Genomic DNA, 144179 nt, shown 5'->3' on the forward strand with positions numbered 1-144179 from the left:
CATTTCTGAGGGAGAAAAAAAATATTAACTGAGGTCTATGACTGCCTTACTTGCGCCCTGGATAGTGTTTCCAGACCATAGTTCAGGGAGAAGACACCTAGGTAGAACCTGGTGATGTTGCTCAGTTGAGATAATGAAGTTGAGAACTGGTTAGGCCAAGGCAGCTGCAGTTCACAGGGTCAAATAGCAGACAGGAGAGTCCTATAGAGTGAGAGCTCTGCATAGATAAAGCAATTACTTCTTGAATTTCAACTGAATACTGATCAGTGAATCAGTGTCAGGAAACTACTTGAATTTTTAAAAAGTACTATTTGGAAGAAACAGAAAGAAAAATCTGCAGGGTTAACACAGGGTCAGAAAAAGTTTGTGTCCTTACCAGCCAAAGTAGTAATTCAATAGTAGTAACATCATAATTCAAAGGGTTAGAATAAACAAAAGTGTATTTGGTCAGTGGTGGAGAAATATTAAGAGACCAAATTCTCCTCTGCTTCTTCCTACAAAACTTAAAACAACCCTGAAAAGGATTAAATTGTGTCTAGTAACACCTGCTTTCCACAAAAAAAATCTCAAGTATATTTTAGGAACATAAAAATATCTAGCATCCAGCAAGGTAAAGTTCAAAATATCTGGCATTCAATAAAAAAATTGCCAGATGTGCAAAGAAATCACCCATATAATGAAAAGAAATATTCAATCAATAGTAACAGACTCAGAAGTGACAGATGATAGAATTAGTAGACAAGGATAATAAAACAGTTAATATAATTATCTTCCAAATATGCAATAAGGTAGAGGGAAGGATGAATATATTAAGAAAAGTGATGAATGATATCAAAAAAGTATCAAATTGAATTTCTAGTTCCATAAAAATCTGATATTAAAAATATACACTAGGTGGGATTAACAGGAGAAGATATAAATGAACTTGAAATATAAAGCAATAAACAATAAAACTATCCTAAAACAATAAAAACTATCCAAAATTATATATATAGAGAAAAAAATATTAAAACATACTAACAGATCAAGTAGTCCAATGTATGTGTCTGGCGTACTTGAAGGAGACAGAAGAGTAAGAAAAAATATTTGGAGCAATAGTGACTGACAATTTTACAAATCTGATGAAAATTATAAAACCAAGAATCCAAGAAGCTCAACACACTTCAAACAGAAGTAACATGAAGAAGTCTATACCATGACATACAATCAAATTTCTTAAAGTAACTGCTAAAGGGAAATTTTTAAAAAACAGCCAAAGAAAAAAGAATCATTACTTAAAGAAGAACAGATATAAGATGATTGCAGATAGAAAACTTCTCTTTGCAATCAATGCAAGGCAGAAGAATGTGTAGTAACATTTAAAATACTGAAATGAAAAATGCGAACCTGGAATTCTGTACCCAGCAACAATATCTTTCAAAAATGAAGGCAAAATAGAGACTTATTCAGGCATACAAAAGGTAAAATAATTCATCATTAGCACCATGAGTTATGTTCAGGGAAGTCCTTCAAGCAGAAAGAAAATAATACCAGATGGAAACATGCATCTACACAAAGAAATAAAGAACACTGCAAATGATAAATATGTGGGTGAATATAAAAAAAAACTCTGCTTATTTTTAAAACCTTTCTGAAGGAAAATTAAATTGTTAAAGGAAAAATAGTAACATATATTATCAAGGCCATAACAAATGAAGAAATAAAATGTATGATAACCGTATCACAAAGGCTGAATAAATGGAAGTACACAGTTTTAAGGCTCTTTTACTGTATGTGAAATGATATGCTATCACTCATTTCTTACCAGCAGAAACTGAGGTGGCCATAGGAGCAGGCCACCCGGGTAACATATCTTATACACCAGGTATCCTTTTTTGTGGGAGTTCCTTTCATGCTCACTGGTGCTGACTGGGGAAGGGGGACATACAATGGAGGGTGGATGTCTGTAAGAGTCAGGCTTGCTAGTAATAGCCCAGTAGAGGTAGATTCAAAGGAGGATAGAACCCGGAAACCAAAGACTTTTTTGTTTCCCTCTCAGCTTCTGTAGGAAGAAGCAGTGCCTTCTGTCTGTCTTACTTGTATTTTTGGTGTTGCTGAACTACCACACATCTGGAATCCAACAGAATTCTGTGCTCCTGGGGCATCCAGAACTCTGTATGCACATGGGATGCCCAGGAATGGTGCCAAACATACTGTGCTTATCTCCTCTGCTCATGCACATGCTCCTGTATACAATTCAACTTCCTTAACAAAGGACAAGTTCAAAGATAAAATTATTATTAAGAATTTCATGAAGGCAATAGGACAGCATTAACCAAACAGGAGGCCCTTCTGCAGGTTCTGTGTGCCTGCACAGTTCTCATGCCATAAATCTGGCCCTGAGCGATACATCCAGGAACTCAGTAAAGATCGAGTGAAAGTCTTGGTTTATGTTAAGGGCTGAGCACTGGTTGGCCTTCCACTTGGTGGGATTGGCCTTATTGCCTCTTTTTCTGTTCACTTCCCTGATACCTTGCCCAGGTACAGAGGTAGTGTTTTTACCCTCCTGGTTTTGTTATCCCATGTAACATGATGCCAAAAGATGTAGAAAGTTTCTGGTTTCCAATGACCTACTGAAGCCCTGTGTACTGGCAGCTGTTCACCTTGGCCACCAGTCAGGGTTTCAGCTATACCTGGTAGGATGGTGGGGGAGCCACTGGGGTTAAATTCAACATTGAAAAGTATTAATTTAAACCATAACACCAATAGGAAAATTTGCAAATCTTTATGATCATTTCAAAATGCACAGAAAAACTTTTGATAAAACTAACATCCACTTGTGATTTTGTTAAAAAAAAGTCTTTGAAATCTAGATATAAAAGGGAACTTCCTTAACCTAATAAAGAATATTAAAAAAATTACAGCCAAAAAACATTCAGTGATGAAATATTTAAAGCTTTCCCTTTGAGAATACAGAATATGTAAGAATGCCTTCCATCATCACTTCTATTCAACATTTTAGTGTGAAAAAGACATAAATATTATTTAAAAAAGAAAAATAAAATAGTCATTATTTACTGGTGGCATAATTATGTAGAAAATAATATAATACAGATAATTTAAAAAGAAGTTTAGCAGAATTGCAAGATACAGAATTAAAATACAAATGTCAATGTAGACTTCTGCCTTAAACCATGGAAGAGTAGTTAGTAACAGACTAGCCTTTCTACTTAAATAACTGGACAAGTTATGTGAGGCAAGATTTCAGGCCTTGGGCATGAGTCAGCATATAGCTGTCATCCCTGAGAGAAGTAAAAAACATGATATAAAGTCCCATGTTCACTGCAGCTCTCTGTCTGAAGTCAATTTCTTGATTACAGCTTACAAAGCTGGAAAACAAGCAAAGCACATCAGTTCCACTTGCCTGTGGAGACAGATTTCAGAATTTGGAGCTGTCAGATTAGCTGGAAACTGCAGGGCAGGCGGGAAAGAAGAAAGATGCACATAAGGCAGGAACCAAAAGTCTCGTTGGGGGTTCCCTATAAGTCCTTACTCAAGGATTAGGCTGTGCCTATACAATGAAAACCTTTACAAGGCTTACTAAAGACTAGTTGTTGTGAGATTGAGAGAGTAATAAAGATATCAGAGGTTGGCCAGAAATGGGAAATGAAATTCCCATCCAAGTAGAGTGAGGAAACCTCAGAAACACTCAGGGATAAAACTGAGACACCAGAAAGGCCATAGCTTAGGTGCAATGATCACTAAGGCTTACTGGAGACCTATACTAACAAAGCTCAAAATCAAGCCTGGACAAGAACAGGAGGGAATTTGAAGATAGCCAATGTAGAGAGTCTTGGAAAACATTTTGGAATTTTCACTGATCCACTGTAACAGAGTATAGAGCCAAGCCTACATAAATGCAAGTTGATTGGATATATTGAACTGACTGCAAGAAAAAAAACAACAACACTTTTCAGAGGAATATAACAGAATTCAGTGTCCTTACAGCATATCACCCACAGCATCCAGTACACAATGAAAGGTTACCATATCTGCAAAGAAACAGGAAAATATGACCAACAACAAAGAAAAATAGCAGTCAATAGAAATAGTTGTTGAGAAGGCAGAAATGTTTAATTTCAAGGTGAAGTGTTTAAAACGCTATTATAAATATGTTTAAGGGCTTAATGGGAAATATGGCCACAATGAGTGAAGAGTCAAGGAATCTCAGTAGTGAAATAGAAATATAACACTTAAATGGAAATTTAGTGATTCTACAGTAAATGACTTTTAAAAATTACTGAGTAAGCTTCAGGGCAGAATAAAGACAGTTGAAGTGGGAATCCAATCTGAAGAACAGAGGATAAGAGCTTAGAAACTAACAGAGCCTCAGGGATTTAGGGTGACACAATTATCACCATATAACTGGAATCCCACAATGAAAGATCACTTATGATGGGCCAGAAAAATTATTTAAAAAATATATCCAAAGCTTTCCAAGTGATATAAAGTATTGGCTTATAAATCCAAGAAGTTCAGCAAAATCAAAGTAGGGTAAATACAAAGAGAAGTATACCTACACACCTAGATACGTGATAGTCACACTGCTGAAAACCAAAGGTAACACGTGGAAAGCAGTGTGAGGTGGAAACAAAAAGATAGATTGCAACAGAGGACTAGTTAGATAAATAATGGCAAACCTCACATCAGAAACATGGAGGCAAGAAGATCCAGAATTCTAAATAACCATCAAAAAAGAGAGGGAAGAAAGACCTTTTCAGATAAATAAAGCTGAGAGAAAGTATCACCAACACAGTTGGTGTTGCTAATTCTGCAATATGAAGGGAATTGGTTCCATTGGAGATGTAGGAAAGAACGAAACACCAGAAATGCTAAATATTAGAGTAAAAATTTTAAGTTGAGGTTTTACAATGCATTTAAAAGAAACATACACGACAACAATAATACAAAAGATAGGGTGGGAGTGTGAAAAATAGAATTACACTCTTACAAGGTTTATACATTTGTGAAGTATCATATATGAACAGGAGGTGTGAAGTACTGTGTGTGAAATGTGAAACCGTGAACTCCAGCTCTGGAATACTGGAGTTGGGGAGAAAACTGAGAGTAGTATGAAAGAAGAGCATAGGGGGATCCCTCCTAAATATGTAATATTAATGGATATAATATTGATGAATCTTAGCAATTATTTAAGTATGCATACTATTAATCCTAGAATTGTAGAACACTACATTTAACAGTTGCAGAATACACATTCTTTTCTAGTACACTGAGAGCAATCATTGAGATAAACCATATGCTGGGCTATAAAATGAGTCTCAATAATTTTCAAAAGTTTGAAATCTTATAGAGTATGTTGTCTAACAAATTGTAATGAAATTAAAAGTCAGTAACAATAAGATATTTATAAGACACCCAAATACTTGAAAACTAAACAACAGAATTCTAAACAAATAACAGTGATAAAAGAAAAACTCACAGAAAGGGAAATTTAAAAATAATTTCAAATGACTTCTAGTTAAAACACAACATACTAAAATTTATGGGATATTAATAAAGCGGTTCTTAGAGGTAATTTTCTAGATTTAAATGCTTATATTATTAAAGAATAAAAGTTTAAATCAATTTTTTTTAGTTTCCACCTTAAAGACATAGACAAATAAGAAAATTAAATAGAAAAAAAGAAATAACAAAGAGCAGAAATCAATGAAATATTAAACAGACATTAGAGAAAATTAACAAAGACAAAATTTGGCTTTCTGAAAAGAAATACATTTGAATCTCAGAAACACTTCTGTTAGGAGAGCAAAATAGTACAGCACCTTGAAAAAACACTTTGGTATTATATTTTCATTTAGAATGTGCACATGCTCTAGAAATCTGTGATTTTACTCCAGGTTATAAGCCAAAGAGAAATTCTTGGGAATCTTCACCAGGAAAATCATATAAAAATATTTATAAGCACCCTGTTATAGAACAAACCTAAAAACAGCCCTAAAGCACTATCACAGGACAATAGATATAGGAATTGTGGCATATTCATGAGTTAGAATAGTGTAAGGAATTAAAACAAATTGATTACAGCAATTTAATTAAAACTTTTCTTGTGTACCTATTAGGTGTTAGGCACCTGGGATACGTCAATTAATAAAACCGACAGAATAGATCTCTACTCTCAAGCAACTTACATTCTGAGGTGAAGAAAGATAATAAACAATTTACATAATATATAAGTAAATTATGTATAAATTATACTAAAAAGTGATGAATGACTATTAACAAAGGAACCAGTAAAGCATGGTTAGGGGACACTTGAATTTGAGTTGGAGAATACACAAGTAATACAAGTAATACACAAGGGGAGCATATTATCAATATTATGTGTACCACTAAGAAGGAGAAAATGCTATCAGGGAATTATTTATGAGCTGCATCCTGATTTGAGAAATGTTTGTGAAATATGTCATTGACATTTTGGGTTAAATGCTCAATAAGCAGAAAAAAAGAAGTAAATGTGAACATTTTCAGCTCACTACAAGTCATGCTTTTTATGTATGACATTTGATGATTAAAGAAATAGCTGGCAACTCTACATTTGAAATTATATCCTCAAAATATTTGTAATATATGGTCCATATTTCTTCTGTGTACATAAAATAATTCTCTATATATGTTCTCACTATTAATCATCTGAAGAATTTTTTGAGATAATTTTCTTCTAGATTTCAGAGACAATATTGCATTCAATTATTCAAAAAGCAAACAAACACTGAAATATGTGTTTAATAACATGTCAGTTCTCTTCATGGAGTTCATTCTATATATGTGCTATATAACTGTAATTTCAAATATAGAAATCAATAAAAATGTTTTTTTAAAGTTTATTAATTTTCTGAGTTTTGAAAAGGAAGGCTTTCTTTAAGAAAACATACCCATTTTCCAGGTTTTGTCAAGTGATTTAAATATAGTACAATAGATTAAAACCAAGACTTTCAAGTACGGACTTAGAGGATCACAGAGTTTTTAAATGAACTTACATGAAAAATCATTCGTTTAAATTTTTAAACAAAATTCACCCTAAACACCTCCCTGATGTTGTTCTAGGACAATCCCACAGAAATAATAATATGTGTGTTTGACCTAGTAAGTAGCCGATTCCAGCTACTGAGAAAGCAAATTTGGATAATTCAACTTTTAAAATCTAAGGCAAAAGACTGCTTAACAAGATTAAGTAATTTGATATGCTATTTCTTATTTTAATATATTCAATGAATTTCATACATTTTGACAAGATTATAATTTCTGCAAATTGATCCAAAATGATTCTCCCAAATTTCAATCTATATGCACATTTATCTAGACGAAAGATGATGGCACATATAATTATTAGATTCTAGTTTACAATTCAACTTACCACAAATTTAACTAAATGACATATCTGCCACTATATAATAAAGAAATAGGCATATTCATAACATGTATCTGGATGTTTAATTTTATGTAAAGACATTTATTTCTTGTTCAATGTCCCTAGATATATTTTATTTGATATTTGGTTAGTGTATTCCTCATAATTTCTTCTAATATATATTTGTGCCTAGGAGGGAATTTTAAATTATACATGTTCCAAGTATTGGAGAACAAGCATGAGTTGAAAAATAAATAATTGAGGCCTGGATAACATGAGACTCTCCCACACCAAAAGTGTAAAGTATTAAAAGTTAATTTGAAACATGATTTTTTGGAGTTTAATTATTTTAAAAGATGCTTGCAAAACTACTTTGCAATGGCCTTATTCATGGAAGGTAAGTTTGCTAGTGCCCACCTTATAGATCAGTAAACTACTTGCAGACAATTTGCAAGGAAAAGCTATCTCATAATGATATGTTCAAGATAAGAAATTCATTGGCAGAGACTCATTACCCACTGTTCTAACCTTATTTCCTCACTGTGGATACAGTTTGAAAATTTATTCCTGTGTATGTGTAACACACTATTTTCTACGAGATGTTTAAATAGATACCAAGGTGTAGAGTTCCAAAAATTTGAATATATGCTTCAAACATCTGGAGTTATACATATGGGGAGTATACAGCTGTGTTTATTTCAATGATTACACATTTACATACATACAATACATTTATTTAAATGTATAATTTCTTATATATGTGAGAATATTCAAACACATTTGCTGTACTTATTTGAATATGCAATTGAAAAAGGATTCAAATAAATAATTCACCATTTTTATTTAACTCTTACAGTATTTATTTGTATAAGGTACTTATTAATATACAATCAGAGCACTTTTTAGTGTAAAACCAAATATTTTTAAAAGATTGAAGTAACAATCGGGATCATGAGTCATACAAATGAAGAAATTTTTTGTACGGAGGTATTCATAGCTGGCAAACTTTCAGAAGAATTTGGAAATTCAGCAGGACAGAATAAAAGCATTTGCAATTGGAATGTGTTTCTTTTATTCTAACAATTTTATCATAGTATAGTGGCCATTTTAATTGAATCTCAAAGCACTTATCCAGCGGCATTGTTTTTGTTTGTTTGTTTTTATTTTCTTTCTTACTACCTTATCTGACAAGACAAACACTTCTGGGTATTGGTATAATATAGAACAAAAAAGGATTTTATTATTTTAAAGCTGCACACATGCAAATCTGGTCAAGAGTATTAGTCTCATTTAACTCTACCTTTATTTCTGGAAGAGGAACTGGAGACCAACAAAGGATTTAGAAGGACAGAAAATAAAAGTACATTTTTAGACTCATATTAGTCTCATTTAACTCTACCTTTATTTCTGGAAGAGGAACTGGAGACCAACAAAGGATTTAGAAGGACAGAAAATAAAAGTACATTTTTAGACTCAATTCCTGGCCCTGGTATCTTGGGAGATTTCAGAGAATCTTCCAGTTAGTCTGTTTATACTTGTCCAGTTCTTTTGCATGCTATTTCCTTTCTCAAGGTTTTCTTTTGTTTGTTCGTTTGTTTTGAAAGATTTGATGGGCTGTCCTAGAAAAAGTGACTTATATTTCAGCAAAAGAAAAATTATATTGGAAGTCACATGATTTTTTTTAAAGAAATTTGAGTTCAATTTATCACAGTATAAAAATAATGACTGCAGGCACTTTTTCATGTGTTGAACGACTGAATAAACGTCACTCACAGCCTCAGTTTCTTTGTTCTTAAGCTGTGGATAATAACATCTCACAATGGGTGTTTTGACGATTATATAAGATAAATCATTCAATTGTCAGATGCTTTGCAAATAATAACTAATAACAATATTTCATTCCAATTTTGTAGGTGTGAAGACTGGGTACCTGGACATATCTCCAAATCTTAGTTGTTGGTCAGATTTCAGGAATCACCTTTCCTAAACTGATTAATCTGTTAAAAGCTTGAATCTGCAAACAACATCGTTTTCAGACAGTTCATTCTTCCATCCAGGGATGCCCCCCCAGAGTGTGGATGGGGATGTGTGTATGTGTGTTACGTGAGAAAAATTCAATAATCAAAAGAACGTATTTCTGTGCTTTATATTGAAAAACAAGTCGCAGTCCTTATTTTCAGTTTCCACGGTCACTTTGTGAGACAGGTATCAGAGCCCGGGAATCGCGTCAAAAGGAAATGCCACAGGTTCCGCGCATTTCCTTCCAGGACCCGCGCAGAGGCGGGAGAGAGAATGACCAATCAGAGCGCAAGTTTAGGCTACTCCCGCCCCTTTCCGTCGAGCCCCGCCTCTTTTCCGTACCGCCCTCTACGAGTAGGGGTGTGCAGCAGGCTCGTCCCGCCCCCTCCTCTGAGTGACAGGACCGTGGACAGCAACATTTCCAGCCGGACACATAGTTTGTTGGCCCTTGCGTTGGCTGAGCTAAGGTGTGTGTGTCCCGCGAGGGCGAGGGGATTGGGGAGGCCCTGCCCGGGAAGCTCGGGGTCGGGGACTGAAAGCAGGCGCACCTCCTTAGTGGGCCCCCAATGCGTTTAGGAGACGTTCGATCCGCCCCTGGGAGCGGCACTTGGGCGGGCTGGGCGGAGGGGGGGGCTCTGGAAGAGGAGGAACCCAGAGCCCGGGAAACCCAGTAGGTACGGTAATGACTTAAGGACCCTTCCCGGAGAGCAGGGAGATCGCGGTGGGGGTGGGGATGACGGGCGCGGGATTAGTGCGGTGGGTGGGCGTGGCCGCCGTGGTTGCTAAGGAACGCGCGGTTCCCGCCCTGCCAGCGTGTCTGGCGCTGGCTGCTGGGCCCTAGAACCGTAGCCCCACCCACATCCCAAGGCCTTCCACTAGGGTAGGGGCTGGCTCCCGTGTGCTGTCAGTTAATTCGCGTCTGTTAATTTCACTGTCCTAATCTCTGCGTCTATAGTTCCCGCTCAGGCCTCCCTCTCTCTTGTTACTCTTCTCAACATTTTTTCTCACCTCCCCTTCTAAAACGAACAAGTATCTGCAGACCAAAACATGTGCAGAGAAGGGCTTCAGGCAGCCTGAGGTGGCTTTATTGCCAGGATGGTGGGGCGGGATGGGTCTTTTCCTGGTGTTTGGTGAATCCCTGAACCCCGTGGTGTCCATGTGGATGACTAGGAAAAGGGAGATAGAAGATCTGATTTCTTCCACCTGGAATTCTTTTTAATCGGTGCTGCTGTTTGAGCTCAATGACCTTCTCAGGAAGTTGAGGCAGTTCATTATTGGACATGCCCTAATATATGATCTCCCTTTCGGACCCTATTATGGAGAAGGGTGGTACTAACCCTATAAAGCCCTCTTTTGCGTCACTGTCCCATATTTAATGATTACAGCAGAACAAACATTCCAGAGAGAAAATACAAAGGAGCTAAGAGTCTGCTTTTACTTCCTTCTGCTAGGTTTACTGTATAAATCCCCAAGAAGGAAGCTTGTACTACTTGTTACCACTGGGAAGAAGACTGGCCTAAAAGTCAGGAATGTAGCAGAGTTTGGAAATATTTGCCCTTGGGCAGTAACCCTCATAACTGTTTTCTCATCTGGAAAGTGGAGATACTTATGTGCCCTTTATTTCTAAAAAGTAAGGAGGAATAATTGGTTGTGAAAGTGTTATTAAAGTAATGATCTACACGAATGTAAACTGTTATTGATTACACTTTTAATCTATCTTTTTGTCTCTATGATCTCTGTTATTGATTCTGTATTAGTTCTTGTTAGTACCTGAAATGTCTTGCATGATATATATTTTTTTCCATTGACATCACTAGATTTTTCTCAAGTATATTCATAGCCTGAAAGAATTGGTAAAGAGTACTTTCTAATTCAACGATGAGTGACCTTTTTGGTGTCATATATCATTGTAAGAAGCCAAGGGAAGCTATTGATTCTCCCCTTAGAAAAAAACACAATTACAAGCATAAGTGGACCTTGGATAAAGAACACCTGTTTTTGATCAACTTCTTGAGGGTTAAGGAAATTACTCTCCCACCTTACCTCACTCCAAAGACTGAGTAATTTATATCCAAAACTGCTTGGCTGGGAGCAGAATTGGGTCTCTTTCCTTTCTTACACAGTGCATCTCACTGTAGCTTACCTTAGTTCATGGTCTTCAGTGAATCCTTTTTCTTTTCTTTTCTTTTCTGTTTTTAGTGTTTAACAAACATGAGCTACCAATGATCAATAAACTGTTGCTGTCTTTCAAAAACATGTAAATTGTATTTTATTCCAGATGCCCTTTGATCATCCTCTTAAAGAATATTCTTATATTTAAGCAATAAAAGATAAATTATTGTCAAATATTTTGGGAAAATGTAAAATTTTATTTTTGTAATTCTCTCTTCTATGAAAGTCCATTTTGGACAAAGAAAAGCTGATTACTTTTAGTGTATGCTACTAGAATTATTTAATTTAAATGAATGATCTTTTATAACATTATAATTTCCCATGTCTAAAAAATATTGTGTTTGATTCCACTTTGGCTCTTTTCCTCTTTTCTGTATTAAAATAGAAGGCTAGAAATAGAGATATTTTGTTTGTTAATGTACCTTTATCTAGCTTTATCGGTAAAAGTGGGCATCAGTAGTAGATACTATCATTAGACAGAGAAAACAATGAGAAGGAAAAATATATAGCTTTTGTAATAAACATAAGAGTATTTAGGAGCACTGATTGTTTAGCGCTTATAATTTTATTCGAACTGTTTATTATTTATTCCTTTGTTTACTCAACTCACTTCATTTCTAGTGGAGAAACTAGAATAAAGACAAACTGATTATAGCAAGAATTCTAATGGAATTAAAGTTTTAGGGCCTCAATAAATAATAGCTCTTCTCTTGAATTTGTAAACAGACAGGTGGAGTTGGCAAGATCTGCTTCCTTACTACAGAGCTGATTGGACATAGTGCTTTCAGTGGGAGACCAAAAATGAGTACTAGAACTTCCTTCCCCTTTTTAGCTCCACTCCCTTTCTCAGAACCTAGACTTTAGTCCAGTGAGAGAAAATTTCAGTTTAAAGAACAGATGCACTTACTCAGAATTGCTGGTCTGTATGATCCAGGGCAGAGAGGGAAGAGAAAGAAGATAAACCCCTAGTGTTTACAGGTTTATAACAGGTTATCTCTACCCATTGGAATAATATGGGCCAAAGGATTTCAGCTACGGATCATGTAACTCCCCTGTTGGGAAGCTGTGAATACAGAGTGGGATCTGAGGCCAGGACTGTTAATCTAGTGCTCTGGTTTTTCATCCTGGAGTGTACCTCTGGGCCATTTGAAATATGTGGAGGTGTTATTAAATTATTATGATATCTTTAAAAGCTACTGGCTTTTAGGACCCTGACATTTAAGGATGCTGAATATTGTATAATGTAGAGGTCCACCAGCTCAATGAAAGCTTTCCTTCCCCTACTCCAATGCCAAAATCATCTTGACTATTCCAGTGGAAGTTCCTCCATATAGAAACATGAAACTAGGCCAAATTTCACCCTAGTCTTTGTTCATATGTGCCATGTTTTTTCTTTCTTTTTTTTAATTGAAGTGTAGTTGATTTACAATATTGTATTAGTTTTAGGTTTACAACAAAGTGCTTCAAAATTTTTATAGATTATACTCCACTTAATGTTATTATAAAATATTAGCTATATTTCCTGTGCTGTACAATATATCCTTGTGGCATATTTATTTTATACATAATAGTTTATACCACTTAGTCCTCTATCCCTATCATGCCCCTACCTCTTCCAATCTCCCCACTGGTAACCACTAGTTTGTTCTCTGTGAATCTGTTTCTGTTTCATTATATTCATTTGTTTGTTTTATTTTTTTGACTCCACATGTAAGTGGTAATTTACAGTATTTGTCTTTCTCTGTCTGACTTATTTCACTAAGCATAATAGCCTCTAGGCCCATTCATGTTGTCACAAATGGAAAGATTTCATTCTTTTTATGGCTGAGTAATATTCCATTGTATATATACACACCACATCTTCTTTATCCATTCATCTATTGAGTATCTACCATGTTTTTGATATGAATAGATTTGACTCTAAATGTGAAGGTCTTAATAAAAACACTGCTTAGAATGTAGTTATTTTTTGGTATTCTCTCAGAATGACTAAAATTACATTAATGGAAAATAGCAGTACATAGTTCATCATATTTAATATCCTTAAGACTGAATATATCCTTACTGAACATATAAGAATCATATAAGCTAAATTTCTTTCACCCCTATTATATACATTTAATTCTTTCTTATATGGTACAAGTGTTAAGTATCTTTGCAACAATATAGTGAGTAGGTATATATTTTCATCAAAAAGAAAAGATGACTTCTTAGCTTACTTTTTAGTTTTGAAATGTTAACAATAGAAAGATAAATACTCTGTACTCAGTGGTTTAACAAACTCTGTTGTGTTGAATCAGAAGGTGGAGACAGTTCTGTAAATGAGAGGATCTTTTCAATTTCATGGTTTTCAAGCCATTAAACATGGAGAATGAAGCAGGAATAAAGTAGCTTAGTTCTTCTATAGTAGTATTATGTAGGACAAAGTGCAAAAACAGCAGACCAATTAGATTGAACAACTTAAAATTTTGGGGAAGATGAAGGGAAGATAGTTTAATACAAAAAGCATTTTTTACATACTTTGAATTTTAAAATATTCAAATATTGCAAGATATAGAATAAGAAATTATATGGATACCTGTGACAAAATCCTAATTGTAGATTACAGTTTATAACCTACACCAGCTAGAAAGTGCACTGGACTGAAAGTTTTAGACTTGGCTCCAGCAATAGATATATCATTTGTTGGGTTTTATAATGTCTCCAGGCATCAAGTTCCTTATTTGTGAATAGAAAGAGTTGAAGATTTATTGTTTTCTACCAGTTTTTTCTGAAGAATATGCTTGAGTATTATGAAAATTCTCATTATTCACAGTGATTCACTTATAGCAGTTTATAGCACTGAATCTTTCTGGGCAGGAGTGTATTAGATATTTTTTAGGTATAATTTTAAAAAGAATATCCCAGTTCCTGATTTCATTTTGTCTGTTCATAGAGGTCTATTCTCTGTCTCTTCTCCTTCCCTCAACATCCCCCTCACCCTCCACACATACACACACTTGGAAAACACTGGGCTATGTAGAAATGATCTATACAGGCTCTTTCAATGCCAGGACTTTCTGGATAAATTCAGCATTTGAAATGAATAAAGTGGAACAAAAAATTCCCACAAAACCAGGGAAAAGGAAATTGGCAGAATATCATAGGCATACCTGTGAAAATCTGAGAAGAATTTTAAGCTAAGGAAGAATATTTGAAGGAATTTTTTGATATCTAACACATGCAAGAATGTATAGCCTCTATGGATAGGAGAACTTCATATAAAAATAGCAACAATTAAGTGACAATAGGAAGAGAATAAGATAAAAAGACAAAAAAACTGAAAAATGTGAGAACTGTATTAGTTTTATATTCATGCTGTATAATTTCTATATTTCAAAGTCTGATATAGGTTTTACTGGGCTGAAATCAAGGTATTGGCAGGGATGCATTCCTTTCTGGGGGCTCTGGGAGAGACTGTTTCCTTGCCTTTTCCAGCTTCTGGAGGCTACCCACATTCTTTGGTTTATGGCTCCCGTCCTCCATCTTCAAAGCCAGCAACATTGCATCTCTCTGACTATTCTTTTGTAGTCAAATACATTATGACCACAACTAGGAAAACTTAACAACATTTAAAGATTCAGCTGGATAATCCAGGAGGTTCTTCATTTAATCACATCTGCAAAGTTCCTTTTGCAATGTAAGGTAACATATTCACAAGTTCTAAGAATTAGGACTTGGACATCTTTGAGGAGGGACATTTCTCCCTATCACAATAACATATTAAAAGTTCATATTTGAGGCAGTAAAGAGCAGAACTGATGTTACGGTAGAAAATCTAATGTGTGGAGAATAGACTTGAAACAATGTCCTAGCTGAAATACTGAATGCATGAAAAGAGAGAAAGATGAAGTACATTATATGAACATTTGGAATTTCTGAAGGAGAGACTAGAAAATAGCTAATTGTTCCTAAACAAGAGAACAGAACATTTGAAAAAAAAGTAACAAACAAAGAGATAACAGGAAATAAAAGTTTTATTAACTAAAAAATGACCAATGTATGCAGAAAGGATATTTCTTATATGAGATGTAACAACTCAGAGACACAATATCAAAATTTTTTTCAAATTATAATGATAAAGGAAAAAAAATTTCATGTGTATAGAAAGAGAGAGAAAAAAATTGCATATTATTATCAGGAAACAAAAATTAAGCTGGTCTCAGACTTCCTTTCTGTAGTATTAAATACGAGATGACAACAGAGCAACATTTTTAGAGTTTAAAACAAAATTCCATGCAATCTGTCTTGTTCACACACAGCGACAGAAAACCACTCTTAAGTATATAAAGAACTCTAAACTACATACTTTTTGCTTTGGGGGGAAAAAGGACAATAATTTATAAGAAGCTGATACAATATAAATACAAAAGTGATGGTATATTAAAAAACAAACAAAACTGATGATATATCTCAGAGCCCTAGAATATAGAGGTGGCTTTAATAATTACGTTAAGTCTGGTTAAAAATTCAAATGTAACAAAAAAAACTGCATGAGAAGATATATAATGTAAAAATTAATTCAGCAACAGCAACGTAAATTTAAATAAAACATTGTGATTTTTTGATTTATTTATGCCAGAGATGAAACCTGGTAAGTCAAGAGTATGAATAGATTAAAAAATAAACCATAGCTCAGCAAACTATGACCTGGAGCCCACCCACATCTGGCTTGTTTTTGTAGGACCCATGAACCAAGAATAGTTTTTATGTTTTTAAATGGTTGAAAAGAATCAAAACAATGATATTTTGCAATGTGAAAATTATATGAAATTCCAACTTTATAATTAAAGTTTTATTGGAACACAGCTACACTCATTTGTTTACATATTGTCTATAGCTGCTTTTGTGTTAAAACAGCAGTGTTGAGTAATTGCAACAGAGATGTAAATGTGGTGCTCTCGTAGCTTTGCATTGCTTCTCAGAGCACTACAAATCACAGTGACAAAATTGAGTTATAACTTAATTTTGTCTCTTGACCTGCAGAGCCTAAAATATTTATGATCTGGCCCTTTACAGAAAAACTTTGCAACTTCTAACCTAAACTATATATATGGACTTTAGTGTATAAGACTGAAACTTTCTTTTCAATTCACGGTACCCAGATTTACTCAGTTATTGCCCTTCAATGTTCTACTTACCCTAGTAACTCTTTGGTCTTATATGGACTTGGGTTAAAACCAAGAATCTATTATTCTTTATATTTAATAATCCAAATTTTCTCTTTTTCACCTCTGTGCTTTAGAAACAAAATTCATGTAAAGATTTTAGAATATCACTTCCAAAGACAAAAATCAGTTAATACTGCAATACTGTAAGAAGAAAAAATGAGTACTTTACTATTGTATGCCAAAATTCTATGTGCTTATAGAGATAGATAAGCATGTACTACATTTAATAAGTAGGTTATATGTCAATCATTTAATAATCAAATATTTGTTTGGCAAGTATAGGTGAATTATTTCAGAAGAAGTGACATTGAAACAAGGTTTTGAAGGATATTTGTAAATTTAAGGTAGTTAAGGCTGGGGCTAAGGTAACATGGAGAATAAGATTTGTAAAGCCACTAAACTGTCAGTAGGGTCATGTGATTGGGAAATGTAAGAAATTCAGTAGCTGGAACAGAATTTGGAAAACAAAAAAGTGGCTGGAGTTGAGGCAATAAGACCTGCTAGCCCAGGCCAAGAAGGCTATTATATGTCATGCAAAGCAGTTCTCATCTTGTGGGCAATGAGGATCCATTTCAGATTTTTGAACTGTAGAGCAACATGATCAGATTAGTATTTAGAATAATTGTTCTTAAATTTTTCAAGTACAGCACTCCCTAAAATTCTTTAATGTTATGACTTATAACTTCATGAAGCAAAAGTTGCCTTGGGATATACCCATTTATGTTATATTTATAACAGTTTTTCCTCTGAGGGGGATATATAAACAATCCCCCAATTTCTTTTCTCCATTTTACAGATGTAAAGTCTATATCTCAGATAAATGATCTGAACACACTCTTCCTTGTGGAGGAAAGTGAGTGTGCTCTGTGATTAGACAGATTTGATTTTAAATCTCTACCCTTACCTTGTTAACTGCATGCTTGGAAAAGTCACCTAATCATTAGAAAACCTAGTTTTCCCAGTTGGGGTTAATTGTACTTATCCCACAGGAATATTATGAGAATTTCTGATAATGCATGCGCCATGCTTAACACAGTAAATGGAAACTGCTGCTATTATTATTATTAGTAATATTAATCATCATCATTATAAGGCTTCAACACCCATTATTCACATTTTCAAAACACAAAAGTTTTGAAAAATTATTTTTCTCTAAGTTTTCACAAACTAATTGGAGGCAAACCATCTTTGAAATGACAAACTACTACTTATACAGTATTTATTTTTCTAGTCAGTGTCAGTATCGATAAGATTTTGCTGTGAAGTATTGATGTGCTGCCCCTATACTCCTCTAAGAGTGTCATGTAATTATGGTAGATATGGGACACATTACCTTTCTATAGTCTCCAAAACACATCTCGCCCATTTTATTTTATTTTTATTTTATTATTTATTTATTTATTAGAATTTAAAAAAAATTTTTTTTAAATTAAAAAAATATTTAAAGTCTTTTAAAAAGACTTTAAAAAATCTGGACCATCCTTAAAGTCTTTATTGAATTTGTTACAATATTGCTTCTGTTTTACGTTTTGGTTTTTTGGCTGCGAGGCATGTGGGATCTTAGCTCCCTGACCAGGGATCGAACCCGCACCCCCTGCATTGGAAGGCAAAGTCTTAACCAGTGGATCACCAGGGAAGTCCCTCAAACATTTTAGATAAGGACTACAGATCTATATTATTGTGATTCTTTTATTTTAATAACAGCTTCATCGAGATATGATTCACAATCATAAAATTTATCATTTTAAAGTGTACAATTCAGTGAGTTTTAGCATATTCACAGAGTTGTGCAATCACTACTATCTAATTTTAGAATATTTTCATCACCTCAGAAAGTACCCACTATCAGTCACTCCCCATCTGTTCTGCTCTCACCCTCACCGTTAATCAAACTTTTTCTGTCTCTATGGATTTTCTCATTCTGAACATTTAATATAAAGAGAACAATAGGAATGATGCATTAATTGGACTTTTGTGAATGGCTTCTTTCACTTAGCATAATGTTTTCAAAGTTCATCCATGTTGTACCATGTATCAATATTTCATTACTTTTTATGTTGAAATAATATTCAATCATATGGTTATACCACATTTTGTTTATCTATTTATCATGGATTGTTTTCACTTTCTGGCTATAAGGATAATGCTGGTATTTACATTTGTGTACACATTTTAATGGGAACATACATTTTCATTTCTCTCACATATATACCTGGGAGTGGAATTACTGGGTCACATGGCCATTCTGTTTAGTTTTTTGAGGAACAACCAAACTGTTTTCCAAAATGGCTGCACCATTTTGCTTTCCCACAAACAATGTATGAAGGTTCTAGTTTCTCCACATCCACAGCAACACTTCTTATTATCTGTCTTTTGGTATAGCCATCCTTGTGGGTATGATTTGAATTGTGATTTTGATTTGAATTTCCCTAATAACTGATGATACTGGGTATCTTTTCATGTGCTTATTTGCAATTTGTATTTATTCTTTGAGGAAATATCTATTCAGATCCCTTGCACATTTTAAAATTGTTATTTGTGTTTTTACTGTTGTAAGCGTTCTTCATATATTGTCTGTATATGACCCTTATCAGTTATACAATTTGCAAATATTTTCTCCCATTCTGTGGGTTATCTTTTCATTTTCTTGATCATGTCTTTTGGAATACAAAAGTTGTTTTATTCTGATGAAGTCCGATTTACCTATCTTTTATTTTGTTGCTTGTGCTTTTCATGTTGTTTCTAAGAAACTATTGCCTAACACAAGGTCATGAAGTTTTACTTCTGTGTTTTCTTCCAAGCATTTTATAATTTCAGCCTTTACATTTAGGTCTATGACTTGGTTTGACTTAATTTTTGTATATGGTATGAAGTAGGAGTTCAACTTTATTCTTTTGCAGCATCATTTTTTTTAAAAGACTATGCTTTCATATTGTGACTCTTGACCTGAATTATCATCATTATTTTCAAATAGTCTAAAAATTGCAAGCTATTTTTTTAATTGAAATACAGTACGTATGTATGTACAGTATGTATTGAATACATACAGTACAGTATGTATTGAAATACATTATGAAATGATCACCACAATAAGTCTAGTAACCATCTGTCCCCATACAAAAATATTATTGACTGTATTCCTTATGCTGTAACTTATTTATTGTATAACTGGAGTTTGTATCTCTTAATTCCCTTCACCTATTTCACCCACCTCCCCACCTCTCTCCCTTCTAGTAACCACCCATTTGTTCTTTGCATCTATGAGTCTCTTTTCATTTTGTTTTGTTTGTTTGTTTGTTTTCTTAGATTCTACATGTAAGTGAGATCATGCAGTATTGGTCTTTTTCTTCACCTGATTTATTTAACTCAGCATAATACCCTCTTGATTCTTTTGCATATAGCTATCCAGTTTCCCCAACACCATTTATTGAAGAGGCTGTCTTTTCCCCATTACGTATTCTTACCTCTTTTACCTCTTTTGTCATAGATTTATTGATCGTATAAGTGTGCATTTCTTTCTGGACTCTGTTCTATTCCATTGATCTGTGTGTCTTTTTTTTGTGCCAGTATCATACTGTTTTGATTACTGTAGTTTGTAGTGTAGTTTGAAATCAGGGAGGGTGATACCTCCAGGTTTGTTCTTCTTTCTCAAGATTGCTTTGACTATTCTGGGTCTTTTTGTTTTTCCATACAAATTTTAGAATTGCTTGTTCTAGTTTGGTAAAGAATCCTTTGGGGTTTGATAGGAATTGCATTGACTCTGTTGATTGCCTTGAGTAGTATGGTCATTTCAACAATATTAATTATTTCAATCCATGAGCACAGTATATTTTTCAATTGTTTGTTTGGCTTCAATTTCTTTCATCAATGCCTTATAGTTTTCTGAGTACAGGACTTTTACCACCTTGGTTAGATTTATTTCTAGGTATTTTATCCTTTTAAAGGCAATTATAAATGGGATTGTTTTCTTAATTTCTCTTTTTTGATAGTTCATTGGTAGTGTATAGCTATGCAACAATTTTTGTATATTAACTTTATTGAATTCATTGGTGAGTTCTAGTAGTTTTGTGGTGGTGACTTTAGGATTTTCTATGTATTTATATATGTATATAAATTATATAGTATATACATATTTTATATATATGTATATATATTTTTATATATATGTTCATGTCATCTGTAAACAGGGACAGTTTTACTTCCTCCTTTCCAATTTGGATTTCTTTTATTTCTTTTTCTTTTCTCATTGCTGTGGCTATGACTTCTGATACTAGGTTGAATAAAAGTGGCAAGAGTGGGCATCTTTATCTTGCTCCTGGTCTCAGAGTAAATGATTTCAGCTTTTCACCATTGAGTATAATGTTGGCTATAGGTTTGTTATACATGGCCTTTATTATGTTGAGGTGCATTCCCTCTATACCCATTTTTGTCGAGAGTTTTTATCACAAACAGATGTTGAATTTTGTCAAAAGCTTTTTCTACATCTATTGAGATGATCATTTTTTTTTTAAATTTGATAATGTAATGTATCACATTGATTGATTTGTGAGTATTGAATCATCTTGTGTCACTGCGATAAATCCCACTTGATCATGGTGTATGATTCTTTTAATGTATTTTTTGATTTGTTAATATTTTTTTGAGGATTTTTGCATATATGTTTATCAGTGGTGTCGGCCTGTAATTTTCTTTTTTGTGGTCTCTTTTTCTGGTTTTGGTATTCAGGGTGATGTTAGCCATGTAAGATGGGTTTGGAAGTGTTCCTTCCTCTTCAATTTTCCAAATAGTTTGAGAAGGATCAATGTTAACTCTTTAAATATTTGGTAGAATTCATCTATGAAGCCATCTGGGCCTGGACTTTGTTAAGAATACTTTTTTTTTATTACTGATTGAATTTGTTAATTAATGATTGAGTAAATTAATATTAATTTATTTATTAATGACTGAATTTCATTACTTGTAATTGGGGTCTTCATATTCGGTTGGCCAAAAAGTTCATTCGGGTTTTTCCATTACATCTTGCAGAAAAAGATGTATGTTTTCCCATACGTCTTACAGAAAAACCCAAATGAACTTTTTGGCCAACCCAATATTTTCTAAATTCTTCCTGATCAAGTCTTGGGAGATTGTACATTTCTAGAAATTTATTCATTTCTTCTAGGTTGGCACATAATTGGTTGTAGTAATCTCTTATGAGCCTTTGTATTTCTGTGGTGTCAGTTGTAACATCTCCTTTTTCATTTTTCATTTTATTTATTTGGGCCCTCTGTTTTCCTTGATGAGTCTGTCTAATGGTTCATCCATTTCGTTGATCTTTTCAAAAAACCAACCCTTAGTTTTATTGAACTTTTCTCTCTCTCCCTCTTTTTTTTTGTTAAGTCTCTGTTTTATTTATGTCTGCTCTGATCTTTGTTATTTCTTTCCTTCTACTAACTTTGGATTTTCTTAGTTCTTTATTTTCTATCACTTTAGGTGCAAGACCAGATTGTTTCCTTCAGATTTTTTGTTTCCTGAGGTAGGCTTGTATCACTGTCAACTTCCATCTTAGAACTACTTTTTCTGCATCCCACAGATTTTGGATTGCTGTGTTTCCATTTTTGTTTGTTTTCAAGTATTTTTTTACTTCATTTGATTTCCTCTATTACTGATTGGTTTTTTAAGTAGCATATTGTTTAGCTTCCACCATGCTTGTGTTTTCTGTAGTATTTTTTTTCTTGTAATTGATTTCTAGTCTCATAGCGTTTTGATGGAAAAAGATGCTTGATATGATTTTAGTCTTCTTAAATTTATGAAGACTTATTTTGTGGCCTAGGATGTGATCTATTATGGAGAATGACCCATGTGCACTTGAAAAAAAATGTGTATTCTACTGTTTGGGGATGGAATATTTTATATGTATCTATTAATTTCATCTGCTCTAATGTGTCATTTAAGGCCAGTGTTTTTTTTACTGATTTGCTGTCTGAATGATCTGTCCTTTAATATAAGTGAGGTGTTAAAGTCTTCTACTACTGTATTACTGTAAGTTTCACCCTTCATAGTGGTTAATACTTGCTTTATTTATTTAGGTGCTCCCATATTGGGTGCATTTATATTTACAATTGTTATATCTTCCTGTTGGGTTGATCCCATTATCATTATGTCATATCATACTTTGTTTCTTATTACAGTTTTTGTTTTAAAATCAATTTGTCTATCAGTGCTACCTCAGTCTTTTTTGTTTCAATTTTCATAGAGTACTTTTGTTTTCATTTCCTTACTTTCAGTCTCTGTGTGTCTTTAGAACTGTAATGACTCTTGTAGAAAGCATATGTATGAATCTTAATTTTTTAATCCATTCAGCTGCTCTATGTCTTTTGATTGGAGCATTAAGTCCATTTAAATTTAAAGTAATTCTTGATATGCATGTACTTATTGTCATTTTGTTAATTGTTTTGGGGTTGTTTCTGTAGTTTTTTTTTTTTTTTCTCCTTTCTTCTTTTGCTTCCCTGTTGATTTGATGGCTATCTTAGTGTTATGTTTAGATTCCTTTCTCTTTTTTTGTGTCGGTATCTATTTTAGGTTTTTGATTTGTGGTTACCCTGTGGTTCATATATAACAACCTATATATATATATATATACACATATGTATTGTGTATGTATGTGTGTGATTATTTTAAGTTGATGATCTCTTAAGTTTGAAGGCATTCTAACCGTCTTGTATTTTTATTCCCCCACCACCATGTTTAATGTTTTTGATATTATATTTTTGTTTTTGTGTCCCTTAACTATTTATTTTAGATATAGATGATTTTACTACTTTTGTCTTTTAATCTTCCTACTTTATAAGTGGTTGACTTACTGTATGTTTGCCTTTATCAGTGAGTTTTTTTTTCCTTTCATAAGTTTCATATTTCTAGTTGTGGCCTTTTCTTTTCTGATTAAAGGAGTCCCGTTAATATATCTTTTAGAACTGGTTTGGTGGTGCTGAAGTCTTTTAGCTTTTGCTTGTCTGTAAAACTTTTGATCTCTCTATGAAATCCGAATGAAAGCCATGCCAGGTAGAGTATTTTTAGTTGTAGGTTTTTCCCTTTCATCATTTAAAATATATTGTGCCACTACCTTCTTGCCTTCAGAGTTTCTGCTAAAAGTCAGCTGATAGCCTTATGGGAGTTCCCTTATACATAACTTGCTGCTTTTAATAACCTTATGCGAGTTCCCTTATATATAACTTGTTGCTTTTAACTTGCTGCTTTTAATATCCTTTGTTATCATTAATTTTTGCTATTTTATTTATAAAGTGTCTTGGCATGAACCTTCTTGTGTTCATCTTGTTTTGGAATCTCTGTGCTTCCTGGACTTGGATGTCTGCTTCCTTCCCCAAGTTAGGGACTTTTCAGCTATTATTTCTTTAAATAAATTATTTGCTCTTTCTTCTCTTTATTCTGTGACTCCTATAATGTGAATGTCAGTTTGCTTGATGTTGTCCAAGAGATCTGTTAGACTATCCTAATTTTTTAATTTTTTTTTTTTTCTGTTCAGCTTGGGTAATTTCCAGTAGTCTATCTTCCAGATTGCTGATCTGTTCCTCTGTATCTAATCTACTATTGATTTCTTCTAGTAAATTTTTTTTATTGCAGTTATTGTAATCTTTGCTCTGTTTCTTCTTTATATTTTCTAGCTCTTTGTTGAACTTCTCATTGTGTTCATCCATTCTCCTCCTGCATTTGGTGAGCATCTTTATAATCATTACCTTGAACTCTTTATTGGGTAGATTACTTATCTCCCCTTTGTTTAGGTCTTTTTCTGAGATTCAACTTGTTCCTTCATTTGGGACATATTTCTCTGTTGCCTCATTTTTCCCAGTTCTCTGTGTTTATTTCTACATGTTAGATCAGTCAATTATGTTTCTTCATCTCGGAGAAGTGGCCTTATGTAAGAGATATCCTATTTAGCCCAGCAGCATGTTTCCCTCTGGTCACCAGAACTATATGTCTTAGGGGTGTCCCATACATGGGCTGCATGTGCCCTCTGTTGTGGCAGGGCTGACTACCATGGTCATGCTGGTAGGTGAGGCTGGCCCCAACCTGGTTGGCTGAGAAGCCACATGTTGTGTGGTAGCTGCAGGCCTGCTAGGGGATGGAATGAGCTCCCCATGCAGTTGGTTGTACAGCCTGGGGGCAATAGGACTGCTGCTCGCCTGCTGATGTGTGGGGCTGAGTACTAGCATGGCTGTTTGCCTGGTCCAGGTGGGCACTGAGCTGGCACTGGCCTGCTAGAGAGCATGGCCAAGTCTCTGGGCGGCTGTCCACACAGTCCAGGGAGGCATGGGTCTGTTGCTATCCCACTGATGGCTTGAGGGAGGATTTCAAAATGGGGATTGACAATGCTGGTGGTATTGCTGTAGAATGAGCTCCCAGAAATGGTTGTTGCCAGCTTCTCCATCCCCAGGGGGAGTCCCAGTTACCTCCTGCCTCTCTGGGAGGCTCTCCAAGATCAGCAAGTGGGTTTGACCCAGGTTCCTCTCAGACTACTGCTTCTGTGCTGGGATTCAGAACATGTGAAGTTTTGTACATGCCCTTTGAGAGCAGAGAGTTTGTTTCCTATAGCTGTCTGGCTCTCCCAAACATAAGACTTGCTGGTTTTCAAAGCCAGACATTTGAGGATTTGTCTTCCTGGTGCAGGACCCCTAGGCTAGGGAGCTTAGTGTGGGGTTCAGGCCTCTTATTCCTTGAGGAGGAACTCTAAGATTTTGATATTTTTTCATTTGTCGTTTGACAACCTGAGGAAGTGTGCTGACTATACCACATCTCTCTCTCCTATTCATCTTCTTGTGGTCCCTTCTTTATATGTTTAGTTGTGAAAAATCCTATATGCTAGTCTTCATGTTGTTCTCATGGAGAATTGCTCTGTAAGTAGTTGTAATTTTGGTGTGTCCATTGAACTACAGGTGAGTTCATGGTCTTCCTACTCCACCACCTTGGCCACCTCTGCAAGCTATTTTTAATGATATAATTACAATTAGTAAAACTTGTATTCTCAAATACTTTGAGTTAAATTTTATGTTGATTATTATTGTTAGACAGCAGTTTGGAACCACTTAAATTTGATACTCTTATCTATGTGAGAGCAATTGTGGCATAAAGCTAGAGATAAGTTCAGTGCCTGGCACGTAATAAGTATTTAATAAATATTCATTGAACAAAAATGAATAAACCATACATTATTTGAATGTTTTCCTTGTTGCTTTTTAATTGGCATTTGGTTTAGAAAGTAACATGTACTTAACAATTACGGTTGAATAAATATATTTATAGGTCAACTCTACAAATTGCAATAACAGAAAATAAATTAAAACTAGTCTCTACATTCATATTTAAGTCTAAAATATAGTGGAAACATCTCTTAGTACTTTTCAGATAATCACTATACAATGAACCATTCTTCAAGTGTGATCTGCAGAAATAGTGTTACTGTTTATTACAGTGGAAGGGGGTCTTTACTTAAATAAATTTAGGACACATTGGGTCAAGTAAATTTAAATAGGCTTTTCTATTATAGGACTTCTCAGAGCTTTTTTATGAAAGTGTACCTTGTGTAAAGGGGGAATAGTATGCAATGTTTTTCAAGTATACATGGCCATAGAAACTTAATTTGAATGAACATATAACAGAGTTAGCAAACCACAAACCACAACTTGGAAAATGCTACCACAGTGATTTTATTTTGTGGATGTTAAGGAACTGGAGATCATCCATTTAATATTTCCATAAACTCTGTTTTGGATTCCAGTAAGAAAAAGCAACCAAGAGTATTATTATTGGTATCTGGAGTTGAATTTTCCAGGAATGCGAGCGCAGCTTCCTCAGTAAAGATCTTGCCTTTGGAAACATCTTACTCCTTGACATCTCTCCAGAGTTAAGACTTGGCAGCCTCAAGGACACAGCACAAGGTGTGTTTATTTGATTTAACATTTGGCAAAAGGTGTTTTGACTTGTGGTTTGTTTTCTTTCACTTTGTTTTTCTTGTTTTGATTTGTTTGTTTTTGGCAATGAACTTGAGTTTGGAATTAGTTCTTTTTTATGGGAGGCAGGATTACAATGGGGAAATGTTTTTACTTGGATTTATTTTATGATTTTGGGTAAATCCAAGAAAATGAAGCAAGATCCATAAAACTATAAAATTTTATCTGATTAATTTGTTAAATCATTTAGTATTATTGTCTATGAGAATTTGTTGCCACATTAAATATTTGATCTCTCTTGATGTTTGATACACTATGATACTTTGATACATAACTATATGTTGATAATTATATATTGGTTAAAATCAATGTCCCTGCATAGTAAGTAATGAACAAATTAAGATCATCATAAAATATCTATTATTCAACATTATTTTAAATCTTTCTTGATTAATTGGTATATCTATGTCTCACATGTTTTGTGGAGAGAGGAAATATGTTATAAAATGGAAGAAAATGGGCCCCCATTATATCTGTGACCCTATCTTCTACTCTCTTCTTCCACCCCTCATTCTAATTAGAACTCTTCAATGGCTCCCCATTTCACTCAAGACAAAAGCTAAAGCTTTGAAACTGGCCTGTATGTCTCTGCAAGACCTGGCTCCTTGTCACCTCTCTAATCTCATCCCTAACTACTCACTTGCTTAGCCATACTGTCTCCCTTGTTGTTATTTGAACATGACAGGCGTGTTCCCATCTCAGGGTTTTTCCATTATTTTCTCTACTGAATTGCTTTCTCCCTGATATCTGCATGACCAATTTATTTACTTTCTTTTGGGTTGTTATTAAAAGATCACTTTCTAAATGAGGTCTTACGTGGTCACCATTCCAAAATATCCCTGCTCTGTGTTTTCTACTTAGCATTTATCTTATCTAATAAACTATGTATTTTATACTTATTTGTCTTGCTTACTGTCATTATCATTTGCAAGAATATTAGTTATTCCTATGAGGGCAAGGGATTTTGTTTGCTCTGATTTTATTCTAGCTACCAGAGTAGTCCCTGGCCTTTGATGAGTGAATGAATGAATGCTTAATTTAGCAAATATTTTTTAAGGACTTACCATGAGCAGTGCTAGTTGGTGAGGATAAGGAATGAAATACACAGTTCCTGCCCTCAGAAGTACACTTTGAAGGAGGTAGAAATTGCAACAGTATGAACAGAACATTATCATTACTTGGGGAAGCAACATTTAATCAGACTGTGTTGGGCTCATGAAAGTCTTCCTGAAAAATGTAACCCTTTGAATCACTCAAATAGCCTAGGTTATGCTGTAGGAATAAAGAAGCCCAAAGCTCAGTATCTTTCTTTTTTAAATTTTTATTTTATATTGGAGCATAGTTGATTAATAATGTTGTGTTAGTTTCAGGTGTACAGCAAAGTGCTTCAGTTATACATGTACATGTATCTATTCTTTTTCAAATTATTTTCTCATTTAGGTTATTACAGAATACTGAGCAGAGTTCCCTTCCACTATACAGTAGGTCCTTGTTGGTTATCTATTTTTAATATAGCAGTGTACAAGTCAATCCCATTCTCCCAATCTTAGCACAACAAATATTTATTTCTCACCCAGACTACATGTCCAAATTGGATTGGTAGGGACTCACAGTGACCAAAGACATTGAAGACTTCATCTGAATGTATTTCCATGATCACTGCAGAAGTGAGAAGAAAGAGTGGCTAGTTATGCACTGGCATATAGAGTTTCACTGGTCAAAGCAAATTGCTTTATTTCAAATGGGGGACTGTGAAGTACAATACTGGCCTCTACGCAAAGGGAAAGGAAAATTGGAAGATATGTGAACAGAATTAATGACTACCATGCCTTTCTACTGTTTTAAAGGAGTATAGGAAAATTGGAAGATATGTGAACAGAATTAATGACTACCATCTTTTCTACTGTTTTAAAGTAGTATAAGATACCCACGTAAAGAAGTATTTGAAAGCATTTTCAGAGAAAGGAAGGGCATGGGCAAACCCAGTAAGCTGTTACATATTATGATCATTTCAGAAAACTACACGTAGTTAAAAGTAGTTGGGGTATAGTGCATGCGTGGGATAAAGACAGATAAAGAGATTAGTGGGAAAACAGGGGTTAGATTATAGCACACTATGGAATTAGAGCTCTATCCTAAAGGACTTAGGGAGCATTGAATGATATAATATACCTCAGAGGAATTTCTTGATTAAATTTAATTTGTGAGAGATTATTCCTGTTTTTGTTTGTTTTTTTTGTTTTTATTGAAGTATAGTTAATTTACAATGTTGTGTTAGTTTCAGGTGTACAGCAAAGTGATTTTATATATATATGTATATATACATATATATGTGTGTGTGTATATATATATATATATATACTTTTTCAGATTTTTTCCATTAAAGATTATAACAAGATATTAATATAGTTCCCTGTGCTATATAGTAGGTCCTTGTTGTTTATTTTATATATAGTAGTATATATATGTAGTAGTATAGTATATGTTAATCCCATATTTGTATCATTTTTATTAGATTCCACATGTAAGTGATATCCTATGATATTTGTCTTTCTCTGTCTGACTTGCTTCACTTAGTATGGTAATCTCTAGGTCCATCCATGTTGCTACAAATGGCATTATTTCATTCTTTTTATGGCTAAGTATTATTCCATTGTATATGTATACTACATCTTCTTTATTCATGTGTCGATGGACATTTAGGTTGCTTCCGTGTCTTGGCTATTGTAAATAGTGCTGCTATGAACATTGGGGTGCAGGTATCTTTTTGAATTAGAGTTTTCATGTGAGATATTATTCTGGAATCAGTGTGGGGGATGGCTTTGAGGGGAGGAAAAACTGGAGACAGTAAGACCAATTATGATACTAATGCAGTAATGCTGGTGAGACCCTGGATAAAGACAATGACAGAGGAAAGAAAAGGAGGGGAACAAAAGGTAAAAAGGCAGGAAAGTGTTTATGGGGTGGACTCCAGGACACAGAGGAAGTAAGATACTTCTTACACTGGCAATGTTTGTGCCTGAGCATGTGTATGTGGATTTTTGTTTAGTGTGTGTGTAAATGTGTATGTTGCTGTGTGTGAGAGAGTGAGAGTAAGCTTGCAAAGTCAGTTGGCATTATCTAAAGATCTATGTTTTCTTTGTGATTTGGTAAACAAGCTCATGTGCCCAGATTGAAACGAAGATGGGTTTCAGGAGAGCCCTGCAAGCTGGAATGGCTACTGAGTCAAATGGGAGATGGGATCACTTTGGGGCTGAGAAGTTGCTGGGTAGTGTTCTGTACTTGTAAAATATCAGATTACACATTTTACAGCAAAAATTGCTTTGGGAAGTTCAGTTGCGTTTTTCTTTAAATTGTTTAGCGTTCAGCAATAATTTGAAAATAAACATTTTAAATGAATTTGTGTATGCTATTTCCATTAGAGGGGCCCATGATATATAACCTATCCCCTGCTCCCAAATTTTGGTTAATGTGATAATGAAGACCCAATCATTTTATAATAGAGGAAAATTTTCTAAAATTAGTGAGGTAGTTATCCAATGCTTTTATAAAATCATTTTTGATGATAGACTGAAATAAAATACTATAATGTTATAGTGAAGTTTAATTTTCAAAAAGAAAATAGAGAAGTGATTGGAATACTTATTATATTTTTCTTAAAGTTTTTTGGAAGACATTGGAATGTACTATAATTTAAAGATATTCTGAAATTGCATTTCTTGTTTGCCATTGTATGTTAGACCCATGGTCATTTTAAATATTTGGGATGCTAAATTTATTACTGCAAATTCAAGTCTGGTCATTGAAAGAACCAGTTTTATCTAATGTCAGACTACTGCTCTAGTAGAAAGAACCATACCGACCTGCCCAATGCACGTGGTGGATATATGAGAGAAATTGTGACATATCGACTTAGAAATAACATCAAGAGTTTACAACTCCTGAACTCCTGATAAGAGAATATCAAAGAAGTCGTGGAAGTGTTGAACTGAGAAGATTCTTTTCTTAGAATGGAGAATAATTGGAGATTTCTGACAAAGATAAGAGATTCAGTTGTTAGTTTAAAAAATGGGGACTAGTGTTTAAGATTTTTGTTGTTGTTCAGAAGCCTTCCATTTTAGAAAGTATTTTTGCATACTGATTATGTACATATACTGTAAACATATAAGTAATAATCTATTTATTCAAAGTTTTCAACACACTAACAAGAAGACAGCATATGTAATTTGGCATTTTAAAAGTTATCCAAAGATACTTTTGCTGAAACCACTTAGCTGATTATAGAAGATAGTTAGGAGACCAAATAATAGCAGAAAAGGTACAATTTATATGTAATTAAGTTACACATAAGGTACATATTATGAGACCATTCTTTTCTTTTTGTATCTCATTGACTTTTTAAATGAATGTGAGCTCATCAAGTTCAGGTTATTATTTTTTTGTCTAAAAAAACCTATTTGGACTGTATGGTGCCTCAACAATGAGTAACTGATTAAGCCAGAATGATGTAATAATACTAACAACATTTATTGAGCACTTACTATGTGAGAAGCACCATGTCAAGTACTTTAAATGAACTAGCTATTTAATTTAATGCTTACAGCAGCCACATGGGATAGGAATTCTTACTGTACTGATTTTAAAAAATGATAAATGAGCTTAACTTCATAAACAACTAAAAAGTAACAGAACCAGAAAGGAAACGAGTTAAAGCAGGGAAGAGTTAACCCATACTTTATCAGGCTCATATTCTTATAAAAGATAGAGAACTTATAGTAATATTTTAAAACTCAAAGCATTTTTAAATTAAGTTTATAATAATTAAGCATAAAATGTGGATGTTTTAAGTTAATGTAACAGTCTTCTGAAAAATATATCTACTCAAAAATATACTGAGTGTCTACTATGTCCACAGTGTTCTAATTGTTTGAGATTATTTAGTGTACAAACAATTGTGGTACTACATTCCAGTGGAGGGAAGTCAGAAAATAAGCAATAGACTAAATTTAATATGAAAAGAACTTTTTAACATTTTAAAAGTAATAGTTGATAGGTCTAAGGTAAAAATAACTTTTCTTTTGCAACACTGATCATATACTTGTTCATGAAAAAGGTGAATATTGATTGCTATAATATGGTTATTTATTTTAAATATTATTGACCATTACTTTGAAGAAATCTCTCCTTTCCTCCCTCCTTACACACTGAAGATGCAGCATTCCAAGAAAACAATTAAATGTCATTTGTAAAATAACTTTATTTTATTTAATTACAGAACTAAGTGCTCCATGGCTTAAACAGAATGAAAGTGAAAAGTCTTAGGACATATTTTTCCTATGAAGAACACATTTAAGTGCATTTTAGCACCAAAATAACTGCAGATGCCATGATTAAAGATTCAGTCGTCGTCCTTTTGTTTGCAATATATAGGGGTATGTTTATGTGTGTATGAGAAAAAGAGGAAGGGAAAGAATAAACATGAGAATGAGAATGAATAATGCCAAAGCTCCCTAGGTGCTTTTGTTTTAGTAGCTTCTCAGAATTCTACCTCTATAATTCAGGGAATTGACTAAACATTTATATATATTGTTAAAGTAAAGGATGCCATTTTCTCTGTTCTATGTTTCTTCTATTTTCTCTCAAGTGGTCTCAGTATTACTATACTGGATATTCTTTTATGTAGCTGTCTCTAGTATACCACTCTGTAACTACTTGGTAGACCATCTTACACCTATTCTTTCTTGTGTATGCTTTAAGGAGTTAAAAAATGGATATAGTTTATGAACTTCATTATTGAAGTAGTAATGATGTGGTACAGTGAAAAATTAAAATGTTCAATCACAAGGTCATTAACAAAGATTGAAAAATAATTAAGGGCAAATGATGAATAAAGGTTTTAAGATAAAATCGAAACTCAAGTATGAAAAGACCACTGTGTTGAGAGAGGCATAGGAAAGATTTTTGCAGAGGATATAATCTGTATTAAAAGTCCAGTTCTGTTAGGAACTAGACTTTTGTACTGAATGAGATAACATGAAAGTCTTTGGAACAGGCTGTAAAAAAGTTTTGGAAAAAGTAAAGGTAACAAAAGTGACAAATGTAGTTAAAAAATAAGCAGTAAGGAATATGATTCATTAGGGAGAATTTTGGACCAACCAGAGATTGTGATTATGGCCAATAATGTGAAAAATTTGGAAAACTATATTTTTCTTTATTAATTGCTTCATCAGTTTATTCATGCACTAAGAGTTGTTTACTTTCATAAAATCCCATTTTCTGATCTGAACTAAACAAGGCAAGTTTAAAGGCAGGGACTCAGAACAGTTCACAGCCTTTTCACTACATTCATTTCTAAATGCCTTATTTGAAAGAGAATGCCCTGGTTTATGATTTTCATATCTTTTTCCCTTTTAGAAAGAGGCAGATGGTATGAAAACTGGACTCCCTTATTTAAAGGGAATGTTGATATTTATAACCAAGCTTATCTCCAGCAAGATTTGTTTTTTGCAGCTGTTCCAGGTTGAAAAAAATATTATATTAAAGCCCTGGCTTGTTTTTCTTTCCATATTTGGGGGGGGGGGTAATCTTCAGAATGTGAAAAAGTGATGTTTGATTTTAAACATGAATGCAATGTAAACTGTGATTTTTTGCTTCTATATGTGAATTTTCTGTTTGTATGCTGTGATGATATTACTCTTTTTGTTTCACTGATCTATTTCCTAGATACATCACACTTGAGAAATAATTTACTCATCTTTTTCCTATCATCAAAGTATTCTAGGAAGTATAGTAGATTTTCACTGAGTTAGCCTTTATTATTAAACAAACTATTTTCTAACTGTCCATTTTGATATGTTAGTCATTTTCTTTCTGCCCAGAGTGAGTATGTTTCACTGGGAAATCAACTTTTTCTGTTCTTTTTTTATAGTTATATTATTTTTTGTAAGATATGTTTTTCTTTCTTATTTTCTATTCTTTGTTTCTATTTTCAATTATAAATGCTGCTATTTTTCTCTGAACATGTTTTAGAAACTTTCTTTTATAATTTAATAGAAAATTAATTATATTTTATACTCTAAACTTAATACTTAGAGCTATCTTTTTGGGCATGTGTTGACATAGAATGAATATCTAAGCTTATACACACACATAATCTTTGTTCATATGTGTTCTTATTATGTACCCACATGTACAAAATTTTCCATAAAGAAGGATATTTTATCAATAGATATATTGATTTATTGTGAATAAATGTGATTATTGATTTAAGTGGACATAACTTACACAGCTTGCTTGTCAAGTTAAAGCAAGCCCCACTATTTTCATAAAGATTACCTTCTTGAATATGAAATATTATGCAAATTATGATTATGTCAGACATATATTTTTCCTTTTTAATAATTAAAGCTGAAACTTTTATTTAAAAGTTTTTAGTGTTTATCAGCACTCACAATTAAACTATTTAATTTAATATCATGAAAACCAGCATATTGCTTAAATTTACAAAACCCAAACCATTATTAGTAGTAAACAGTTTATTTCCAGAGAGTTTCTGGCTGTTTTCTAAATAAACCCTTTAAACTTCAATCTTTGATTCATAAAATAATCAATCTCTCTCTTTAACCACATAGAACATGAGTAACTTTAATAGATTTTATCAGTTCAGTTTATTCCACACCTCCCTTTATTCTTTATAATGATAATCACAGTTAACAATGTTAAGTGAAGAATATGTGAACTCTTTGTTGGTGTGTCACCTCTCTCCCTATCTTTTTGTAAGGAATGCTTTTCACTCTAGTATGTTAGTTCATTGTACAAATGCCATTTTTTCCTTGCATGAGTGTTTGCCTAATGTGGGTTTAGTAAAAATTTAAATGGAATTCTCAAAATAAACAAATTGACTTGAAACACTTAGTGAAAGCTGCCAGCATTCTATTATTCTGTACTCTCACCATGTAACAAAGCAAGTGATTCTACAAAAGGTATGAAACTGCAAACAAAAGTCTTTCACCTTACTATTCCTGGTTTTATTATTATTGCTGCATGTTCCCAATGGATACCATATGAGTGAGCATTTAAGGATCCTGTGACCTGGGGTTGTCTATATTCATTTTCTACTTCTTTAGCCAGGAGATCTAAAGTATATATTTCTCAAATTCTTTGAAAATAATAAAAATAATAAAGATAAATAAATATAATAAAATAAATAAATAATTTATTTATAAATAAAAATAATAAAGGGTGTTCTTTCAGTCAGTACCTTATACATCTAAATCTCACATAAGTTCAAATACAAAGAGCTAGGGCAGAAATAAAATACATTCTTTTATTATATGATATGGCTGAAGGAGATGCTGTGTTTAGTCATATAGAAGTAGTAGTGTATAAAAAAAGTGAAATAAAATATATTTATAAACTATATTAGAATAATTGAAATTTTAATTCAGAAAGTATTTATGTGTTTCCCAGGCTTGCAGCCTTTCATTTTGAACATCAGTTATCATTATTCTATTAGTTCATGGGGAAAATAGCAAACTGCTCACAATAATCACCCTCTTTTTTTGAAATATCCTTCTAGAGGACCTGATTCCAAGGTAAAATGTTAGCTTATGTGAAGGAGGATTTAATTAACACTTGAAAATTGACCAGTGGGAGAGAGAGAAAACTTGTAGAGTAGTAATGCCATTTTATAGTGAATAAAAATTGATTCTAAATATAATGACACTTTAATTTCTTAATAAGAATGTAGTTTAGGAAGGATCTAACAAACGTGGCACATTATTTATTTATTTATTTTTGCGGTATGTGGGCCTCTCACTGTTGTGGCCTCTCCCGTTGTGGAGCACAGGCTCCAGACGCACAGGCTCAGCGGCCATGGCTCATGGGCCCAGCCACTCCGCGGCATGTGGGATCTTCCCGGACCAGGGCACGAACCCGTGTCCCCTGCATCGGCAGGCGGACTCTCAACCACTGCACCACCAGGGAAGCCCTACACATTCTTTTATCTTTAAAAATAATTACTGGGAATTCCCTGGTGGTCCAATGGTTAGGACTTGGCGTTTTCACTGTGGGGACCAGGTTCGACCACTGGTTAGGGAACTAAGATCCTGTAAGCTGTGTGGCACAGCCGTAAAAACAAAAAACAAACAAACAATAAATAAAATAATTACTAATAATAACCAACATGACTATGTTTAACTGATTCAATAAACTAGATATTAGATAATTAATTTCCAGGTATGTATTAGTTTTCTATTGATGCATAACAAATAACCATAAACTTAGTGTCTTGCAACAACAACCATTTATTAGCTCACAATTTTGTGGGTCAGAAGTCCAACATGGCCTGAATGGATTTTCTGCTCAGGGTCTTACAAACCTGAAATCAAATGCCAACCAGGCTGTTCAAGGCTCTGTGAAAGAATCCACTTTTAACCTCTTATATGTTCTTGGCAGGATTTAGTTTCTTCTGGTTGTAGGACTGAAGTCCTCATTTCCTTCTCAGCTAACTGATCTATTTCAGGTCAGCCTTATTTTTTGCCACATAGCCCCCTCCATCAATGGAGAATTTCTTATACCCAGAATTCCTTTGACTTTGAATTTCCCTGACTTCTCTGGCTTTGACCTCTAGACCAAGATTTAAAATGCTCATATGTGAAACCCCTTTGCTGTTAATGTAGCATAATCACAGGAGTTATATTTTATCATATTCACAGATTCCACCCACACTTAAGGAGGGGAAGAGATTTACAAAGAAAACCATATTGGAGGTCATCTTAGAATTCTACCAATCACATTTGATGTAGTCATTACTTATCAATATGAGTGTATGGATAACTTTTAATCAACGGTGTGCTCTAGGATTACCTCATTATTTTTGTAGCTAATACCAGGTCTTTCTTGCTCTGCTCACTTAAAATTTTTGTATTTACATCTAACATTTTACTTCCTACATCTCTGCTGCATTATCATAGTTTTCTTCTTATCTGTGTTTAGAACAGGTGAGACATAGGACCACACATTGAGATTTCTACTTTTAAAAAGCAGCTAATGAATTCCTAGGGAGAGTTATTCTGGGTTTCTTTTGGACATTCAAAACTGTTTTGAGAAAACACAGTTAATTGCAAAAAGCTGTAATGTATTTAGGAATTGATGGGGCAGAAATAGAGTAATGAATTATATATATATTATCACACGTTCCCCAGACAACAGATTCTGAGGCTCAGCTTAACCTTGAGTGCAATACTAGGGGGACAAGAGTGAGTGAAAAATGGAAGAAAGAAAAACTTTAGATAAGGAGGAAAAACAAATACAAGGTGGTTACTAAGCTGGCCATAGGTGCAAGAGAAAATGTAGACTTTTGTGTAGTCATGTGGGACTTCTCCAGGCCGGCTGTATAGAACCAATTAGTTGGGTTGAGCAGAAGAAAGTAATTTATCTGCCAGCATCTGCCTATCTCTTATTTTTCACTGGTCAAAGCTCACTTCATGGTTTGTTACTATCCCTGTACTTTTCAGATTGTTGTTGTGCTATGGGGCTTGGGATTTGGAAGTGGCAGGAGGAGCCAAGCTTCCTATGGGTCTAGGTGTAGGTATTGCTGTAGCTGTGGAGGTAGTGTTGGAAGCTGTACTTTCACCTTCACCCCCAGAGGAAGCCAAGTCAGCCAGTGGTATTTGAAGATTAGTTGAGGTTCATGGCTGGTGCTATTGGGTGAGTGATTGAAGATCCAGGAGGCAGTGAATCTGCGGAAGTACATAAATTGGGTCTAACATAGAATGACATATAGTGATTGCATCTGGTCAATTTCTTTAAAGATTCCTTATAATATGTAAATGGGCCTTTAATAGTACCTATGTCACAGTTAAAACTCACTAAATGTTTATGAAGTTTAATTTTTAGATAACATCGTCTCCTTGGTCATCAGATAGTCTTTTCAAAATTTAGATAGTTTATTTGTTAATAGATGGGGAAATAATCAAGCATAATTAATGTGAGAAGCAATAGATATCATTCCTTTGGATATCCATTGTTAATTGAGTCCTAGAGTTATACCGAAAGGCATTGATCTTGTGGATGTGTTACCTTTCAAATATGAGTATTCAACCAGGTCAATATTCTTTACAAAAGCCAATTGTCTAATTTTCACACCATTACTGTAACAGCAGAATTCAGATTAACATTTACATGGTCTTCTTATACAAAGATTTTGTTATTTATTTTTTGTTATTATTATTAGGATCAGGGTAGGATTGAACCCAGGTTCTCTGATAAGGCTTGTTGGACTGTCCAAGGTATAAAGGTTAAGAACAAATAGATGTATTTAATCTCTGAGGTTTCTTCTGATTCTGTGATTCTGTTGTACTAAATAAACTATTGTTTATACTCAGATCCTTCCTTTTATATATTTAAGGTAAGTTCCATGGCTTTAATACTACCATTCTCATTCAAAAACTGAGGTATATTCATATGTCTGTCTTTTAGTTAAGTTCTGTGGTTTTAACTACCATGTTTGTCCCAGATTTTTTTTTTCTTTCAAACTAACCTCAAATATTAATCTCTGGGACTATATTTTGATTGACTTTTGGAAAATTCTAACTATGAAGAAAATAATAGCTCTCTAAATTTTGTGGTTGATTGAGTGAACAAACAAACCAATCTAAGTTTGTATAATTCAAGTACATTTTCATTGTCAATTGTACATGAAAAGCATATTATCTGTTTTATAATGAAATATTTCATTATCAAATGAAATGTTATATAACAATGTTATAAATATCTATGTCTCACCCCCAAGAGTAAGAAATAAAATTACAAATTGAAAGCTTCATCTTATGGCCATGGTGGAGGAATATGGGCCACACTTTGCCTGCTTTAAACAACTATCAATAACAAACTGGTATATTTCAACAATTTTAAACATTGGACAACAGACAGTAGAATTGTGATTCCTAAGAGAAGGAAAACGATGAGCACTGGATTTCTTCCTGGAATTAATTTCCTGCTTGTGGGTATAGAGAGGAGGAACCCAAACAGAACCCAGCCACCTCACTGAATTTAGCTGATATGGATTGGAGTTTGGAGAAGCTGAGTGGGCTATATATGGTGGGGCAGAGTTCTGGAGGGAGCTATGCAGTCAGAGCATTTCAGAAATCTACATAGGGGTTCCCTTGCATCTTTATTGTGTGCTATGCCATACATGTGTAGTATGTAACTCTATTTGGCTGGGCATAGCATGGGAAGGGTGTGTTAAATTGAAGAATTATGAGAGCTTACACAGAGTGGGGAGATTAGAGCTTTGGCCAGTCAGAATGGAGGGACTTCATGGTCAAGTAGGGCATTTAGTGGGACCCTAGAGATTATAATGCCTTAGAAGTAGGACTGATCTGACTGAAGACTGTGCCAGACCCAGCCTAGAAAAACTTAAATAAAACCTGATCAGAGCTTCCCTGGTGGTGCAGTGGTTGAGAGTCCGCCTGCTGATGCAGGGGACACAGGTTCGTGCCCTGGTCCAGGAAGATCCCACATGCCGTGGAACGGCTAGGCCTGTGAGCCATGGCTGCTGAGCCTGCGTGTCTGGAGCCTGTGCTCCACAACGGGAGAGGCCACAACAGTGAGAGGCCTGCGTACCGCAAAAAAAAAAAAAACACCTGATCAAACTGATTTGTAACTTAACTGCTTTCCCATCCTCCCCTCCCCCTAAAAGAAACCCAAAATGTTTCAAAGGAAGAAAATGATATCCAGACACTCAACAATGTAACATTTACAATGTTCATCATCCAATAAAAATTACTAGACATGTCAAAGTGCAGGAAAATGTGATCCACAACCAGGATAAAAGATAGTCAATAGAAGCAGACTCATAAATGACAGATTTGGTGGACCTACCAGCAAGGAATTTAATTAGTTATTATGAATATTTAAAAATTTTTGGTGGGAAACATGAAAATAGACAAAACATGAACAAAATGGAAGGTATTAGAAAGAATCAAAGGAAGTTCTAGTAATAGAAAATACAGTTTATGAATTAAAAAAATTTACTGTATGATATTAATAGATTAGACACCGTAGAAGACAAGATCAGTTTGGACATATTGTAAGAAAATCAGCCCCGAATGGAAAATAGAGAGAAAATGATTGCTTAAAAATAAAACAAACAACCAAAAACCCACAGAGCCTCAGTGACTTATGAGACAATATGAAGTAGCCAAATATATATGTAGCTTAAGTCCTAGAAAGTGGGGGGCAGGAAAATATTTGTAGAAATCATGGCAGAAAAATTTTAAAATTTGATGAAAACTTTAAACTCACAGATCTAAGAACTCAAGGAATCCTAACCAGGTTAAAAAAAAAAAATTAGACACCAAAACGCATCAAATTGCTGAAAACAAGGATTTAAGAAATCTTCTAAATTAGCTAGATCAGGGGAGGAATATGAAGCAAAGAAAAAATGGTGAATTTGAAGAGTGTTCATCAAAACTATGCCAACCAGAAGACTGAAAGAAAATATTGTGACCCTAGAATTCTATACCCAGCAAAAATATTCTTCAAAAGTGAAACACAAAAAAATACTTAAAAAAAACCTTAGAGAATTTGTTGCCCAAACACTTGCATTACAAGCAATATTAAAGATAGTTCTTTAGGAAAAATGAAAATGAAACCTCAATTTATACAAGGAATAAAGAGAACTGGAAATAGTAAATATGTTGGTAAGTATAAAATATATTTTTCTCATTTCATAAATTTTTAAAAAGATGCTGGTTTAAAGCAAACATATTAACTATGGCTTGGAGTGTACTGTTGCAAGGCCTTATACTATGTTAAGTAGTAGAATGTTATTTGAAGATAGACTGTGATTAGTTATGTATGTGGGTTATAAATTCTGGAGTAACCACTGAAAATGTAAAACAAAGAGGAATAACTAATAAATTAAAAGTGAAGATAGAATATTAAAAAATGTTCAATTAATCCCAAAGAGGCAGGTAAAGAAGAACAAGGAAAAGAACAGATGGAAAAAATAAAGAACAAATTGCATGATAGTAGATATAAACAGAAATATATCATAAGTCCAATAAACAAAATTATCTTAAAACTCCATTTGAAACAGGTATTTTCAGCCTGGGTAAAAAGACAAGCCGCAACTATATGCTATCAACAGATATAATTAAATACCTCTGTGCAAACTATCTCAATTGTTATCTTCCTTCCTCGTTCCCACCAAATAACTAAAGAATTTGGTGTTTTGGTGTTTATTATTAGGAAGCATGAATATACGTATATATAATATTGTATATATTTTACCTAAATAATATTGGCTATTGATTTGAATGTTTTAAAATTATATAAATGTATTAACACATGTATTTTGTCCATATGTTTTACTGCCTTATATTTCATTGATGAATAAATTGTGATGTACATGCAGGGCTTTTTTTTTTTTTGCTGTTATTAAAAATGTTGCACTGAACATTCTTTCTAGTGTTTTTGTGCATGTAAATCTAGAATTGTTTTTCTAATTCATATAACTAGCAGAGGAATTGATGATTCTGGTGAATGCATATTTTAAATTTTACTAGATATTGCTGCATCACTCCCCAAAATACTCATTAGTTACTGCTCTTATTTTATTACAGTAATCTATTCTCTTTAAAAAGTTCTGTAAGTGATCTTGCATGCATTTTAGAGGTATTCATAGTATTTATAGGTATTTTATAGATTTTACTGTTATAGTAATTATGATCTTTGTACCTAGATTTAATATACAGTAGCCTTGCTGAGCCCTTGTAAAGAATGTTGCACACATTCTAATAATTTGCCTGTAGTTTCCTTTCTGTCTCCCCAGTCATATTATTTGTGAATAATAAGTTTTTTTTCTTTCTTTCCAATCCCTGTATCCTTTCTCCCCTTGTCTCACTATATTACCTGGATTTCTCAGTACAATGACTATATTTGTCTTGTTTATGATTTTCACTATTAAGGATAATCTTTATCTGTTTGCCTATTCATAAGCAGAGTGAGAAAGTTCTTTTCTATTCCTGTTTCCTCCCTCCCTTTCTCCCCTGCTCCCACCCAACTCTTCTTTATTTTCTTTCTCTCTTCTCTTTAAGAATCAATGGGTAGTAGATGTAACTTTTATTTTTGCATCTATTGATTGAGGACTTTCATTTTTTTCTCTTCTTTAAACAGTTACATGCAGAATATTATTAATGTGTTATCTAATATTAAACTATCCTTCCATTTTTGTTATTGGTCCAGCTTCTTCATGGTGAATTTTGTTATTTTGATTATACATACTGGATTTAGTTTATAATATTATATTTAGGATTTTTATATCTCTCTTCATAATTGTGATTGGCTTATGATTTTTCACTCTCATAATGTTCTTATAGTGCATATTTGTATTTTTCAAAATAGCTTATTATATATCTGATCTAGCTTGTTAAGGATTTTCTTTTCCTCTAATATTCCTTTCACATCTGAAGCTGGGGAGCTGATTGATAAGCATGTCTCTTAACCAGTTCTTGATATCTTTTATTCATTAACCAGATGCTTATTCCCTTCCTTATAATCCTTCTAAATCAGCTTTCCAATAATCCCTTTAATTCAACAAACTTTACATGAAACAGAGGTTTTATGGGATGATAATGTGCAAAATTTGAAAAGTTGGACAAGTAACATTGGAAACATAGTTTCAAGTCCTCTCAGAGATTGACAAGACACGTGTGGAGATTCAGTAAAGCTTTGCAGAAAACTTGTCCTAAAACTACCACATTTTGGGAACTTGGTTCACGTTTACTTCAATGTAAAATACATGTAAATTAAGAAAAATAAAAATTTTAACTTTAAAATAAGCCAAGCTTGGTTATAAATAGTGATTTTGATAGATTAAGAGTGAATCAGAATACTTCATCTACACAGATATATATTATTTTGGGCTAAACATAAAAAACATACTTTTTGCTAGTAAAGCTTTGTTTCAGGTAACTTATTGAAAGCTCTGAATAAGAATTTGCTAATGTTACTTCAGAACCAAGGTAAGGGAGTTCATATTGAGGAATTATGATAAAATAGATATACATCTGTTTACTTAGGAATTTCAGAGATAAGAATAGATGCCATCTGAGATGTTTGCATTTAGAGCTTATTGTTTTCCCTCATCTTTTAGCTACCAGTTTTTGGTAGCATCTGGTTGGAATACAATTTTTTGTTATTGATATGATAATTGAAACAATCTTGGGTTTCATAAAATTCCCTTAAAATAACCGCTCGTTTAAAGGGATTATAAGTATTGAAAAATCAAAGTTTGTGACCTTTAGAGCTAGAACCCTATTTTTAATTACTCTTTGTCTCTTCAAGAAAAATAGTCTGAAGCTGTGTTGGTCAAAGGTCAAAGATATGAAACTGCCTTTTCTCTGCTTGAGTCCCTCAAGCCAAACATAGCCTTGGTTCCTCTCATTCCTCTTGACTGTTAGTAGCTCTTAGCATGCAGTGTACACGTTGCCTGACTTACTGATTTTATACTAGAACTGTAGGTGTCTTTGCTCTTTTTACATGGTTGGTTATGTGTCTCTTCTTTTATCAGCATTTTGTAGTAGTAAAAACAGGGTCTGGAGTTTTATTTATTTGGTACCATATTATTGTAACCTATAAAAACTTTTTGAAAGTGCAGTTTACAATAAAAATAAAATGCTTATTTGAAAGAGTGTAGTTTATGACTTTTTAATTAACTATTAAAAGTTATAGGCCAATCCTAGCTTAATTATCTTTTGCAAATGTAATACGAGAAATTAACTGAAGTGCATTTCCCATTTTGCTGAATTTAAACCCTGCAAATCATAATGATCATTTTTCTGCTTAGGAACATGGTCCAGAGAAAAATCCTCTCCCTGTCAGATTTGAAGTCCCTATTCCTTTGATATTTATGCGAGGTTCAGAATTTTAAAAAATAATTCCATGGGACCCAGCTAATGTAACTCCCCCACCCTCAAATGATGAGCATTGCTGATGGTACATGCAGGCAGCTTTTTGTCTATTCTGGGCAGTATAAATTTAATGTGTTGTTTTCAAGTATGCCATGTGTCCAGATGCCACAACAATCTGTGAATTAAAAAGGCATTAAAATAAAAGTAAGTAAAATATTTGTAGGTATTTTTTTTTATGAAGGCCTGGGAATTTGTGATACAATTATGTTTGGATTAACTAATTCTATTAGGTTTCAGGAAAAACAAGTGCATTGTTTTCTTACAGCAATTTTAAACATTTTATGGTGTGGATTTATACTACTACTCTATCCTCATCGCCTAGCCCATACCTTCTTCTCCCGCTATATTACCTATTTCCGTTAATGACATTACCATCTCGCTAACCCAGTATTTTGCAAGTATAGGCCATGAACCACCTGAGTTTGAAAACTGCGGCAGGGAGCTGGTGCTTGTTTAAAATGCAGCTTCCTTGGACCCACCCCGACATTTCTGACCGGGTGTCTCTGAAGAATAAGACCTGGGACTTTGTATTTTAGTTATGACTCAGTTTAAAAGCATAGTCATCTTCAGCTCTTCCTTTGACTCATACCCCCATCCAGCATGTTCCCAAATTCTAAAAGTCAAACACCAAAACATCACTTCCTTTCTATTTGCTGCATTCCTTCCTTAGTGGATTGCCTTTGAACACAACTAAATTTTTTTTAAAACTTATTAATTATGTTCAAACCTTCCAGTCTTTCTAATATCATTAGAAAGTGTCTGATTTGGTTACCTCACTGCACAATACCCTTTTATGGTTTCCTGTTGAAAACAGGAAACCCGAGCCTTTTCCTCTGGAACTGAGATGCTCAGTTCTGGGCAGCTGACCCTTTCCACAGGGACTGGGATCTCCCCATTTTACCCAGGCCACAGCTGCCTCCTAAGAGGGAGGCCTGAGTACTGCATGCAGTTATGAGTTAAGCTGGTTCGAGATATTACACATTCGTGTTATATTCATTCACTTTTTAAGATGACCTATTTGGCCATTTTTCCTCCCCTTAACACTTATGCTCCCCATTATTTTGTTTTTGTTTTTGTTTTTCATGGACCACTCTTTTGCTGTTCCCTTATGTTCCTATATTTTTCTTTATGTCCCTCTTGAACCCCATCCATTCTCAAGCAATTGATTATTACTTTTACCTCTTGGCATTAATTGAAACCTTATTCTTCTCAGAGACACCATTTCCCTGAAGCTTTCTTCAGTGGAAACTTCTTTCTTTAACCCTCCACATACCCATGGATCAAGATTTTGGTTATCTTTTCATTTCCTTATTACCACTTCCAGATCATTTCTTTTTCCATGCATATAGAATGACAAATGAAACAAAAAAAACCCAGCTCCTTTGTGGTTCATTCCATTAGACTGTAGTGCCCTTTACCTCTCTTCTTTGCCGTTATCTGTGGACATTCAGGTCACAGAGTCTCCCTAACTTAGAGTTTTCTTTCCATCCTACCCCAAATCTTTCCACCCTCCTGAGTACCTTCACTATTCATATGTATGAAGTGTATATTATTCTGGTCTCTCGTTTCCTTATCTGCCATATTGTTTTTCTGTCATTTTAGTCACCCTCCATGATGGGTGATTAATGTGCTTCATCCCGATAATAACATCAATCACCTCACACTTTCTATTAATAACCTTTAGTTCTTCTAGAGTAAATGAAGACTTTGGTTATTGGACCTCATACAAATCTTTAAGTCCAAAAATCAATCTATTTTCTGCTTAACTCTTAAATCCTCACGGTCTCCACTTCTTTCTCTATCTTTAAACTCCATGGTACATCATTTCACCCACTTTTTATAGTACCCTAATCTTCTTGCCCTACTGCCCTTCTGTTATGCCTGTCCGGGAAAAACAAAACTTTGCTTAATCTAGCTCTCTATCCCTTCCCTAGACCAGCAGTGCACAGCTGAACACTCAGAAATATATTATTTGCAATCATGTAGCTTGCTGCTACTGTGGATTCATGGTTACCAAATTAATGTGGTCTCTTAGTGTTTCTCATTAATCTGGTTTTCCCTAGACACCTCTTTCCATTTCTCCACAACAGAAATTCCAGCCTCTGCACTCTCAAATCTCCAAACTTCCCACCTTCCGTTTCACTCTTAGGAGATAACCTTGCTTCCTAATTCATGGTGAAAGGAGAGCTACAGCTTAGAGCTCCCTCTGCTTTCGGCAGCCAAACCTCAAAACTTAACTCATCGTTTTTCCTCTTTCCTGCTGAAGTGAAATAGGTAGTCTGCTATGATTATTCCTTCAAGTGTACACTGAATTCTGTCCCTTCCTATCTACTTGGAAACCTCAATCATTTTCTGTTTTTTTTTTTTCCTGTGTCTTCACCTCCTCACTTTGTGCTGGTTGCTTCTACTTACTATTTAGACCAACTCAAATTTCCATCTGTATTCAAAAACAAACATGCCCTCAAGAGTAAAACAAAGCAAAGCATAACAAAAAAATCTCCCTCAACCTCAGTTCCTCTACTTACTATCCTATATCTCTCCTTCCTTTTACTTATTTTGTAATAGATTTGTCTAGGCTTTCCATCTCTGCTTTCTCACCTTGTACATATTCCTTAGACCATAGGAATTAAGTGTTTCAGTGTATGTGTCAGGGAAGAAGCAGGGATGACCATTGTTAAATCATATTATAAGGCCACTTATAATGAAACTGATGAATGCCCATTCAATTTAGGTCCAAAGGAGCCATTGCTTCTTTTGCTCAGCATAGTATTTTTGAGATTTATTTCCATTGTTGCATACTATCAGTAGTTTTTTGCTGGGTAGTATCTCATTATATGAATAAACTGCAGTTTATCAGTTTTTCTGTTGATCAGCATTGGACTTGTTTCCACTTTTTGGCTACTATGAATAAAAATGCTATGAACACCCTTGTACAAAGCTTTTTTTGTAGACATATGTAGTTATCTCTCTTAGATAAATACATAGGAGTAGAATTGTTGGTAGTTAATTTTGTAAGAAATTGCTAAATAATTTTCCAAAGTGGTTGTATGATTTTACAACTTACATACATGAGAGTTTCAGTTGCTCCACATCCTCCCAATATTTTGTAGAGTAAATCTTTATTTGAATCATTCTAGTGGGTGTATAGTGATATTTCAATTCTAATTTTAATATGCATTTTGCTGATTACTAATGGTGTTGAGAACTTTTTCGTGTGCTTGTTTGTTATTTGCATATCTTCTTTGGTGAAGTTTCTGTTCAAGTCTTTTACCCATTTTTTGTTGAGCTGTATGTCTTATATTATTGAGTAGCTCTTTATACATTCTGGATGCAAGTTCTTTTTGTCAGATACAGGTATTATGAATATTTACTTCCTATAGGTAACTCACCTACTTATTTTCTTACTTGATAAAGTTCAGTACATCCTTTTCTTTTTGCTTTTATGGTGCATACCATCTGTGTTCTCTCTAAGTGTTATTTGCCTACCCCAAGGTCATGAAAATAAACTTTTTTCCTAGAGCTTCATTGTTTTGTTGTTTTTCTCTTTTGTTTAGGTCTATGGTCTATCCTCAATTGAGTTTTGTGTGTGGTATGAGATAGGGGTCTGTTTTTTTTTTTTCCCCATAAGGACATAGAGTTGTTCCAGCACTATTTGTTGATACTGTAATTACTTTAGTTCTAAGTATAGATGAAGGGTAGTCCCAATCACTAAGATTCCTCTTTTGGAACATGACTTTTTGGAGTCATACAGATTACTGTCTTGTAGTTACTTTTCTAATGAACTTTTATATCAATGTTGGCAAGTGATCAGGATTTTGGAAATCACATTTTCACACATTCGAGTTTTTACATACTCTTTCTGCAGCTACAAAGGAAATTAATTTGGCAAAGTAAAGATGAAATGGTCACCTTGATCCTTGAAAATATAAGGAAGACCACTGTTTAGCTCTCCAGTTTTATACAATAGGAATTTGTTCCTATTACAGACTTATCTCACTATTACACTTATGTCAAGGTATACATTGTCTACTTGGATGCTGTGTCACATTTTGATAGTCTTTTAATTACTTATTTTTCACTTCCTCAAGTGTGGAGAATTATCTCAGGAGATCTGAATCATGTACCCTTGCTTGAAATATTAAAATATAGATTCCATGAGTGGGGGAGGGGTACGGAAGTGACATTTAAAGTAAATTGCAGAGTTTCAAAATCATGGACCTAAAAGCTGAATTTGATAGTGCACTGGAACATGAGCAGGGAACAAATGACAAACTTGGATCATTAATGCTTCTTTATACCAAGGATTTTTGCGTCATATAGGAATAAGGCCATAATTTGGATGACTTAAGTATGTTAATTACATGATCAGCTTTGAAATTTTAAAACATTACTCTGGAATGTTAGATCAGGGACCCTTATCTTCTTCATTTACTACTTTCTTCAGTTCAGCTTCTAGCATAAGATTGTATTTCATGATTGATTCTCAATTCTGATCAAGCTATAGCCACACATCTTTTTTGCCTGTTTATAACTTAATACTTAGGTTAGAGGGTTTTTTTTTTGTTTTTTTTTAAGTGAGAGTCTATCTTGTAGTCTTAAAAACTGAGATGGTTAATTTTTTGTGGTCATGGGTTGAATTTTTTTTAATAACCTTTGTTTCGATCTGTATTTAAATGTCACAGTCTGGATTGAATGCTTTTTCTGGAAGCAGAGACATATGTGAAGGCTTCAGGTTTCTTATTTCTTTACATGTTCTTTCTGGATTTCATAAAAAAGATATAAATGAGCAATAAAATAAGTTGGTTGGAATGTGATTAAATATAACACTACCTTTGTTTTTTTTTAAAGGTCACATATTATGCTTAAAAATATGTATGGGAAATTGCTGTGCAAAATTCAGGTTAAGAAAGGATATTAAAAACAAAAGTATTCTCTTTAATTTTAAAAGTCCTAAAGAGTGTACAGTTTTAATGGAGTAAAAATTAATTATGAATTATTTTAATATGCAATTTAGGTATTAAATAAACTTTTTTTCTTCCTTAAAAATGTGTTATCAAGTTTCAAGAATGTTAAAAACTTCTCTGATGATTTAATCTAAAATAATTCTTACAGCAAAATTCATAAATAATAACTATCTTATTAATCCATATTTTAGTTTAGCTGGGTCTCAGAGCAAGTTAGTTCCTCAGGGAATGTAGTCTTCTTTGTAAAAGAAGGTGATGAGATGTAATCTCCAAGGAATTAAATTGTGAAAACAATCTTGGTATTGTACATGCTAATATAAATCTGTTATTCCCTTTCTGCATCTATCACAACACACTTTAAATTGTGACTGATCTTGTATGCAAATAGCTGTCTTATTAGAAATTGTGGCTGTATGTGCTAATGTCTCCCTGGATTTCTAGGGGGTTTGCTATCTAACCATCAAACAATAGAAATGAATGATGATTACTGCAAGGCTTTGAAGAACAAAGAAAAGACAGAGCATTTTAGAGGTTCTAGATGTCTGAGGCATTGACAGTTTGCACCATACACATGAATGGGTTTCTCTTTAGATCATTTAAAATAGCCCCAATGTGTTTATTAGGAAAGTAAAATATTTTCCACCTTCTTGTGTTTGTGGCAACTAATAAAATGTGAGTCATTTGTGCATGTGTGTGCTCTCTAGGCATTTTTTTGTTTGTTTCAACATTTGTTCAAATGTAACCTTGCTTAAAAAAGGTTCCCTGGTGGCGCAGTGGTTGAGAGTCTGCCTGCTGATGCAGGGGACATGGGTTCGTGCCCCAGTCCGGGAAGATCCCACATGCTGCGGAGCGGCTGGGCCCCTGAGCCATGGCCGCTGAGCCTGCACGTCCAGCGCCTGTGCTCCACAACTGGAGAGGCCACAACAGTGAGAGGCCCGCGTACCGCCAAAAAAAAAAAAATAGAATATAATAATTTCAAAGATAAGAATAAAGTTTAAATTTTTGAAATTTTGCATAAGGGTTATCAATCACCAAAATAATTAGGAACAAACATTTAAAACTAGTTCCTCTTTAATGTATCTCCTAGGTTGAAATTCTCTTAAAGTTTTTATATTCACAGGTTATTATACACATAAAATGTGTCATTTATAGAGTGTAGGCCCTTATAAACCTTTAGGTTCTTTAGCTTTTTTTTTTTTTTTGATATAATTTTGTGTATTTAAAGTACATTTTAAAGTAAATAAAGTCCAGTTTACTTTGGTGAAAAGATTCTCTATGAGTTCCTGACTTTTTTACTTACTACAGATAATGAATGAATAAAATACTGGCCTCTAAAGTGTTATCTCTGTTTGGATGTTTGTTTAAATGACTAGGAAGGAATTGGGGGAAACATAGTTAGTGACTGTTTTGGTAGGTTGCCTTAGTAACTTGCTTTTTAAACATTTAAGCTATTCCATAAAGGCAAAAAAACAAAACTAAATTGAAGAGAGAATAATATCTTGTGTATTTATTCATTTAAACTAACTTCTCTCCTAAAATGTAGTGATATCTTCTCTAGTCCCACACAATCAAGATTAAAATAACTTGACTCCTCTCTACAATTAACAAATGCAAAACAGTATGCAAATGGAATTGCTATATGAATAAATTATAATATATCTGTTGACATTATTTATGGTACTTCTTTATCAGAATTATTTTTGATATTCTGAATTACAACAAGTGAGAATATAGGATTAGGTGATGTCTTGGTTTCAATTCTGAAATTTTAAGCATGTGTTATCTTAGATGTAATAACTACATGGTTTATGAGCGATTAAGACAATTTATTTGACTTTTTGTCTTGCTTTGTACATTCCTAGATATTACCATAATATTAAATCTGAAGATTATTATGAATATAAAAATAAATTTTTAGCTGAATTTATAATTTTCCTATATATAAGTAGAAATTATTACTTTGGAAATGCCTTTTACTATATAAAGTGGGGTCATTGTTTTCATTGCTCTATCTGTGTGACCATAAATATAAATAAAGAATACAATTTGGTCTGAACAGATTTCAAATGTGTTTGGCATTTGGCATTGTTAATAATGCTCATTTACAGTTAGATAATTGCATCAGTTTATATGGAGACATCTATACATCTATTTGTTTTAGTTAGGGTGATACTACCTACTGTGGCAAATAGATGCAAAATGTATAGAGGCTCAAATGCTACAAGTTTATTTCTTGTGCTCATAGCAGTATGAAAGGGAAAATAAGTTGGTTGAATAGCTAGCTGTCCTCCATGCAGTCATTCAGGATCCAGGATGTCATGGGCTCTGCCATCTTCATCACATTATTAACAGGGTCATTCTGGAGGTCATCTTCATTTCAGCCAGATGAATGAGTACATATGAAAAGTTTTTATAGTTTAGTTATAGAAGTAGCAGACATTAATTTATTCATATTTCATTAATTGAAACTCAGTCACATTCCCACAACTAACAGCAAAGGAGGCTGGAACATGTAATTGAGTGCGACCAGGAAAAAAAAAAAAGAGAGCATGTAATTTAGGAAGCAGCTTTTCCTACATTCCACCTTTCTGGTCATGATATAGCCATGCACATCCTTTTTCCTGCCTCCCCAGTAGGGAGATCCTAAAGTTCCCCACTTACTGAATCCCGCACAAAGTCAAGGATCTCAAGCCAATGCACAGTCTGGTTCCTTGAGGTTTACAGACTATGAAGTTTACCTACTGTTTCCCAGCCTCACCAGGCCCCTAATAAATAACAGCAAAGCAAAGGATAACTGCTTCATAGCTCCAATAATCACTCCCATTTAGAAAGGGAAGAATGGGAAACACACAGGGATCATTGATCCATGCGGTGCAGGATACCGCTGAAAAGGCCCATTATACTGACAGTAGAAGTTTCTTGCTTAGACCCTAGTTATGGTCTTTTTTAGAGAAATTCCCTTGTCATGGCTCTGCCTTCTGGATGGTTCTCCTTCCTGGTCACATATGAAGTGAGTGTTACAAATCCACAAAGTTTGCCTTCTTTGGGGGCAGCACTCTGCTGGTTTAAGTTTAGAGGCCCAAGGATTGGTTTTCATTCACAGAATTTTTTAAACAAAATTTCTGGTTTCCCTATAAATATAGTTCCCTCATATTTTAGTAACATTTTTACCATTTCTAGTTAGTTCCATGTGCCAGTAATCACACTGCGATTTCTTTCTTAGACATGGTTCTCAAGTCTGCTTTCTTTATAAACATCAGATCTCCCACGCCTCTCTTTCTATAGTGGCTGCCATTAGGTGATCTGGAACATTACGTTCAGGTGAGAAAGGAACATCCTTGATCTGCTCTTTGCCCCCCTCTCTCTCTCTTTTTTAACTGAGATATCTTAATGAGCATTTGTTTTTCAAAATCTGTTTAACTGTCTTCAAAAATTTTTTAAAAGTTTTATTGAAGTATAGTTGATTTACAATGCTGTGTTAATTTCTGCTGTACAGCAAAGTGATTCTGTTATACATATATATACATTCATTTTTTAAAATATTTTTTCCATTATGGTTTATCATAGGATATTGAATATAGTTCTCTGTACTCTACAGTAGGACCTTGTTGTTTTAGCCATTCTATATATAATAGTTTATATCTGCTAACACCAACCTCCCACTCCATCCCTCCCCCAACCCCCTCTGAGTCTGTTTCTGTTTCGTAGATAGGTTCATTTGTGTCATATTCTAAATTCAACATGTAAGTGATATCATATGGTATTTGTCTTTCTCTTTCTGACTTCCCTTAATGTGATTATCTCTAGTTGCATCCATGTTGCTGCAAATGGTATTATTTCACTCTTTTTTTATGGGTGGGTAATGTTCCACTTTGTGTGTGTGTATAGATAGATACATAGATAGATAGATAGTTAGATATCTCATCATCTTCTTTATCTATTCATCTATCGATGCACATTTAGGTTGTTAACATGTCTTGACTATTGTGAATAGTGTTGCTATGAACATAGGGGTGCATGTATCTTTTTGAATTATAGTTTTGTCTGGGTATATGCCCAGGAGTAGGTTTGCTGGATCATATGGTAATTCTATTTTTAGTTTTCTGAGGAAGCTCCATACTGTTTTGCAAAGTGGCTGTACCAACTTACACTCCCACCAACATATAGGAGGTTTCCTTTTTCTCCACATCTTCTCCAGCATCTGTTATTTGTAGACTTTTTAATGATGGCCATTCTGACTGGTGTGAGGTGGTACCTCACTGCATTTTTTTAAATTATATTTTTTATTGAAAGTGGGCATAGAGGAAACCTACCTCAACATAAAAAAAGGCCATATATGACAAACCCACAGCAAACATTATTCTCAATGGTGGAAAACTGAAGGCATTTCCTCTAAAATCAGGAACAAGGCAAGGGTGCCCACTCTCACTACTATTATTCAAGAAAGATTTGGAAGTCCTAGCCATGGTGATCAGAGAAGAAAAAGAAATAAAAGGAATCCAAATTGTCAAAGAAGAGTAAAATTGTCACTGTTTGCAGATGACATGATACTATATGTAGAAAATCCTAAAGATGCTACCAGAAAACTACAAGAGCTAATCAATGAATTTAGTAAAGTTGCAGGATACAAAATTAATACACAGAAATCTCTTGCATTCCCATACACTAACAATGAAAGGTCAGAAAAAGAAATTAAGGAAACAATCCCATTCACTACTGCAACAAAAATAATAAAATATCTAGGAATAAACCTACCTAAGGAGGCAAAAGACCTGTATGCAGAAAACTATAAGATACTGATGAAAGAAATCAAAGACGACACAAACAGATGGAGAGATATACCATGTTCTTGGACTGGAAAAATCAATATTGTGAAAATGACTATACAACCCAAAGCAATCTATAGATTTAATGCTTCTCTTTAACTTTTATTTACTGCTTTTTGGAGTTTAGAAGTTGGCATTTCCAATCTTGTTCCCAAATTACTGGGCTCTCTATTCCCTCATAGTTTTGCTTGTGAACTGGCCAGTTCTTGCCTGACTTCATCTTTATCCTGTAGCTCCTTCCTCGAAGCATTGAGGAATGCTTCCAGGCACCCTCTGGGGAACACTTAAGTCTGTAATAGTCCCCACCAACATACATGATTCAATCACAATAGAATTTCATTTCTTTTTCAGTAGAGTCCAATGATAGTTTGAACTAAAATATTGCCTGCTGTGTCAGTAAACAAAGGATGTGGCAGCCATCAAGCCATCACATTACAGCCACTGGATGGTGAGCCCTGAGGGAACTCAGGATGGAGACAAACAGGCTGCCCACTGCCAAGCTCATCTAGCAGTCAGCCACTGTAGCCACCTGTGATAGTACACCAGAGGAAACTCAGGATGAGAAAACACAGGATACTGGCCCCAGGTAGCTGAAGGGCATATCAAAGGAATGATTTCAGTTAGCCCAGACTCTTGCATCTTCCCATACATAGAAAAGAGATAAATTCCTTAATCTGAGCTATCTGGTTTTCTTTAATTAACAGTAATCTTTTGATGTTCCAACTACCTGGTCTTTGTTGCAGAAACTCCTGTATATCCTGGCTTCCCCCCTTGCCTCTTTGAGCAGTCTCTCAGAGTCATCTGAGATGCTTCCTCCCAGGCTTGAAGTCCTAAGAATGTTTGCTGAATAAAACATAACTCTCAACTTTTAGGTTGTGCAGTTTTTTCAGTCGACAATAGTAAATGAGTTACAGAATACCCTCCTCCATCCCAGGCAGATCAAGATTCTGTGTCCTTACAAAGATACCCTTATGGTTTCTCTGGAGATTATTTCCATTCTAGCCAACTGGAAGGGGAAAAAGAACACAGGATTCAACACGGGAGATTTTTAGTGTTCAGGTCTGGAAGTGGCACACATGACTTCAATTCATATTCTGTTGATAAGAATTCAATTAAATGTTTGATTTCAGGCTAGGAAAAATAGTGCCAGGAAAAGGACAGTATGGATTTTGGTTAGTAGGTTGCAGTCTCTGCTACAATATCTAAATTCAGTAAAAAGAATAGGATTTGAAAGATATGTTGTGGATTAAAACAAACAGTGCATATAATGTAGTGTACAGGGGGGAAGAAATTTTCTTCTACCCTTCTAGTTTCTTCTTGCTGGTCTAAGAATTAAATTGACGTGAGACAGATTAACAGGAGAAAATCAAACAGAACTTTAATAACATGTATACATGGGAGAGACCCAGGAAAACAGAGTGACTCATCAAAATGGCTGAAACCCTCACCTTAAATACCCTGATCTCCAGCTCTGTAACAGTGTGGTTTCATTGAGCATTAATAGTACTTGATAAAATGAATGTTACCAAGAATGAATAATTGGGAAATTTAATTGTATTTATTTGCACCAACAATTATATCCTTGATAATTTATTTGAAAGAATTTTATATTTTCTTTTTCTTTACATCTTTATTGGAGTGTAATTGTTTTACAATGGTGTGTTAGTTTCTGCTTTCTAACAAAGTGAATCAGCTATACATATACATATATCCCCATATCTCCTCCCTCTTGCGTCTCCCTCCCACTGTCCCTATCCCACCCCTCTAGGTGGTCACAAAGCACTGAGCTGATCTCCCTGTGCTATGTGGCGGCTTCCCACTAGCTATTTTACATTTGGTAGTGTATATATGTCCATGCCACTCTCTCACTTTGTCCCAGCTTACCCTACCCCCTTTCCTTGTCCTCATGTCCATTATCTATGTCTGCATCTTTATTCCTGTCATACGCTTAAGTTCTTCAGAACTTTTTTTTTTTGATTCCATATATAAGTGCTGGCATATGGTATTTGTTTTTCTCTTTCTGACTTACTTCATTCTGTATGACAGACGCTAGGTCCATCCACCTCACTACAAATAACTCAATTTCATTTCTTTTTATGGCTGAGTAATATTCCATTGTGTGTGTGTGTGTGTGTGTGTGTGTGTGTGTGTGTGTGTGTGTGTATGCCATATCTTCTTTATACATTCATCTGTTGATGGACACTTATGTTGCTTCCATGTCCTGGCTATTGTAAATAGAGCTGCAGTGAACATTGTAATACATGACTCTTTTTGAATTATGGTTTTCTCAGGGTATATGCCCAGTAGTGGGATTGCTGGGTCATATGGTAGCTCTATCTTTAGTTTTTTAAGGAACCTCCGTACTGTTCTCCATAGTGGCTCTATCAATTTACTTTCCCACCAAGAGTGCAAGAGGGTTCTCCTTTCTCCACACCCTCTCCAGCATTTATTGTTCGTCGATTTTTGGATGATGGCCATTCGGACGGGTGTGAGATGATACCTCATTGTAGTTTTGATTTGCATTTCTCCAATGATTAGTGATGTTGAGCATCCTTTCATGTGTTTGTTGGCAATCTGTATATCTTCTTTGGAGAATTGTCTGTTTAGGTCTTCTGCCCATTTTTGAATTGGGTTGTTTGTTTATTTGGTATTGAGCAGCATGAGCTGCTTGTAAATTTTGGAGATTAATCCTTTGTCAGTTGCTTCATTTGCAAAAATTTTCTCCCATTCTGAGTGTTGTCTTTTCATCTTGTTTATGGTTTTCTTTGCTATGCAAAAGGTTTTAAATTTCAGTAGGTCCCATTTGTTTATTTTTGTTTTTATTTCCATTTCTCTAGGAGGTGGGTCAAAAAAGATCTTGCTGTGATTTATGTCATAGAGTGTTCTGCCTATGTTTTCCTCTAAGGGTTTTATAGTGTCTGGCCTTACATTTAGATCTTTAATCCATTTCGAGTTTACTTTTGTGTTAGGGAATGTTCTAATTTCATTCTTTTACATGTAGCTGTTCAGTTTTCCCGGCACCACTTACTGAAGAGGCTGCCTTTCTCCATAGTATATCCTTGCCTCCTTTGTCATAGATTAGTTGACCATCGGTGTGTGGGTTTATCTCTGGGCTTCCTATCCTGTTCCATTGATCTATATTTCTGTTTTTGTGCCAGTACCACACTGTCTTGATTACTGTAGCTTTGTAGTATAGTCTGACGTCAGGGACCCTGATTCCTCCAGCTCTGTATTTCTATCTCAAGGTTGCTTTGGCTCTTCAGTGTTTCCATACAAATTGTGATTTTTTTGGTTCTAGTTCTGTGAAAAATGCCAGTGGTAGTTTGATAAGGATTGCATTGAATCTGTAGATTGCTTTGGATAGTATAGTCATTTTCACAATGTTGATTCCTCCAATCAAAAAAACATGGTATATCTCTCCATCTGTTTTTATCATCTTTAATTTCTTTCATTAGTCTCTTATAATTTCTGCATACAGGTCTTTTGTCTCCTCAGGTGGGTTTACACCTAGGTAATTTATTCTCTTTGTTGCAGTGGTAAATGAGAGTGTTTCTTTAATTTCTCATTCAGATTTTTCATCATTAGTGTATAGGAAGCAAGAGATTTTTGTGCATTAATTTTGTATCCTGCTACTTTACCAAATTCATTGATTAGCTCTAATAGTTTTCTGGGAGTGTCTTTAGGATTCTCTATGCATAGTATCATGTCATCTGCAAACAGTGACAGCTTTACTTCTTCTTTTCTGATTTGGATTCCTTTTATTTCCTTTTCTTCTCTGATTGCTGTGGCTAAAACTTCCAAAACTATGTTGAATAATAGTAGTGAGAGTGGACAACCTTGTCTTCTTCCAGATCTTAGAGGAAATGGTTTCAGTTTTTCAGCATTGAGAATGAGGTTGGCTGTTGGTTTGTCATATGTGGCCTTTATTATGTTGAGGTAGGTTCCCTCTATGCTTACTTTCTGGAGGGTTTTTATCATAAATGGGTGTTGAATTTTGTAGAAAGCTTTTTCTGCATCTATAGAAATGATCATATGGTTTTTCTCCTTCAATTTGTTAATATGGTTTATCACATTGATTTGTGTGTATTGAATAATCCTTGCATTCCTGGGATAAACCCCACTTGATCATGGTGTATGAGCCTTTTAATGTGCTGTTGGATTCTGTTTGCTAGTATTTTGTTGAGGATTTTTGCATCTATGTTCATCAGTGATATTGACCTGTAGATTTCTTTTTTTGTGACTGCTTTGTCGGGTTTTGGTATCAGGGTGATGATGGCCTCATAGAATGAGTTTGGGAGTGTTCCTCCCTCTGCAATATTTTGGATGACTTTGAGAAGGATAGGTGTTACCTCTTCTCTAAATGATAGGTAGAATTCGCCTGTGAAGCCATCTCATCCTGGGCTTTTGTTTGTTGAAAGATTTTTAATCACAGTCTCAATTTCATTGCTTGTGATTGGTCTGTTTATATTTTCTATTTTTTTCCTGCTACAGTCTCAGAACGTTGTACTTTTCTAAGAATTTCTCCATTTCTTCCTGGTTGTCCGTCTCATTGTGATATAGTTGCTTATAGTAATCTCTCATGATCTTTTTTAGTTCTGCAGTGTCAATTGTTACTTCTCCTTTTTCATTTCTAATTCTATTGATTTGAGTCTTCTCCCTTTTTTTCTTGATGAGTCTGGCTAATGGCGTATCAATTTTGTTTATCTTCTCAAAAAAATAGCTTTTAGTTTTACTGAGCTTTGCTATGGTTTCCTTCATTTCTTCTTCTTTTATTTCTGGTATGATCTTTATTATTTCTTCCTTTCTGCTAACTTTGGAGTTATTTTTTTCTTCTTTCTCTAATTGCTTTAGGTGTAAGGTTAGGTTGTTTATTTGAGATGTTTCTTGTTTCTTCAGGTAAGATTATATTGCTATAAACTTCCCCTTAAAATTGCTTTTGCTGCATCCCATAGGATTTAGGTCATCATCTTTTCATTGTCATTTGTTTCTAGGTATTTTTTGATTTCCTGTTTGTTTTCTTCAGTGATCTCTTGGTTATTGAATGGTGTATTGTTTAGCCTCCATGTGTTAGTATTTTTTACATTTTTTTCCGTAATTGATATCTAGTCTCACAGTGTTGTGGTCAGAAAAGATACTTGATATGATTTCAGTTTTCTTAAATTTACCAAGGTTTGATTTGTGAACGAAGATATGACCTATCCTGGAGAATGTTCCATGAGCACTTGAGAAGAAATTGTATTCTGTTGTTTTTGGCTGGAATGTCCTATAAATATCAATTAAGTCCATCTTGTTTAATGTATCATTTAAAGCTTGTGTTTCCTTGTTTATTTTCATTTTGGATGATCTGTCCATTGGTGAAAGAGGGGTGTTAAAGTCCCCTACTATGATTGTGTTACTGTCGATTTCCCCTTTTTTGGCTGTTAGCATTTGCCTTATGTATTGAGGTGCTCCTACGTTGGGTGCATACATATTTACAATTGTTATATCTTCTTGGATTGATCCCTTGATCATTATGTAGTGTCCTTCTTTTTATCTTGTAATAGCCCTTATTTTAAAGTCTATTTTGTTTGATATGAGAATTGCTACTCTAGATTCTTTTGATTTCCATTTGCATGGAATATCTTTTTCCATCCCCTCACTTTCAGTTTGTATGTGTCCCTAGGTGTGAAGTGGGTCTCTTGTAGACAGCATATATATGCGTATTTGTTTTTGTATCCATTCAGCCAGTCTATGTCTTTTGTTTGGAGCATTTAATCCATTTACTTTTAAGGTAATTATCGATATGTATGTTCCTATTACCATTTTCTTAATTGTTTTGGGTTTGTTATTGTAGGTCTTTTCCTTCTCTTATGTTTCCTGCCTAGAGAAGCTCCTTTAGCATTTGTTGTTAACCTGGTTTGGTGATGCTGAATTCTCTTTGTTTTTGCTTTTCTGTAAATATTTTAATTTCCCCCTAAAATCTGAATGAGATCCTTGCTGGATAGAGTAATCTTGGTTGTAGGTTTTTCCCTCTCATCACTTTAAATATGTCCTGCCACCCACTTCTGGCTTGCAGAGTTTCTGCTGAAAGATCAGCTGTTAACCTTATGTGGATTCCCTTGTATGCTATTTGTTGTTTTTCCTTGCTGGTTTTAATATTTTTTCTTTGTATTTAATTTTTGATAGTTTGATTAATATTTGTCTTGGCCCTTTTCTCCTTTGATTTATCCTGTATGGGACTCTGTGTGCGAAGTGCACCTTATTGACTATTTCCTTTCCCATATTAGGAAAGTTTTCAACTATAATCTTTTCAAATATTTTCTCAGTCCCTTTCTTTTTCTCCTCTTCTTCTGAGAGCTCTATAATTCAAATGTTGGTGCGTTTAATGTTGTCCCAGAGGTCTCTGAAATTGACCTCAATTATTTTCATTCTTTTTTCTTTATTCTGCTCTGCGGTAGTTATTTCCACTATTTTATCTTTCAGGTCACTTATCCGTTCTTCTGCCTCAGTTATTCTGCTATTGATTCCTTCTAGAGAATTTTTAATTTCATTCACTGTGTTGTTCATCATTATTTGTTTGCTCTTTAGTTCTTCTAGGTACTTGTTAAACGTTTCTTGTATTTTCTCCATTCTATTTCCAAAATTTTGGATCCTCTTTACTATCATTACTCTGAATTCTTTTTCAGGTAGACTGCCTATTTCCTCTTCATTTGTTTGCTCTGGTGGGTTTTTAACGTGCTCCTTCATCTGTTGTGTGTTTCTCTGTCTTCTCATTTTGCTTCACGTACTGTGTTTGGGGTCTCCTTTTCGCAGGTGCACATTCATTGTTTCCATTGTTTTTAGTGTCTGCCTGCAGTGGCTAAGGTTGGTTCAGTGGGTTGTGTAGGCTTCCTGGTGGAGGGGACTGGTGCCTGTGTTTGTTGGTTGAGGCTGGATCTTTCTGGGGTAGTACCATGTCCAGTGGTGTCTTAAGAGGTGTCTTTGACCTTATTATGATTTTACTGAACCTCTCTGCTAATGGGTGTGATTTTGTTCCTGTCTTGCTGATTGTTTGGAATAGCATGTCCAGCTTGCTGTTTGTTGAGTGGAGCTGGGTCTTAGCATTGAGATGGAGATCTCGGGGAGAGCTTTTGCCATTTGATTTTATGTGGAGCTGGGAGGTCTCTGGTGGACCAATGTCCTGATCTCAGCACTCCCACCTCAGAGACACAGGCCTGACACCCAGCCGGAACACCAAGACCTTGTCAGCCACAGAGCTCTGAAGAAAAGGGAGTAAAAAAGAAAGAAAACTGGATAAAATAAAATAAATTTTAAAAATTATTAAAAGTAAAATAAAAATTAAAAGTAATAAAGAGAAAGAAAGGAAGAAGAGAGCAACCAAACCCAAAAACAAATCCACCAATGATAATAAGCACTAAACATTATACAAAAACCAAAGAAAACAATCAAAAAGATCCAGACAGGCAGAACCCTAGGACAATGTTAAAAGCCAACCTATACAGACAAAATCACATAAAGAAGCATACACATACACACTGACAAAAAGAGAAAAAGGGAAAAAAAAAAAATATATATATATAAAGAAATAGGAAGCGAGCAACCAAATCAATAAACAAATCTACCAATGACAATAAACTCTAAATACTAAACTAAGATAAACATAAAATGCTAAACTAAGATAAACATAAAATCAGAAACAAATTAGATGCAGAAATCAAATCCCAAGCCTACAGTTGCTCCCAAAGTTTACCACCTCAATTTTGGGATGATTTGTTCTCTATTCAGGTATTCCAGAGATGCAGGGTACATCAAGTTGATTGTGGAGTTTTAATCAGCTGCTCCTGAGGCTGCTGGGAGAAATTTCCCTTACTCTTCTTTGTTCATACAGCTCCTGGCTTCAGCTTTGGATTTGGCCCTGCCTCTGTGTGTAGGTCGCTTGAGGGCATCTGTTGTTCCCTTAGACAGGACGGGGTCAAAGTAGCAGCTTATTTGGGGGCTCTGGCTCATTCAGGCCAGGGAGAGGGAGGGGTATGTAATGTGGGGCAGAGGCCAATGTGACATTGCAACAGCCTGAGGTTCACTGTGTGTTCTCCCAGGGAAGTTGTCCCTGGATCATGGGACCCTGGCAGTGGCGGGCTGCACAGGCTACCAGAAGGGGAGGGGTGGGTAGTGACCTCTGCTTGCACACAGACTTCTTGGTGGCTGTAGCAGCAGCCTTAGCATCTCATGCCCGACTCTGGTGACTGTGCTGATAGCCACGGCTTGTGCCCATCTCTGGATCTCATTTAGGCTGTGCTCTGATTCCCCTCTCCTTGCTCACGCCAAAGCATTGGTCTCTTGCCTCTTAGGCAGTTCCAGACTTTTTCCTGGACTCCCTCCTGGCTAGCTGTGGTGCATTAGCCCCTTTCAGGCTGTGTTCACGCAGCCAACCCCAGTCCTCTCCCTGGGATCTGACCTCTGAAGCCCAAGCGTCAGCTCCCAGCCGCCACCTGCCCCTGTGGGTGAGCAGACAAGTCTCTGGGGCTGGTGAGTGCTGGTCGGCAATGATCCTCTGTGTGGGAATCTCTCTGCTTTGTCCTCTGCACCCATGTTGCTGTGCTGTCCTCCATGGCTCCGAAGCTTCCCCCCTCTGCCACCCGCAGTCTCCACCCACGAAGGGCCTTCCTAGTGTGTGGAAACCTTTCCTCCTTCACAGCTCCCTCCCACTGGTGCAGGTCCCATCCCTATCCTTTTGTCTCTGTTTTTACTTTTTTCTTTTGCCCTACTCAGGTACTTGGGAAGTTTCTTGCCCTTTGGGAAGTCTGAGGTCTTCTGCCGGCATTCAGTAGGTGTTCTGTAGGAGCTGTTCCACATGTAGATGTATTTGTCGGGAGGAAGGTGATCTCCACATCTTACTCCTCTGCCATCTTGAAGATCTCTCGAATTTTATATTCTTTACCAATATCTAATGGGAATAAGTCAAATGCATTTTTACCTGTTGCTTTAAAAATGGATTTTGTGAAATAAATTATTTCTGAAGTTTGTAGATTGTTCTTTTGATTTTTTAGGACTTCATCATAATTATTTTCTTTCTTTGCAGCAGGCACTTTGGAGATCAAAGATGGGAAGAAAAGATGCCTCCACTATAAAACTTCCTGTTGATCAGTACAGAAAGCAAATTGGTAAGCAATGAATTCCCTTTGATACATTCTTGTGAATTCAGATGAAGAAAAAAAGCAATTATGTGTGATATTAAGAAAATAACTTTTCCCTAATACATATGATGCACAGAATATGAATAACAAAGGACTGCACAGAATTTTTAAGGAACAAAAATCAGTGCAGCCCTGTTTACCTCTGAAGAAATACCTTTTTTGTACTTATGATTTTTCAAAGCTCTTTTAGATTTTATTAATTTGGTAAAGCAAAAATACCTTTATTGTTATTCTTAAGGCAAGGTGCTTGTGTATAATCAGTATTTTTAATATTAACATGTTTAATTATTTATTTTTATCCTTATAAAATCTTTCAGTTCTTTTGACTCTTAGTGGCAATGATGTGATAACCTCAAAATTCTCTATTAAAATTTTAACTTAGTAAAATGGTGGACTAGAGGGAAGTCCAGTCAACAGCAAAGGAAGATAACAGGAAGCTTCCCTGTTTTAGACTATGCTCTAGGTACAGGATTTCCTACCCAATCTTTTCAAGGATGCATGGAGTATTTACAAAAAATTACCTCCATACTACGTCACAAACCAAGTCCCCTCAATTTTAAAGAATCAATATCCTGCAACCACAACTTTGAACAAAGTGTAGTAAATCAGAAATCATTTGGAAGCCAAAAAGTTAACTTCCCCTTCCCCTCCCGCTACCCTCTCTTCTTACATGTTCCTTCCTTTTGCCACCTGTTCCCATTCTTTTGGAAATTAAAATAATAATAATAATATTAATAATAAAACCTCTTCTAAATAACTGACAGATAAACAAAGAAGTTACAATACAAGTCAGAAAATAAGTAGAAGTAATTGATAATAATAGAGTATATACCTGTTTTATAAATATGATACATAAGGTACACTCCATAAGGGAAAAGATGTTTCTGTAAAACAAAGGAGATGAAAGCAAAGTGAAAAATATTTAAAATATGTAACCAATTAAAAATTTACATGTAGAAAAATAAAGCCCTACTATAAATAAAATAATCTGGAAATCCAATAGTAAAATGGGCAAAAAATATGAGCAGGCAATTCATAAAAGAGGAAATCAAAATACACAAACAAAACCAAACAACTATTATAACAAAAAATGCAATCAAAAGAATCTTATGAAAGATTTAACTCACCTAACTGATGGATAATGCAAATTAAAAAACAGTATTTCTGACTATATTATTTCTTAGGAGAAGGTTTATGATATTTGATTTCTTTTGTATATATCTTCCTTCACTTATAGGATGCAGCATGAGTAAATAGTGTGGGTTGTTATATTATTTATGTGTTTAAACAGAAGGACTGACTTACCAGATTGAAGTTAGATCAGATGGGATGTGCTAAACCACATAAATAAAGAATAACCATATTGGGGATCAATCCACATCCAACTCTTAAATAAACAATTCTTAGAATTTTGACAAGTGTATATATCCATGTAACCACATATGCCAATCAAAATATAGAACATTTCCATCTTCTCAGATAGTTCTAGTCAGTCCTTACCCACACCCCCCATATGCAACCACTGTTCTGATTTCTATCATCACTGATGACAGAAAAATAAAATAAAGCATCAGCTAAGATTTTTATTGAAATTGAATTATATCTAATGATCAATTTTTGAGAATAGATACCCTAAAAATCTAAAGTATTCTGTTCTATAAACATTGCATATCTTTCCTTTGATTTAGTTCCATTCATATATGTAAGAGCCAAGAAAGAATAAGACAGAGAAAGTAATATAATTGTAAAGTCTCAGCCCTCTTCTTATACTAAATTGTTCTGAGGATTCTGTGTTATGCATTATGTTCCCGTATAGAGTTCTCTTTCCTGTTTCACTTCCTCTTGAAAATATAAGCAGGCACAAGATCTACCCTTCTCACACGATGCTTGTGAGATCCATAAAAAGTGTTAGAGCAGTTTATAAAGTAGAGTGTTGCATGGACATGAGTTATCCTGGGTAAACTTTGCAAATACAGTAATCATGATCAAACAAAATATACTAAAATTAAAATAGCAAGGGTATACTTTTGTTTACTCTTTTTAAGGATAATGCACTGCAGTGTTTAGATTTTCATGTATATACTATAGAATAATATAGTAATATTATGTAAGTAATAATAATAATATGTAAGATTTTGTAAAGACAGAGAAAAAAACGAAATAGAAAATATATTAATTAGTTAATTAATTAGGATATTAACTAATGTGAGAATTTTCTCAAGGATGTTTTTTTCTCACTTAATGCGTCAGAGTTAGAAAGTACCAGAAGCCTCAACTCATACTAATGATGATAGATGGTCTATCACCGACACTGTCTCCCTTACATGGAGTTCTATATAGACATTTTCCCAAATATGATCCAAAATGTGAGGAGGGAATAAAGCAACTAGAATTATTTTAAGAAGCTATTTCAGTATTGATGGTAAAAAACAAAGTACAAATAGCAAATAAACTGAGTATCACAGTGTTTTTCTTTTAGTATTCAAGCTGTTAGTAAGCTAATTTAGATTGCTAATAAAGTTTCACAATGAATAGAGGCATTGTATGTGTTCAGTGTTCACTTGTTACTAAATCTCATTTATTTATGTAATTTTTGTATGGTCAGTCAGTGACTGTACATGGCAAAACCAGTGCCATTTTTGAATGATGATTTCAGTATCATTGTTTAATATTTGTCTTCCACTAAAAGTTTTGCCTTTTAAATTATGTAGTAAATGACAGTGATTAATGGCTTTCACAAAAAGCCTTTCTTACAATAGTCTTTGCTCAGGTAAGAATCAAATGAGCTGACACTGTGACTGGAAACGCCTCGTAGATAGAGAATTTTCACATTAAATGGACACTACGTTAATTACTGTATCATGATCTTGAAATGTGTAGAGAACTGAGATGGAATACCCTTCTCACTTTTAAGGCAGTATACTAAGAAAAACTGAATATTCTGAAATATTGCTGACTGCAAAGGGAAATAAATTGGTTTGGGCCTTACATTTCTTCAGAAATAATGTTTTAAAAATAGATAGTGTGAGACTGGCTAATATTACATGTATTATTCTAGAGATAAATTATTTCAAAATTGAAAAAGAATAGAATTTTTAAAACTTCTAACATAATTAAGATATTTTATAAATAGATATTATTAAATATATGAGGCCAAATAATACATGTGCTAGGTAAATCATATAAAAATTATAACTAATTTACTTATAAATTCCTATTTTCTTATATAACAGAGGTATTATAGGCATCTTGTGCCACGCACATCTTATTTCATCCTCATAGTAGTCCTATAGGAGCTTCATTTTTTACAGATCAGGAAAATACAGCACAGATGGGTTAAAGAAATTTCTCAAGGTGCTACATTTGGTAAGAGGTAGAGCCAGCAATCCATTCCAAGAAACCGACCACAGAATCCCTTCACTATACTGCTTCCCTGGGGCCAAAGACAATATTAGGTACTGGCAGATGCAAAAATAATTAAGTCATAAGATCTGAGTTCATGGAATTGGCAGTATAATAGCACTATGGCTATTATGACTGACTGAGGAAACTCTGCTCATAATTTAGAGATACAATGTCCAAAATAAGTTCTGGTATTTCTTAATTCTCTCTATATTTTTAAAAATCCTAATGTTATTACTGTAGTTTATTCACTAAAAATTCGTATATAATGGTATACGTATTTACTATTTCCTCTATTCCTAATTCTGTTTTATGTCCCAGACCTTCTATCTAAAATCATTTTCTTTTGTGCCTGGTAGACATCATTTTTTAGAATTTCCTAGAATATATGCCTGCTTGTGGCAATTTCTCAGTTTCTTTTTTTAAAAAGTGATATTGATATACCATTATTTCTGAAATATGTTATCTCTGGCTGTAGAATTTGAATTTGGAAGGTTTTGTTTTTATTTCATTGTGTGTTCTTTCAATATATGAAAATATCACTCCTTTGCATTTTGTCTATTATTTTTACTCCTAGGAACTCAATCTAAATGTTACTTCTTTAAAAATAATCAATCTCTTTTTTTAACCTCCTTTTAAGATTTTATGTGTCTTTGGATTTCTGCAGTTTCACTAAGATAAGTCTAAGTATAGGTTTGACTTCATTTATCCTATTTGGGGTTTACTGGGCTTCCTGTTGTTGTAGATTCATTTTTTAAAATATGTTCTTGAAAATTCTTATCCATTGTTTCCTGAAAATATTACCCCAGTTTCATTCTTTTTCTCTCATTTCTGGCAAATACCAGATATTCTATTGCTGTACAATAGAAAGGTGCATTTTCAGCTTTACTAAATGCTGGTAAATTACTGTCTAAAGTGGATGCACTCACTATTTTACAGTCAGAGAAATGATGTAAAATGTCAATTTCTCCATATTCTTTGTTACTTCTTAGACTTAAAATTTTTGCCAATCTCATACACATGAAATTGTATTCATTCTTATTTTAGTTTTCATTTTATTACTTACTAAGATTAATCATCTAATATATTTGTTGATCTTTTGATTTCTCTCTTTGACAATTCTATTGCTGCCATTTTTCTTTTTCTTTTTTTGTGTGTGAGTAGACTAAACTACTATTCTTTTCTTTCATTCTTTTTTTTTTTTTCATCTGTTAATAGATCTATATTTTCTTGAACCAATTTGTTTAACATCCTGGGATGAAGCTGAATGAAATCTACTGAGTTGTTTTTCTCTCATTGCATTGTTTCATTTCTTTATTTATACTGATAATAATTCTCTGTTACTTTATTCCATTATCCAATTTGCTTCTTGCTTTGGAAATACCTTACTTGTTTAGTTACTATAGCTTTTATACTTTTATACTTTATTTTTATAGTCTTTAAAATGGTAGGACAAATCCTCACCCTTATTTGTTGTTTTTAAAACTTGTCTCAACTACTCTTGGTCCTCTATCTGCTCATGTGAATTTTAAAATTAACTTTAAATAGTCATGAAAAAGGCCACTGGTAGTCAAATTTGAATTCCATGGGATTTGTAGATTACTTCATGGAGAATTTATGTCTTTATATGTGAAAATTCATATCAATTTTATCTTTTGAAATTATCATATGGCTGGTAAATTCAATAAATTTTTATTATTTTCTTTATAAAGTTATTGAGTATTTTTGAGCTAAACAGAAGTGATACATAATTTATTTGCTATTATTGCATATTTTTTTGCTAATATAGAATTATATTTTGTAATTGGTTCTTGCTGCTATATAAACATGGTAATGAATTTTAATTATTAATCTTGTACTAAGCAAACTGACTGCATTTTATTAGAGTAATAATAATTTGTAATTTCTCTTGACTTTCTAATAGGCATAATTAAATTTTTTTAACCTTTTTATTTTATCTTTCATATCTTGTTATGTTGTGTTTTTCAAGTATTGGATATAAATTACTGACTTTTAAGAAAACACTTCAATCATTTTGCCATTATGTATAATACAGCTCTAGGATTTTGGTACATACTTGTTGGACTAAGGAAATTCCCCTTTGTTCTTAGTTTGCTAAGAGTTTGTTTTTCTTTTTTAAAATAATAAAGTATGTTGAATTTTATTGAAGTTTTTCTGTATCTGTTGGAAGGATATTTTTGTTATTTTGGCAAATTGTATTTATAGATTTTCAAATGTTAAACTATCCTTGCATTACTGATATATACTGATATATATCCTACTTTGTCTTGATATTTTTTAATACATAGCTGAATTTAGTTTACTAATAATTTAAGATTTTTTTAACATCCTTCTTCATGCATGAAATTGGCACCAACTTTCCATTCTCTTACCACCTTTGTTCAGTTTTAGTTTCAGAGTCATATAAGATTTCTATAATGAATTGGAAAAATATCTTTTTTATATGCTCCAGGATAGGTTATATAAATTTGGAAATATGACTTTCTGGAATGTTTATAAAACTCCCTAGCAAAACCCCTGTCTGAAGCTTTTTAGGTGAGTAGACTTTTAACTACCTTTTTTTTCCATCAGTTAATAGATCTATATTTTCAGCCAATTTGGGTAACATATTCAGTGATAAAGTTGAATGGAAAATATAGAATATATTCATAAACAGTTATGCATAAAATTCTTTTAATATTTTAAAATTATAACTGTAATTTCTATTTTTAATTGATGTTATTTAATTTTACTCTATCTCTTTTTTCATCACTCGAGATTTGTTTAAATTTTTTAGACATCTTAAAGAATTAGCTTTTGTTACTAGATTTTATTATTTCCTTTTCCATAATTCTAGTGTTGTCTCTGATTTCCTTCATTGTAATTCTTTAACTTGTCTCTTTCTTTTATAATTATTTGAGTTGAATTCTTTGCTATTTGCTTTACAAACATTTTTTTTTACTAATGTATTCATTTAATGGATCAGTTTTCTTCACTACATTATTGGCTCTATTATATTATTTTAGAGCTTTCTTGAGTTATATACAGTTATCCCTCAGTATCTGCCAGGGATTGGTTCCAGGACCCTCTGAAGGTACCAAAATCCATGGATGTTCAAGTCCCATAGTTGACCTTTGTATTAATGGCTCTGCATCTATGGATTCAGCCAACCTTGAATTGTGTGGTACTGTCTGTATTTACGGGAAAAAAAATCTTTCTAAAAGTGGACCTGCATGGTTCAAACCCATGTTGTTCAAGAGTCAACCCTGTGTGTATATATATATATATATATATATATATACACATATATATATATTTCAAATTGATTTTTAACCTATTGTTTTCTGTTCAGAAAATGTTTTTAGAATAATGTTACTTTTTGATATTAAGCTCTTCTCTATTGCTTACTATATATATGGTCAATTTTGTTAACATTCTCTCTGTGCTTACAAGGGATAGGTATCCTCTAATATTGGGATGCAGTACTGCTTATATTAACCGTGGTGTTCAAATCTATTTTGTACTTAATATGAATGTATGAGCTGTCATTCTGTGAGAAAGAATAATTGAAATATTCTCACTAATTCCATGAAGCTGTCAATTTTTGTAATTCTGTCATTTTTTACTGTGTATATTTTGAGGTTATGTTTTTGTTGCATAGCATTTCTAAATTGGTATATATTTCTGATAATTATTCCCCCTTTTCTATTAAATCCTGGCCTTTATAAAGTGCTATTATTTTTCTTCAGAAAATCTTTTTTTGTCTTAAATTAATGTTGGTAATGACCTTTCTTTTGTTTAGTATTCTGACTGACATTTTTGTTCCTACCCTTTTACTTTCATCTAGACTTTAATGTTATATTTTATGATTTTGATACAGCCTAAGAATCTTTGTTTTGGGGCAAGCAAATTTAATCGTATATTATTTACTGTGAAAAAAATCTAAATATATTTCCACAATTTTATTTTGTATTTTTTATCTGTGGCAGTTTTTCCTTGCTAATCTCTACCCTAACCTTCTTTCCAAAAAAAATTGGATTGTCTTTTTTTCTTTTTTCTTTCAAATTTTAGTTTTACTTTTCATTTCTTTCTCTATTTTCTTTTTTGTTTTTTTGTTTGTTTTATTTTTTCTTCCATCAAATGTTATCTGGTATATTTGACCTAGTGAAAACTGAAGTGTATCAATACTTTTATTTATCCTAAACAATATAAAGATTTTTAACTCTTTATATCTGATTACTTTTTCCTGTTGTTCTTGTTGTTGTGTGTATTACTTTCTCTCTTGTTTTCAACAGGATAATAATTATTATTTTTAACTTTTTAATCACCAATAATTACTTAGGTCTAACTTTATGTTTGCTCTCTTTACTAACCACTACCTCTTATATTTTACATCTTCCTCCTGGTGAAGTTTCCTTGTTCCTTTTGCCTGAATGCAAATATCTATTAGGGAAAAATTCCTCTGTCTCTGCTTAAAAGACAATATTGTTGTTACATTGTACTCACACTTGAATTATTGTTTCAGGTGTTTCTGATGAGAACTCATCCATTAGTCTAATTGTCATTTCTTTTTGGTGTATTTTTTTTCCTGTCATTAAGAATTTTTTAACATATTTTTCAACTTTAATTTAATGCAAATATTTATTTTTATTGGTAAAAAGAAAAAAAGGGGGTGGGCTTCAGAATTGCTGTGATTCTTCATCCTGTGGATTCTCGTCTTTCTTTAGTTTCAGAAGGACTTCAATCTCTGATTTTTTTTGATAACGACTATCCTCTCTAATCTCTCCTTCTGGAATTCCTATTATATATAAGTTCAGTCTTCACATTATAGCATCCATATCTCTTAAAATCACTTTTATATTTCATATCTCTGTCCTACTCTGGGTTACTTCTCAGATCTACCTTCCCTTTGACTAGCATTCACAAATTCTTTTTCCCTCTCTCATTTATTTATTACTATGTTTATCTTGCACCCATAGATGTATCATTTCAGTGACCTTTTTTTTGTCCTGGGTAAAAAGTCTATTTAATCATTTAAAAACTCATTCTGTTTTTATTCTGTTCCTTAATTTTTTCCTCTTTAATTATTTTAAATAGCAATTTTATATATTCTTTCAGATTTTTTAAATTATTCCTTCTTCTTATGGTACCAACTTCCCCATTTGTTGTATTGGCTTATTTATTCTAGGTCATGCTGTTTTCTTCTTTTTCTTTCTTTTTTTTTGATCTCTCTGTGCTTTATGGTTCTGAGTTTGTGTGTATGTATTCAGCTTCAACAGAGGTTTGTTTTTGTTTCTGTTTTCTCCCTCTGTGAGAGTCCCAGCAGTCTGAATTATGAAATATTCTTATGGAACAGTGTTCTATTTATTTATTGACAATGGGGATTTTATAGATTTTGGACTATTATTTTGGACTTATTTCTTGGCCTAGGATTCCCGCAATTTGGACCTCATACCTTGTTCTGGGTCTAACGGTATTAAGATTTGTATTTCCCACAGGAGACACATCTCTCTTCCACACCCAGAGCTTAGAGGAAGCAGAAAGATCCCTTGCTATTTCTCCTAACAAGCACAGAATTATTTTTTGTATGTTTTGGTCAGTGCTTTGAGAACCTCAACTTTATCCATATATCTCACAGTGGCACTATACAGACCTGGGCCTTTAAAATCTAATATCCAAGCCTCTTGACATCTAATACAGGCACTAATATGACCACCCCAACTTCTGCAACCAGGGCCACTAGAACATCAGCTGGAACTAGCTGTCTTGTTTTGAGTTTTTTCCTTGTTTCTGGCATTTGAACATTTTCTCTATTTCCTTTATTTTATTATAAATATATGCATGTATGTGTGTATGTAAATATGTGTACATCTAATATTAAGAGCTTTATAGAATGTTTGTTTGTTTGTTTGTTTTTTCCTACTGTTTCTATGTACTTATATCAGAGAAGGGTCCATCTCAGCCCACTCTACCATGTTTTCAGAACTGGAAGTCCTTTTAACATTTAACTTTGCTGATTGCACATACCACTTCCTTTCTACCTTGTTTAAGTATTTATATTTTTATTTGTACCTACTAGGACTTAAACATTTTTGCAGGCAGAAGCTCTATCTAATTTTTGCATCCTTAATGATCATCCCTCATGATAGAAGGTACTTAATAATTATTTGTTAAAATAATCAATAAAACAATCTCCCTAATTCTTAGGTAATTAAAATTCTATATGCACTTTGTTTAACCTACTGTTTATATTATTTATTGTTTTGTAATCTCTCTTGAAATAATAAGCAGTATCTTTAACTAACTTGAAAACTTATTGATATATGCTGTTATGTAATTTTTCTGGAGTTTGTTTCTTATCTTCTGTGTGATACTTTTTGTTGTTTTCCTTTAATTTTATCTCTGTATCCCCAAGGCCACTTTACACATAGCAGCTACTTAAAAAAATGTTTGTTGATTTTTTTGGGGGTGGGAGAAGTGGTGGTTAAATACAAACTAAAGATTGAGATACTTTATAATACCTTTTACTTAACTACATTTCCCTCTTTTGGGGAGGAAGAAACTTTCCTCTATCTTTCTAGGTTCTTCTGGCTGGTCTAAGAATTAAATTGATATGAGACAAATTAATAGGAGAAAAATCAAACAAAAGTTTAAATAACATGTATACATAAGAGAGACCCAGGAAAAACTGATTAACTCACCAAAATGGCTGAAACCCTCACCTTAAATACCATCTTTAGCTAAAAATAAAGGAGGACTTGGGGGTAGTAGTTTGGAATTTTAAAGGAAAAGAAGGTAATTCACATGCAGATGGAAGCAAACTTTTGGTAAGCAAATGTTTGCTGGGCCCTGCAGAGATAATTAAACACAGAGTTCACTGTGATCTGTAGGCACTGATGAGTTTCACCCACCACACCCAGCCCCTATTCTTGCAGATATCTCTGGTGATAGCTCTATTTTTAGAACAAGCTACCTAAATTTTTTAAACAGGAGAAGGTCAAAGTTTCCTCCTAAGTCTTTTTGGGCCTTGATTGTTTTAAGCTCAAAATAATCTGCATGCCAAAGAGACATTTTGGGGTGGCAAATTTTGCTCCGCTACATGTATAAGTTGCTCTCCATATATTAAATTGTTGCTTGGTTAACATTTTTAATGTATTTTTCTGGGAAGTTAATTTATATCTCATAAGCAACTTGTTGCATGACCTTTGTAGAAATCCAAAGTAAAGTACTTGTTTCTTCGTACTTAATGACTTAATGTGCTGTTAAATGGTGATGTGTCCTTTACAATGTATGATTAATGTTAAGTTGTTCTGTGCAAGCACTGAAAAATTATCATTGTTTGAGTTGCCTCTATGACATGATTTTAAAAGTTTGTGTGAGATTTTTGTTTCTGAGGATTAATTTACCAGCTTCCTCTCTATAGCCCAGATATCCCTCAATAATTTTAAGAAAAATACTATTTTCAAATTTACTTTTATAGATACCTCCTTTTTCTAGGTAAATATATGACATCATTTTGTATGACTAAGTAAGTATAAAAGTGTACAATGCTGATGAGAGTCCATTAGATCTGTATTTTTTATTGTGTTCCTGGTTTTGTAATAATTTTCTTTTTATCAACTTGATGGATTAAAATTTTAATTATATTTTGCCTGTGACCACGCAATTTGTGATTTTATTCATCTTGCAGCTATCAAAATGCAGACTTTTTGTTTACTTGCATAGCTACTGGAGCTTGCTATAGAGTTCCATAAGAAAGACTATTGAACCTTGCTTTTGCAAAGCGTTTTCTATAGTTATTTGTAGTTTGTAATATAGTAACTAAAAATTGTGTTCATATAGTAGTTGGAAAATTACTTTATATGCCAAATAGTATTGTTCTTTTACGTGTAATTATGGTAATATGAGAAAAGTAAGATTTCAAATAGCATTTTGCTTTTTAAGGAATGGAGGAGGGATTTGAAGCAGTTGAGAAATTATTCTAAAGACGTTGTAGGAAATATAAAAGTCTTTATTGTTGATTAGCAAATTTTATTATTTGTCAGTATTTTTGGCATGTTGTAAATAACTCATCTTCCAATAATTCAGTTGAGTAATTAAATTTAGATTGCAAATTTTTCTTTTCAAATATTTTGACTCTTATCTCTTCACTTTTCTATTGTATCTTAATTGGTGTGGTCTATATAAATGGACAATAAATTATATATCTTTGTTATAGAGATCAGACAGTGAATAGAACTTGGTATTCATCCCAGACAGAATTATGATTGAATGTGTTTGCAAGATTAAAGCACTGAATTTACTTTTTTCTAATTAAAGGCAATTAAAGATTTCCAGACACAAATAAAAGACAATGAATTGAGGAATAAGTGTAGGAGCAAGTCCATTTGCAGGTGAAAAGATGTGCCTTTGAAGCAGAACCAGCTGTATTTTCATTGAAAGAATAACAGTTGAGGAAGCTTTTCTGCATGTGCTTGCTTGATAGCATAATGTACTCATAAGCAGCTTATGCAGTATTCAGAAAATAACAGTGCATTAATTTTTAAAGCAGCAAAAGCAGAGGAAGAGCAGTACTGCCACATGATGATAATGAGTGTGGCTACTGTAAAGTCTACTGTTCTAAGAAAGAAAAAAAAAGTGAGCTTCTGAAAAATGAACATTTATAAAACAATAACCAGATATTCACATGATAATGAGCTTAGGCCACAATATCAACAAAAGGCAAAGATGCAGTCTTGTTTCTGGGCAAAGCTAAGGAATTAAAAAGCCAAAAGCCAAAAGCAGTTAAGTAATCTATTCTTTTATTAAACTAAGGAAACTGTCAGTAAAACTGTGGCACAGTTAACACAGACTATTACTTTAAATATAAAATAATTCTTGGCATAAATGTAGGTTTTTATGTCAAATTAAATAGAGCATATAAATTACTCTATTCTTTCCTAAATTAATGTAATATGAGGAATGGAAAATGATAATATTGAGGTAACAAAATATGATCTTTATTAAACATATGTTCTTATATCTACCCATGATTCTTTATAGAAACAGTGCCAATGCTAAAGTTAAATATATTTTAATTATACTGAATAAGAAAGGAATTTTTAACATATATAACATGTACTGATTAGAAATTATAAATGAAAATGGCCTTTTAAAGTATTCTGTTTAAAAAAGCAGACACTACACAGATAGTTTGCAAAGTATATATAAATAAAAATTATGAGAATGTAGGTATTATCTTTGCTATCAAAAAATTCAGGCATAATTCAAAAATTCTTTTGCATCAATGTTTTCTTTTTAGTTATTACTTTGCTCTTAGTTGATATTTATAATCCCTGTTTAAGACTTGAAACAGGAAATTCTGGTGATTATGTACAATGAGTTGTCAAGTATATGTTTTCAATTTATATTTAACAGGAGAAATCAGAGACAGACTAGTTTGTTTTGTTAAAGTTGCTTGAATTGGGAACTAAACACATATTATTAGGTGAATCTTAGTTCTCTGTCATTAGAAGTAACTTGAGAGATAATCTTCTGGGGCATAAGGATGATTAAAATGATCCCAAAGAAAAGTATACATTCCACTTTGCTCTTAGTTTTATAAAGTGTGAGCCAGGGCTGGAAATAGCTGTGAATCCAGAGTGAAACAAGAAATAAACTCTTATTCTTCTCTTATCTCCTGGAATCAAGAAGTAATCAATTAACCTCTCTCTCTCATTTTCATGTTATTTCAAGTTGGCTTTCTGTCCTTTATCATGAAAACAATTCTGAAGAGTATCTAAGAAGATCCTCAACAACTACACAGATATTTTCCAACCAAACCAGGGACTGTTACTCTCCAAGTCTAGGATCTTAATTAATATTTAGTCTTTTTATTCTTTTTTCTATTGTGATCCAGCCTAAAAGATGAGAAAGAAATATTTAAATTTTTATAATGTTCTTTAAAGGAGAAATTGGTTGTGTAGAGAGGATGGGCAGTACACTCTAGGACAAAGCAAAGAACTATAGGTTCAGGTTATCATGGTCAGTATTCTAGCTGGTCATAGTAGTTATAATTTATGACCTTCATTCTCCAATATTCATTCCAGATCTTATCTCTAGCAAGAATCTTAGTTTGATGAACCCTTTGCCATTAGTGGGTAACACAAATCTTCGTTCCTGAAGTTTCTAAGTGATTCTTCTTGTTATAAAGTCACACAGTTGACCAATTTTTTAAATAGATATATGTGTTTATTTATTTATTTTTAACATTTTTATTCGAGTCTAATTACTTTGCAATGGTGTGTTAGTTTCTACTTTACGACAAAGTGAACCATTTATACATATACATATATCCCCATATCTCTTCTCTCTTGCATCTCCCTCCCTCCCAAACTCCCTGTTCCACCCTTCTAGCTGGTCACAAAGCAACGAGCTGATTTCCCTGTGCTATGTGGCTGCTTCCCACTAGCTATCTATCTTACATCTGGTAGTGTATATATGTCCATATATACACTACCACTCTCTCACTTTGTCCCAGCTTACCCTTCCCCATCCCCATGCCCTCAAGTCTAGTAGGTCTGCATCTATATACCCGTCTTGCCCCTAGGTTCTTCATGACCTTTTTTTTTTTTTTTTTAGATTCCATATATGTGTGTTAGCATACAGTTTTCCTCTTTCTGACTTACTTCACTCTGTATGACAGGCTCAAGGTCCATCCACCTCACTACAAATAACTCAATTTCATTTATTTTTATGGCTAGTAATATACCATTGTATATATGTGCCACATCTTCTTTATCCATTCATCTGTTGATGGACACTTAGGTTGCTTCCCTGTCCTGGTTATTGTAAATAGAGCTGCAATGAACACTGTGATACATGACTCTTTTTGAATTATGGTTCTCTCAGGGTATATGCCCAGTAGTGGGATTGCTGGGTCCTATGGTAGTTCTATTTTTAGTATTTTATGGAACCTCCATACTGTTCTCAATAGTAACTGTATCAATTTACATTCCCACCAACAGTGTATGAGGGTTCCCTTTTCTCCCCAACCTCTCCAACATTTATTGTTTGTAGATTTTTTGATGATGGCCATTCTGACTGGTGTGAGATGATATCACATTGTAGTTTTGATTTGCATTTCTCTAATGATTAGTGATGTTGAACATTCTTTCATGTGTTTGTTGGCAATCTGTATATCTTCTTTGGAGAAATGTCTATTTAGGTCTTCTGCCCATTTTTGGATTGGGTTGTTTGTTTTTTTGATATTGAGCTGCATGAGTTGCTTGTATACTTTGGAGATAAATCCTTTGTCAGTTGCTTCATTTGCAAATATTTTCTCACATTCTGAGGGTTGTCTTTTCGTCTTATGGTTTCCATTTCTGTGCAAAAGCTTTTAAGTTTCATTCGGTCCCATTTGTTTGTTTTTATTTTCATTTCTCTAGGAGGTGGAACTCTCTCATAGAGTGTTCTGCCTAGGTTTTCCTCTAAGAATTTGATAGTGTCTGGCCTTACATTTAGGTCTTTAATCCATTTTGAGATTATTTTTGTGTGTGGTGTTAGATAGTGTTCTAATTTCATTCTTTTACATGTAGCTGTCCGGTTTTCCCAGAACCACTTATTGAAGAGGCTGCTTTTCTCCATTGCATATTCTTGCCTCCTTTATCAAAGATAAGGTGAACATATGCATATGTGTTTATCTCTGGGCTTTCTATCCTGCTCCATTGATCTATATTTCTGTTTTGGTACCAGTACCACACTGTCTTGATTACTGTAGCTTTGTAATATAGTCTGAAGTCTGGGAGCCTGATTCCTCCAGCTCTGTTTTTCTTTCTCAAGATTGCTTTGGCTATTCAGGCTCTTTTGTGTTTCCATACAAATTGTGAAATTTTTTTTTTCTAGTTCTGTGAAAAATGCCAGTGGTAGTTTGATAGGGATTGCATTGAATCTATAGACTGCTTTGGGTAGCATAGTAATTTTCACAGTGTTGATTCTTCCAATCCAAGGACATGGTATATCTCTCCATCTATATGTATCATCTTTAATTTCTTTCATCAGTGTCTTATAGTTTTCTGCATACAGGTCTTTTGTCTCCTTAGGTTGGTTAATTCCTAGGTATTTTATTCTTTGTGTTGCAATGGTAAATGGGAGTGTTTTCTTAATTTCACTTTCAGATTTTTCATCATTAGTGTAGAGGAATGCAAGAGATTTCTCTGAATTAATTTTGTATCCTGCTACTTTACCAAATTCATTGATGAGCTCTAGTAGTTTTCTGGTAGCATCTTTAGGATTCTCTATTTAGGGTATCATGTCATCTGCAAACTGTGACAGCTTTACTTCTTCTTTTCCGATTTGGATTCCTTTTATTTCTTTTTCTTCTCTGATTGCTATGGCTAAGATTTCCAAAACTATGTTAAATAATAGTGGTGAGAGTGGGCAACCTTGTCTTGTTCCTGATCTTAGTGGAAATAGTTTGTTTTTCACCATTGAGGACGATGTTGGCTGTAGGTTTGTCATATATGACCTTTATTTTGTTGAGGTAAGTTCCCTCTATGCCTACTTTCTGGAGGGTTTTTATCATAAATGGGAGTTGAATTTTGTTGAAAACTTACTCTGCATCTATTGAGATGATCATATGTTTTTTCTCCTTCAATTTGTTAATATGGTATATCACATTCATTGATTTGCATATATTGAAGAATCGTTGCATCCCGGGATAAACCCCTCTTGATTATGGTATATGATCCTTTTAATATGCTGTTGGAATCTGTTTGGTAGTATTCTGTTGAGGATTTTTGCATTTATGTTCATCAGTGATATTGGCCTATAGTTTTCTTTCTTTGTGACATCTTTTTCTGGTTTTGGTATCAGAGTGACAGTGGCCATGTAGTATGATTTTGGGAGTGTTCCTCCCTCTGCTATATTTTGGAAGAGTTTGAGAAGAATAGGTGTTAGCTCTTCTCTAAATGTTTGATAGAATTCACCTGTGAAGCCATCTGGTCCTGGGCTTTTGTTTGTTGGAAGATTTTTAGTCACATTTTCAATTTCAGTGCTTGTGATTGGCCTGTTGATATTTTCTATTTCTTCCTAGTTCCGTCTCAGAAGCTTGTGCTTTTCTAAGAATTTGTCCATTTCTTCCAGGTTGCCCATTTTATTGGCCTATACTTGCTTGTAGTAATCTCTCATGATCCTTTGTATTTCTGCAGTGACAGTTGTTACTTCCCCTTTTTCATTTCTAATAATATTGATTAGAGTCTTCTTCCTCTTTCGGATTGATCCCTTGAACGTTATGTAGTGTCCTTCTTTATCTCTTGTAATAGTCTTTATTTTTATTTTATTTAATTTATTTATTTTTTTTTTTTTTGCGGTATGCAGGCCTCTCACTGCTATGGCCTCTCCCATTGCAGAGAACAGGCTCTGGACGTGCAGGCTCAACATCCATGGCTCACGGGCCCAGCCGCTCCGCAGCATGTGGGATCTTCCCGGACCGGGGCACGAACCCGTGTCCCCTGCATCAGCAGGTGGACGCTGAACCACTGCACCACCAGGGAAGCCCAATTTTAAAGTCTATTTTGTCTCATATGGGAAGTGCTACTCCAGCTTTCTTTTGATTTCCATTTGCACTGAGTATCTTTTTGCATCCCCTCACTTTCAGTCTGTATGTGTCCCTAGGTCTGAAGTGGGTCTCTTGTAGACAACATATATATGGGTCTTGTTTTTGTATCCATTCAGCCAGTCTATGTCTTTTGGTTGGAGCATTTAATCCATTTACATTTAAGGTAATTATTGATCTGTATGTTGTTTCGGGTTTGTTATTGTAGGTCTTTTCCTTCTCTTGTGTTTCCTGCCTGTTGAAGTTCATTTAGCATTTGTTGTAATGCTGGTTTGGTTGTGCTGAATTCTCTTAGCTTTTGCTTGTCTGTATAGTTTTTAATTTCTCCATCAAATCTGAATGAGATCCTTGCTGGATAGAGTAATCTTGGTTGTAGGTTTTTCCCTCTCATCACTTTAAATATGTCCTGCCACCCACTTCTGGCTTGCAGAGTTTGTGCTGAAAGATCAGCTGTTAAACTTATGGGGATTCCTTTGTATGTTATTTGTTGCTTTTCCCTTGCTGCTTTTAATATTTTTTCTTTGTATTTAATTTTTGATAGTTTGATTAATATGTGTCTTGTCATGTTTCTCCTTGGATTTAACCTGTATTGGACTCTCTGTGCTTCCTGGACTTGATTAACTATTTCCTGACCCACATTAGGAAAGTTTTCAACTATAATCTCTTCAAATATTTCTCAGTCCCTTTCTTTTTCTCTTCTCCTTCTGGGACCCCTAATTCGAATGTTGGTGCATTTAATATTGTCCCAGAGGTCTCTGAGACTATCCTCAATTCTTTTCCTTCTTTTTTCTTTATTCTGCTCTGCAGTAGTTATTTCCACTATTTTATCTTTCAGGTCACTTATCCATTCTTCTGCCTCAGTTATTCTGCTATTTATCCCTTCCAGAGAATTTTTAATTTCATTTATTGTGTTGTTAATGAATGTTTGTTTGCTGTTTAGTTCTTCTAAGTCCTTGTTAAACGTTTTGTATATTTTCTCCATTCTACTTACAAGATTTTGGATCATCTTTGCTATCATTATTCTGAATTCTTTTTCAGGTAGACTGCCTATTTCCTCTTCATTTGTTAGGCCTGATGGGTTTTTACCTTGCTCCTTCATCTGCTGTGTGTTTCTTTGTCTTCTCATTTTGCTTAACTTATTGTGTTTGGGGTCTCCTTTTCACAGGCTGCTGGTTTCGTAGTTCCCGTTGTTTTTGGTGTCTGCCCCCAATGGCTAAGGTTGGTTCAGTGGGTTGTGTAGGCTTCCTTGTGGAGGGGACTAGTGCCTGTGTTCTGGTGGATGAGGCTGGATCTTGTCTTTCTGGTGAGCAGGTCCATGTCTGGTGGTGTGTTTTGGCCTGTCTGTGACCTTATTATGATTTTAGGCAGCCTTTCTGCTAGTAGGTTGGTTTGTGTTCCTGTCTTACTAGTTGTTTGGCATAGGGTGTCCAGCACTGTAGGTTGCTGCTTGTAGAGTGGAGCTGGGTCTTGGCGTTGAGATGGAGATCTCTGGGAGATTTTCGCCATTTGATATTACGTGGAGCTGGGAGGTCTCTGGTGGGCCAATGTCCTGAACTTGGCTCTCCCACCTCAGAGGCACAGCCCTGACACCTGGCTGGATCACCAAGAGCCTGTCCTCCACATGGCTCAGAATAAAAGGGAGAAAAAAACAAAGAAAGAAAGAAAAAGATAAAATAAAATAAATAAAATAAAATAAGATAGAATAAATAAAAATGTTATTAAAATAAAAACAAAAATTAATTATTAAAATTTTTTAAGTAACAAAAAGAAAGAAAGAACAACCAAACCAAAAAACAAATCCACCAACGATAACAAGCACTGAAAACTATACCAAAAACAGAAACAAACAAACAAAAATAAACAGACAGACAGAATCCAGGACAAATGGGAAAAGCAAAGCTATACAGAGAAAATCAAACACAGAAGCATATGCCTACATACTCACAAAAAGAGAAAATGGGAAAAAAAAAAAAAAAATATATATATATATATATATATATATATATATATATATATATCGTTGCTCCCAAAGTCTACCTCCTCAATTTGGGATGATTCGTTGTGTATTCAGGTATTCCTCAGATGCAGGGCACATCAAGTTGGGTGTGGTGATTTAATCCACTGCTTGGATTTAATGAGGCTGCTGGGAGAGTTTTCCCTTTCTCTTCTTTGTTTGCACAGCTCCTTGGATTCAGCTTTGGATTTGGCCCTGCCTCTGTGTGTAGGTCACCTGAGGGCGTCTGTTCTTCACTCAGCCAGGACGGGGTTAAAGGAGCAGCTGCTTTGGCGGCTCAGGCTCACTGAGGCCGGTGGCAGGGGGGAGGCAGTGGTACGGAGTTCAGGGTGAGTCTGCGGTGGCAGAGGCCAGCATGGCGTTGCACCAGCCTGAGGCGTGCCGTGTGTTCTCCTGGGGAAGTTGTTCTTGGATCACGGGACCCTGGCAGTGGCGGGCTGCACAGGCTCCCAGTAGGGGAGGTGTGGATAGTGACCTGTGCTCGCACACAGGCTTCTTGGTGGCTGCAGCAGCAGCCTTAGCGTCTCATGCCCATCTCTGGGGTCTGCATTGACAGCCATGGCCCGCACCCGTCTCTGGAGTTCTTTTAAGCAGCGCTCTTAATCCCCTCTACTTGTGCACCAGGAAACAAAGAGGCAAGAAAAAGTCTCTTGCCTCTTCAGCCATTCCAGACGTTTTCCTGGACTCCCTCCCAGCTAGCCGTAGCACACTAGCCCCCTTCAGGCTGTGTTCATGCAGCCAACCCCAGTCCTCTCCCTGGGATCCAACCGAAGCCGGAGCCTCAGCTCCCAGCCCCCACCTGTCCCGGCAAGTGAGCAGACAAGCCTCTCGGGCTGGTGAGTGCTGGTCTGCACCGATCCTCTGTGCGGGAATCTCTCTGCTTTGTCCTCTGCACCCCTGTTGCTGTGCTCTCCTCGGCTCCAAAGCTTCCCCCCTCTGCCACCTGCAGTCTCCACCCGCACAGGGGCTTCCTAGTGTGTGGAAACCTTTCCTCCTTCACAGCTCCCTCCCACTGGTGCAGGTCCCTTCCCTATTCATTTGTCTCTGTTTTTTCTTTTTTCTTTTGCCCTACTCAGGTACATGGGGAGTTTCTTGCCTTTTGGGAAGTCTGAGGTCTTCTGCCGGCATTCAGTAGGTGTTCTGTAGGAGTTGTTCCACATGTGGATGTATTTCTGATGTATTTGTGGGGAGGAAGGTGATCTCCATGTCTTATTCTTCCGCCATCTTCCAAATGGGGCTTCTTCTAGATGTATATTTACATACCACACAGTTGACCCTTGGTATCCATGGGAGATTGGTTCCAGGACCCCCATGGGTAACAAAATCCTGATTCTCAAGTCCCTTATATAAGTAAAATGGTGAAATACAGTTGACACTTGAACAACATGAGTTTGAACTGCTTGGGCTCACTTATACACACACTTTTTTTTCCCAATAAATATATACTAGAGTCCTACAAGATCCTAGGTTAGCTGAATCCATGGATGTGGAACTGGAGATACAGCAGGCTGACTATAAAGTTGTACTAGATTTTTGACTGTGCAGAGGGTCAGTGCCCCAACCCCTGCATTTTTCAAGGGTCAACTGTATTTGTGTATAACCTACACACATCTTCCTGTATACTTTAAATCATTTCTAGATTACAGTTGACTGTATATAAATTTCATTAAATTCTACCATTGGTCATGGTAGTACATGGGATTAACCAAGGAGTTCCTTCACATCTTTCCATATTCCTCTTGGCCCTCACTGTGTATTAACAAACCATTTTCTCCTTGATAGCCAACATCAATTATCCCAGCCAACACTGTGAGTCCCCATTTTACTGTTTACTCGTAGGCATGAATAATCCAAACTGACTGGGTAGCAGACTCAGCTTCCAATTCAGGAAAACTAATATTGTGTATTTTTTTTAGGTTACCTCTCTTTCTAGGTAAAGTACACAACAAAATGTACTACTTAAACTTTGGGCACTGGGAGGATTTCCCTTATAAATTGTGTTTTAGGACCACCTCCAAAGATAGCAGTGTACTTCCAGCTGGTGCAGCATATTATAATGAACCATCCACATACATTATTTTTTAACTACTAAAACAGTACACAACATTTTATGATTTGTTGAATTAGATAACCCCCAATTCATGACTGCTAGCTCAGGCCAGATGGTCCCTGAGTCTCATGACCAGGTAGTCAGTCTTCATCAGAGCTTGGTAGCAATCCAGGAGTTGTTTCTTAGCAGCTGTTACCTGTTGAAGGATGTATGGTGTTGTTCCAAAACCCTAGAGACTGCCACTTATTTTTAATTGGGACCTGCTAAAGACTTGTTTCTATGTCTCAGTTAGCTTAAAGCACTGCAGGCTCCATTGACTATGCCATGTCATAAGTTCTAAGAAGTAGAAGAGCTTGTACACCAATCTACTGGAGAACCTTTTATTGTACCATGTCTTAGCAGCTTTTCAGGTTCTTTACATATATAAAATATGCATGTAGATTAAAAAAATTAACAACATGAGCAACCATGTATCCATCATCTAGGTTAAATATTAGACATATACCAGTAGCTTAGATTGCCTCTTTATGCACCTTCCCAATTGCTACACCCTCTATGCCTCTATACGTGTGAGAGATAACCACTATCTTGATTTTGTATTAATTCTGTTTTATGAATTTTCTACCTAGATATGTGTTAAGCAATATATTTTTTAGTTTATGAATTTTATATGAATGAAATCATGCTGTATATGTTGTTATGTATCTTGCTCTTATTGAACATATTTTTAAGTTTTATTCTTATTGATGAATGTTGATATAGTTCATTCATTTTCTATGCATTATAGCATTCCATTATATGACTATATCAATATTTTTCTATCCTACTCACTTTGACAATTGCATGATTCTCAGTTTTTTTCCTATGAATGCTATTATGACGATTCTATAAATATTTTCAGACATGTCTGTTCCATGTGCAAGAGTTTTTCTCTACAATATATACCCAGTAGAAAAATGTTGGATTATAGGTATGGATATGTGACATTATCAAGTAATGCCAGTTTCTTAAGAAGTTGTACCTATGTTCCCTTCTTAATGGTAGATAGAGCACAAAGCGCAGCAAGTTGACCTTTTCTTCTTGGAGATAATCTTGACATGCTCTAAATCAGTGGACTTCCATGAATCAGATTTAGTTGATAAGTCTCCGTATTTTTGACAGAATGTTCTTTCTTCTCCCAGATATAGACATAGATCGATATAGATAGCTATAGATATAGATATAGATATAGATATGAATGAGGCATCTCAGGCAGTTTTCATATATTCTCCAGGGCTTATGTCTTATTGTCCTTGTGATATATTGCAGGTTGGTGAGGCAGTTGGTCTATTGGAATCAGATTTAGATAGAGAGTTGATATAGTTTAAAAGCAGGTTTGTAAGTATACTGCTGTTCCTTCCAGTAAAGGCAGATAGTCTCTTGTGGTATCTGTGATCAGAATTTAGAAAAATGCATTGGCTAGATTAATTAGCTATTGTGACCATGTGCAAAGAACATTTATATTCTGCTATGGTAAGTACAGTAAAAAAATTCTACATTAAGTTTATATTTAATTGTACTCAGTCTCCAAGACCAACTAGCCACAGTGAGGAAATAAATAGATCTGAGAAAATAATCAGTGTAACTGCATATTTTGGGTTTTTTTTTTCTTTAGAGTAATCTTTTATTTATTTATTTTTGGCTGTGTTAGGTCTTCGTTTCTGTGCGAGGGTTTCTCTAGTTGCGGCAAGTGGGGGCCACTCTTCATCGCGGTGCACGGGCCTCTTCACTATCGTGGCCTCTCTTGTTGTGGAGCACAGGCTCCAGACGCACAGGCTCAGTAGTTGTGGCTCACGGGCCTAGTTGCTCCGCAGCATGTGGGATCTTCCCAGACCAGGGCTCGAACCCGTGTCCCCTGCATTAGCAGGCAGATTTTCAACCACTGCACCACCAGGGAAGCCCACATATTTTGTTTTTGATGATATACTCAGTTTCTGAAACTTCTCCAGGAATATGCATTCCCTTTGATTTACCATTTTAGTAAGCAAGGGGATTAATATTTCTACTTCACTCTTACTTTCAAAAGTTCTCACATCACATATCAGGGAACAAAGCTGAAGATCCTGCCTATTTCCAAGGTTATCATTTGAACCTATATACTCAGATATTGACAGTTGGTTCTGGACCACTGAGCCTGACATCAGAAATTGAACTTTTTACTTTTATTACCTATTAAGCTCTCTTTCTGACTTGGGAGACTTCAGTGACATTTTGGCCCCCTCCAGAAGTTAGTGTTTTCTGAATCTTTATACTTAATATGTTCCCAGTATTTGGAATTGCTTCCACCAGTTATCCACATGACTTCCTCCCTGACGTCATTCAAGTACCTGGTTAAGTGACATCAAATGATAATGTCAAGTGATGTTACCAAGAAGGCCTTCCCTAACCACTCTATCTGAAACAACACATCTCCCTCCTTTGTTTTCTGCTGCTTGCCAAATGTATTCTTCTATTTAGTGCTTTTCATTACCTAGCAAATTGAACCATTATTTTTGTTTGCTTATTATCCATCTTTTTGCAAGGTTCAAGATAATAGGCATTTGGTCTGTTTTGCCAAACTATTTTATTTTCAGTACCTTGAACACTGTTTCTATATAGTGTAAGTGCTCAATAATTTTTAATGAATGAATGAAAGCACTGCTTAAGAAAATAAGATATAAGAATTCTTATGACCATAAGTGAACATTTTCAGTTATGCTTAGGTACAAGGTTAACTAAGAAAAACTATAATTGGTGATATGTCCTGATGTTATACTATTTACAATACTATTCTCAGAGATTCTAGCAACTCTATCTGCTAACCATAAAAAATAATGTCTCATGCAATTAAGAGCTTGGATACAGGTGAAAATAATAATAATAGTAGTAGTAATAATATATCTATATATAGATATATAAACACATAGGTATAACTTTTCTGTTTCCTTATGGATAACAATATTTTGTTACTTGCTAGCCAAAGTAACCTTATGTCAGAGATTTTACAATGTACTCAATAGCTATGTGTATATACTCATAGAGGTTTGATAATCAGTTGCTAATATTTGTTCAAAGAGCAATTTTATAGTACAGATTTCCTGTGTGAAAATGCAAGCTTTAATGTTTTTTATTTTGAAATGCCCAGTTTTCAGCATTAAGTCCAGATTAATTTTGAAAAAAAAATTACTAAATTCTATTTTAGAATAAATAGCAAAGTTCATACATTCTAAGTGTATTTTTCCCTTATATAAGTTATGGTAAGTCCAGGCATTAACACGAAAGTTAATATGTTTTATTGTTCCAAGTGCATTACTTAGCTGTATCACTAGCATATTTGGGGACGGCCTTTTATATTTCTTCCCAAAATGATCTTGGATTTTACATGCAAAGGGAGAAGCTTTATAATGACATATTGACAGAAACACACACTCTCTATTAAGAATCTAGATTGTATTGAAGGAATTTTAAGTTTCAATGTCGTGATTTCAGAGAAATTTTCTATTTGTATTGGCAATATTAATAATGCAGTCATCTAAATATATATTTATTGTTAAGTCTTATACATAATGGATAATAGAATCTATATTCTTACTAAGCCATAAAAATAGTTTTCCATATCATGGAATTTTTACTAGAATAATAATTTTGCAACTTTATTTTAAACATACAAAAGGTGGCATTTCATTATTATAAATATGTCTCATAAGTTTAAGATATAATATGTCATTATTTTAGAGAAAATCAAACGGAATGTTATGGCTGTTTTGATGAAAGTAATTGAGATTGAGGATTAAGAGTAACATTTGTGGGCTTCCCTGGTGGCGCAGTGGTTGAGAGTCCGCCTGTCGATGCAGGGGACACGGGTTCGTGCCCCGGTCCAGGAAGATGCCACATGCCGTGGAGTGGCTGGGCCCATGAGCCATGGCCACTGAGCCTGTGCGTCTGGAGCCTGTGCTCCACAGCGGGAGAGGCCACAACAGTGAGAGGCCCGCGTACCACAAAAAAAAAAAAACAAAAAGAGTGACATTTGTCATCATTTATCAACCTGAACTTTGTTTTGTTCCTGTACTTTGTTTTGGTTTTACAGTATCAAGAAAATTCTATTAATACAAATAAATAGTTACAATATTAATGTAACTTTTTAATAGTACAGATCTAGCAATTTAAGCATACTCTTCAACTAAACTGAACACAAAACTCTAGAGAAGAGTAGTTAGAAATTTTATTCCAGAACTAAAACACAGGTATTATCTAAGGACAACCTGCAGTTTTTATCATGAATATAAAGTTTCAGTAACCAAAGTATAATAGTCCTTCTAACTATGCATGTGCCTCTCACTTTTTATTGCAAAACAGTTAAGCTATAATAAGAACATGCATCAAATAGGAACACCAGTGTCTTGTCTAGCATTTTTAAGGAAAATGCATCTGTGCTACAATAGTATATTCACTTGTATAATTCTTTGTCTGTGGACATTTAAAGTCCTGAATTATTAAAAGTCAACTGTATAGAAACAACTTTCCTAACCTATGACACATGTCCAAGAAGATCAAATATAAGTACAGCAAAGTCAAAAGAGATAAACAACAACTAGTTAAACTAGCACTGCAAAGCAATGTACTGCTTGTTTCCATTATATTAGAATGTGAAATGTATTGGATTGTGCATGTTAAATTTTTTTTAAATATAGAATATCTTTAAAAATAGGAAATTGGGACTTCCCTGGTGGTGCGGTGGTTGAGAATCCACCTGCCGATGCAGGGGACATGGATTCGTGCCCCGGTCCGGGAAGATCCCACATGCTGTGGAGCGGCTGGGCCCATGAGCCATGGCCACTGAGCCTGCGCGTCCAGAGCCTGTGCTCAGCAACAGGAGAGGCCACAGCAGTGAGAGGCCCGTGTACCACAAAAAAAAAAAAAAAAAGGAAATTGAATAAAATATGATTTGAATTAGACTCTTAAAAGTTAAATGTATATTTTGTAATCTCTTGGGAAACTATTGAAACATTATTCTAAGAGATATATCAAAATACAATAAATGATTTAAACAAAATATTAAAAAATGTTCAAATAACTTAAAAAGGCATGAAAAGTGAAACAGAAACAAATCAAAGGAAACAAAAAGAAAACAAAGATAAAATGGTAGACCTAAATAAAAATACATTAATAGTTTCATTAAATGTATATGTTTAAACATACCAATAAAAGGACAGAGGATTTTCAGGTTGAAATTTTATAAACTGATGTAAATATAGGCTGTAGATAAGAAATTCACTTCAAATATAATGAGATTAAAGGTAAAAGGATGGAAGAGAAGCACTTCTTGAATGGAAAGTAAGGACCTCAAAAGTCTGCTCTTCTATAAAAGCAAGAACAATGACAAAAAATTGTCAAAATCAAATTTTTCAGAAATCTACAAATTTTCAAAAAATTTAAAACAGTGCAAAGAGTGTTTATTTGAGAAAAACAGCTAACTCTGAGTAAGAACATCAAGCTTTGTTTTGTTCAACTTGCCTTAATCCAATCTTCCCCTCCTCAGCTTTGCAACAATAGTAGTCATGAAAAACAGCAGTCTGCAGTCACTGGAGAGGTCAAATGTGTTTGGAGCTACCCCAAATCCCATCCTCTGAGAACTATCACTATTTGACGTGTCTGGGAGCTTACTGAAAATCCCCATTCTCAGAAGTTGTCTTTATTTGACCTGACTTAGAGCTCATTCTGTGTGAAGAGTCCTTTCCTGATGGCATTTGGCAAAAACAATCAGTGGCAAGCATTTAACATCACGACTACCTGAGGCAGCATTACTAGTTGGGGCTAGCATAAGGCTGACCTAAAATTGTTTTTAAAACTGGGCAATGAGATGTTCATAGTGTCTTTTTAAATCCCTGACATAGATTCTTGGGAATCTAGAAAGTCATGAACCTGTGCAGGACTATGCCATGTCCAGTAAAGACCTGGAAAGGCCATAAGCTCTCACTCTTTGCTGACCTTGAGGAAGCTAGCAGGAAGTGAAGGCTAATGCAGAACTATAAAGTCCTGTCAAAGTATGGAACACCTGTTCAACAAACCTGGAAGATATATTGGTAAAAGACAGTTAAGAAAATACCTGTCCAGTTATTAGATGAACATTAAGCTAAGTGACTCCATATAACAAAGAATACAGACTCTACAGAATTAGACCATAAAAGTCACTAAACAAACAAACAGTAACACCAACAAAAGAACAAAGAGCAGCAACAACAAATCCTAGGGGAGATCTGTTTGGCCGAGTTGCCACATTACATTATTTAACTGTTGCTACATAACATTTTGTAGAAAACTGTTCTCTACAAAAATTATGAAACACACAAAAAAATCAGCAAATTATGGTCCATACACAGAAAAAGAATAGAAAGCACCTCTAGACAAGTTCAGACCTTGGACTTACTAGACAAAGACTTTAAATCAGCCATTTAAAATATGTTCAAAATATAAAGAAAACCATGTCTAAAGAATTAAAGTATGAGAATGATGTACCAACAAATAGAAAATATTATTATATAAATGTAAATTATGTATATAAAAAATAGAAATTCTGGACTTGAAAAAAATATAATAACCAATATAAAAATTTCACTAGAGGGGCTTCGCAGTAGATTTGAACTTATAGGAGAAACAGGGAACATGAAGAGAGGTTAATTGAGATTATCCAGTCTGAGGAACATGAATAAAAAATAATGAATGAGATATGACAAAAAATGAACAGAGCCATAGATACCTATAGGACTCTATCTAGCATACCAGCCTATGCATAATAATAGTTCCAGAATGAGAAGAGGAAGAGAGAGCATCAAAAAGAATATTCAAAAGACAAAAACCTTCTTGAAATGTGATGAAAAACTTTAATTTGTATATCCAAGAACCTCACAAAATTTTGAGAAGGATAAACTCAGAGATCCACACCTGGCCACATCATAGTCAAACTGCTGAAAGTCAAACATAAAGAGTAAATCTTGAAAGCAGAAAGTAAAAAGTAATTCATTATATATGATGTGATGAAAGCAAAAGAGCGTCAACCAAAAATTCTACATCTAGCACAACTGTCCTTCAAAAAAGTGAGAAATCAAGATGTTCTTGGATAAACAAAACCAGAAAATTTGTCAGTAGTACACCTGCCCTATAAGAAACACTAAAAGAAGTCCTCCAGGCTAAAATGAAAGTGCATAAGGCAGTTACTAGAATCCACAAACAGAAAAAATAAGTTAACACCAGTAAAAGTAACTGCATAGGTAAATATATCTACAAGTGTTTTTGTGTATAACTTTCTTCTTCTCCTTGCTGACTTATGAAATGATGATAAAGCAGTACTTAGATGGAGATTTATACTTGTTAATGACTATATTAATAAAGAAGAAAGGTTTCAAATCAATAACTTAAATTTCTATCTAAAAAATTAGAAAAAAATGTGCAAACTAAACTCAAAGCTATCTGAGGGAAGGAAATAAGAAAGATTAGAGTGAAAATAAACAAAATACAAAACAGAAAAATGGTAGAAAAAAATCGACAAAACCCAAAATTTGTTATTTAGAAAGATCAATGAAATTGAAAAAACCTGTAGTTAAGACTAAGGAAAAAAAAAGAACAAATTACTAATACCAGTAACAAAACAGTGTAACTACTATCAACCTTACACATATAACATGGATTATAAGAGAATACTATGAACAATTAATTGTATACTAAAAAATTAGATAACCTAGATACAATAATACCAAGTGCTAGTGATGATGCAAAGCTATCAGAACTCTTATTCATTGCTGGTGAGAATGCAAACACTCTGAAAAATGGTTTGACAATTTCTTACAAAGTTAAATATATACTTACCATAAGACTCAGCAGTCTTACCCTAGATAAATGAAAACTTATGTTCACATAAAAACCTGCATACCTGTGTTTATAGTAGCTCTTGTCATACTTGCCAAACACTGGACATAACCCAAATGTACTTCAATGAGTGAATGGATAAACAAGTTCTGGTACCTTCCTATAATGGAATACTAACCAGCAATAGAGAAGAATAAAATGCTGATACATACAACTTGGGTGAAATTTAAAGGCCTTAAGCTGAATAAAAGAAGCCCTTGTCACATTTTTGCTGCATTATTGAAAAGACAAAGCTATAGAAATGGACAATATATCAGTGGTTGCCAGGAATTATGGTAGGAAGGAGGGTGAGTTTAGAAAGTTAGTGCCAGGGAGTTTTTTGAAATAATATAACTTTTCTATATCCTGATTATAGTAGTAATTACATGATCTATACATAAGCATTAAAATTCATAGAACTGTATACCAAAAGGAAAAAAAATGTTATATTCACTGTATGATAAGTAAAAAATAAAATATAATGAAATAATATAATAGGATCATATTGGAGGGAGGAAGCATAAATCAGTCCATCAGAAAGTGTGGAGATGGGGGAGAAAGCTTTTGTTACTTAAACTATGTCATAGGAAATTAAAATACAGAACTGTGATGAATGGTGTAATTGAGAAGAGAGAAACGAGATGATTGAGGTCCCATATTGGCTTTGTAGGCTCGAATTTCTCTCGTATAAAATGTAATGAGCAATTGCTAAATTGCCACTTTTGTTATCGTATTATTGATATAACCAAAATCAGATCCAATTGTATTTAAAAAGCTGTCTGCATATGAAATCTAGATTACATAAATGTGTTTTTTCCTGGGTGTAAGTACTCAGAAGGCAGGAGCTTCTTATTTTATATTTTTTTTTACAATCATGTGCGCATAGGTATTTTTCATGAAGCCATAAAAAATTAAAATGTTAAATATCTTTTTGGGTATAATGGAGAGATCTGGTTTTAGTTATAAAGAACTTAACAAATGCCCCTGTAAACGTTTTCACTTAGTAGACTGAAACCACGTTTTGCAATATATACTTTTGGATATCACAGTCAGCAAGGAGAATGCTACATTAATGACAGATGCACTTTTTGGAGAAGTATGAGGTGTGTAATAATTTTTAAAACTGTCTTTTTATTATAAATACTGCTTCAAATGTTCATATCAACTTTAATATAAATTTAGAAGTATTATTCTTTAAGAGATTATAGGACTTGAATTGAAATAGAACACATTATTTAACCAATGGGAAGTGAAGTAGAATGATAAAATCTCACTTTAACATTGACTCTTTTAAGCATATTTGAATCTGCTTTATGACAGACACATCATCCAGAATATTGCATATGTCTACAAAAAGCAGATTGGTTAAGATAATCTCTTTTTTTGTTTATTTTGTCCCTGTTGCACCCAGAGTTTATTATAGGGCATATATAACATAAGAAATGACTTTTTGGCTTCAAATCTATAATATTGAAGTTTCTTTTTAGGTTCTCATTAGAAACTTGCTTTGTAACCCTGAGTGGAGACATTTGATGTGTCACCAGTTTCATTGCTCTGAACTGTTTATATCTCAGCAGGAATAATGACATGAATAGTTTGACTGTTGACATGTGAAATCAGAGTGAACACTTGTCAAGATTTTTTCAGCAAAATTAAATGTTGCTAATTTAAAATGGGTCAGAGTAATATTTTTCTGTATTTGTTCATTCCATAATTTAAATTTAGATCATTTGATATACATTTTTACAATTGGCACATTTCTGGATCATTAAACCCCATCATCAAATAATATTTATTAAGGTGCTGCATGCTCATAGATCCAGAATGACTGCTATACCATTGCAGTTAAGGAAATAGCATACACACTTCTTAAAAAAAAAAAGCTCTTCAGCCAAATAAATACTTTTATGTGTCTAATGAACACAGATATAGCATTTCTTCATCCTCCCATTCATTTGTCTCACTTCCCCCTGGCATTTCTAACTCTAAAAATCTATATAGAATTTTAAAGGTACTTTTGAATCATTAGCAAACACATTAAAAAATATATTGCACATTAAATTTTGATGGTATACTTTAGATAAACTGCTTTCAGATTTACTTCAGTGTGAGGAAGATGTGGAAATTAAAGTTAGCAGTTGTATTATTTTGATAGACTACAGGGGTAAGTTTTGGAAAGTAATTGATCTTTGAAAGGAAAGGGAATAAAATGGAAACAACAAGGCCAAATAGAAGAATATAAAATAGTTGAAGAGATTATATGGTCAAATGTTAACTCCCACTCAGAATGACATATGATTATATTTGAGACTAATTGGACCCAATTCTTAGCTAACAGGTTGGTTAACAAAAAGAGTATATCATTCTAGTCAATGCTTTTGTTGTTGTTATTGTTAAATCTGTTTTCCTCACAGGGTGTGTAATAGCTCTTTTGTTACCCATTAGTGGGGTCACCAGGTGGTATACACACACAAAAAAAAGCAAATTTGGTGACACTAACTCAGTTTTGTTCATTTTTGGTTGTTAAATGTGGTAAAGAACATTGAAACTAATGTCTAAATATAGCTATCCTTCATCATTTATCTAGCCATATTTATTCTGTCCTCCACAGAGAGCAAACAAAAGTTAAATACTTTTTTCTAAAGAATTCAGCAACTGAAAGTTATTTACAGATCAGTCTTTAGTTTCTTACTTTGAAGATACTTCTCAGATTGATTATTGAATACTTAATATATCGATAATAAAATAAATTTCTAATGAACTGTTATTCTTCAATTATGAAGACAGAGTTAATCTTATCTGTTTAAAGGGATCTTATGTAATTTCATTTATTTCCACATTTGTCTCCAAATGCTTCTAAAGGTTTACTCTCTTTGCTTTAAACATCTTATTCTCTAAAAGAATTTTTTATCTTTGTTGATATTCACCTCACACCAAATGAAAGATGTCTGTCAAATCTTCTTCCTGAAAAAGTAAGAGAGAAGGAAAAATTGACCTTAGGGTGACCAGTTTATGGTTTCCATAACTGGGAATTACTTTGCAACTTTGTCTCCCAGTTTTACTCTATTTAAAGGTTCTTTGACATTTCAGATGGCCGTTAAACTTAAATTATAGCTCATTGTCTGAAATTATCTCTTTCTAGGTAAACAGGATTATAAAAAAACCAAACCTATTTTGCGAGCAACCAAATTAAAAGCAGAAGCAAAGAAAACAGCAATAGGCATAAAGGTACCTGTATTTGATAACTTTAAAATGTGATATATTGCATGCCATCTCATTTTCTAAAACTGGATTGCATAAATGTTGAATTCTAAATGTTTTATGACATTTCAAAATCTAAGTCAAATGCCAGGATTAAAGGCTTTTAAAGAGAATTTACTTAATGAGAAACATCCTTCCCATTCTAAGATTTTATTAGGTCTTAGAATAAGACCTAATGTCACTTAAGAGAGACAGTTACACTTAAAGTTGCAATTTACTTTTTCTCTAGCTACTGTATTTATTGTTCAAACACTTCAGCGATATATGTGGCCTGGATCAAAAACTTTTCTCACTTGCAATAAGTTTCATTTTATGGTTGTTTAACTTTTAATTATAATTGTATATACTTAGATCATTAATATATGTAATTTTACACGTGTATTATTTTTGTTGTCAGTACTCCCTATGATGAAATTCTAATGATGTTTCCAAACTTGTTCTTTTAGAAAACCAGTGTTTTAACTGCTTAAGAGGGATAAAAGCAACTGAGAATGATGTTAGCAGATGCTAATCCAATGTGCTAGCACAATGAAGTTCAACAAAATTACATTTACATTATTACCCATGTCAACTCTGCCAAGTGTTTAGAGTAAAATTAAACTATAAATAGAAAAATTAATTTGACAGCTCTACTGTCAAATGTGCAAAAGTAAAGTGACTAGTACCTATATTTTATTTAAATATTAAAATGTTAAAAGGAGATTTTGGGTTTTATCTGGCAGATGAAAAATCAATTTTTCTAAGTTATAGCTTATAGCAAATGCCAAGGTATTACTACCAAGCTGTAACAGCTGTTGAACTGCCAGATGATATATTTGGTTGTCTTCCAGAATTTGCTATTATGATCACGAAACACTGCCTTCTTTTTACTCCTGATACTGATTTTGATCAAGCATTGCTGTGTGCTGCGGTATGTTTTCACAGCACAATCTCCTCAGTTAGTGCTGTGTGTCAGTTTTTAACGGAAGAAAAAGAAAAAAAAAAAAAAATGAATTGCCTTTTTGTTTGAAAGAGAGATGATTAATCTTTTGAAGTTTTCTTCTAATTTCATGTGAAATTTCATTCATCTTTAAAATTATTTCCATGACACAAACTTTCTAAAACCAGTGGTTAGTTTCTTATTTTGCAGTTAGTTACCTGATGATTGTCTCTTGTAATGAGAGCACTGTCTGTCATTTTCCAGGAAAGCAATATGTCACTTATTTTTATCTTTCACAATACAGGGCTTTGTTTTTGTCTTGTTAGAAGAATATTGGGGTAGCACAATCCACTTGTGGCACAGTATAATGAGCAGCTGCAAATTAGAATTTGAAAAATAGTGCAGCCATGCATTTATTGATGTATACCACTTTCCTGTATATATCCTCTATTTCATTTGCTCTTATCATTTTGCTATGGTTTTAACTTGAGGAAATAACCATATTCCTAGTATAAGTCTACCTTATAGTGCAATCTAATGTCTTTTTAAAAACAATATAGAATTTGTTTATCTTTTATGAGAAAAAAAATTGTTCTTAGGTTTCATTGATGATTTAAAGTATGTACAGAAAAGTTTCTGACATCAAAAACAGCTCCTTTTTAATAAACTAGCATATCATTTTGATTTGTAAACCTGTGAAAAACAAAAACCTTATCTTTAAACACTGTTTACTTTGCTTGAAAATTTATGTAATGAACCCATTAAAATAATAGGAAACTTTTTAGAATCAGAACCATGGAGGTGTTTTACATTTCAAATCTGGCATACTAATTAGTTTGCCCTGTCAAACTTTGATTGCCTTGTCATTTTAGCATAGTATTTTAAATAAGGAAATTTCTTTCAGCAATTGCCATTTAATGCTATTTAATTTCCCCAGTGAGTGATTTTATCCATGTTGATAATGTCAGAGAAGCAACTAAGGATTAATGAACATCAAACATGTTTGACTCTTATCTAGTTAATACAGGATGGCCATAATGTTATAATATTTTATCACTTTACTACTTATTTTTTAGAATGAATCATTGCTATGCTTTTAAAATAATTTAAATCTACAGAAAATATGAACAGCTGCAAGGAATAGGAAAATAACAGTAATGATAAAACTGAACACGAAAGAGGCCTAGAATCACATGACTCCTCTTACTGTTACAATGATCTAGCTGAGTCTAAACTGGCACATTTGTAAAATGGATTTTATGCCATTTACCTCACAGTATAGTCAGAAGAGTTAAATAATACACTTAACATAAATATTTCTTTGAATTAGCTATTACTGGTTTGCATAAATAAGACTGTCCTTGGATGTTTGTCATTGGCCTAAAGATCCCCTACTCAACTAAGTCTGCTTTGTGTTACTATACTACATATTACAAAATGTTTTCAGTTTTGCTGTGAAGATAGTATTATGGATATTATTGCTGTAAAGTTTTCAAAACATTACATAATTTTAATATACCTTGTACATAAATTATATAAATCTGACTCAATCCTTCATTTATTTAGAAATTGCTATGAGCATTACAATGTTGTAGAACCTGTGGAAAAAAAGATGAATAAGACACAATTATCTTGGAGGAATTTCTACAAGAAATCACATGATTGAGAAATCATGGATTAGAGATATAAAAATTACACAATAGGGTACTTACCCTCAGGGGCTTCTAGTGCTTTTTTATAAATGTATGTTTAGTGATAGAAAATTTCAGGGAACAGTAATGATTCAGAATAAGATATGAATATCACTTCTTCAAAATGTGGAATTATTTCTATTGAGAAGCTATTTTTAGTTTGTGTCTTTTACCAATATAAACAAAATGTCATAATTTATGACCCAGTAATGAGTACCACCTAAAAATTATTTGCACAACTAATATTTGCTATTTGGTTGCTGTTCAATTTGAAGATTATTTTTCAAGAGTTGCAACATCAGGGAAAATTTTTTTAGAATGCAAATAACCTGTGTTTCCTAGTATTTAGAAGGAAAAAGATAATCTATATTTGTTTATTAAGTAGTTTATTTGAAACAAGTAATTATAATAAAAAATAAGGATCAGAAATTTGATTTATCTGTTACATAAATAAAATATTCAAATGGCAACCAGATCCTGCTAACAACCCCTTGGGTTGAGCCAGCTGGAAGCATTATTTTTGTTCTCTTTGTTATTCCTGATCTAAAACTAAAAATAGCCAAGGGTGGGGAGAGTCATAAATGCCTGTAGGTCTCTAAGTTATGGTTAGTGTGACCAGAATTCTGAAAGCAGTATTTTCAAATTTTACCATAGTTTTAACCCTCCAAGTATGCAGTCCCCACAATACTTATCTCCTTAGCAGAATAGGGACATTCTGAAACAAATGATTTGCTGTACCTCCTCGTCCAATACTTCGGAAGCCTCACCCCCTACACCATAGTATGTTGAATAGACCTAATTGAATTAATGGATCTTCTGAAGTTGTATTCTATGAATGTTCTCTGCTTCCTACCCTTAAACCCCTTTTTCATGCCTCTGGATATTCTGAAAATGTACAATGAAGATGATACAGAGCTGTTTGAAAGGATAAGAAGGAGTTGAAAAACAGCAATTAGAGGTGATTATCAATGAGATGAGAATCACAGACTCTAATCAAGAGTAAAAACTTTAGTCTTGTGTTAAGCTTATGGGAACGGTGACTGCTGTTGAACAGTTTTTTGTCCACTGTACAGAACAGATGGAGTTTGCAGTTGTGTGTCACTTGTTTATTACATCCTCTTAAAATTAGTAGCTGTGTAACCAGATGGGTCTGGGAGCACAGCTGTGGATACAAGAAAATAAATGAAACCTGTCTGATGCTGCCATGCCCTTTTGAGATGCCAAAGTATTCCAACTGCAGCAGAGAAAATTCACTTTAATTTGACATTATATTGATAGAGTAGATTGAGAAATCAAATCTTACAAAAATAGTTGACACTAAGTCTTTCAACCCCATGTATTTTATTAATATTTATTTTTATAGTTTGCAAATCTAAAAAAATCTAATTATAAAGCTAAAAATCTGTATAAAATGTCCATTTGTAATTTCAATATCCAGGTAAAAATTACATGTTGATTATAAACCAAATTTATTTTAATGCTTTTAAAGTTTATTAGGTGGCATATGTTGAATTATTAATTTTGCATTCTTTTGAAATGTAAACTACATTTGTGTAAGTGCAAATAAATTGCTTCTCCATAAAATAATGTCAGGAAGGGGTGTGATATGCAAGTGAGAATTACAAGGGAATATTTAAGCCCCTTAGGATACTGTACTAGCACTATTTATTCTTCTTTCTGTTTAGCCAAATGATATGTTAATATTGAGACAATTCCTTCATGGTATGTGTGTGTGTGTGTGTGTGTGTGTGTGTGTGTGTGTGTGTGTATATAAGTTTATAGACTTTTTGAAAAATAATATGATTTTTGCCATTGTATATATGTTAATTTTTTGGCTATTATTTCAGCATAATTGATTAATATAATCCATATCAAATCACCAAATGAAGTATCCAGGACCATCCTTCATAGTTGTGTTAATTATATCATATCATGCTTTATGAGCCAAGAGTACTTAGTTTTGTTCTGCCACATTGTAAACTATAGAATTTAGAATTTAAAAATGAGTTTTAAAAAATAATATTTAATAAGGATGTTTACAGAGACATAATGTAGAAACTGGTTATAATAGTTTCTTCCTATTAGAAAAGGAATGATAATTTAAAAAAGAATCTGTGTCCAAATGCTATAGCTAATAATAAACGTATTGAAGCAAGAAATAATGTTATTTCTTTCTCAAATGTTATTTCTTTCTCAGATAGAGAAAGATAAACTGTGTAGGCACAAACTACATTGCTTACATCCAACAGTTTGATATCCAAACTATGAAAATATATTAAAATTATAAATGTTAATTTTACTATTAGAAAAACACAAATTTAAATAAAAATAATAATACACATCTATTATTATACCCACTGATGTACCTGCCATTATATTAGGTATTGTCAAGCACAAAAGTTTCTTTGCTTAATGACAGAAAGTGTTAAACAAAAAGAATGTGATTATTAATTCTAGACTGTGTTTTTTTATCTCATGAAACTGATAAAGTTAACCAACCTCATTTCATGAATTTCAAATCTACTTTTTTTTTCCTTCCTCAGGAAGTTGGCCTTCTACTCGCAGCTATATTGGCCCTCCTACTGGCTTTCTATGCTTTCTTTTATCTCAGACTGTCCACAGATGTTGACCCTGATCTGGAACCAGATGAAGATTAGTTGAGCAGCAATCAATGCATGAAAAGGATATAATTTTATAAAAGCACCTCTAGGGACCAATACTTTCTGAAGTACTGAGACAGCAAGGTCTTGAATTTTTTCTGCTGGTATTTTCAGTTTGCAGAAATATCTTTTAAAATGTTGCATAGGATATCAAGAAAAGAACCTTACCTAGTAATGTAGTATGTGTGCTACCAGATACTTTTATAAATCTTTCTACTTTGACAGGCAACCTATTCATGGTGCATTTAGATAAAGTGAAAAACAGATCCTAAATTCTTCAGATGTCTTAGGCAATTTATGTGTATAACTCCATCACTTACAGATTACTAAATCTATTTTTGTTCCATATACATTCTAAGTAAAAGTATATATCCTCATTTACAGAAACATTCTCTAGTCACATTCAGAGCCTAAGAAGGAATGAAAACTCATGGGAAATTTTTCATTTTACAGAGAAGCCCTGCTTTCTTTCCAGACGTAGTTTATATCATTAGAGAGACAATCTGCACATACATCTACAGTAATCTTTTTCCTTCTTTGCCAACTGTTCAGTGCACATGTGCTCCATCAGAAATGGCACCTGGATGACAGAAGCTCAAAGAGTCACATATGTCTCTAAAATAGAGTTGCTTTCCTCTTGGGCTGTCTGAACTGGTGTAAATAGAAAGTTCAGTTGATCTTGATTTTAATTAACTTATTACTCTATTAATATAAACTTGGAATTCTATTTTAATTATGTTGTCCTGGCTGCTTGCAGTATCAGTTTGCCCCTCTTGTTAAGGAGATATGTAGCAACCTGTTGTCTAATTGTGCAGTGTTTTTCACACAACGGTAATAGCAGAAGTCCTACCTACTCAGAGTCATTTTCTTGGGTTGTCTCTTATATCTGAACAATACAAACTTGTTTTACAAAATTGTATTTTGTCTCTTGGGAATTAAGTCAATTAGAACCCTTTCATGAAAAGTAATAGAAGAAAATATATGTCTTATATTACTCACATATGGAGTTTTTTGTTTATATGATTTTTCAAGGTATTTTACATTTGTTGGAGTATAATGACTAATGTAGTCAGTATTTTTTACTGGTAATGGAATTTTAAAATAATTTTATAACACATGAGTACATAAAGATTAGAAAATGGAAAAATATGTGTCCACAGCAGAGTTGTTAGTTACTACCTTACATAAATATGTATAGAAAATGAATAGCTTGCAACATGTGCATAAGGTGTTTCATAGTAAATACATTGTATTTATAAAGAGTAAATAAAATGTTAAGATTGTTTCCATACTCTCCAAGAGAAGAAAGTATTGATAAATATCCTAGATAGTCTTTGAGACTTTTGCAGATAGTTGAATGTGGTTGTGTAGCATTATGTTCTGTAGAATTTTTTCAAGTAGCATAACTTATTTCATCAGTGTGAAAACAGCCAAAAGTTCCAGTGTCCTCACAGATCATTTATGCCAAACATCTGAGGGCAAAATTTAGCCAGTGCTGTTTCCTGGATTCTTCCCATTGAAATCACAAACTTAAGAGACAGACCAAGAGTTCCTATACATTCACCACAGTGGACAAATCCAAGTGGCATTTTTAGGAAAGGTTGCAGCATTTAATGCCATGTGGTATGTCTGTTTGTGAAGTGGGTGGCAAGAGAATATCCAAGCTGGCATTTTGGATATGATGGGTCTTTTACTTTCCTGAGTGACATGCCACATGTCAAGAAATACTGCTTTCCCCCACTCCTATCACATTTATGTGAACAATCTTCATTTAGTTATTTCCCCTCCCATCTGGTGTTAAATACAGTCATATAAAATAAAGATTATTTCTAATTTCAGTGGTAATTTAAATGCAAGGATATGTAATAATTGTCTATTAAATACCTATCCAAGTGAGATATTACAGAATTTACAGTATTTAAAATAGATGATTGTACTCTTGGAAATGTTTGAAAATTCATTACCCTGAAAAAAAGGAGAAAAACAACTTTACTATCCTGTTCTACTCTTGAGGTATTCTTTGGAGGAAAAATGTTGTTTCTGATAGTAATGAATATTAGCCTAGACACAGCATAACTAACTTAACTGATTAACTTATGGTAAGTCCCAAAGGCTAAACTCTGATTTTAATAAATAGCAGGTAAAGTGAGACAATGTATATTTACAAAATAATGTTTTCGTGAAATGCACATTTTTCAAACTCACATTAGCTGGGAAGCAGCCAATCCTCTGTAGAGAAATCCCAAGTTGAAGTCTGGTTTGAATCTTTGAAGACAGAGAGGTGATATCCGGTCTGCAGTTTCAGGGGACTACACTTCTAAATAGTGAGTGGTATTTGGCATAAATCTGAGACTGGCACCATACAAATTTTAGGCATGGGTTTTTCCCCTCCAATAATTCACTGCTCAGAGTAATTCAGAAGGCAAAAAAAAAAAAAAAAAATTAATGACTTTTCAGAATGTTAGAATCTATCTGTTAACATACTCTTTCTGCAGAAGAAATTTCAACTAACGCAGCTGGACTTAACGTACAGCCTATAGAACACTTTGAATGAAGCTTGAATGGTTGCTGGTTCTTATATTGCATGAAAAATACAGAATATGTAAATTCATTTGAGAGGCGATGTTGTAAAAATATAACCTCATCTATAATTTCTTCTAAAACAAATGTGCTAAAATCCTATTTTACTACCAGAATGAGGTTTTGTTGTTGTTTTAAGGTGGCAAAATACTTGAAGATTTTCCAATCTTTTTCAATTTTTTGTAAATGTAGGTGAAGTACTCCCACTCCAACCAAGGATTACAAAATCCTGAGAATATGTTCTTATTCATTTCTGTAATTGCAGTAGTGTAGTGGTCTGCACATTTTTAATAAATGCATGTTAGAATTTAAGTTAATCTCTTTCAGTCCTCTCAGAGCCTGGCACAGTTCTTGCATGTAACAGATGATCAAAAATTATTTGCATTTAATAAATAAAACTTAAAAATCACAATATTGATCAACTCAGCATTTAACATTTATGGTCTTTGGTTGTATTGGGACACATATATGTTTAATCCTGGTTCTCTTTAAGATCAAGACAACTAGCATTAAATTTGCTACACAACAGAAACGTTGCTCTTTTCTAGGAAATCAAATATGCTATTTTCATCTTAGTATTGTTAAAAATCATACTCATTGTTTTAAATTTAACTTAGTCTAAATCTTCACTCCCATTGTAAAAAAAACTAAATTTTCATTATAATGCTATATTTATGTGAAAACTAAAGTGTTATATTTTCCAGAATCTAAATTATATAGTCATTGATAATTCAGTAGATCAAGTTATGCTTTAGATAAGCTTCAGAAATAAACTTCTAGATATTAAACTTAAATTTTAATGTATTTCATCCATAACATAAGGTTATTGTGTCAGAGACTATCTAAGATAAACTTTTATTTTTTTCTTACCAACAATTAGGTGAAGACACTTACCTGAGGCTTCTCTGGGGAGATTCTCACCACTTTTCCCTTAGCAGCACTGCCTTCTTTTATTAGAATTGCTCCAATGCAGCCTGGATAGAATGTTTGCTAGATTTTGTTCCACTGACACCATATCTAAAATCAGTGTAACCTACAGTAAAAATTGTAGCAGATGAATTCAGTGCCTACAGAAACACTTTACTATTTTGTATAGGTTTTAGCTATACAGGTAAGTATAGAGGGAACTGGGAGAGTCACTTCAAGAACTATATCAGTGTGGAAATATCTATAGTGGGTCAGTAAATGTATCTAAAACAATTGAACTGCTGTCGTATTCAGCATTGTGCCTCTTTGTTAGACAATTTTTTTTTTTATCCCTAGCAACAGACATGAGATCCTTATTTCAAGAAAAATAAGATACTTTACATGCCAGAAGATTTTTTGATGACAGTACCCCCTCCTATTCTTCATTTTTTAAAACAACAACCAAAATGGTGGGGAGGCAGCCAAAATTTGAGGTACCAATGCCTCTCGAACAGATGTCGCACCATTATTTTTTAGCTCGTTTAGATGAATAAACATGTTAAACTGTGAAGTATTACATTTTAGATTTTTTCATTAAAAAAAGAGACAATCTGTTTACTGTCCTAATTGAGACAACAATCCTTGTGGTTGCCAGTTTTGGCAGTCATAACAATGAACTATAAATATTTGGACCAACCAAGTAAATGATGGCTATAAAGGCTATAGCATGTGTAAAGTTCTGTTTTCACGGGCACCCATCTTAGTATGGCATTTTTTTCTGACTTCTTCAAATACAATTGTTTGTGTAAATCTGAAGTTTCATGGTGAGCCTAAAAGAAATTGATTTCAATATCTAATTTTGTTCTAGTTTATCATCCTTTTCAGTGTTCAACTATCCATCTGCTTGTAACAAATTGCTTCTGCAGTTGCTCTATTGAATGTGACAAGGCAGGTCTTATTGGATTGCCTTCTCTGTACATCCTAGGATAATACAAAATTCAGAGGGTTTTTTTTTGTTGTTGTTCTCATATATATGAAGTGAGGTTAAAAACATTTTTAAAAGTCTCTTTAATTGCAGTTTTTTAAAAGAAGATTTTATAGATAAACATGGCCAAATATAAGTCTTGCTATAATGACCATGAGATGGAGGTCATAGTCTTAGCCCTTATCAGTATGCTTTACATAAAACAAGGGTGTGGGAGAAGTTGGTGGACCAAAGAGAAATAATCCAGACATTAAAAACCCATTTATGACACTAGTTCCTAAACATTTGTGATGCAGATAGTGAGTGCCCTTCTAGGCATCTTATTTGAGTTCTCTTGCTCACTTTTCCTACTCTTCACCCATGTACCTCAATTCTAAATTCTCAGCAATCTCGAACATTCCTTCTCTGTTTGTGTGAACCTCACTTGTACTTTGTAATACTTAACTTTGTGCTTACTATATTAACTGCCTCTATCTACTGTTTTACTTAGAATCATCATTGATCCTTACCTATATTTTCTACTGTCTCTTACTTCTTACCTGCTTTCTTTTTAATCTGTCACTAACCACAGGCATTACACAAAACTAGAGAATAGTACAATGAACCTCAGTCTACCCATCACCTAGTTTCAACAATTACCAATATTTTGCCACTGCTTTATATACTCCATGCATTTTCTGTAACCTGAGGTATTTTATAGCAAAATTCAAATATGCTGACATTTTACCTGTAAATATCTCAGTATGCATCCCTGAAGGAACTTTCATATTTGTTTGTTTGTTATTTGTTAGGTATTATTTTTTGAGTTACTAAGAAGCTACTATTACAGCTAATATAATTAATTTTTTCTTGTTATCACTTAATACCAAGTCAATATTCAGATGTCCTTAACTGCCTCCAACATACCTATTTAAGATAAGTTTTGAATCAAGATCTATACTGCATTTGGTTGTATGTCTCTTAAATTTCTTTTAAAGTTGACCCTTGAACAATGTGGGAATTAATCTCCTTATAACTCAGTCAGCCCTCCATATCCCTCATTGCTCCACATCCACAGATGCAACCAACCATGATCATGTAGTAGTACTGTAGTATTTACTATCGAAAGATATCCACGTATGAGTGGACCCATGCAGTTCAAACCCATGTTGTTCAGGAGTCAACTGTATTCTGCAACAAACCTTTTTCTATCATGCCATTGATTGTTGAAGAAACCAAGTTATTTGTCCTTTTGGATGTTCAACATTCTAGATTTGGCTTTTTCATTTTGTTATTCATTTTATTCCTCTATTTTTCCTATTTTCTGTAAACTAGGAGTTAACTTTTAAGTTAGATTAGATCCAGACAGTTTTGTTGTTGTCATTTGTTTGTTTTTAAGGCAAGAGTATTTCATAGTGAGACACATGATATCTGGTTGTCTCACTTACGGTGGTGCTGAAATTTAATAGTGCATTCATGCGCTAGTAACCTGATTCCCTCCAAAATAAGGTTTTACATCAACATTTTACCTAAAGCTTTTAGCATCCATCCATAATTGTTTCCTCGGTTCATTATCTCATTAGGCATTTCAAACTGGTGATTTTCCGTCATTCCTTTACCATATATTAAGTGAAATTATTAAAAACAATTTTATCAACTATTTGGTTAGCTTACACAGCTTATAACAAGAAGGAAGCATAAATACTTGAAATCCAAATTTCAGAGTAATGGCTTAGCACTCTCTAACTGTGGCCAATAAAGATGTGTCATTGTTGTTCCTGTTGTTTCTTTTATTATCATTATAAAGGCATAGATTTTACCTATGTGGTGTGGCTCAATCCTTTGTAATCTTTGTTCTTTTCTGTACTGAAAGGAGAATTCCATTATCATGCTTTACGTTATTAAAATCATGAAAGTTTTATGTTTTTACACTATTTTAAGTTATTCTGAAAGTGACAGCCAGTCCAATCAGATTTTAAAAACAACAGGAATAAGTAGTAAATATGGGAAAAAGTATAATATTTTCATATTATATGATCGACTAGAAAACTAAGAAAATACTAAGTTTTATATAACATGCTCTTTTAGAAAAATATCTGTGAAAATCACTATCTACCTAATAATTAGCTAAATATCATAACATGAAAATATTTTTACAATTGCAATCAAAACTACAGAATTATCTAGAAAAAAATCAGCAAGAAATATGAAGAGTCTTCATTGGAAAAAGAACTTTACAGGGGAACGTAATAAAACTTTAATAAAAAGGGACCAACTATTTCCCTGAATGAGATCATTCAGTATTGTACAAATATAAATTTTCTTCTGATCTGGAAATAGAAAAGAGAACCTTTATCAGATATTAAAGTGTATTATAAAGTTATAATACATAAAATAATATCATTGTCAAGGAAAAGTAGACAAACAAATAGAAAAAGTACAATGTCCAGAAATATATTCAAATGTAGACATTCATTTAATGTATCCTGTAAGTCATGAAGATGGAAAGATAGGTTATTTATTAAATGTATTAAAACAACTGAGTGTCCATTTTGAAATTAAAAGATGCCTACCATGACGTAAAACAAGATTAATTTCTGATGGAGTTTGATTTCTGTATGAAAATAAATGAAACCATAAAAAGTATTAGAAGAAATTGTAGACATTTTAAGAAAATTATAGTAGGGAAATTATTTCTAGGCATTGATTCATGAGTCAGAAACCATAAAGGAAATACTGTTGGTTTATAACACATTAAATTAAAATCTAACACATAACCCGGTACCCAGTGTTAATTAAAGATGTGAGAAAACAGTCTCTTTCATATACTGCTTAGGGGAATGGTAATCTTACACACTTTATGGAAGGGACTTTTGCAGTGTACTTTAAAAGTCTTAAATTTCATATATACTTTAGAAATTTATCTCAAGATAATAATGCCTATAGTGTGTAAATACACAAAGTTAACCACAGCATTCTTCGTAACATCAAAACAAACAAGCAAGCAAACAAAATGAAAGCAATGTAAATACCCAATGTAGGAGTCTTTTTAAATGAGTCATGTTACATCTATAAAATAAAATGTGATGTATTTATAAAAATAACATATTTATACTTAACTGACATGGAGAGAGGTGAAAAAGCAGTCATAAAGGATTACATGTAATGCAGTTCTCTTGTTCGAATGTATATACATGTCTGTGTATTGTATATGTGTGTGTTTATATGATTCCGTTGGAAGAATATTTAGCAAAAATTAAAGAGTATTTACCTTTGGATATTAAGTTATAAGTGATTTTTACTTCTCTATATTGAGAGAATTCTTCAGTCTCTGCTCTTCAGGAAAGACTAGAAGGGAAATGTTTTACTGAGCTACATCATGGGTCCAGACACCTGGCAGATCTATCTGTTTTGGGTTTTTTTTTTTTTCCCATTATGTTCTTCATTTTTCATTCAGTTAATAAACATTAAGCACCTATTAGGTGTTATAATAAGTCATCTTTTACATTTACTCATCTATATGCAATGTAAGAAGTATGGGAAAAGGCAGTTCTGGGTTTTTTTGTATGTTTTACAGTGAGAAATTGAGGAATGCTTCAGAAAAGAACTGATAATGTAATAGGGAAGAACTTTTGTATCCTATTACAAGCTAATAACTCAAGGCATGTTGCCTATGAGCTTAAATTATACATAACGGCTCATCTCTGGGAACCCTGACTCCCAGGTAATGAGCATTAAGCTAAAATACCTTTGTTTAGCTCACAGGAAACATCCTGACCAGGCCCACCTGTGAATGACTTCAGGGAGGAAGAAATTAACACATCCCTTCTGGAGGCTGATGGGAATCAGAAAATGCTTGACTTTACTCCCTCCGCTTTTAGTATAAAAGAAGCCTGAATTCTAACTCAGGCAATGTGGTTCTTTGGGGCATGCCCACCATCTTTTTAGTTTGCCGGCTTTCCAAATAAAGTCATTATTCCTTGTCCCAACAACTCGTCGCTCGATTATTGGCCTGTCACGTGGCGAGTGGTACAAGCTTAGACTCAGTAACAGTATTTGGGTTTATACATTTGTTCATTCAAAAATAACTTAATTGAACATTTACTACATGCCAGAACTGTTTTTGTGCTTGCAACATATCCATAAACATTAAAAAACAAAAACAATACCCTTGCTCTCATGACATATGATCTTGAGAGATGGTGATGGTTTCATCAAACAGAAAAAAAGCGTGAAAAGCGTATTCTGAAGTGAGAGAAAACCAATACAAGAGTACAAATACATACTAGTACTTGAGTGCTTGGCCTGTTGCAGCCAAGAGTGGCTGAAACACAGAGTGTATGTGGTAAAGTGGAGTGAGAAGGTTGTTTGTTAATGTCCCTTTGTACTTATTGTCACCTTTCTTTCCTTTGCCTAAAACCATTTCCTTATATTTAATCGGGAAAATGCCTACATATCTATCCTTTAAGACCCATCTGTTCCCAGATTTCCCTGGACTTCCCCCGCTCCAGCCACCAACACCTCCAACCCAAGGCTAGAATTTATTCCATGACAATTATTCATTTATATAATTCTTCCACTGGACTCTGAGGTCCTTCAGGAAGGAGCTCTGGGTTTCATTGCTGTCAAGCACTGCTCTAGACCCATGGTATTTGCCACAGTAGATATTCTTGAGTGAATAAATACTACACCTCATTCCCTAGAACAGGGTTTCTCAACATTGGCACTATTGACATCTTAGGCTAGATAATTCTGTTGTGGGGCCCTGTCCTGTGCATTGGAGGATGCTTAGCAGCAGACTTAGATGCTAGTATGCAACTAGATGCCAGTAGAACCTCCTCCTGCCCCAGTTATTGTTGGAGGAGGTCATCAAGAGGATGGACAACTGGTTGGCCCATGAGTTGGACCAGGGCAATGGAAGGTTCCTTGCCCCTTCCCTGGGATGTATATTCTTCCCACTGTTTCCACAGTGGGAACCATTTTCAAGGACACAACCTTTGGAGGGCAATGTATTGTGGAAATCATTTGGACTGTGTACGTGACTGTTAAGGCCTCTATATAAATGTTATGATTCTGACAGCAAGTGCAGAGATCTACTCATCTCTTACTTTCTAATTTTTCATTCATTTGACTTGCCTTTTACTGAGATTGGTGTGTTAAAGTCTTTTATTAGTATTTTTTTTTCTCATATCTTCTGTGGGTTTTGCATTTTGAACATGACTGCTTTGTTATCTGGTATCTTGTTATTTGGTGTATTGATATTCATTATTATATCTTGATTATAAGTTTTGGATTTTAGCATTATAGAGAGTCCTTGATGCTTTTAGGCCTGAATTCTACCTTTTTAATATCAATATCACAATTCCTGCTGTCTTATAGTTTCACTTTTTTTTTTTTTTTTTTTTGCGGTACACAGGCCTCTCACTGTTGTGGCCTCTCCCATTGTGGAGCACAAGCTCCGGACGCACAGGCTCAGCGGCCATGGCTCACGGGCCCAGCCGCTCTGCGGCATGTGGGCTCTTCCTGGACCAGGGCACGAACCCATGTCCCCTGCATCGGCAGGCAGACTCTCAACCACTGCACCACCAGGGAAGCCCAGTTTCACTTTTTTGATATGTCTTTTCCCATACCTATGATTTCAACATTTTGAAACACTGTATGTTTGTTGTGTCCCTTACATAGAATCACAGAGTTCAGATTTGCTTTATGAGCCAATTTGGATTTTTTTTTTAATAGATGAATTAAGCCCATTCACATTTTCCAATGTGGCTGATATATTGATATCAACTCTGCATATAATTTTATTTTACAGTCACCAAATATATTTAGTTATATATACTATGTTTCTGTATTTGATGTGGCTTTGCTTCTAAAAAATTATTTTGGTATTTTTGAACATTGGTATTTTTATTTAGAGATTTCACTTATATTTATGCCTTTTTTGTGCACTTAATATACCTTTTCTTAAATAACCTTTTATTCAGTAGACTGTCAGTCTTACATGATATCCTTGACTTTCGTCTATTACCTATAAAACAGTCAATAATCTTAGTCTGCTTTCTCCTTTGTCTTTTCCTTCTTCTATTTCTAGTTGTTTTCTTTCTACTTTTCTAGAGTATATTCTTCTACTCATGCCACTACCCTTCTTTTAGGTATTTAACTCTTAAAATACTCAAAAATTAAACTTAAATTTAACTCAAAAATTTAAAATATATAAAATGCTTATCATCATTTATTTTGCCAAAATTTTCCAGGTTATCTCCTAGTTGAATGAAAGTCATCCAACCAAGGAAGAGCTCATGTGTAAACTATTCTCTTGATTCACGAACCTTTAAAATAGTTTTTCTATTGCCTTGACACCTGAGGGACAGTTGGGTGATTACAGAATACTTGGCCTGCAATTTTTTTTGTTTGTGTGTTGCCTTTGAAAAGCTTGATGCCAGTCTTTCCTAGACCCCCTCTATGCATAAGCAACTCGATGTTATTGCCGGTATACCCTGAATTCTAATTGTTTTTCTAGAACATGTCTCTAAGTTGATTATTTTTGAGTTTTCTAGGCACACAGTGGGCCCTTTGAATATGTAAAAAAAGGTTTTTCTTACTTTTGAAAAGTTTTCTTTGATTATACTTTTACATATCAGTTATAGCACGTTTTGTTTTCCTTCTTCAGAGACTTCAATTATATGTATTTTGAATTTTTTTTTCATGTCGTCAATTTCAACCATTTTCTCTTTGACCCTTTTACTTACTACTTTATCTCATTTTATCCTTTTATCCTGCTTTCCTTCAAAGTTCCTTAGTAAATTTCACTAGAATCTATTATACCTTGGGTACCTCTCAATTTATTCTTTATTTCTGAGATGGGCTAGTTTTTTTCTACAGTTTCTTTGCTGAGATCAATCAACTCTTACTCCATCACTCCCCTTTTTTTTTCCCATTGTGGCCTTAGTTTTAAACTTTCTGTTTCTAGTTTATATCTGTATCTATATCTGTGTCTCTACGTATCTATATCTAATTTTCAAATGCTCATTTGAGGATTTTTAATTCAGTTAAAAATTGTGTAAGCATATTCTTCTGGTTTGTGGTTTTTGGTTGTTTTTGTTTGTTTGTTTTTGTTGTTGCTTTTTGGTACAGACCATTTCATCAGCTGAAGTATTTTGATTTGAATTTTCTGTTTTCTTCTTCCATTAACTTTGTATGTAGTTGGTTTGATTTTTTTTTTTTTTTTTCTATTCCTAGTCATTTTGGGGGTTGAGTCTCCAGTTCAGGATTACTTCCTTATAAAAGCTTAGTGAAGCCAGTTTCTTTAATGAATGCTTTCAGTGGTAGGGAAGACACAAAGGATCGCATGCCTTGTCTCTTTCATTTCTGAAAGATCCTCAGGTTTTCCCTTACCTTCTTTCTCATTTCTGCTACATTCTCAAGAGCATAATCTTTTCTCTACTTTTATGATTCTCACTAAGAAGCAATGCTCTTTGAGGCTGCTGACTTCCTCAGTATTAACCATTTTCGAATATTTTTCCTATAGCTGGTACTGTGAAGTGCCAAATACCAGACCTCAAATTTTGCCACTTAGTATTGTACTTCCTTTTTCTGGGGTTTTTGACTTGTTGATGTGTTCCACTTTTTAATGGTGTGTCTTAAGTGTCCCCTTTCCTAATTTTGGCACCTACAGGCTTAAGATGTTTGTTGGAATGTGGTGTTTATATCTCTGTTTACAGGTAACTTGATTTTGGTGTTTTCTACTTCCTAATGAGGGTAAACACTTGAGCCATTTGTGATTATATTTGCATTCTTATTTTGATATTATCATTGGGTGGAGGACTTGAGAGATTCAAGTTCAGGAGGATATCGTTATCTCCAGTCCCACAATTTTTAAATAGATTTTGAAATTGCTTATTTTCTAGGTTAAATGTATAAAGCTGCTTTGGATTTGTCTTCTATAGACCTTATTATATTTTGAATTTTAAAATGTTTTTTGTCTTTAACTTGTATATCCCTAAATGGACTCCACACTTTGAGGGGAAAGATCTTGTAATTCTGATATTCACCATAGTACCTGGTATACTAACATACACAGAATAGCTTCTCAATACATATTAATTATTCAGTTATTAAAACTTTTTATGTAAGAAATTGTAAGCAAAATATTTGGTTTCTTTATATATCTTTTTAAAAAGATTTCATACCTAGATAAATATTGAGAAATATCTCCTAAAACCATTAAAATGTAGTCCAGTTTCTTAAAAAGAATCCACGTTTTAAGAGAAGCACCAATATGAGAACATGTTCTCATGATAAAACTGGAAATAATAGACTAAGTAGTTTCTCCAATTCATATTTTTCTCAGTAATTTCTCTGCAAAAAAAAAAATGGAAACCCATAAACTTTGTTCATTTTAACACGTGTAAAAATTAAATCAGCAAACAATAAGAAAATATAATACATTATTGTAATCTCTGCTATTTGTTAATTCATTTAATTTAAATGCAAATTGTATGTTTTAATCATAAATTGCTTGGTACCAGGTTGTTCCTAGTAATGAGCAGTTCAAGAGATGGCACTTTTTTGAAATTCTAATAAAGCATTCCACAGAGCCCTCATTCTTTGTGAGCATGGTTGCCCCTTGAAACATCCTGAAATACAGAGCTAAAATGATTTAAAACCTCAGAAGAAGGTTTCTAAGGTTGGAATAGGAAGCTACTCTTGGCTTCATGGCTAGATCTGAACACCAAAGTTAAGAAGTAATTTCAAATCAATCTGTAGAAAGATTTTACCTCTGATCATGAACGAACAGAAGCCCTCTCTCCAGAAGGTGTCAGGAGTCATATGATGGACACTAATGATGTCTGCTGCCTTTTATCATCTGTCAGGGACGAGTCACATTTATTTCCACACAGACAGTGAGAACATTTAATGAAACAAAACAGCATTATCGAGCTCCAGGTTTCCCAATTCTCTTTGGTCCTAGAAATGAAGCCCCAGTTTCATTAAATTGTAGCTTTTGGAGGTATACTACAATTATAGTCCATTGAACCAAAAATTATAATAAGATCCCAAAGCAAAGCTTTAATATACACAGACCTCCTCTCTCTATTTCAAAAGTTCAAGTTAATTCAGCAAATACCACAGCTTTAGGATATATATATAGAGAGAGAGAAAAAAATTATAGAATAAATACAAAAATGAATTAAAAATAACCAAAATCATATTATCCAGAAATATTCCCTAATAATGTTTATACATTAATTATTTTGCTTTTAGCCTTCTAGACTTTATACTTTCATGTTATTATAAAAGTATGCAATTTGTTTGTTCCCAGGCCTCAATAGCCTGTGACTACTGTAATACCCAAATTTTTGCTGTCTTTAATCAAAAAATGCACAAATGTAGGCATATATAGGCCTACCATATTGTCATATTCTTATTTATTTATTCACTCAACAAATATTTACTGTATTTCCACTAGCAAGGCACTTTTTAGCAACTAGAAATATAGCAGTGAACCAAAAATAATGAAATCTGTCCACACAGAGCTCGTATTCTGGAAGAATAGCTGAGCAGAGATATAAAATAAACAAATGAAAAAATACATACAAATATATAAACATAATATGCCAGGTGATGAGAAGTGCTATGGAGAAAAAGAAGGTGAGGGAGGTGGAAAATGAATGTCTCTTCACCCCACTTGCTCTACCAGACAATTCAGACTATTTTTTTTAATTAATTAATTAATTTATTTATTTATGGCTGTGTTGGGTCTTCGTTGCTGCGCACGGACTTTCTCTAATTGTGGTGAGTGGGGGCCACTCTTTGTTGCGGTGCATGGGTCTCTTGTTACAGAGCACAGGCTCTAGGTGCCTGGGCTTCAGTAATTGTGGCACATGGGCTCAGTAGTTGTGGCGCTCAGGCTTAGTTGCTCTGTGCCATGTGGGATCTTCGTGGACCAGGGCTTGAACCTGTGTCCCCTGCATTGGCAGGTGGATTCTGAACCACTGTGCCACCAGGGAAGTCCCAGACTGTTCTTGATTTGACCAGACATGCTTTGACCTGAGGGCCTTTGCACTGACTGTTTTTTCTATTGGACTCACTCTTTCATCTCTTTCTAATCTTTGCTCAAATGATAACTTCTCAATGAGGCCAACCCTAACTAGTCTACTTAAAAGTGCAACCTGATGCCATCTGCCCTCACCAGCACTCCTAAGCCATCATCGTATTTTGTCACTACCTAAGGCTTATCACTTTTGAACATTCTGCATAGTTTACTTAGTTATTAAGCATATTGTCTATTTTCAGTCTCTCTCCACTGGAATGGAAGGTCCATAAGAGCAGAGATTTTTGCCTGATCACTAATGTATTCCAAGTGCTGAAACTAGCATCTGGTACAAAATAAATGTTCAAAAAATATTTGTTGGGGCTTCCCTGGTGGCGCAGTGGTTGAGAGTCCGCCTGCTGATGCGGGGGGACACGGGTTCGTGCCCCGGTCCGGGAAGATCCCACATGCCGCGGAGCAGCTGGGCCCGTGAGCCATGGCCGCTGAGCCTGCACGTCCGGAGCCTGTGCTCCGCAACGGGAGAGGCCACAGCAGTGAGAGGCCCACGTACTGCAAAAAAAAAAAAAAAAAAAAAAAAAAAAAATTTGTTGGATGATTAAAGTGGAGATGTTGAATAAGCAGTTGAATATCTAAGACTCAATTCTGGCGAGAGAAATCCAGCCTAGAAATACAAATTTGGGAGTCATATAGGGTGACATTTTAAGTCATAACATTGTATGAGACCTCCTAGGGAATAAGTAACAATAGAGAAGAGGCCCTTAGAAATGTTAAGGAATCAACAAGATGGGGGCACTCCAGGGAGGAAGGCTGAGAAAAGAGGGTAGTAAGGCAGGGGGAAAACCAATTGTGTTTGGCCTCCTGTCATATGAGGGAAGAAAATGCTTCAATAAAGAAAACGTCAACAAATTTAGAATATTTGTCTTTTTGTAAAAGATAAATATGCAACATACCTTAATTTTTACTACTCTTTTAACTACTACACTGCAAGATAAGCTCTGTATTTCTGAGTAGTAAAAACAATTTTTTGTCACTCCAATTTCATCACGAAGTATTATAAATATTCTGTTTTTTATAAAATGAGCTGCTGGCAATACGTGCACATAAACTGCAGGGTGGCCCAGTAAATGAACAGCAAGTATCCTGAATCTCTTAAGATGCACAGGCTTCCCTTTAGAAATCCATTAATCTGCAAAATAACACTCCAAGGGACCTAAGGTTGAGCTTATTCAAATGAGACTCATCACCTGCTTTCTCAGTTCCCTTCCTCCTCTAATGATTTCTTCTCCCATATGTGGCACATCTTTCTGTAAAAGCTTCACTATTCTACATGATTCCTCTTCCCTCCCTTCCAGCCAAGGGACCAGCTGTGTTGGTTTTGTATCCTGCCTATGTTGCCTCTGTTGCTTTTACTGCATCCTGTTTGCTCCTTCCTTACTAAGGGCATCTTCTTTCAGGCCCTTAATACTACAGTTTCTGTCTTCTCTTCATAACCAAGTGTCATCAAAGCTGTCTCTCTTAAGGTTCATCTGCATTCACTAACTCCCCTTGTCACCCCCTTTCATTCCTCACCTACTGTACTTTAACTGTACTGTTCTCACATCTCTGTCACATCTGCTTCAGCTGGGATTACTAATAACCACCTAACTATCCACTTAAGTGAACTTTTTCAGTTCTTTGCCTATTTGTGGCACTAGACATTGTTGGAAGCTTTCTTCCACTTGACACCTTTTCTTCTCATGGCTTCTGTCATACTACATTATATCCTACTTTTTCACTTCTCCTGATTCTTTGCAGCCTCCTCTGCAGCCTCCCTTTTCTCTCTCTAGTCTTAAAATGTCAGTGTTCCTCAGAGGTCAATCTGTGGTCCTCTCAGCACACCTCTGTCTTTAATCTACATGAGTCCCTTGTTCCAATCTAATTAAATTGAACTAAATTCATTCATTCCCCAATGCTCACCTACGTTTTTCTTCTCTGCTCTTCAGTCACACTGTCCCTACTTTCTAGATTTTTCTTCCTACTTTCACCATCAACCCACTATCAGATCTGTAGTACTGGTCCTTCACGACTCAACTGAAATAGCCTTGTCCTTTCCTCCCCAGAGCACCTCAGCTGTACCTTTAATAAGGTGCTTTCCACAGCCCATCAAGCATTAGCATTATTCATGTATCCTATCATCCCCCTGCAGGCTGGCCACATGTCTAATTCATCCTTTCCTACATTGGCCTTAGACAGCTGAAACTCAATAAATGGGCTGATATTACAATGACATGATAATGGTATCCAGGAAAAGGCCATTTAGTTAGCAACTTCCTGAATTACGTAGCACACTGTGAATTAAGAAGTGAGCAAACTAATTCCTGTCCTGTTGAAATTACTGTGCTTGACAAAGCATCTCAATGAGCGGTGGGTTTGGCACAGATTCACTGAGCAGTAGATAACTTTTTCATAGTTCTGAATAACTGGACATTAAAATATAGAAACACATTTACAAATATGCAAATTACAGTGGTTATCTTTTCTTCATTTACTTTCAGTGAATCATTTATATGTGCATCAATACTGCTATTTCATGTTTTTATAATGTTTTAGACATTTATTATGTATGACTTCACAGTTCTCTGAGTACCTTGGCAGAGCTCACTCTGAAATAAAATTAACAGTAATGATTATTAATAACAATTTAATGGGGCATTATATTAACATGTACAAAGATTAGGGCTTATTACCCTTATTATTAATATTCCTCATATGATAATTTCTTTAACAGTTTTAAAATTTGTCATGTCATTATATTGGCCCCTTTTCCTTAAGCATTGCTTGGACTTACAACTACCAAAACTATGACTTTTTTTTTTTTTTTTTTTTTTTGCTGTACGCGGGCCTCTCACTATTGTGGCCTCTCCCGTGCGGAGCACAGGCTCCGGAAGCGCAGGCTCAGCGGGGCCCAGCCGCTCCGCGGCACGTGGGATCCTCCCGGACCGGGGCACAAACCCATGTCCCCTGCATCGGCAGGCGGACTCTCAACCACTGCAACACCAGGGAAGCCCCAAAACTATGACATTTATTAGCTAGTAATAATAATAGCAACAAAAACTACCATTTACTGAGCACTGTGCCAGTGTAGGCCTACTGGTAAGCACTTTATGTGCATCGTTTTCTTTGATCCTTACGGAACCTCAGGAGGGAAACCATATTGTTATCCCCATTTTACATTGAAACTGAAGCTTAGGAAAGTAAAGTGACTTTTTCGAGGTCATTAACTGGAAGTAATGGATCTAAGTTTTCATAATAAAAATGTCTGAGTTAAGAGCCAGTCTTTAACCCAAGCTTATTTAGCTTCTAAATCTCTTTGCTCTCAGTAAGACATATATTTGTATAAACAATAACACTTCTACTGAGTTTGCCAGTTGTCGTATTCAACATCTGTAAGGTCATGCTGTACTTTGCTCTAGGAAAAACCAAATGTTCCCAGATAGGGAACTTATTAAACACATTATGGTATGAAGTATGGTTACTGCATTTCCATAATTTTTTGAGAAACATTAACTTAAAAGAAAATGAACCTGAAATAGGTTCTTATTATACAATGTTGGCTTCATTTTAAATGCTCACAAAATGTATTTTTAAACAACCCATTCTAGACTCTTGACTAGAGTCAGGTTCTCTGAACTGCTTTGAAAGAGGAGAGCTAAGTTTGCCCACTCCAGCCTCCCAAAATTTCAAATCTTCATGATTCCCTAGGACATCCAATTAGATTGATGAAATGATACTGTTTCCTTAATGTTCTAAATAAGTGATGTTTGAAAGCTAAGAGACAAATGTAGTTGAGGCAGAAATTCTTCCAGTCTTCTTATGGATTTCAGGCTTCGATTTCCTCTTACCAGCATTTGTCCTGGCTTTCCTATCTGAGGATCACTCTCCTTTGACAACCAAGGCAGAAAAATCATCAGCCCTTACCAGATCTGTTCTCTACTTGTCATCTGTCAGTACTGTACAATTAGACCTGAGCAATAGGCAACCTGGACCTTCCCTGCTCTTATTTGGAATATAAGTAAGTGAAACTTTTTTTGTATTTGTCCTTATCATTTTCTCTCACTTCAATTCATTTAGGGGCTAAGACTTCCTGATGGAATTCTTTAAAATCTCTGCTACATTTTTGGTATTTGTTCTTCTTTAATACACCTTTTTTACATTGAAATCCATTAGAAAGCTCCCTTTAGGGGTATATGTAACTTCTAAAGTTGATGGTTCTAGACCATTTGACTGAACAAGATTTGGGAATCTGATGAAAGCTCGGGGCACCCCTCCCCTGAATAATGCACCTACAGATTCAAATTTCTTATAAGTTCAGGGAATTTATAAACCAATGGCTTTCATCTATGGACCCTTATAGAAAAAATTCTGATTAGAACCACCATTATTAAAGACTTTCTCATTCTTACCTTCATTAGTATCATCACAGTTGTATTGAGGCAATTAAAATTTTAATATAAATAATTTAATTTTCTTCTTTTTTCACGTTTTTCCTTCTAATTGACATACAGCACTGTATAAGTTTAAGGTGTACAGCATAATGATTTAACTTACATACATCATGAAATAATTATCACAATAAATTTAGTGAACACCTATCATCCCAGATAGATACAAAATTAAAGAAAAAGAAAAAAAATTTTTTCTACTGATGAGAACCCAGAGTTTTCTCTTTTAACAACATACAGCAGTGTTAATTATATTAATCATGTTGTACATTACACCTCTAGTACTTATTTATCTTATAACTAGAAGTTTGTACCTTTTGACCATCTTATTCCAATTCCCCCTTCCCCCACCCCACCTCCAGTTACCCCAAATCTGATCTTTTTTTATAAGAGTTTGTTTGATTTTGAAATATAATTGGCCTACAACACTATGTTAGTTCCTGGTACATAACATAGTGATTCAATATTTCTATACATTACAAATGATAACCATGTTAAGTCTAGTTACCATCTGTTACCATACAAAGATATTACTTTATTATTGGCTATATTTCCCATACTGTATATTTCCTACCCCTGACTTATTTATTTTGTAACTGGAAGTTTGTACCTCTTAATCTCCCTCACTTATTTCTCTCATCTCCTTCAGCCCCTCCCCACCTGGCAACCACCTGTTCTCTGTATCCAGGGGTTTGTTCATTTGTTTTATTTTTTAGATCCCACATATAAGTGAAATTATTCAGTATTTGTCTTTCTCTGTCTGACTTACTTTACTTAGCATAACATCCTCTAGGTCCATGTATGTTGTCACAAATAGCAAGATTTCATTATTTTTTTATGCCTGAGAAATATTCCATTGTGTCTGTCTGTATATCTGTGTATGTGTATGTATGTGTGCATAATATATATATATGTACATATATATACATATATATACATATATATATATATATATATATATATATATATATATATGCACCACATCTTCTTTATCCATATGCCACATCTTCTTTATCCATTTATCTATCAGTTGGCACTTTGGTTGCTTCCATATCTTGGCTATTGTAAATAGTGCTGCTATAAACATAGGGGTGCATGTATCTTTTCAAATTAATGTTTTTGTTTTCTTCAGATCAATGCCCAGGAGTAGAATTGCTGAATCATATCGTAGGTCTATTTTTAATTTTCTGAGGAACCTCCATACTGTTTTCCATAGTGGCTGCACCAGTTTTTATACCCACCAAGAGTGCACCAGTGTCCCCTTTTCTTCACATCCTCACCAACACTTGCTATTTATCTTTTTGATAATAGCCCTTCTGATAGGTGTGAGGTGATATCTTATGGTGGTTTTGATTTGCGATGTTGAGCATCTTTTTCTGTGCCTGTTGTCATCTGTATGTCTTCAGGGGAAATGTCTATTCAAGGCCCTCTGCCCATTTTTTAATCAGGTTGTTTGTTTGATGTTGATTTGTACACATTCTTTGTATAACTGGATATTAACCCTTTATCAGATAAATCATTTACGTATATCTTTCCCCATTCAGTAGATGGCCTTTTGGTTTTGTCAGTAGTTTCCTTTGCTTTTCAGAATATTTTTAGTTTGTTGTAGTCTCATTTGTTTATTTTTGCTTTTATTTCTCTTGCCTGAGGAGACAGATACAAAAATAATATTGCTGAAGAAATGTCAAAGAGTATACTGCCTGTGTTTTCTTCTAGGAGTTTTAAGGTTTCAGGACTTACATTTGAGTTTTTCATCCACTTTGATTTTATGTTTGTATATGGTGTGAAAAAGTAATCCAGTTTGATTCTTTTGCATGTAGCTGTCCAGTTTTCCCAGCACCATTTATTGAAGGGACTGTCTTCTCCCCACTGTATATTTTTGCCTAGTTTGTTGTAGGTTAATTGACTATGAAATTTTAGATTTTCTTCTGGGCTCTGTATTCTGTTCCATTGATCTATGTGTCTATTTTTGTGCTAGTGCCGTAATGTTTTGATTACTGTAGCTTTGAAGTATAGTTTGAAATCAGGGAGCATGATACATCCAGCTTTATCCTTCTTACTAAAGATTGTTTTGGCTGTTGAGGGTTTTTTGTATTTCCATACAAATTTTAGAATTATTTGTTCAGGTTCTGTGGCAAATGCCCTTGGTATTTTGATAGAGATTACATTGAATCTGTAAATTGCCTTGGGGAATATGGTCATTTAAACAATATTAATTCTTCCAATTCATGAGCAGGGTATATTGTTCTATTTGTTTGTGTCATCTTCAACACCTTTCATCAGTGTCTTAATAGTTTTCCAAATACAGGTCTCCTCCTCCTCATTTAGATTTATTCCTGTGTACTTTTTGATGCAGTTGTAAATAGAATTATTTTCTTAATTTCTCTTTCTTTTTGTTGCCAGTGTATAGAAATGCAACAGATTTATGTATATAAATTTTGTATCCTGCAACATTTTCTGAATTCATTGATGAGTTCTGTTTTTTGACAGCTTCATTAGGATTTTCTATATAAAGTATCATGTCACCTGCAAACAACGACAGTTTTACTTCTTCCTTTCCAATTTGGATTTCTTTTTTTGACTGAAAAAAATGCACAAGATAATAGTTGTGAGTTAAATTTTATTTGGGGCAAAATGAGGACTATAGCCCAGGAGACAGCATTCCAGATAGCTCTGAGAAACTGTTCCAAAGAGGGAGCCGGGAAGGTCAGTATATATGTGATTTTGGTGAAGGGTGAGTACATGCAATCAGGCACATATTTTTTGCAGAAGGTTTCTGCTAGTCTTGTGAAGATTACTGCTAGTCACAAGGAGCAGATGTCACCATGAGAGTTTTTAGTTCTTTTCTAGATATGAGAATATACAAGAATTGGGCTCATAAAATCTTCTCCTAAAAATATCTAAGTATCTGAAGGCCTGTTCTGCTAGTTTTTTTCAGAGCACAGAGTGCCTCATTCCTGATCTCCACCCTGGACTCCTTTCAGGGTGTGTTGAAGGCCAGCGGTCACAGCAGCTTGTGATTTGATCCTTAGATGGTAGATGGCAAGTGCCAATTTGTAGTTGACACTTTTATTTCTTTTCTTTGTCTGCTTGTTGTCGCTAGGACTTCCAATAGTATATTAAATAAAAGTGGCAAGAGTAGGCATCATTGTCTTGTTCCTGATCTTAGAGGAAATTCTTTCAGCTTTTTGTCATTGAGTATGATGTTAGCTGTGGGTCTGTCATATATGGCCTTTATTATGTTGAGGTATGCTCCCTCTATACTCATTTAGTTGAGAGTTTTTATCACAAATAGATGTTAAATTTTGTCAAAAGCTTTTTCCAATTCTATTGAGATACTCATATAATTTTTATTCTTCACTTTTTTAATGTGGTGTATCACATTGATTGATTTGCAGACATTGAACCACCTTTGCATCCCTGGGATAAATTCCATTTGTTTATGGTGTATGATCCTTTTAATGTATTGTTGAATTCGGTCTGCTAATGTTTTCTTGAGGATTTTTGCATCTATGTTCATCAGTGATGTTGGCCTATAATTTTTCTTTTTTTGTAATATCTTTGTCTGGTTTGGGTATCAGGGTGATACTGGTCTTGTAGAATGAATTAGGAAGTGTTCCTTCCTCTGCAATTTTTTGGTACAGTTTGAGAAGGATAGATTTTAACTCTTCTCTAAATATTTGGTAGAATTCACCTGTGAAACTGTCTGGTCCTGGACTTTTGTTTGTTGGGAGTTTTAAAAATTATTGATTCAATTTCATTACTGGTAATCGGTCTGTTCATATTTTCTATTTCTTCCTGCTTCAGTCTTAGGAGATTGTACATATCTAGGAATCAGTCATTTTTCCTAGGTTGTCTGTTTTATTGGTATTTAACTGTTCATATTAGTCTCATATGGTCCTTTGTATTTCTGTGGTATCAGATGTAACTTGTCCTTTTTAGATAATTTAATTATAACAATATTTATTTTAGGGTCTCACACCACAGGTTTATACATGTCTTTACTCTGAATATTTTCAAGACTGTCTTCATAAGATTTGCTTACCACCTTCATTTCCCACCACAGCTATTTTGTATTATTGATTCAACTAAGGCAGTGTGTATAATAGAAAAATACAAGGCTTTGGTATATAATATTAATCAAGGTATTTAATATCTCTAAGTTACAGTATTTCCCTGTGCTAAATATGATTATGATTTATTTCATTGATTGTTTGCTTTTTAATGGGTGAGAATTAGGTGGGGATGTCAGCTATTGTGGTTCCTCAGCACTGGTCCAGAACAGCACCTGGCACATAGTTTTTGCTTAATGAATATTTATTGAAAGAATCAATAAAGTATATAATATTTGACTTGCCTGATGATGATTTCATTCTGAAATTAAAAAATCATTACTAAGGACATACTATCTGCTAAGAATGTAAGAGAAAGGGAAACAATGGAAATATAAGAGACAAAGAAAATAAGAAATTAATGAGAGAATGAGACTGAAGCTAAAAGACAGACTATGAGAGAGAAAAAATGAGTCCAGCAATAAGGAAAAGAAGTGTGTACATAAAGACTAGTTAACTGAAAAGACTTGTCTCTATACTATTTTCCAAGAGGATGAACAAATAATAAAAAATTACTCTCCTATTGAGTTGGCAGCAAGAAGCTTCCTGTAGAAGCAATATATCTGAAGTAGATTTTTGTACCTGCTGCTTAGCATTGAATGAATATATAATAAATTTTATTCAATTTATTAGATTAGAGAGACCCTAAGTATGTCTTCAAATTATTTATTGATAGAATTTAACCAACATTTACACCTTAAATATCCAGTATCCTGGAGTTTCTATAGAAACTTTCTTTGGTTGTTCTCAGCATCTATTTGCATGACATCATTATACACTCCTTGTGAAGAATGCCAAGGAATGGCCACAGGTGTCTGGCACATTCTGACTATGGCCAAGAGACCCATATCATTAGGATAATGACCACAAGTCATCCTGCTTGGCTATGTCTCTGAAATCAAAATGTGAGGCAAAACCAACATAAGTACAGTTAATTTAAGACACTTTCTATTTGTTAAAGCTAATTTCAAGTCTGGTTTACAATTAACAATTGCCCAAAGGATTAAAATGCCCACGTCATGTGACATAATAGAGTGTTTATGGCACTGACCCCTGGATTTAATATTTCCAGGAATGGATTTCATTGCTTGTGACCTTACTGCTGGAAGGAGTCCTACTGTAAAATAAATATCAACAATATCTTGGCAATGCCAAAGCAATTTATGATTTTATGACAGTCTATACTGGTGTCTAGTATTAAAGCAATACTGCTGGAGGCTAATTAATGGGTACATGTAGGATGTTCCATCCTGTAAGAGGGAGGTTGCCTGTTCCCTCACTGGCTGCTGGCTGCAGCTCTCATACTGATAGCATGTTGTTGCCAGTGTTGCCACCTCATTAGAAAATTAGCTTTTAATTAATTTTGGAAGCTGTTGCATGGGTTTCAATAGGAGGCACACATTTGTACACATCTCGGGGCAGAATTCAACCACCCCTCAATGTTTCTAATGGGCCTCTCCTGCCTCGCAGTAAAGCAGCAGTCCAGCTGCTTGCAGGCAGCAGCTCCATGGGTAGCATTGGCCACACAGCTCCAGCCTGCTCCCAATTACAAAGAGATGTCCTTTAGTGCCCTCGTGTGCAGCCCCCTTACTCCAAGGCCACTTGAGACATTAAGCAACAACAGAAAGGACCACAATCCCAGATGCTCCCCTTTCATGCTCTGACCCCCCAACCTGGCTTTAATGGCACATAGTCTGGCAAGAATGTGCCTTACCTCATTTTTATATTTAAACATCTCTGCCTGAGCACAGTGGTGATAAACCTACAGACAAGATAAATAGCTAGATTATCACTCTTCTCCCCAGGGGAAAGTCATGCTGTCAATTAGGCTAATGGGGGTTCCGGGTTCAGCTTTGGCATGCCCTAACATTAGGGAAGGCTTTTTGCCCTGCATAGCTATAAAGCCCAAAGATGGATTTGAAAAGTAGCTATGACCCTAGGGTGGCCAGGCAGCAAAGAGGGAAGTCAAGAACCTGATGATTAATCATCTGCCACAACAATGGGAGGGAAAAGAAGATGAGGCCCATGAGACCAGATCTTTTGAGCTCTATTATAATTATACATTGCTTTTTTCGATTCAATTTGGTGGCTTAAAAGGAGATATGGGTGTTTTCTGCTGAGGAAGTGAGGCTCCATCCTTTACGAAAAATAAGTGTTCTTTTGTCATACGTTTTCAAAGCACTTATTCTGACATCTCATTTGATCTTATTACCAACCTCTGATGGACTTAAGGCAGGTGGCGCTTTTCTCAGTTTGCAGCTGATGGAATTGTGTGACACAGCAGAGTTTAGCAATTTCCCTGTGACCACACAGCCAGCTGTGATGGCACCAGGATGACAACCCAAATAATCTAGCTATCCTAAATTTTTATGATGGTTCTCCATTGCATCATACTTCACTCTACAGTCACAGAAATTAAATTATGAACTGCTGACAAATGATTTTTGTAATTTTATCTGTTACATATGCATAGGAGTCAAACCTAAAAGGTAACTCCTTCTGGCATATACAGCCTGCTAAACAATGAAATAATTTATTTAATCCAAGATTGGAAAGCATAGTGTTAGCCCTGATTTATTCTACAATTGGGGAGATATAGGGATCATAATGTTTTTAGATACCAGCAGAAAATTACAGACTCTGTGCAGTACTGGGATTTTCCATTCCAAAGACAGGCTCTTTGTAGTATGAATATTGGATTATAAGCAGGGTGACCGTGCAGTCTCCTGATTTACCCGAGCGGATCCCAGTTTTCAGCTGCTATCTAGGCATTCGATTAGTTTTAGCATTTGTTCTGGACAAAAATGGCCCAGCTTGATAGTAAATTTTATGGCACCCCAATTTTAAGTCAAAGATTTATCTTCTAGTTATATTGTTCCATTGAGGAACCAATACTTCCACAGCTTAGCAGTTGGAAGTTTACAGGAAACGTTTTATTAGTCGTATACTTCCCATGCTTTCCCAGGAGTGGATAATAGTTGTCAAGAAGGCAACCATTCACTGAGCACTTGCTCTGTGCCAGGTGCTATGTTTTGTACTTTACTTGCATTATTATTTCCTTTAATCATCCCCAAGCCCTCTGAGGTGGTTACCATCATTACCCATATTTTACATAGGAAGAAACTGAGGTTCACAGCGACCAAGTCACCAGCTCAAGATGCAACAGTAAGTAAGGGGCAAAGCCCGGATTTGAGTTCAAGTCTTTCTGGCTTCAAAGCCCAGACTCTTAACAGCTATGATCTTTCAGAGTAGGCAAAGTCTCAATCCAGGTCTGTTCACCAGTGTGTTTGTCTCCTACAAAGGGGAAAGCCCATAGCACTGTCTCAGGCCTCCCAGGTCATTTTCACTAGCTTCACCTAAATAATTGCTTCTTGTGCTTTAACAGGAACAAGAAACACATGAGGTGCTTTATTGAAATGCATATTCCTGGACCTTTTTGCAAAGATTGACTTGGTAGACTCTAGGAATTTCCCTTTCCAACAAGCTCCCTAGGTAATTCTGGTGCTCAGGGATTTTTTTTCAATCACACTTTGGAAAACATTGATTTATATATTTCTAACTATTAAAAAGTTTGGATCTGAGGAGCACTTATCAAGTAGGCTGGGAGAAGCAGAGGTAGACCATCTATTTCACTGAAAATCCCTGAAATGGAGAACAACAATAATGGCGATATTGGGCACTGGCTTAGCACCAGACACTTTGACATGTTTTACTGCATATAATCTTTGTAACAATCCTGATGTGTGTGTGTATGTGTGTGTGTGTGTGTACACATTTTCCCAATAAGAAAATTGAGACTACTAAAAGTGAAATGTCTATTACTAAATTATGCATCTTGGTGGTGGTGTCAGGATACAAACTTAGATAGTTAACACAACTCAAATACTTTATTTATATGGACTGAAATACATCAAAATTTTAATAATTTTAATAATATCTACTATAGTTATGTTCTGACAGTTTTTGTCTTTTTCTTTGTACCTCATATTTTCCAAATTACCTTCAGTGGGTGTTATTTTTACAATCAGTAAACAGTAACAACATAAAAATATTCTTATTTTTCACTGGTTGGCTCTCCCAGCAATAAACTTTAAATAAGGATTTGAGCACAAGTAGTTTATTTGGGAGGTAACCACTGGAAGCACTAGTAGGGAAGGCAGAAAGGAGACAGGAAAGAGACTGGTGCCCACAAAGGGTGTTCGTGAACAGATTACCATTGTGGGCAACTGGGACTCAATCCTCTTGGGGACAGTTAGAAAACTACACAGAGCACTCCTCAGGGCTATCCCACCTGAGGGCTGAGAAAGTGGGGTTATTCATCCTCCAACTGCTGTCCATTATCATTACCCAGCACATCCAACCTACCCTGTCCGTGATATGAGAATTCTCCTGTGGTCAAAGAAAGCCCTAGGGCAAGGAGATGCAGGTGTTTGCAGTAAAAGGACATCAGGCTGCAGGGAAGCTGACACAGTTGGCTACATTATGGAAGCAAAACAGGTGAAGCTCCAGTAGCAAAACTAACTACTGTGTCTTTGGCAAGTTATAGTTTGACACCTTCAGGATGTTTCAGAAGTTTATAGGCTCCTGATCAGTCACTTTTCCTATTTAAAAATATGTAGATGATATAAACTTAAACTTTGATTTCTATCTAGATTAGAGCCTACACATAGGTTTATTTTTCTGTTAGTAAGGTTTTTTATTTTCACTGTCTTGTTAAAAAGATACACCAATTTTTAAGGAAAGAATCAGCTTATATTCATTGTGTTGGCTTTCTACTTTCAGTGTGCAGAATAAACTTACATTTGGATTCCCAGATCTCTGAGGACCATGAAAAAATGAAACAAGGAAATCTGGAATTTGGATATGGTGTTTCTTCTTCATAGAAAAGGATGGAAGATCCATGTTACACCCACTGTCTTGGATACCCCAAAGGAGAGCTCAGTCTTATTGATACAATGAACTGACAGAACCTGACAGTCCCCATCAGTCATAACCTAAATCAGCTGAAATGTTGCCATTGCTCTTGGGGGAGCAGCAGCCCAGCAGAGAAAATCACCTTTGCTAATTGAACCTCTTCTGGGGGAACTGCCAAGTTTGTGCTAAAAGCAGCTGTCCCTGTTCTTCACTCCAGAAAAGGACAAGAGGGATGGATCAGAGGACCAATAGATACTGGGTTACCATCATTTCCCTAGATATATTTACTGCCTGCACAAATTTGTATCAAAGTAAACTCTGGGCTGTATAATGAGAAAGAGAGACAACTCTATCTCTTCATTCTTCTATTTCTAGCAATAGAAATTCAAAGATAAGCAAATATTGAAAACTAACACATTTTATTAAAAACTTGTTTGATATGAGGCAGTGAAGATAGTACCAAAAGAATGTGATGTAGCTCTCCTCAAAAAGCTTATATTATCTTGAGCTGTGCAACAGGAAGTGTCTACTTCTCTTCCTTCATTCTGTATTTTGGTCAAAGGCATTACTGTAAAAGACTATCCCTCTTTGTTCATGTCAGTCATATCCTTTGCTTGAGATTCCTGAGATTGTTAACTAAAACATTTTCTTCTTGCAATTCATTCTCTTTTTCTAAATCTCTCAGTTGATCTGCTATAAAGAAGAAGCATGGGTTCTAAACACTATGTCCTCAAGACAATATAGATACAACTGGTTCTAGATACGAAGATTACATATAAATACTTAACAAATAATAAATAGGTGTGAAGGCAAAGTCCAAAGAGAGAGGAAGATAGAGATGGAGATCAGGACTTCACATTTGGCCTTGAAGTCCAAGCTTCTCAGTTCTCTTTTCTGGGCTGGGCTCCCCAGCTGTATCACTACTGCTCTTGATAGAGGACCAAGTGATTTTTCAGAGAGAAGCCTCTTCTGTTGGCCATATATTTAACTCTCCCCATGAGGATTTTTGTCATTGTTGTTTTTTGCTGTTGTTATTTTTAATTTTTATTGGAGTATAGTTGATTTACAATGTTGTGTGACTTTCAGGTGTACAGCAAAGTGAATCAGTTATACATATACATATGTCCACTCTTTTTTAGATTCTTTTTCCTTATAGGCCATTACAGAGTATTGAGTAGAATTCCCTGTGCTATACAGTAGGTCCTTATTAATTATCTATTTTATACATAGTAGTGTGTATATGTCAATCCCAATCTTCCAATTTATCCCTCCCCACCCCCTTACCTCCTAGTAACCATAAGTTTGTTTCCTACATCTGTAACTCTATTTCTGTTTTGTAGATAAGTTCATTTGTACCCTTTTTTTTTCCAGATTCCACATATTAATGATATCATATGATATTTGTCTTTCTCTCTCTGACTTACTTCACTCAGTATGACAATCGCTAGGCACATATGTGTTGCTGCAAATGGCATTTTTCACTCTTTTTTATGGCTGAGTAATATTCCATTGTATATATGTACCACATCTTCTTTATCCATTCTTCTGTTGATGGACATTTAGGTTGCTTCCATGTTCTGGCTATTGTAAATAGTGCTGCAATGAATATTGGGGTGCATGTATATGTTCAAATTATGGTTTTCTCCAGATATATGCCTAGGAGTGGGATTGCTGGATCATATGGTAGCTCTATTTTTAGCTTTTCAAGGAACCTCCATACTGTTCTCCATCGTGGCTGTACCAGTTGGTGCTGGTACAGTTGGTACTGTACCACCAACACTGTAGGAGGGTTCCTTTTTCTACACACCCTCTCCAGCATTTATTGTTTGTAGATTTTTTGATGATGGCCAGTGTGAGGTTATAGTTTTCTGACCAGTGTGAGGTTATACTCATTGTAGTGTGAGGTTATACTCATTGTGTAGTTTTCTGACCAGTGTGAGGTTATACTCATTGTAGTTTTGATTTACATTTCTCTAATAATTAGTGATGTTGGGCATCATTCCATGTACTTTTTAGCCATCTGTATGTATTCTTTGGAGAAATGTCTATTTAGATCTTCTGCCCATTTTTTGATTGTTTTTTTCATGTTTTTGATATTGAGCTGTATGAGCTGTTTGTATATTTTGGAGATTCATCCCTTGTTGGTTGCTTAAGACTGGTACTCAGAAAACTATAAGGTACTGTTGAAAAAAATCAAAGATGACACAAACAGATGGAGAGATATACTATGTTCTTGGCTGGAATATTGTCAAAATGACTATACTACCCAAAGCAATCTACAGATTCAATGCAATCCCTATCAAATACCAATGACATTTTTCACAGAATTAGAATAAAAATGTTTACATTTTTTATGAAGACATAAAAGACCATGAATAGCCAAAGCAATCCTGAGAAAGAAAAACAGAGCTGGAGGAATCAGGCTCCCTGACTTCAGACTATACTACAAAGCTACAGTAATCAAAACAGTATGGCACTGGCACAAAAACAGAAATATAGCTCAATGGAACAGGATAGAAATTCCAGAGATAAACCCACACACCTATGGTCACCTAATCTATAAAATAGGAGGCAAGAGTATACAACAGAGAAAGGCATTCTCTTCAATAAGTGGTGCTGGGAAAACTGGACAGCTACATGTAAAAGAATGAAATTAGAACACTCCCTAACACCATACACACAAATAAACTCAAAATGGATTAAAGACCTAAATTTAAGGCCAGATACTATAAAACTCTTAGAGGAAAACATAGGCAGAACACTCTTTGACATAAATCACAGCAAGATCTTTTCTGATCCACCTTCTAGAGTAATGAAAATAAAAACAAAAATAAACAAATGGAACCTAATGAAACTTGAAAGCTTTTACACTGCAAAGGAAACCATAAACAAAACAAAAAGACAGCCCTCAGAATGGGAAAACAATATTTATCATTGTTGTTTTATTTGTTTTCAGTGTAAGAAAAGTTACTTCCAACATTGCGCCCTGGAAACCTTCTCACTCTGCTCTGGACCTACCACCACTCTCTACATGACCCCCCCCCCCCAAACCTAGCCAATGATAACTTTTTCCTCATGACATCGGCTATAGCCAAAACTGTTTACTTTGCAATCCACCCCTTACCATTTTCATTTTCTCCAAACAATATTTTTGCATTGTTAAATCTTGAATTTTCTGTTGTTTATTTAAAAAAAATATGTAAGGTGCTATTTCCTTAAAACTTTCATTTGAATAATTATACAAGTGAAGAAATCTAGAATTTCACATCTAATTGTAAGGCCACCTGGTCCGAGGCAGGGGAACGCAATCAGACTCACAGGTTGCATCAGACCGAAACTTTCTGGACCACCCAGTTCCAGGAACTGACCTGGGGACTTTCCACCCTGCCCAGCCTTCCCGCCTTTCGAGGGGCGGGACTAACAGTCCCAAGACTGATGCGGCCGGCACAAGATATTGCCACGATACCCGAAAAGACCACCAAATAAGGAATACCCTGCACCCGCCTGGATTCACCACACCCCTTTCCCTTCTTCCCCTATAAATTCTGCCCAAACCCTCACCCGGGCGCGACTTCTCTGGCCCCTTTCTCTCGGACCAGTGAACCTCGCCCAGGAGCATTCCCAATTCCTCAGTTCCTCTACTGTGCATTTCCTCTACTGTGCATTTCACATCCTTTCATCCTTCAGTTCCTCTACTGTGCATTTCACATCCTTTCATCCTTATTGCTTCTTCCTCTCATCAGACCTTCCTCCACTCTCATTAGTTTCTTGTCTCCTTGCCCTCAAGTGCAGCCCTTTTCCATCACTTATTCTTCACACAGTTGTGATGTTATCTTTTTAAAGCACAGAAGTAACCATTATATTGCCTTGCTTCAAAAACTTTGCTAAAAATAAAAGGATAGGAGCATATTATTGAAAAGCAAAAAAGACCTTGTGCAACTTCTGTGAACATAGCTGAGGGGTCATTGGAGCCTGGGGCATGATAACACCAAGTAAAGGTGCTGGATTGGGACAGATAGAACAACAGAAGCTCGCAGCTGAAGGCAAGACTTGATGTCCAAAGGCATGTAAGGAGTATGATGCAGACACCAGTCAGCTATGGGATTCTCAGAGTACGTGGTGGAGCCCATTCAGCTGGATAGAGGTAGGTAGATAATAATTATCTAGCAGCTCTGTCCAGCTAACAGTTTACTATTAGTATCATTTAGGGATCTGGACTGAAAGTAATAAACATTCATATTAACTTGGGCAACAAGAACAATTTATTTCCTCATAAAATTGAGGGATGATTAGGGATATAGTTAAATCTCCAGGGAAAAATTGGATCCTTGAGCTCCAATCTCACCATTTTTCTCTTCTCTTTTCTCTCTTCTCCTTCTCCTTCACCTTCTCCTCCTCTTCCTTCCTTCTCTCTCTTCCTCTCATCTGCTTTTCTCATCATCTGTCTTCATTTTCTCAGACTGCTTCCATTCACATATATAAAATAATTTGATCATCAACAAATCCATTCTCCATATTTCATGGATTTACACAGAAAGTGCTTACATATCTTTCTACATTTCATTTCAAAAAGTCCAACATAAATTCTGATTGGTCTAACCTCACAATCCAATTGGAACTTAAATTGCCTGGGAGAGGAGATGGAAGAATAATATGATTGGCAACTTGCACTAAGGCATGTGGTTACAGCTGATGGGGGAGCAGCTCCCCAAAGGAAGGGAGTACTGATTCAGTAAGAAGGAGAGCCAGATATCCAAACTACAGGGATGTTGTTCTATTAAAATAAAGATAAGGCAGAAGCAAACATCTGATGCTAAATTTATTTAACTGGGCAGATGAAATAGCTGTGGTTCCCAAGGCATGGGTGTGATCACCAGGACACTGAGACCTCTATGGATGGCCATGAAGAAAACTTAGTTGATAAAACAGCAGTGTGATGTCTATATCCTGGCATGCATACACAGATCTAGGAGGTAAACTTAACATCAAGTCCTTTAGGTAGCAATTGGTATGGTCTTGTAAAGCCTATTTTATATCCAACTTGGATTTGGTCTGACCTTGGAAGAAAGAGTGAAGGAAGTGGTAATATGTAATTTTTGGTACTCAACCTTCATTCGTTCATTTCTTCAGTAAATATCTATTAAGTGGTTTATATAGGCTAAGCTGGGTTTAGGGCAGTGAGTACACTGCAGTGAATAGGACAGATGTTTCTACTGCCAACAGATGCTTAGAAGAGAGTTCCTACCATGTTTTATTTCCCCAACCTCCACTCTTGCAATGCAATGTGAAGTGAGTAGGGTACTGCTGTAGAAACCCTCCTTTCCTACACAGATGCTCATTTCAGCAGTAATCTGACTCCTAACATAGTGTCACATGTGTTGAATCTTTATAGATACATCTCCAACGACTGGAATTTCAGTCTGTAGTATATGGATGATGGATAAGTTTAAAACTACTCCTTGACAAGTCATTCCTTTAATTAGATAAATGAGAATGACTTTCGTTTGCTTATAAATTATATTATTTGATTAGTCACAGTAACTTCTTTGAGTATAACTGTTATCAACAGGTATCCTTCTTCTTACTTGTATCCTTTTAAAGGCATCTGCATCATTTTCTTTATTAAGAAAAGAAAATCTCTCTTCATTGGTCTTGATATATAAGAAGAATCCCAGACGTTTTCTCTTTCTTTCTATACCATCTCTGAAATTCAGCTGGCTTTTTAAGGTTTGGGTTGCATAGCCCATGAGGTTGGGATTCTGCTATGAAATTAACCAGACAAAACATTGTACCTAACACATGATTAAGTCATTTTCCCTATAAAATTGATTTCAATTAAAATAGCAACATAAATCATTGAACTATTTAGTATAAGATGTATCTGAGAAAATGATACCTATTTTACTATAATTTTAAAGACAATCATCTGCTATCGTGTTTAATCTAAATGGTATATGTGGTCATGTTGAGTTTGTGTTCTGAAATTAGCCAACTTTTGATAGACTTTCTTCATGATTCTAATCTTTCAGGTAAGGTTTTGTGAAGAAAAAAACCCCACAAAACTCTAGTTAAAATACGTTTATTTCATTAAGGTTCATACTCTGTAGGAACAAATCAAATACTGCCTGACATTGGAATTGAGTTTTACAGAAGCTTAGAAATTCATTTTAAGTAAAGAAAACACTTTCTGAACGAATATTTAAAAAACTCTTTAGGGTCTCAATTACTAATTTACAAATAGAGGTTTATAATGTCTTTCCTCCTCCCAAAAGAATTTTGGGAAAAAAATTAAGAGAATTGTACATGAAAGTACTCTGCAAACACTGCTGTCATAATAGGTGAGACTGTTCTGTACTTATAAGCACTGCAAACTTTTCATTATAAAGACTATGGGTCAGTGGCTCCATGTGTCCCCCTATGGTATGTGACATATGGTCAGTTTTCACACCAATACACCATCATAGTAATGGTCAGTAGAATTAGTACTTTGTGTGTGTGTGTGTTTATTTTTATATGCACTAGATATATATAGATGTTAGGTAGCAAGCTACATTCACACATATATGCACACACATAAAAAGATGCATTTTATGTGTATTATTTTATGAGGCATAAACATCTATAAATATCTCAAGCACAGAGGTTCTTATCTTGTAACAACAACTGCAACTCTCACTTAAGCAGAGTAGACTTTAACACACATTTGTAACATCAATAGACATATCATGGTAAATAGAAATACTAAGGGATATTAAAAGATATTAGCTCTAAAAAGTCAGAGATAACTAAATTCTTCTGAAACACAGTATAAATGGAAGGATGGAATCAAAATGCACAAAAGATAAAATACGTATTATATTTCCTCCAAATGTGAAATATTATCAGAGGGCAAACTAACAGAGACCATAAAAATAGATGACTTTTAAAACTTTAAGTACACATAAAAGAGGCGATTTAAGTAATGAGAAAAATTTCATTCAAATATGACAAAAGAGTATGCATAGCTCTAAAATAAAATAATCAAATATAGCTTTAATCAAAACTTCCCTGGTGGTCCAGTGGTTAAGAATCCATCTTGCATTGCAGGGGATGTCAGTTTGATCCCTGGTAGCGGAACTAAGATCCCACATGCTGTGGGGCAACTAAGCCCGCGTGCCACAAGTAGAGAGCCTGTGTGCCGCAACTGGAGAGCCCACATGCCACAACTACAGAGCTCACACACTCTGGAGCCTGCACGCCACAACTAGGGAGAAGCCTGCACACCACAAAGAGTCTGTGTGCTGCAACTAATACCCGACACAGTCAATAAATAAATAAATAAATATTAAAGTAAACAATTAAAATAACAGAGTCATATCATTCAAGTTAGTAGAGTATAAAAACAGGAATAAAGAAAACCCAGTCAATATAGGAAAAAGCAGAGAAAGAGAAAAAAATAAGCATAGTAAAACCATGGTAAATATTAAAAGAAAATAATTATAATAAATGTAAATGGATTTAATTTGCCTTTTGAAAGGCAGATCCTCATGTTGGGTAAGGAACCAAATCTCATTTAAATGCTATTTATGGAAAATATACCTAATGCACAAGGATCTTGAAAGTTTGGAAGAAAAATGGGAGAAAATTATATACTAGGTATTTCCTAAACAAAATAGAGTTGCCTGATGAAATAAATACAAGATGACCAGTTAAATTTTGATTTCAGATAAACAATGAATATTTTTTATTATGACAAATATGTCCCAATATTGCATGGACAAACTTATACCAAGGTGAAAAAAAGTTCATTGTTTATCTGGATGTCAAATTTAACAGTGTGTCCTATAATTTCATTTACTAAATCTGGCAAACCTAATGAAAAGAATGTTAATCTAACCATATTAATATCAGATAACATACACTTTAGTTCCAAAAGAATTTCTTCAATAAAGCACAAACTGCATAAACAGTAAAGTGCTAGATACATCAACTACATTAAAATTTTTAAACTTCAGATCAAATAAGACACTATAAACAAAGTAAGACACAATGCTTAGATTGGGAGAAGATATTCGTGATTCATATAAAATGCAAAAGATTAAAACTGAGAACTTATAAATTACTTCTACAAATTATGAAGGAAAGAAGGAAGGCAGGGAGGGAGGGAGGAAAAAAAGAAGGGAGGGAGGAAGGAAAGAAGGAAGGAAGGAAGGAAAGAAGGGAAGAAGAGGTAGAGACAGAAAGAGAGAGGGAGAAAGAAAAGCAACTCAATAGAAAAATGATCAAAGTACATGAACAGGATACTTCAAAATGGAAATTCAAATGTTATAAGATGATAAATGTCACTAATAAGCAGGAAAATTATTAAATTTTTAATAATTTAAAATTAGTAAATTATTAAATTAGTAAACTAATCAAGAGCTACCATTATTATTTATCTGACTACTCCAATTTAAAATTTTGACAATTTAACTGTTGAATATCTAATAAGGATGTACATAGGATTGGTAGCTTTTGAACCAGATGTTCTCTTCTGACATGTACATCTAGATCCGTGCTGTGCAATACAGTAGCCACTAACCACATGCAGCTATTTAAGTTTAAATTTAAATTAAGTTAAATAAAATTTAAAATTCTCTTCTTGTACTAGCCACATTTCAAGTGCTAGTGGCAAGTGTCTATCATATCATGGCAGCAAGTAGCTAACATATTGGACAGAGCAGGTATAGAACATTTCCATCATTGCAGAAACTTCTATGGGACAGTGACCCTAAGACTATCTTTAACAATAATTTCTACAAGGAAATATTTATTTTCTTTCTGGCTCCCCCCTTACACCCTAGTCTTGCAGAACTGCCTCTACCTTACTAATAGCCATTGATCTAAGATCATTTGTCTCAAAGATATTTTCTATCTGGTTTACCTTAAGCACTTTAAAAACATTAGAGAAATAACTTAGTCATGTCTGAGTATATAAATAAATTAATATAAATATTGAATTTTAGGAAAGGAGCTGAAAATAGCCCACCTGCCTAAAACAAATTTACCAAACTGGAGACATGTGAGCCTACAGATATATTTTGTTTGGCCTGTCTGTAGTTTGCTTTTGTTTTTTTAATTGTACTAGTGTCCAACGTTTAAAAATAAAGAGATTATCTTTTTTAAAAAATTGTCTGGATTCTCTTAAAAAATAGAAAAATCTAGAACACTGAGCCAACACTTTTGGCAGAAAACCTTTGCTAGTGCTGATTAGTGGGGACTTCCTTAAGGTGGGCACAGGTTCCCCAGGAGGTTGAGTTTTTTCACAACTTCAGGCATTTCTGTCATCTGCCTGGTCTCTGTAGGCTTTTCTTTTCTTTTTTTTTTTTGAATTTTATTTTATTTATTTTTTTATACAGCAACTTCTTATTAGTCATCAATTTTATACACATCAGTGTATACATGTCAATCCCAATCGCCCAATTCATCATAGCACCACCCCCACCTCCCCATGGCTTTTCCCCCTTGGAGTCCATACATTTGTTCTCTACATCTGTGTCTCAATTTCTGCCCTGCAAACCAGTTCATCTGTACCATTTTTCTAGGTTCCACATATATGCGTTAATATATGATATTTGTTTTTCTCTTTCTGACTTACTTCACTCTGTATGACAGTCTCTAGATCCATCCACGTCTCAACAAATGACCCAATTTCGTTCCTTCTTATGGCTGAGTAATATTCCATTGTATATATGTACCACATCTTCTTTATCCATTCGTCTGTCGATGGACATTTAGGTTGCTGTAGGCTTTTGAGTTTGTGACTCCTGTTCCAAATCTAGACAAACGATTTTACGTCTTTTTAGCATACCTTAACACTCAAGGGCTCCCAGCAATGTTGTAGTTGCATGTGGATGACCACACCAACCTGCATCAGAATAAATCTTTGATCATCACTTGAACTTGAAAAGACTAAAACATCAGTTGATTGAGTGGTGTTAAGATATTTTAGTTTGAGCATATGGTTCTCTGCATATGTTTATTTCTGAGGTTTTATTTATATAGTCATGCCTGTATGTATGCATCTGACAATTGAGGAAATAAAGTAGAGGTGAAGGTCCAGCCATCCTCAGATGTTAGAAGCTAATATTGTGTTAACAGATGCACCAGAAAAGGCTAGCACTTTATCACTTTGTTTACACCTGAATTGGGGTGGTAGAGGAGGAAACACAATGTAAATAAGCATAATGTTTTCAAGGAACATTAATGTTAAAACCAAGTGGCTTATTGCTTTAAGGGAAGAATACCTGACTTTTCTTCACATCTGACCTGAATTCCTTCTCTTAATTAATTAGGCAACAAAAGTATTAACATAACTATTCAGACAGAGGTTTAATGTCTGTTCTTCAGGGATATTGTAAAAAGAATTGCTGCTTTGTTGAGTTTTGACTCGATTTAATTTAATAATTTTGTCTCTTGACATCTTGGAGGTAAGTCAAAGTCAACAAGTTTAAATGGTTGGGTAGTTGAGGATAGGGCTAGAAATAAGGGTTGATTTTAGTGGCAAAACTCCAGCTACTAAGACACACTTAAAACTTCCTCTGGAAAAAACGTGGAAGGCTAGAAAGTTGGGGGCGGGGAAGAGAAACGTCTCTCAAAGATGGTGGAGGAATTAGAACCCCTTAGGACACAACCTCTTGAGACCAGTGTGTTCCAAACTTCATAATCCATTTGTAAGTCTTGAACTAATATCAAGAGATAACTTTTAAACAATATTTAATCTTTCTGTGTGATCTGCTCTCTAATACTTCTTGGTGGTTATTCTTTTAAAATGTTTTTTAATTTATTATTATTATTATTTTTTGCTGTACGCAGGCCTCTCACTGTTGTGGCCTCTCCCATGCGGAGCACAGGCTCCGGACGCGCAGGCTCGGCGGCCATGGCTCACGGGCCCAGCCGCTCCGCGGCATGTGGGATCTTCCCGGACTGGGGCAGGAACCCGTGTCCCCTGCATCGGCAGACAGACTCTCAACCACTGCGTCACCAGGGAAGCTCTTGGTGGTTATTCTTTATTTTTATTCTGTTTAAAGAAAGACTTCCCCACTTTCTTCCTTAGTCTTTCTCTTTTCACTTTCTCTTTCACACACAGGGCAAAGAGATGAGGCACTCCAGTAAACAAACTATAAGGGTCCACATTTTCCTGAATTGTAATGCCCAAAGTCTAAAATATTAATGAATACTAAGGTGTGAATGAGGCGGGCTGATTCACAAATTCCACTAACCCATTGTATTCGCATGGGTATCAATAAGAATTATCTAACAGAGCACCAATCCACTACACTTTCTTTAAGCAGGGAGGGACTTTCTACAGGAAAATAGATGGGTTAAAAAGTCATCCTGAGAGTTTAGGAAATGTACTCTCAGCAGAGCTCTCAAGAATGACTCTGAAAAGCCACACTGCAGAACTAGGTCATTGAAGAGACTGCTACCCATAAGCAAAATAAATGAGAGAAATTTAGTCTTTCTTGATATCCCTATGCCTAGTCCAGAGGCTAGCAAGTTTATTGTTAGGAACACTGCCAGGACTGGACCCTAGGTCTGTCTCATTCCTTCTGTGTCTGTGTTATCACCATTCTGCATTCAAGAGAGCTGGACTACTGTCTTTCTCTATGTTCTCTGGCAACTGACATGTCCTCTGTGAGATTTTAATTCCTCATCCATAAAATGGACCTACTATACCTTCCCATAAAGTTCTTTTAGGATCACGAAAGCAAATTCCTGCAAAAGACCTGGCACAATGAATGTTAATTCCCTTTCTTCATTAAAAAGCTTATATCAGCATGCAACACCTCATGTAGGAGTGTTTTATTCTGAAGCAGTCGACTTGATGGATTGGAAAAATGGAAGAACTGTTGCCTTTTTGAATCTCAGAGGTATTTATAATCATAAACACACGCATGCCTTTGAGTCAGTGTGATTGAACTGAAATTAGTGTGGTCCCTCCCTACAGAAATAGTGCTCATAGGTGGCAGTGGACTAGAATCTAAATAGCTTAGATTTTCTGTACAAATGAAACACAAATGATCCGTTTGATGAGTGTAGCTTTTTTCTTACATGATAACAGTTTAGTGGAAGGAGCACAGACTTTGAGTTGGCTTGAGTCTCTGCTGCGTGATCTATGAGCTACGTGATCTTGCTAATGTCCTTAACCTCTCAGACCTTTGGTTTCTTCATTTGCAAAAGCATTTGGGTGACTCTGTAAAGCACCTGACATATAAAAGGTACTCAGTAAATAATGGGTATTATTACTGTTCTTGATTGTATTTTTATCTTAATTTACTTTCTACTATTTTTAACTGGCATAGTACCTAGGTAAGCAAATGCTAGCACAGTTTGATGGAGAGAGTACAACTCTGAAATGTATGTTCTTCTTTTCAGAAAGCCTTGAACCATCACCATCTTGTCTCTTTGCTCAGAATCTGACCTTTGGTCAATAGATCCTTGACTGCTGCAGTCTCCTCCAGAAAATAGTCTCTTTTTGCCATCTCCAAGTTCCCAACTACTAAACATCACTGCATTCTTCCAACTAAAAGCAAAAAAAAAGTGCTTGTCTTTGGCTATTTCTGAGAGAAAAATTGGTATGTTACATAGCTCTAGGAAATAAGAATATTGCTAAGTTGACCTTTAATATTGTTATTTCAAGACCTGAACTATCAGAATTCCTCAAAGAAAGGAATATTTAAGTAGTCCATAGGCAAAACATTAACTTTTGAAATGAATGAGGAAGTCAGAATCCGTTTGTTCTAAGTAGGTGTAGGAGAACTGGATTATTTGCACTTAATTGTTTTGACAGTAAATTTAATAACAGGCAAAAAAAGAAGAAAGAAAGAAACAAGAGTCTTTAAATTGGCCATCAGTTGGAAATAAAACAGATCCTGGCAAGCCATTTTACTTGTAAAATAGATTATGTTATGTCATATTCACTGCCGATAGATATTCTAGGTACTTCACACATACTAAACGATAACATCTTACAGTATATAACAATTACAGAATTAGACTTGGATTGCTTTTCAATGGTAAAAATGCCTTTCAATATATAAGTATTGTGACAAAATCTGTGGGTGTAGTAAACCCTTGGGTATCAGTGAGTCTGAACTATCTAGAGAATAAAAGACACACAGAGTATATTTTCCCATGGAGTGAATAGTGCCAAACATAAATATTGCAGTATTTAACATAAAACACCCTATGTAAAAATATAGACCTTGTTTGTTTGCTTCCCCTAATGCTTTAAAAAAGCTTACATCAAGGGTATTATAAGTACTATATTTAAGAATCTAATTCAATTTAAGGGGTTCTACATTGCCTATAAATTTTTCTATCAAATTACTGTGTATTTTCAATTCAAGGCAATGCATAGTTCTATGCCAACAAAGCTTGTTAGGTACTTAATAATAGCAATAATCTACAAGGATTGACTAAAATGCTTGTGGAAAAATTAGTCATTAGGAATTACTGGCAACTTCTTCCCACTGGAGTTCAGACATACAGTTCAAGGACTGTTCTTTTTAAACTAATTTTATGGAATATCTACCATATATATAATCATGTTAAGGAGCTTTTCATGTATGCTTCCTTTAATCATTTTACCAGTCCTGCCAGGTAGGTTTTTCAGGGAGGAATCTTTCTCCTCCATCTTTATATTTCCATAGAAGGGGCCTTTGGGGGGAATTTTAAAGGGAGCATTTCTGGCTTTATTCTCTCTCCTCTATACCTGCTCCTCCCAGGACTGTGGAGAGCCTAACAGCCAGTGCATCGCATCCCACATATCTCACACACTGTTGCCCCTCAGTAGTGGAGAGAGACTCCTTCTCGGTTCTCTTGAGCTGTTCATTTAAATGAGAAAGATGGGGCTCTCCCTCAACTCCCTCTGCCCCAGAACTCACGACTCAGAGCATGTTGCAGAACTCACCGCGCTCTTCTGAGTCCTCTGGGGCTCCCCCTTAGGCAGCAGTTAGTGAGCGTCACTGCCCGTCCCTTGGAGGCTGATTCTCCAAGCAGCAGACATGAATAGGTGTTCTGAGGCTGTTAGCGGACCCTACTATTTCCCACAGCTGGCTGGTGAGGTCTAGATTTGGGCGTGGGGCTCCGGAGTGGGAGTGAAGGTGGGGGTCAGGAGAGGGTAGGAGACGGCCAAGTTGACCTCAGTTATCAGTCATGTCCTCCATATATCTTTGTTATGAATCATTATACTTTTGGAGTAACCGACATCCCTAAATAGGCTGCGGCTTTGATTTTCAATAATCTCCTTGTTCTACTCCTTACCCTTAGGCCTTGAAGGAGATGAAGACTATGTAGTTTGGACTCCAAACTACAATAGGAGTGACTCTTTTAACTGGGAGATGACTGAGACGCAGGGAGGTGAATAAGTTGCCCTAACTGACCATATAAATAGGTATGATTTAGAGTAGTGCTCATCAAAGTGGGGTGTGTAAGATGATTCACTGGGTTTGCAAAAAATATATATATAAGCTATATTTATATTAGTTTTATATTAAAATGATCAAGATATTAAACTTTACTAATATTTAACATGGGGCTCAAAAATGACACCTGTGTTGGGTGTACTGTATATCAGGCATTCATTTACCCATAAATATACAGGACTCATCTACAACGCTGAGAGGCTTGCAGTCTCGCCCTTACTTTCTCATTTGCATTCAGGGTATTGCAATGTATTGAGCTGCTGTGTGACATTAAATGGATTTAAAGATTATATTGTCTTGTTCTAAGTAAATGAACATGGCCACAAAATAGATAAGTGGCTTATAAAGATTCCTATAAAGAAATAAAATTTGAAGATAATACTAGTAACATAAATACAAGTGAACAACAAGAAAATGGCAAAGCTGAGAGTACTTACATACTAGGACAGGCTTTTGTTGATCATATTCAAGAGGATAATAATGATAATCTAATCAGATCCCCAAAGAAGTTGAAAAATATTTAGAAAATATTATGGGCATATTTAATATATAGATTTCATCCACCATATTTAACTAATAAACCTCATCTTGCCTTGAGATATTACTGATAAAATAAAGTAATAAGTAGCAAGGCATTTAAAATCCAGGCATCTAAACCATGAAGCAAGCCTCTTTTTTTTTCTTAACATTTAAAGTTATTTGAAACTTATTATACAAAATTTTATACAATATTATACAAGTATTATACAAAATTTCATTAAAGTTGATGATAAATGTTTAAAAGCATTTTTGGGTTTCTTAATGTAATAATACTATAGAAATGCATTGATATATATATACACATATATACACACATATAATACTTTCAGTTCTTCAATTGTTGTTGTTTTTTTTTTTTTTTGTGGTACGCAGGCCTCTCACTGTTGTGGCCTCTCCCGCTGCGGAGCACAGGCTCCGGACCAGGGAAGCCCCTTCAATTGTTTTTCTAAATGGTGGTCAGAATTCAAAAATATTTGGAGCCTCCTGGACCAGAGGATTAATGCAAGCCTAAAGGGAGATTTTAGGTGGCATACTAGAAAGTGAGTTGGATAGCATATTCTGCAAATGTATAAGCAACATGAATCTGAAAGGTATCTAATTAAGATGCTGGGCTAAAACAGGTGACTGAAGCAATGGATTCAGTACAATTAGAATACATTTAAAAATATAAAGTTCAGGGCTTCTCTGGTGGCGCAGTGATTGAGAGTCCACCTGCCGATGCAGGGGACACGGGTTTGTGCCCCGGTCCGGGAGGATCCCACGTGCCGCGGAGCGGCTGGGCCCGTGAGCCATGGCCGCTGAGCCTGCGCGTCCGGAGCCTGTGCTCCACAATGGGAGAGGCCACAACAGTGAGAGGCCACAACAGTGAGAGGCCCACGTACCGCAAAACAAAAAATAAAAAAAATTAAAAAAATA

The 144179-nt window shown here is 34.6% G+C and overlaps 1 protein-coding gene across 4 annotated transcripts; it reads left to right on the plus strand.

Annotated features, from left to right (window-relative positions):
* Window positions 1-9771: 9771 nt before the first annotated feature.
* On the plus strand, window positions 9772-106599 carry TRIQK (triple QxxK/R motif containing). Of its 4 annotated transcripts, none has more exons than XM_079901937.1 (6): window positions 9826-9894; window positions 10879-11057; window positions 26582-26741; window positions 62641-62722; window positions 94878-94963; window positions 100150-106599. In XM_079901937.1, exons 4-6 carry the CDS (start codon window positions 62662-62664, stop codon window positions 100261-100263), a joined length of 261 nt encoding a protein of 86 aa, XP_079758063.1. In that variant the 5' UTR covers window positions 9826-9894; window positions 10879-11057; window positions 26582-26741; window positions 62641-62661; the 3' UTR covers window positions 100264-106599. The 4 variants fall into 4 exon arrangements, with proteins under 4 accessions (XP_079758062.1, XP_079758061.1, XP_079758063.1 ...); XM_079901934.1 differs by lacking the exon at window positions 10879-11057 and adding an exon at window positions 24471-24519 and having other exon boundaries at window positions 9827-9894; XM_079901936.1 differs by lacking the exon at window positions 10879-11057 and having other exon boundaries at window positions 9772-9894.
* Window positions 106600-144179: the final 37580 nt, after the last annotated feature.

This window comes from Stenella coeruleoalba (assembly GCF_951394435.1).
Source record: "Stenella coeruleoalba genome assembly, chromosome: 17".
Taxonomy (NCBI): domain Eukaryota; kingdom Metazoa; phylum Chordata; class Mammalia; order Artiodactyla; family Delphinidae; genus Stenella; species Stenella coeruleoalba.

Coding starts and splice junctions, on each gene's coding strand:
- TRIQK (XM_079901936.1), top strand. CDS start 62,662: ATGGGAAGAAAAGATGCCTCCACTATAAAACTTCCTGTTGATCAGTAC. Junction 62,723..94,877: donor TCAGTACAGAAAGCAAATTG/GTAAGCAATGAA, acceptor ATCTCTTTCTAG/GTAAACAGGATTATAAAAAA. Junction 94,964..100,149: donor AAACAGCAATAGGCATAAAG/GTACCTGTATTT, acceptor TTCCTTCCTCAG/GAAGTTGGCCTTCTACTCGC.